The sequence below is a fragment of the Ovis aries genome, chromosome 21 (genome assembly GCF_016772045.2).
Source record: "Ovis aries strain OAR_USU_Benz2616 breed Rambouillet chromosome 21, ARS-UI_Ramb_v3.0, whole genome shotgun sequence".
Lineage (NCBI taxonomy): Eukaryota > Metazoa > Chordata > Mammalia > Artiodactyla > Bovidae > Ovis > Ovis aries.
The window spans coordinates 28721069-28865247 of record NC_056074.1 but is presented as its reverse complement, the minus strand read 5'-3'; positions in this window follow the sequence as shown (position 1 = coordinate 28865247).

The window sequence follows — 144179 nt, the reverse complement described above, 5'->3', positions numbered from 1 at the left end:
CTGACCACAAGGCAAACACCAGCGTGGGCAAGTAACACGTTCTCTGAACTTGTCTGCATTCACCACCGCTGATTGACACAATCGAATTCGGGTCTTTCGTCTTCCCCTTTGCTAAGACAAGAACATGATTGTACCTCTGATGGATCGTCTTCAAAGACAGAAGACAGACGCTTCTGTTACCAAATACACCAGTATGACTATTTGAAAAGGGGCAGGATGGTATTCAAAACTACCCTTTAAAAAAATCTCCAATCTTATATAAAGCAGTTCTAGGGTTTTGCTTTAATAGCCTTGTCCTCCAAATAAATAAAGGTTAATGAGGTTTTGCAAAGTGCCTTGTGGAACAGCTACTAATATCAATCTGTTTGTAAATAAGGAAACTGAGGCTTAGAGAGTAGTCTTAACCAGTGGAAGGGTGAGCCTGGCTCAGTGCAGGACAAAACTCTTATCCATCACACGCCACTTTCTTTTACTAAGATATTAAGATATTAGAGAAAAACAGAGAAGATTGATTTCATTTCTGCTCCTCCAGGGTTCTTTTTGGTTCACTTCTCAGTCTTCACACCTACAGATTTTTCTAATTAAAATTTGAGCTAAAAAATTGAAGTTGGCTTCCTAGGGTTGAGTTGTCTATTCCTAGCTGACATGAAAGCAGTTCAAACACCCCACTTCATACCTTTACTTCATACTGCATATTCACGCCCATGATGTCAAACATCTTAGCATCTTTGATAAAGCTCAAACCCTTAGTAATCAAGGGCTCCACACTGTGGTCCCAGGTAACCTGCTCCAACCTTTTGCATCTCTGGGCTCTTGGGTACCACAGACCAGGGGGACTGAAGGCCGCTCAGTCGTGCACTGCAAGGGGCTCTGCTCAGGTCACGTTTGGTTATTCCCTTTGCTTGGAAAATTTGTTTCCTTTTCCTTATGTGGAAAAGTTCAGTTTGTCCATCCTTGAAAAAGTAACGCAAGTGTTACCCCAGTCTCCCAGGCAGAATAAGCCAGTTCTCTCTGATGTTTCAGGGTGGTCGATTATAACTCTGTGTGAGGGTTCTCCGCAGAAACAGAATCAATAGGAGAAACCTGTATGTCTCTATCTACCTACTGTCTGTCTGTCTGTCATCTATCTACTGCAGCTAAGTCACTTCAGTTGTGTCCGTCTCTGTGCGACCCCACAGATGGCAGCCCACCTGGCTCCGCCGTCCCTGGGATTCTCCAGGCAAGAACACTGGAGTGGGTTGTCATTTCCTTCTCCTAGAGATACTTATTTTAAGGAATTCGCCCATGCACTTGAGAGGGATGTCGGGTTTGAATCTATATGGCAGGTCAGCAGACTGGAGATCTAGGGAAAAGTGGATACTGCAGCTGAGGTCTGAAGGCAGGATTCCTTCTTCCTTGGAGTGGGGGCAGGGACCTTAGTCTTGTTTGGACTCAGTCTTCTCTCACAAGGGCTTGCTAAGTGTGTGTGTGTGTTCAGTCGTGTCTGACTCTTTGTGACCCCGTGGACTGGGGTCCTCTGTCCATGGAATTTTCCAGGCAAGAATACTGGAGAGGGTTGCCATTCCCTACTCCAGGGGATCTTCCTGACCCAGGGGCTGAACCCAGGTCTCTTGCGTCTCCTGCATTGGCAGGCAGATTCTTTACCACAGCGCCACCTGGGAAGCTGCTAGCTAGGTGGCTCAGTGGTAAAGAATCTGCCTGCCAATGCAGGGGACTCAAGAAATGTGGTCTTGCTTCCTGGGTTGGGAAGGTCCCCTAGGGAAGGAAATGGCGACCCACTCCAGTATTCTTGCCTGGGAAATCCCATGGACAGAGGTGACTGGTGGATTACTGTCCGTGGGGTCGTTAAGAGTTGGACATGACTGAACAAGGGAGCATGCACACTTTCTCATAAGGCCTTCAACCTGTAGGCTGAAACCTACCCGAAGTACAAGAAGAGAATCTGCTCTTTTCAAAATCGACTGGTTGTAAATTTAATCTCATCCAAAAAAATACCTTCACAGAAATATCTGGACTAGCATTGAACCCAAAACTGGGTACCATGACCTAGACAAGTTAACCTAAAATTAACCATCACAGGCTCTTATCATATTTGTCTGCAATTATTTGTGTCTGCCAGCTCCTCTAGAATATGAGCTGCTTAGAGGAAGCGAACCTAAATTTTAGTCTCATTGGGAGAATCTAAAATTACGTGCACACCAAATCACTTCAGTGGTGTCCAACTGTAGGTAACCCTATGGGCTAGAAACCCTCTCAACCCAGGGATCGAACCCCAGGTCTCCTGAATTGTAGCCAGATTCTTCACCGACTGAATCACCTGGGAAGCCCGACCTTCTGGTCTGTTTGCTTGTCAATCACTCTGATGATCTCTGGAGCGAGGGGTACAGGCGGCAGCCCCGTCAGCGCCCACTAGGTGGCAGTGGAACCCCATCTCTGACGGGCTCTGCGCTTCCTGCTCGCTCAGCCTCCACAATCTGGAGAGAAAACTTCCAACCCAGCAGCAGAGCCCTGCTGGGAATTTCAGGTTAACTGACTAAGTCGCTTTAATTTTCTTGGGAAAATAGTTGCAGTCACACATTAGATAAGAGGCTCCTGAGGCACCGAGGCCTGCGGTGTGAGCACCAGTTTTTTTCCAGCTCCCAGATATAGAGATGCGTCCCTCCCCGCAGTCATGCTAATACGCCCCACCCCCAGCAAACAGCAGGATCAAAGCTCGCTCCCGGCACGACCCCGCCCCAGGGCCTGCTAACTTCCTCCCCTGCAGTCCAGGACGGGACCTGCTAGCGACGCCTGTCAGTGTCCTCTCTGCTTTCTGCCTGCGATGGCACCGTGGACAGTCCATAGCTGGCCCGCAGAGTTTGCAGAATTAAGATCAGACTTCTCGGGGTGTAAGCACAGTAAATATAACTGGTAGAAATAAAATTCTCAAGTTAGCCAAACATGGAAATTCGGGCGTTAAATAAAAAGTCTTCCTCTTCCTCCTTCAAAACTTCTATCTTCTCTGAATACATTCATATCACATCTACAACGAACCGTTTTTAAAGGGTTAACTTCTTCCCATAGACAGGGACAATGTCGTTTCTGTTAATTCAGGCTACGTGATATAGGACATGGAGCCTGGTTTGGAGGAAAGACTCATAAATGCCAGTTGAAGCTGACACGACTCTGGAAATTTTATGAAAGGGCTCCTTTGTCTTTGTGACTTTCAAGTCCTTCACCTTCAGGCTCTCATTTTCCACTTAGAGTGATAACAAAGGGCCACGGATTATTATCCTCAATTTAAAGTAGGGACAGTAAGTCCAGGAAAGATTATTCGCCTGAGAATACAGTGCAGGTCAGCGAAGCAGCGGACCGTGTCTCTGTTCTTGCCAGCGGCCCCCACTGACCCTCGCTTTGAGGTGCTAACCAGAGGTGCGGACCCAGGCCCTGCACCCAAGGAAAGGAGAATCAGAGTCTCTTGAAGTGGACTGGAAGCTGGGTCGTGTTTCACCTACTCTCTCTGGGGCTTCCGCTCTCTCTCCTCTTGTCTCTTTTCACTGCGCCCTAGTCCCCAACAGGACAGATCATCAGTGCCGACTTCTCATAGATCAATAGTCAACAGTATCTCATTGTTGCAGGAATCAGATCACTCCAGCAGCCTAATTCTAATCTCCTCCAAGTCAAAACACCTAGAGGATGGAGCCTGCTTCATAACCACGCACTCCCTACCCCTGACCTGAAATTCCAAGCTAACGCCAGACTATGGGGCTGGAAGGGGTGAAGTCAGGTTATATAGAAGCTGCAGAGTAACAGGGGCAAAAGCCCCAATTTTGTGTAATTCTCATCACTTCCCCCAGCTGATTCACCATCCTCTGTCAAGACCTTCGCCGTGTCACTTCCATTGACCTTGTCTCAACCCACCATTTCCGTTGGTATGAGCTGATTGCTCTTTGAAACATACAGGAAATTTAGTGATCATTTTTGGTTTGAAACATCTCCTGTAATGTCTTATATTAGAGGTATTTATCCCAAGTTCTCCCCCGTTGCTCCCATGATTGAAACTGTGATGTCTAAAGGAACATATGTCATATTGTATTTACTTTGTCTTATACCTGGAGCCAGCATGCAGCTTGTCCACAGTGCCATGTCAGGGGGCAATGAGCAGCACATGTCCATAGGAAAGCTCAACAAATGCTTATTGAATGGAAATGAATCCTCCTAACTAGATCCATAGATTCTAACCATTTATTTTGATGTTGAACAGATTAATCTTCCTGAAATAGCACAGTCTCTATGCCATTTCTCTGCTAAAAAGTTCTTAACACTCTTCCTAGTGCCTATAGAATTAAGCCTTAATAGGAAGACCTAATGGAGAAGGAAATGGCAACCCACTCCAGTATTCTTGCCTGGAGAATCCCAGGAACGGGGGAGCCTGGTGGGCTGCCATCTATGGGGTCACACAGAGTCGGACACGACTGAAGCGACTTAGCAGCAGCAGCAGGAAGACCTAGTGTGCAAAAGTTGACTGACTTCACCTCTGTCTTATTTTCCAACTTTTATTTTAATGAATGGTGCCCTGAACCATCTGTTACTGCTTCTGTTTACTTCCCTTTATTTTCTACTCTATTACTTGTTATTCTATATTGGAGTAGAGTAGAGCTGTGTTAGTTTCAGGTGTAGAGCAGAGTGATTCTGTTATACATATATATGTATCCATTCTTTTTCAAACTCCTTTCCCATTTATATCATTACAGAATATTGAGCAGAGTTCCCTGTGCTATATCTGTTCAGTCAGTCAGTTGTGTCCAACTCTTTGAGACCCCATGGACTGCAGCACGCCAGGCTTCCCTGTCCATCACCAGTTCCCAGAGCTTCTCAAACTCATGTCCATCAAGTCGGTGATGCCATCCAACCATTTCATCCTCTGTTGTCCCCTTCTCCCCCTGCCTTCAATTTTTCCCAGCATCAGGGTCTTTTCCAATGAGTCAGTTCTTCACATCAGGTGGATGTGAAGTATTACTGTCTATATAGTAGGTCCTTATTGGTTATCTGTTTTAAATATAGTAGTGTGTATATGTCAATCCCAAACTCCCAATTCATCTCTCCATTTTTTTCCCTTTGGTAATAATAAATTCATTCTTGAAGTCTGTGAGTCTGTTTCTGTTTTGTAAATAAGTTTGTTTGTATCATTTTTTTTAGATTCCACAGATAAGGGATGTCATGTGATATCTGTCTTTCTCTGTCTGACTTACTTTACTTACTATGATAATCTCCAGGTCTACCCATGTTGCTGAAAATGGCATTGTTTTAATTTTTTATGGATTAAAGACTTAAATATAAAACCTGATACTCTAAAATTCTTAGAGGAAAACCCAGGCAGGACGCTTGCCTTTATTTTAAAGCTAGGTTTCCACCTGAAATATCCTCTTTACTTTTTGTTTCTCAAAGCTGCTACTCTTCTTCAAGGAAGATGACTATTGGGAAAGTCTCATTGGATTTGGTAGAGACAATTAGTAACATTGAAGAATGGGGAATGGAGTTTCTGTAGGGCTGGGGATAGAAATAAGATTCCTGAGGCAAAGAAAGAAAAGAGAGATGAGAATGGCTTGTATGACTCATCCGTTTAGTGTTTGACAGCAAGAAAGAAAGGTGGCCAGTCATATGACATCTGGATGAGCTCAGTGGTTATAAAGAACATTTTGTTTGGTTTGCTCATTGGTATAGAGATGCCCTCAGCATCAGTGAGAATGGTGGGGCAGGGTCCTCGGAGAGAAGATTCAGATTGTTGGAAAGAGACAGTCTGAGTGCGGTGGTTTCTGTCCAAAAGCTTGAATCCAGGCGTCCTCTGCCACTCCAGCCTGCCCCTGCCCCCCGACTCCGTGCAGCTCTCTGTTCAGGGGTGTACTCTCATTGAGTCACTGCTGGGCTTCATCTGGGCCCTTCTCTTTGATCTCACCCATTTATTTATTTTAGATTATTATCCATTTAAAAAATTCATTTATTTTAATTGGAGGATAATTACCTTACAGTATTGTGATTGTTTTTGCCATACACCAACATGAATTGGCCATGTGTCCCCCTGCCATACCCCAGTCCCCCCTTCCACTCCCTGCCCACCCCATCTCTCTGGGTTGTCCCAGAGCACTGGCTTTGGGCGCTTCATGCCCTGGTCATCTGTCTTGCATGTGGTAATATACACGTTTCAACACTATTCGCTCAAATCGTCCCACCCTCGCCTTCTCCCACTGAGTCCAAAGCTCTGTAATTTATGCCTGCATCTCCATTGCTGTCCTGCTTGTAGGTCGTCAGCACCATCTTTCTAAATTCCTCAGATATGCGTCAATACACAGTATTTGTCTTTCTCTTTCTGGCATCCTTCCCTCTGTATCATAGGCTCCAGGTTCGTCTGCCTAACTAGAACTGACTCGAATGCATTCCTTTCTGTAGCTGAGTAATATTCCACTGTGAATATGTACCATGTCTTCTTTATCCATTCATCTGCCAGCAGACATCTAGGCTGCTTTCCTGTCCTAGCCACTGCAAAGAGTGTTGCAGTGAACACTGGGGAACCTGTGTCTCTTTCATTTCTGGTTTCCTCAGGGTGTGTGCCCAACAGTGGGGCTGCTGGGTCAGATGGCAGTTCTGTTCTCAGTTTTTTAAGGAACTGTTCTCCACACTGTTCTCCATAGTGGCTGTACCCGTTTGTGTCCTTTTCTCCACACCCCCTCCAGCATTTATTGTCTGTAGACTCTTTGATGATGCCCATTCTGACCGTCACCCATTTATTCTTTCTCATTCCTCCTCTGGCACTCATCCACCATTTCAATAGTACTAGAAATCCCCTCTTTCCCTCCTATTAAGTGATTATTCCTATTTGTTAAAACACCAGCTCCAGTGAATGCAAACATCCACTATGTTTGCGCTTGAAACCAAGATGTGATAGAAGAAGCTGCAAGAGAAAATGTGTTGCTTCAGCTTTAAATTCATTCTTTCCCACCTCAAGTGGCCCTGCAGAACTGCCAAGGCTCCAAGTCCGCACATCCTCCCTGCATCCCGACTCTGCAGACTGTCTCCATGTTCCTAAAAGGCTTGGCTGGCTTGGCCACTCCCCACACCCACATCCTCCCCTCCCTCCCTGTTCCCCCTGCCTACACACACACACACACACTCACACACACTCACACACACACACACACACGCACATAAACACGGATGATCTTCTTTTTCAGGAGATGATGTCACTCTCACGTTTGAAAAGAACATAAGAGCCTAGAAGCTATCAGATGAGAGCTCCCTCTGTGTCCTTCCGGCCCCCTAGGGTTTCGTGGCTCAGACTGTAAAGAATCTGCCTGCAATGCAGGAGACCCAGGTTCAGCCCCTGGGTCGGGAAGATCCCCTGAAGAAGGGAATGGCTACCCACTCTAATAGTCTTGCCTGGAGGACTCCATGGACAGAAGAGCCTGGCGGGCTGTAGTCCATGGGATCGCAAAGAGTTGGACATGACTTAGCACTTTCACTTCACTTCGCTCCCCTCCTGGTACAGGAGCTGTCTTGCCTCCTACCTGAGGCCAATGCCTTGACCTAAGCTCTGGAGCCCAGTTATCCTTTCTTCTTAGAAGACTTCATTCTTCCTCTCTCTTCTCTTTTCAACTGTTTCTCAATTTGATCACTTCCATCTGTGTGTTACACACGTCTCCTTTGCAGTCTTACTTTCATTTGCCTAATACTGATAATATTGATGATGATAATAATAATGCTAATCAATAAAACACAGTAAAAGAAGCAACTACCATTTGGTCAGTGCTTATTAGGGGACGGGCACTATTCTTAGAAGCATACCTGTGTTACTTCATTTAATCCTCACAAAGCCGTAGGGGATAAGTGTTATTAGCTCCATTTTTGCTAATGAGGAACAGAGAGGTACTAAGAGGTTGAGACCACCCAGCTACTATATGAAGGAATCAGAATTTAGACAAAGACCTTCTGGCTTCAGAACTTCAACTCTTTGCCACAGAATTGTCTTGTTTCCTGTGCTTAGAACTTCCCTGTATCAAATTTCTCAGCATATTCTTCGTTGTGTCCATAACTTCACTTACACCTTTATGCGGATGACTCAAATTTCTGTCTTTAGCTCTGACTCTTCTTGTGTTCTCAAATTGACCGTCTTATTATCTGGCTGATGTATACACTTGGGAGACATAAGAGCTTTCCAGTGTTGATGGGAATATCAAGGTGGGGGCATCCGATGCATGGTTTCTTCCTCCAGGGTTTCCTGCGTCAGTCAGGAGCATCACCATCCATTCAGGCATTAATGCCAAAAGCTTTAAGAGTAATCGTCTTCAACACACCTGTCATCCTCACCCCTCTGATCCCCATACGTGCATGCTTCAGTCATGTTCAACTCTGTGCAACCCTACGGACTGTAGCCCACCAGGCTCCTCTGTCCATGGGATTTCCAGGCGAGAATACTGGAGTGGGTTGCCATTTCCTTGTCCATCTGATGTCCATATCCCACACCAAACATGAATCTGATTCTGTTATCCCCTTGCTGAAAATTGTTCAATGGTTTCTTATTGGTTAATTAACAAAGAGTAATGAAGAACAAGAAACAGATGAAGAAGCAACTAAAATTCGGTGAGCCTCATCTCACATTGGGCCTCCCAGGTGGTGCTAGTGGTAAAGAACCACCTGCTAATGCAGGAGCCTTAAGAGAGGCAGGCTCAGTCCCTGGGTGGGGAAGATCCTCTGAAGGAGGGCACGGCAACCCACTCCAGTGTTCTTGCCTGGAGAATCCCATGGACAGAGCAGCCCTGGGGGCTATGGTTCATAAAGTCACAAAGAGTCAGACACGACTGAAGCGACGCAGCAGGCGTATGTCACATTACTCTCTTATGCCCTGTGTTTCAGAAATGTGACTTTATGTCAGTAGCAAAATGTGCCATGAGTGCACTCCCACGTGGGGACAACTAAAAGGATGGAATATGAGCAAAACCAGGAAGCTTCGCAGAGTGGAATGTCGAGGGACCTGCCTCTGTATGGTTCGAGGGGCCCTGAATTGCCAGAAGACATCATTCCTCAGCAGCAGCAGCGCATTCTGTTGTGTAGGACTCCCAAGAGGGGACTCTATCTGTATCTTTTACCTACTCCACACATGAAGCAACTCAGCCGATCAAATGCCAGGCTACCAGTTACTCTGTTGATTCCTTCTCCTGCCTGGGTGATGGCCCCCAAGCTGAAAATAAGAGTCATACTTCTGAACCGAGTTCAGGAACTTGGATCCTGGAAACTGAATAGCTTTCCCTGTTCTCAGGCCTCCGTTTGCTGTGCATCACATTTATGGATTTAATACCTTCTCCATACACAGTTTTGTTGATCTCGCTGGATGTATTATTATTGGAAACTAGAAGCAGCTCCTTTCAAGTGCTTATACCAATCCTGAATCACCAGATGGTTCTCATCCCATCTGCTCCCTTTTGGTCTCCTCTTATTAGGATTGATCAATCCATCTTCAGTTATATGCTTGAAATCTCACACAAGGTCAACTTCAAGGCCGCAAGATCTCTCAGAGAAGTTCCCTCACCTGTGGAAATTTCTAATTCCAGAGCCTGAAACAAGACTAGGTGTGGTGGAACCATGTAACTCTGATGCTGAAAGGAGGTATGAATACATTCAGGGATAAAACTGGTGAATTTCCACTGAAAGCTCCTTTCAATTTTGATTTTACTTCTATTTTGTTGTTGTTCAGTACCCAAGTCTTATCCAGCTCTTGAGACTCCATGCACCATGGCCTGCCAGTCTCCTCTGTCTGTGGGATTCTCCAGGAAAGAATACTGGAGTGGGTTGCCATTCCCTTCTCCAAGGGATCTTCCCAACTCACGGATCAAACCCAGGTCTCCTGAATTTGCAGGCAGATTCTTTACTGTCTGAGCCACCAGGGAAGTCCAAAAATATTTTACATTTTTCAGTATCAAGAGCTTCTTTACTCAGACATGGAGCAAAATGTGTCAAGGTCTTTTGGAGCTTAAGTTTAGAATGTGAACTCTCCCACCTCTGTTTGGATAACTTCAATCAAGGGAGAACAAACACTCACAAAGCCAGGAGGCTGGTAGGTGTCTTGAGGGCTGTGAGAGCACTACTGCCTAATAAACTCCCACCCCCCTGAAGTGTAAATTGTGGGTAATGAAGTGCCCTTTCTGGGGCCTTTGGGATGGTTGTTTTAGTAACTCCAAGGAAAGAACTTAGACTCACCACTTCTCTCTCATCTTTCTCTTTTCTCCACATATTACTCTTTCTTAAATTACATTGGTGTGGTTTGAACCAACAAAGGTTTATCTGAAGAATGTACAGACTGACTGGAATCCCGCTATTGGCCTTTTCTGTAAAACGGTGATTTTAATAGCAGCTGGTGCTGGAGGTCAGCTCCCAGGCTTCAGGGTCTGAGTCCCTTTTGAGGAGCTCCTGCCTGCGCCAGCATGTGAATCCAGCATCTGTAATTAAATCCTTACCTCTAACAGCATGCTTTAGATCTGTGTGCTTCTGTCCAGTTAAAAGTACTTTAAAAGGCAAATATATAATTTCTAAGTGAAAGACACACAATAATTGGCCCTTACCCAGAGCAACACTGCCTTTCAAAATCTCTGAATCACAGTTTCCTGTAGGAGAATGTTTCCTAGAAATACATCATCCTTTTTCAGGACCAATACCCTGCAAGGAGGCTTATTTTAATGCAAAGACTATGTATTCTGGAGGCATTCATAATGCTCAGGTGGGAGAGCTCAGGTCTGACCCAGGCAGTGCAGTGTGGGATTTGAGAGAGCGGTTCTGGCGTAAAACTAAATGGACACAAATCTCAGTTCAGCACTTAATACCTATGCTACCGTGATGTGCTCGGCTTACCCAGTGGCTCAGATGGTAAAGAATCCGCTTGCAATGCAGGAGACGTGGGTTTGATCCCTGACTCTGGAAGATCCCCTGGAGAAGGAAATGGCAACCCATTCCAATATTCCTGCCTGGGAAATCCCATGAATGTGGGAGCCTGGTGGGCTGCAGTCCACGGAGTCACAGAGAAACAACTGAGCAAATAAACAACAGCCGTGACCTGCCAGTTAGTTTCTTTGCATATCACTGTTCTCCCCTGTATAGAAAGAATCACAACACTTTCTTACAGGAACCTTATGAAAATGGATTGACGTAACTCACTTAAAATATTTATCTCCGTGAATACCCTGGAATGGTTAGTTGTTGTTGCCTCCATTGTTTTAAAAACTCTAGCCTAATTAAAGATCTTATTTATGTTTCTTCAGGTCAAACTGATCGTTGAGCACCCTGACTGATGGAGAGGCTTCTTCAAGGTCATTAGTTAATGGGACACTATTGGTCTACACATGGATGTGAATTACCGTATCAAATAATAAAAGTGCTTTTGGGTTTCTGTGCATATATGTGCGTGTGTGTGTGTGTCTGTGTCCATGTTTAACAAGGACAATTATATGTATATGTATATATAAATTTTTTAAAAAATCTCCAGTCTGATCATCAGAAGAGCTAGAGGCAGTCTTGATTCTTAGTTTCGTTTCAGTTTCTCTATGTGCATAGTGGAGAGAAACACTTTCATTTCTATTGATCTCACAGAGTTAAAGTGTGAGCACAGCTGTGATGGATGGATTTAGAGTTTTTAACATATCTTTCTAATAGCCCAAACTACTATGCTGTTTAAACTCACTCAGTTTTAAGGGGATTACTCTATTTATTTTTCTTGGTGTTTCTTAAGATTTTCTTTTCTTGGGGTATATTTGCTTTAAAATATTCTAGTCTCTGCTCTACAACAAAGTGAACCATCTATATGTCTACACATATCGCCTCCCTCTTGTGCCTTCCTCCCACCTCCCGGCCCCATCCCATCCCTCCAGGTCATGACAGAGCACTGAACTGAGCTTCCTGTGCTATTCAGCAGGTTCCCACTAGCCATCTATTTCACACGTCAGTTCAGTTCAGTTCAGTCGCTCAGTCATGTCCGACTCTTTGCGACCCCATGAATCGCAGCACGCCAGGCCTCCCTGTCCATCACCAACTCCAGGAGTTCACTCAGACTCGCGTCCATAGTAGTGTATATATGGACAATCCCAATCTCCTAATTCATTCCCCCTGAGCCCCATCCACACATCTGTTCTCTACATCTGAGTCTCTATTCCTGCCCTGCAAAAATACCATTCGTAGAGATGGAGATAGACCTAGAGTCCTACAGAGTGAAATCAGTCAGGTAGAGAAAAACCAAATATTGTTTATTATTAACACACATATGTGGAATCCAAGGGGATTATTTTACATTCATCATCTTCAAGGTATTAATTTTATTTCTAAAGACGTTATACTTTCTTCCCTCTGGTGCATCATCTTTTAGGGAAAAAAAGTCAACTATGACTTCATGTTGTTACTGTTTTCATCAATAAGCCTTTTTACTAATTAATTCTAATTTATACCAATTCTGCCATAGATTATCTTCTATCTCTGACATAACCAGATACCATTTGTTCTTTCCCTAAATTAGTACTTGTTGTATTACAAAATAAAGAGAATTCAACTCAACAGCAAGGGGCCCCAATTCCGACAATGACAAAATCAAGGTTGGAACCAGGGGTGTTCAATCTGTTTTTCTATAGTTTCATTACATGATGTGAAGGATAAATAAAAATCAAGGGGATGGTATTTCTGACCTTTACGCTTTGTAAAAATAATCTTTATCTCTGTCACCCATTTCTTATTTGTTTTCCCCAAGATTTCACTATTTTACACAACAAATTCTATAGTTTTTGTCCAATGACTTTATTTTAAAATTCTTATTTTTTAATTCTCTAGGATAACAATTAAGTGGCAAATTACTTTTTCTGTTTCTAAGAAGGGTTGAGTTTTTTTCCTATAATTTTTTTCTTTCTTCAATTTTCTTCCTTTTCGCCCCGTGGGTCTGGTGCTCTTAATTTCTGAACGACATTTAAAGACATGCCATAGAGGGGCTCCAGTGCAAAGGAGAAAGTTGTAATGAAAAGTTAGCAGAATTTGTTAATAGCCTCCAGGAAGTCAGGCAAACACTTTTTCTTAAAGTTTAGATACCATCTGCAGTATATCATCCAACTTCTTCTGAGGGAACTAGCTGTGCAGAATATCTGAGGTTCTGGGAGAAAGAGAGAGTTGGTATATTATGATAAACCAATGCACATTGCAGCTAGTCATTTGCTGTGCTTAGAACTTAATTTATATCTCAGTCATTCAATGAGCATAATACAGAGAGAGTCTCTGGGTTTTATCTACTCTGGACAGCATAGCATATTGCTCCAGTAAGCATAATGGGTGGAAATTAGGGACAGAATGCTGGGTGGAGTGTTCTTTCCATGTCAGGAAAGGAGATATAAACAAATCAGTCTCTCTGTGTAATGCCTTTACAATAAACCAAGGAATAATGCCATGGGGAGGAGATGGTGGCTGCAGCTCGGTACCCTCCTCGAATAGCTCAGAGAAGTAGGAGCAGTGTGGTCTAAGACCTGAGGTTACTGTTATTAATCGTAGACCTCAAGGGTCTGTGCTTTTCACAGGAAGGTGGCTGTATGGATTTGTCACATTCTGTAAGTCCTTCCCTTGACTTAGTCACTTCTTCGGCTCACCTTTTCCATCTGCACTAAAATCTGATGGTAAAATCTGCATATCTAAAACGATAGACACTAATAAGATTTTATCTAGGTACAGATTTACTTTTGTGAAATTAAGGCAGAAGTTCTAAGAGGATGGATCAGAAAACTGAACTTAGGAAGACTGAACTTTTATTTTTTTTTCCCCATGAGGAAAGATAATATAAGGAAACCTGGAAATAAGAATAAATGGAGGGGAGGGAGGTGGGAGGGAGGTGGGAGGGGGGTTCATGTTTGGGAATGCATGTAAGAATTAAAGATTTTAAAATTTAAAAATAAAAAACTAAAAAATAAATAAATAAATAAAAATAAAAAAAAGAATAAATGGAATACACGTAAACCAATGTGTCTACACACATATGTTTATAATGTGTATAGACTGTATTTAGCTTAAATAAAGTAAATAAATAAAGCTACAATCTGTTATATGTTTTTCAAATGACATCCACAATTACTAGCTCTTTTGAACCTCAAAATAAGGGCTGTGGGCAAATATAATTCTCCTTGTTCTGTGTTATAGAATTGAAACTCAAAAAAGTAAAACTATTTGCCTAATTTCACAGGATGAGTTAGTAGCACCACTTCACAACGCCTGGCAAATAGAAATCACTTGGTAAATATTTGTTGAGTGAATGGACATGAATGGCATCTGGTCCCTAGTTCACTATCTCTGTCTAATACAATGTATCATAAATTGCTACTGCCTCTGGTATACTGTTGGTGAGAGAATTAATTTGAACACCCTACCTAAAGACGTTTAGAAGACTTTCAGAAAATTTTCTTTCTGTTTCTCATTGTCTGGAAGACTTTGAAACCATTCTGCTATTGTATATCTCTGTATTCTCCTTTCTTTACCCCCAATCATATTACAAGATTTTTTTTTTTTACTTTTTCTTTTGTTTTTAAAAGTAGCAGTTCTTATAGAGGAACTAAAATGAAAATATGAATAGCCAAAGTTAAACGTTCTTACACTTTAACAGTGAAAAAAAAGACAAAGGTTTTAATTTTCAGAACCAAGTAATCTGTTTGCTGGGCTGCTTCCAGTTTGGGTACCAGGGCCACTAGATCAGTTTTTTTTTTTTTTTTAAATCCAGGTCCCCAAAATGTCATTGGAATAGACTGAACATTAAAGCACTATTTCAGGTTAAGATGAATCTTGCAGCAAATCCCTTATACAGACTGTCTCCGAGGAAGATTTCCTGGGGAAGCATATGTCCAGAGTGGAGACAAAAACGAGGACACCAGAAGAATTTGAAGCATCTGGCATGTGCAAACATTGCACACAGCCAGACAGATGGGTGATGTGAGCAGAGAGATGAAAGCATGAAGAAATAATCGAAAGGAATCGCTAGAAATGAAAAACACCATAACAGAAAGAATAATGTCTTTTATGGATTCATCAGTAGACTGGGCAGAGCTGAAGAGAGAATTCACGCTCTTGAACGTAGGTCAGTAGAACATCTTGAACTAAAATGCAAAGAGAAAGAATATTAAAGAACCATGGGACAATTTCAGAAAGTGGAACACACACTTAATTAGCATGCTAGAAGGAAAAGAAAGAATGAAGCGGAAAAGAATATTTAAAGCAACAGTATCTGAAAAGTGAAAGTGAAAGTGAAGTCGCTCAGTCATGTCCGACTCTTTGCGACCCCATGGACAGTAGCCTGCATCAGGCTCTTCCGTCCATGGGATTTTCTAGGCAAGAGTACTGGAGTGGGTTGCCATTTCCTTCTCCAGGGAAACAATATCTGAGAAAGTTCCAAACCTGATTACAAATGCTAAGCCACAGATCCAAGATCTCAAAGAACACAAAGTGGAATAAATACCCAAAACATGTCTAACAATACCATATTCCGAGAAATGGAAAATCAAGGAGAAAAATCAAAGGCAGAGAGAAATCTTAAAGAAAATCAGAAGGGAGAATAAAGCTACCTTTCTTATAGAGGGAAAAGATGAGAAATATACTGACTTTCCTGGCTATATTTGAAATATACTGAGTTTCATTTGTCTTTCAGTAATTGATCTGTTAAGTATGCAGAAACTCAGTAAAAATATAATTGACCTAAGGAGCACTACCAACCAACTTGAGTTATTTGATATTTATAGAATCCTCCACATAACAGTTGCTAGCTACACATTCTTCTCAGGCTTTCATGGAACATTTACTGATGGTTCGGACCATGTTCTGGACCAGACCATAAAACATACCTTAACCTATTTAAAAGAATAGAAATTAGAAAAAGTTATCCTTAGACAACAGTGGAATTAAATGGGATATAAATAACAGAAAGTGAAAGTGAAAGTCGCTCAGTCCTGTCTGACTCTTTGCAACCCCATGGAATTCACCAAGCCAGAATACTGGAGTGGGTAGCCCTTCCCTTCTCCAGGGGATCTTCCCAACCCAGGGACCGAACCTGTCTCCCTCATTGCAGGTGGATTCTTTATCAGCTGAGCCACAAGGGAAGCCCAAGAATACTGGAATGGGCAGCTTATCCCTTCTCCAGTGAATCTTCCCAGCCCAGGCATCAAACTGGGGCCTCCTGCATTGCAGGCATATTCTTTACTAACTGAGCTATCAGGGAAGCCCCAGATAACAGAAAAGTAACTAGAAAATCTGCGAATATTTAGAAAACAACAGCGCACTTCTAAACTTCAAATGGGTAAATATGTCTCAACAGAAATTTTAAAACAGTTTAATGAAAATGAAAACACAACTTATCAAAAGCTTTAGGATGTATCAAAGGCAGTGCTTAGAGAAAAACATAGAGCATTGAATGTGCACTAGAAAAAAATAAACAGAAATAAAAAAATTAAAAAAAAATCCAAAATAGACAACCCAAATTTCCATCTTATGAAACTAGAGAAGGAGCAAATTAAGACCAAGCAAAGCAAAGAAAAGATATGATATCAATTAGAGTAAAAAATCAATGACATTGAAAACAAGAATCAATAGAGGAAAACAAGGAAACCAAAAGATGAATTCTTTCAAAATATCAATAATATTGATGGACCACTAGTTGTATACAAGTTATTAATACTAAAAATGAAAAATGAGATATTACTATTGAGCTCATGGACATTATAGGGATAATAAGGTAATATTATGACATCTTTATGCATATGTGACAACTTTATGAATTTGATAACTTTAATCAAATGGAGAAATTTCTTGAAAGATACAATCAAAACTCACAGAAGGAAAAGTAAATGATCATAATATGTCTAGAGCCACTAAAGAAATTGAATAAGAACTTTTAAAAAATAGAAACACACTTCTTCAAAAAAGAAGAAAGTACTAATGAATTATACCAAACATTCAAACAAAAAACTACCTCAACTCTCAATAATATCTGCCAGAAAATACAGAAGATATACTTCCCAACTCATTTTACAAGACCAGTATTACCTAATGACAAAACGGATGAAGACATTATAAGAAAGGAAGATCACACAGCAATATTACTCATGAATAGAAATGTACAAGTCCTCAACACAATAACAGCAAATTAAGTTTAACAATATACAAAATAAATAATAGACAATGCTAAGTTGAATTAAATCCAGGGATGCAAGGCTCATTCTCCATTTGAAAATTAATCAATGTCATCCAATATATCAACGAGCTTAAGAAGAAAAATTCATTTTATCACATCAATTGGACACTTTTCCCCTAAGATCAAGATCAAGACAAAGATGTCCACTCCATTTATATTTATCAATATACTGGAATTTCTAGCTAGTGCAATTAGACAAGAAAAGGAAACAGAAAGATTGGAAAGGAAGAAATAAAACTGACATGATTTGCTATGTAGAAAAATCCAAAGTAGAAACAAAAAGCAACTCCTGGAACTTATAAACATAGATGCAAAATAAGGTTACAGAATACAAGTTTAACATATGAAAGTCAATTTATTTCCTATATACTCACAATTAGCTATTGAAATTTGAATAAAAACAAAACATTAACATTACAATAAAAATAAAGCCATGAAATACTTAAGCCTATATTTAACACTCGGTCTCTACGCAGGAAATTATAAAATTATAATGAAAAAATCACAGAAGATCTAAAAAAGTAGAGAGATATCCCATGTTCATGGATTGGAAAGTTTTAATATTGTTAAGATGTCAATTCTTTCCAACTCTATATTCAACAAAATTTTAATGAAAAGCCCAATAATATATTTTTCAGATATTGGCAACCTGTTTCTAAAATTTATGTGGAAAGGCACAAGATTTAGAATAGCCAACAGATACTGGGAGAGAAGAACAAAGATGAAGGGTTCATATTATCTATTTTCAAGGCTTACTACAAAAATACCATACTCAAGGTAGTATGGAATTAGAAAAAAATAGGCATGTAGATTAATGGGGTAGAAGAGAGGGCTCCCAAAAGTTGACTATATTAAGAAATATAGTCAGTTCATCTTTAACAAAAACACAAAGGCAACTGAATGAAGAAAAGATAGTCTTTCATCCAGCGGTGCTGGGATAATCGAACATCCATTTGCAAAAAAAAAGAACCTAGAACAGACTTTACACATTTCCCACTATTGAACTAAAAATAGACCTTAGACCTAAATGCAAAATGAAAACTACAAAACTTCTAGAGAAAAAAACTAACAGGAGAAAATTTAAGTTGCCTTAGATCTGGTAGTGAGTTGTTGTAACATCAAAACTATGACCCTTCTAAGAACAGAAAGTTGGACTTTATAAAAATTAAAACCCTCTACTCTGAGAAAGACACTATTAAGAAAATGGAAAGAAAGCCACAAACTGGGAGAAAATATTTACAAAACACACATTTGATAAAAGACATTCAAAATATATAAAGTAATTTTAAAACACAAAAATAAAAAGAAACTAATGAAACAATGAAAAAAATGGGGAATAGTTTGACAGATACTTCACCAAAGAAAATATACAGATAGAGATTAAGCATATGAAAAGCTTCTTAACATCATTTGTCATTAGGGGATTACAAATTGAAACAACGAGATACTAGTACATACCTAAATAGCTAGAGTTTTTTGGGGGGGAGGGGAAACAACTAACAATCCTAGTCAGCAAAGATGTGGAGCAACAAGAACTGTCAATCATTGCTGATGATAGTGCAAACTGTACAGCTGCTGCGGAGTCCAGGGGGCAATTTCTTTCCGAGATAAACAGTCTTGCCACCAGATGCAGACAATGCACTTCTAGCTTTTCAAACAACTGATTTTAAATCCTGTATGGGTGAACTTCGAAAGAAGTGTTAAGGCTAAGTGAAATAAGTCGCACAGGGAAAGACGAAGTAGGGTATCACATATATAAGGAACCTAAAAAGCCCAATTACAGAAACAGAGACCAGAATGGTAGTCAGCAGGGGCTAGGCTGGTGTGAGAGCTGGAAAAGGGGGAGATTAAATCCAGCCGCTGTACCCTGACACTGAATTAAATCTCAGAGACAGTTTTGGGTAAAGTAGAAGAGAATAGCTTTATTGTGTTGCCAGGCAAAGGGGCCCACAACAAGAATTAGCCCTCAAAACTGTGTGTCCTGGCCTGGAGGCAGGTTGGGAAGATTTTTTATAGCAATGGTTCAAAGAGGGTGTGGTCAGTCTGTGGACATTGTTCTGATTGGTTGGTGGTGAGGTAATCAGAAATCAGCATCATCAAGGTTCTGGTTCCAAATGGTCTGGGGTCTGCATACTTGTGGGCAGTGTTCTGTTGTTAACCGTTAACTTCTCCCAACTGGTGTGGGTTTCAGTATCTGAAAAACAGCTGGGAGATATTGTTGCTTGTATCAATTGATAGAGAACCAAGACCCTGTCCCAAGACTGCACTATCGGTTCTCTTGAATGCTTGTTTTTCCTTTGAGTGGAATCCCCTTCCTTCCCTGATTTAACAACTGCTTGAGGGGAGGTCATGGAGGCTGAATGAAGCTTATTTCCTATAATCAAAGAAATGGGGGGCACAGGAAGATTTCTGTGCTCAGGAGCCCCACAGGGTCCTGCTCAGTATCAAGATGGTGGTCAAAGAGTACTAACTTCTTGTTGCAGGATGAATAAGTTCTGGAGACTCTAACGCACTGCGTAGTGATTGTGTCTAATAATACTGTATTATACACTTGCAAGTCAGCAAGAGAGTAGATCCTAAATATTTTTACTACAGAAACAAATGGTGATAATGTAATATGATGCAGGTGTTAGGTAACATTAGGGTGGTGATCATTTTTCAATATATATGTGTATCAAATCAATACTTCTTTTACACCTTAAACTTATGCAATATGACAATTCAATTATATCTCAATAAAGCTGGGATACAGAACTTCTCTGCACACAAAAAAAGCTTGCATATGAATGTTTCTAGCAGCTTTATGTATATATGCGAGAAATAAAGCAACAATTATGTCTTTCGATAGGTAAATGAATAAACAAACTATGGTATATCCACAAAATGAGATATTATTTGCTTTGTTGCAAAACTCCTATAGATTCTAGTGCCCTCCAGACCCCTCAGCCCCCACCCCCTGTACACACCAGAGCAGTTTTCTCAGGGCTACTTGAGATGCCAACTCCCAGGCTTGAAGTCCTAAAAATTTCCACGGAATAAAACGTACCTCTTAACTTTTTTTTTTTTTTTTTTAAAGAGTGAGCCTTAATGTATGTAAATGTTTTAGAAATTCATGAAGGAGGTCATGGGATATCAGCATGGAATACAGAATCTGACAAAACAACCTAACTTTATTATGAATACATGGAACACCTTGCTGAAGGAGATGAGGGAAAAGGTGCTGACCTATGTAACTAGAAGTGGTGTCTGTAGGATTAACGTCAACAGAGACTACATAAGCATTCATGTCCAGTTGATACAGATGTTCCCGCAGGGATCCAGATAAACAGTTCTGATACTGCCATACATCTGCATTTGAACTGAACAATTAAAATGATAGCAGATGGTAAGAGCCAGGTTACTCACCGATGAAGTGGAGGTTACTTATAAATAAGCAAGGGTAATATTAAGTAATATTAATAACAGGGGAAAGTGAAAGTGTTAGTTGCTCAGTCATGTCTGACTCTTTGCAACCCCATGGACTGTAGCCTGCTGGGCTCCTCTGTTCATGGAATTCTCCAGGCATGGATACTGGGGAGGAGGAGGGGGGCGGCAGGGGGGGGTTGCCATTTCCTCCTCCAGGGAATCTTCCTGACCCAGGGATCAAACCCGTGTCTCCTGCGTTGTAGGCATATGCTTTACCATCTGAGCCACCAGAGAACAATAACAGGGGAACCACTAACAAAAACCACCATTCCTGGCCAGGCACCACAGTAGCCACTTACATGAGTTTTCTGTCTTACAGCAGGAGGTCCTGATAAGCAAGGTGGAACTGATCAGCTACCACCCACCAGGAAAATTCACGGAAGGTCAAAAGGAGAGAGGAGACTCCAGTCCCTATTTCCTACTAACCTCCCTGAATCCTCCTTCATCTTGATGGAATCTATGTTGGCTGAGTGCCACCAGGAAAGACCCTGAGTCAGAATGATTGGCCAAAGACAACCCAGAAACTAACCCCATTATCATAAGACCTGAGACTGCAAGCCACGTGCCAGAGCAGTCCTTCCGGGCTCCCTTACTCTGCTGCTCTCCAGCTGAGCGCACTTTCCTGACAGTCTCTTGCTTTGTCAGCACGCATGTCTTCTCTGATAATCCATTTCCAAGTGCTAGACAAGAGACCACTCTCAGACCCTGGAAGGGGTCCCCTTTTCCTGCAACAGTAAGAGGCTAGAATGATCCATGTGGGAATGGACTAGAATTCAAGGCATCACTATGACCACCTCTAGCACAATCTATGCAGACAGTTATAGATATGTGTATATGTAAGAGGGGTTAGTGTGCACTCATAGACTCCCTTACTCTGTAAGTTGGGAGGGTCTTGAAGCAACAGTCCCCAATAGCAACCTCTTGTTATCAAGGAGAAGAGATAAAACCAGGTTCAGACTCCCACAGCCTGTCTGCAGTTACCAGGTAACCATTTAATTAGTAAATGAAACCTCTGTTATGTCATGAAGTGAACCTACAGTCATCTGCTGGTGTCATAGAGATTCGGTTTCCTTCACAGTTGGTAATGATATTTTAAGTTTGTAAGGAAGGTATTCTAGAGTTTTCTTAAAAGCATCAATGGAGTCATTACCCTCTTTTGATGTAAACTATCAGCCTCAAACAGCCTTTATACCATAAACAGGGCACACATAAATAGACACTGGGTAAACATAAAGTTATAACTGCTAAGAAATTAGTGGCAAAACTATGTGTCAAATACAGCTAAAGGCTTCTCATTATTTCATTGAACACACCCACAATACATTGGAGTAATTGCTGTTACTATCTCCATTTCTCCGCTGGAGAAGCTAAGGATAAGTGAAATTTAATAACTTATCCAAGGTTAAACAATAAGTAAATGAAGGAGCTGGGCTGTAAGTTGCATAATTTGACTTCTGAGCACACACTCTTAACTAGCAGGGAAATTACTTTGTAAAGGTAAGGCCCTATTAAACCATCCTTGCTCGTTGTAGGAAGGACACTATATCACTGACAGTACCATCTGCCATGGAGGACCCGCATTTAGAAAGAATGGAGACTTTTTAACGATCAGCCTAGTCTTTGAGGCGTGAGATTTGATTGCCTATCATTTACAACATAAGTGCTTTAATGGCACGAAATAATTTGAATTGTGTGGGTTCCCCCCCCCCCGCCCCACAACAATTTAAAATATAAAATTCGTGTCTGGGAAGGCAGTGTTGCTAGAAGTACAGAAGAAATGTTATCGCTGGATAATGGAAATGAATCAATTGACTCCTATATGTCTCCATAAGCAGATGCAATGTGAATAATAATAAAAGCTACAGTTTAATAAGTGCCTCTCTGGAGAAGGAAATAGCAATCCACTCCAGTATTCTTGCCTGGAAAATCCCATGGATGGAGGAGCCTGGCGGGCTACAGTCCATGGGGTTGCAAAGTCAGACACGACTGAGCACTGAGCACAGACTTCTGTTTGCTAGACATTGTTCTAAGCTTTTGATGTATATAATCTCATTTAATCCTCACAACACACTCAAAAGCAGGTATCAGTATTATTTACAGAGGAAGAAAAAAAGAGTAATTTGATACTCCTCCTAAGATCACACAGCTAGAAAAGAGTAAAGTCAGGATGCGTGCATGCATACATGCTAAGTTGCTTCACTCGTGTCCAACTCTTTGTGACCCCATGGACTGTAGCCCACCAGGTTCCAACTCTTTGTGACCCCATGGACTGTAGCCCACCAGGTTCCAACTCTTTGTGACCCCATGGACTGTAGCCCACCAGGTTCCTCTTGTCCATGGGATTCTCCAGGCAAGAATAATGGAATGGGTTGCCATAGCTTTCTCCAGGGGATCTTCTTGACCCAGGAATCGAACCCACGTCTCATTGATCTCCTGCATTGACAGGAAGGTTCTTTACCACTAGTGCCACCTGGGAAGCCCAAAGTCAGAATATATGATTGGAAAATATGTGCTATTACTAATAGAGCTGTGCAGTCTCCATATATGCAGCTCACATCAAATGAAGATTAGAGTATAACAGCTTTCAAGAGGATAGATTTTGGTTTTTCAGAGACGTCAGAATTCTGTGTTTGCTTGTAGATAACTGTGGTTTTGTATTTTGGTTTCCATCACCCTAAAGAAAATCTTTGCACTAGGCAACGTCAACTTAAAAAATTATTCACAACCTAAATGTTGAAAGAAATGTTTTATTTGGCAGGAAATTTTAGGACTTCCAGTCCAGGAGGCAAACATCTCTAGTAATTCTGATAGAACTAGTCTGATGAGGTGAGGGGGCAACCAAGCTATATAGAAGCTTTGCAACAAAAGGCAAACAGTTGGGAATATCAAAAGGTTGCTGTTATTAAAGAAAACTAGATATCCCAAGATAAGGAATTTAGGGCATGTCTATGTGTGGGAAGACGCAAGAGTCTGGGCTCACGGATATGCATCTCAGCTATCTGGGGCCAGTATCCTGTGTTTTCACATCCCGAGTTCCTCAGTGCTCACCTTAAGGAGTGTCTTCAGTCTGACGGCTGCTAGATGGCAGATATTCTTTCCTTCCTGAGTTCCCTCAGGGCTGACCAGCTCACTCTCAGTGGTGGCTGCAATCACTGATGACGGTGGCATCCTTTGTTTACTGATATGGCAGGAAGTATTCCATTTCTCAGCATTCTGCTAATGCAGTTAAGAAAAGCTAATTAGATCCTTGGATGGAGTGAGATCATTCATATCCTGTAGAAATAGAACATGTATTCCAGAATGTCTATCTAACTCAGATTTATACGTGCAGTAGTGATTCTAGGGTTCAAAATCCAATGCCTTTATGAAAAATTGTGTGTGTGTGTGTGTGTCATTGCCACAGGAAGTATCCTTGTCCCAGTTACCAGCAGAATGGTGGTGGTTCACTATTTCCTGAAATGGTCAATTATCGTTGGGATCGGTGGGTCAGCATCACGATGAAAATGGACAGAGTTCCTCTAGACAGATAATGTGTTGGTGGGGATGTTTTTATTTACACAAATCTGCTTATGATTCTGGCAAAAAACTTCATCTGCTTGTGCAGTAACCCAATGGGTTTCTTCAAGCAAAATGATGACTCAAAGCATGTGTCCCTCTCTTGGCCCCAGGGCAACATGAAGAAAGTCAAGGCAATCTATTTTTGCGCAGTACTTTGCCATGACAATGGGCTCATAAGAGTCTATCAGCCACAAATACCCCTCCTTACTGGGAGGACAAAGCTGAGACTCTTAGGTGTTGGTGACTTGTTAAGCTTATTTATCTAGTACCTGGATGAACAAGTGCTTAAATAAATATGAATTTTTTCTACTTGAAAACTGAAATCTAGTACTTACTCAAGGATAACTTTTTGCTCTAAATTCGGTAAAGTACAAAATATGGTAGTTTAGTTGCTAAGTTGTGTCCGACTCTTTGCAACTCCATGGACTGTAGCCTGTCAGGCTCCTCTATCCGTGGGATTTTCCAGGCAAGAATACTGGAGTGGGTTGCCATTTCCTTCACTAGGGGATCTTTCCCACCCAGGGATCGAACCTGGGTCTCCTGCGTTGCAGGGGGATTCTTTACCAACTGAGGTGAGGTGAAGGTGAAGTCGCTCAATTGTGTCCGACTCTTTGCGGCCCCGTGAACTGTAGCCTACCAGACTCCTCCGTCCATGGGATTCTCCAGGCAAGAATACTGGAGTGAGTTGCCATTTCCTTCTCCAGGGGATCTTCCTGACCCAGGGATCGAACCCAGGTCTCCCGTATTGAAGGCAGACACTTTAACCTCTGAGCCACCAGGGAAGCCTACAGAAGTTATTCATTCATACTTCTCACATGGGGTATAGGCATAATTTACTGAAACTGCACCATCACTCATGCCTATGATTTTTTCTAAAGTAATAGAAAGGGAATTAGGGGAAATGTCTTCTTTTAAAACTTATTTATTTATTTATTTGCTTTTGGCTGGGCTGGGTCTTCGTTGCTGTGCATGGACTTTCTCTAGTTGCAGTGAGTGGGCTCGAGGGTGTGGGCTTCAGTAGCTGTGGCCTATGGGCTCAGTAGTTGCGGCACCTGGGCTTAATTGCTCCACAGCATGTGGAATCGTCTGAGACCAGGGATCAAACCCATGGCCCCTACACAGGCAGGTGGGTTCTCAACCACTGTACCACCAGGGAAATCCCTGGGGAAGCTTCTTTATTGATCAGAAGTGCTAAACATTTTATAACCACAGTACTTTCTTTGTATAGGTTCCACCTTTGATTAAAAAATGTTTTGAAAAATATTGCTTACACATATAGACATGTGAGTGAAAACTACAAAGTAAAAATTATTTATATTTGTGAAAAGATAAACAACTGAAAGTGAACAAAGCATTCACCTTTGTAAGCTGCTTGAGACATTGGCAGAGAAGGGCACTATCTAAAAATATTAAACATTTTTAAGTCTGTGAGTGATTAAATAGCCAGGGAGAAAATTATCTGAAATATTAGGGAAATATGTATTAAGACAGCAGAGCCCAGAGAACAGAGCAGATGATGGTTGGAATGGCCCCAAAGCAAAATGGAAAGAACAAGACACTTACCCCAATTAAGGATTTAACAACTGAGACTGACCTCATATATTCGGAGCTATTATTTCAACTGCTTATCTAATCCCAGTTGGGAAGGAGAAAACGAGCAAATAATCTCCAAAGTAAAGACTTCCATGGACTGATTCCATCCTGGGATTCCATGAAGAATACCTCTGCCTCCCCAGAGGTCTGCTCTGAACGTTGTACCATCCATGGGAGTGCCGGTCCTCTGAGACAAGTTTCAGGAAAGATATAGAATGCCTTTTTCCTGTACCTTCTCATGTAGTATGTCTGTGGTTTGTCTCCAGGTAAATAAAGGTGTGCAGGCACAAGCAATTTTTTTTTTTTTTTTAAGCCTGATTCTCAGCATTGTCTGGAGAGGAAAGCAGAGAATTCTGACCAGAGAATGAGAGAGTTCCAGGGCAAGGTGATGTTGCTTCTTGATCTTCGCGTCGAAAACACAGGTGTTCAGGTTGTAAAATAGACTCATGGAGCTATACATTTGTGGTAGGAAAACACTTTTCTGAATACATATTTCAATAAAATAAAAAAAAGGAAGAAAAAGAAAGTAAGTCTGGCTGTATTTTGTTAGCCATGTATGTGATGTAGTCTTAAGGCAAAAATGTCTCAGATGAAACCTTTGAATTAGGACTTTTGGTTTCAGACCCAGCATAGGCATTTGAAATGCCTGCAGCTTTATGTCTAGGTTCATTTCCCTCAGCAGTCTGAGGTTTGTGAATAATGTCATCTAAGCCTAGGTCTCTTTCCCCTAAGGTTGTTTTATTTCAGAGGAGGAGAAAGTTGCCTGAAGACTTAGCCATGTTGGGCAGCTAAAAATCACATCCAACCAGCCCTCCTCTTCCTTCTCTGTTCACTCAAGTGACTTATGATTAGAGGAGAGTTACCTTCATTAACGTTAATGCTAACTTCATAACTTATAGAGGTCAGAGAAAAACATATTTTTCTTAAAAATACCATATTTTTTCTATAAATAAGAAGCTTTGCATGTCCGGGTGCAGGAAGAAAGTGTGCTGATCAGGCAGGACCAGCTTGAAAGATAATCTGTCAAAATAGGCTTTGCAGGTGGTCTGCTCTAGAAAATAATAAAAATAACATTTATCTCTACTCACTAAACTGTACATTTTGAGTGCACAGATTCACACACACACACACACACACACACACACATTTCTATCCCTAAAGCTTTTTGAAAACAGTTGAAAGTTTTATCACCAGGCCAGTTAGGACATTTAGAAGTTAACACATCTTATTTCCCAAACTGCACTTAAATAATCAATGATTCTTCTACTATAAAGCAGAGTCAAATGAAGTCTGGCTGCTTTCTACATTGTAGGAGAAAATAAATGAAACTAACAGATTTAGAAGTTGAGGGAAAAGGGAAAATTAAGTCAAACAAAGGCCACCTTTTCACACATTGCAACTGTGTATATTCAGTTACACGTGCGGAATATACTGGAGCAGGAATAGGATCTAAATATTAGAGTGTGTCTGGGCTTTCCAGGTGGCTCAGTGGTAAAGAGTCCACCTCCCAAGCAGGAGACATGGGTTTGATTCCTGGGTTGGGAAGATCCCCTGGAGAAAGGAATAGCAGCCCTTTGGAGTATTCTTGCCCGGGAAATTCCACGGACAGAGGAGCTTGGGGAACTACAGTCCATGGAGTCGAAAAGAGTCGAACACGACTTAGCGACTAAACCTCACAGCAGAGTGTCAGAGTGGATTTGAGGTGACGCCTTAGTCCACTGGGGCTACCATAGACTAGGTGGCTTATACCATAGACTAGGCGGCTTAAACAGCAAACGTGCATTTCTCAGTTCTGGAAGTCTAAGAAGTCTAAGCACAAGACTCTGGCAGATTTGGTGTCAAGTGAGGGCCTCATTCCGTCTTACAGAAGGAAGGCTCTCTTCTCACTGTGTCCTCACGTGGTGGAAGGGGCAAGGAAGCTCAGTGGGGTCTCTTTTATGAGAGTACGAATCCCTTTCCTGAGTCCATGTATAGATGCTCAGTCATTTAGTTTGGGACCCCCTGGACTGTAGCCCACCAGCCTCCTCTCTTCATGGGATTTCCCAGGCAAGAATACTGGAGTAGATTGCTATTTCCTAGTCCAGTGGTTCTTCCTGACATAGGGATCAAACTCACATCTCCTAAATTAGTACGGAGAGTCTTTACCACTGTGCCACCTGGGAAGCCCCCCGTGCATGAGTGCTCCATCCTTATGAACTAATCACCTCCCAAAGGCCCCACTTCAAAGACCACCATGTGGGAGCTTAGGTTTCAAGATACAAGTCTGGAAGGGGGGCTCAAAGGAAGGAGTCTATGGCAGGTGATAAGATAGGAAGAGGACCAGAGATGGCTTTGCTGCCAGGTAAGGGTGCACATATACTCCACTGGTGTGTGTGTGTGTGTGTGTGTGTGTGTGTGTGTTCATGCGCTTGCGTGCCACCCAGCTCTGACTTTCACTAAAGAAGCAGAATAGGTTCAGCAGCAAACCTAAAGTCTCAGGCCCTGAACATGTCCCAAGTTCACCTGCTTGCCCATTGGGCAGTGTCTGTTGATGGCAGTCTAGTGGCACTTTCTACCACACACCTCACACAGCTTGACTAGCATGAACCAAGCATTGGATCCAAGGATAGCAAAGGAGTCAAAGACTGAGAAACTTTGAGCTCAGATAACCAGGGTGCAAACTCTGGTCCCATTATGACCTAATGCTAAAAAAGATAGCAAACCACGCTGAGCCTCATTCTGCCATCTGTACAAGCTTCCTCAGAAGTCTGTTAAGGTGCACAAGATGTAACAGTGTAAGGTAGCATCTAGCATTCCACCTCGGATGGAAGAACCCGGGACATGGCAGCTATTATAATCAAGAAACAAAGGGTCATACACTCCCTGAGGATATAGCCAACAGCCCCTCCAGATGGTGACCCCGTTAAGTGGGCACAAGAGACTCAAACTGTAGTGTTGACTGCCAGGTTCCATTTAGCTTTTCAGAAAGGAGCATAAAAGACTCTGCCCACTCTTTCACCTTCTTCAGCTCCTCTTCACCTGAATAAGCCATGCTCACCAGCTGTCCTCTCTCCAAATGCATAGAACTTCCTTTCATCAGCCAAATGTTGCCATTCCTTTTTGGATGATCTTTCCCTTCCTAAGCCTCTCTCTTCAAGCAATAACGTTCCATTTATCCAGGCTAAAAATGCAGACAAGGTTGTTTTATGGTGAAAAGAAATTAAACCTTAAATGCATATTATTAATATTATCCATGTACATGATACACACTAGGCTGAGATGGTCATGGGTTGAATGACGTCACCCCCACAAATACATGTATGTCAGGTCCTAACCTCTAATACCTTCAGTTCAGTTGCTCAGTCATGTCTGACTCTTTGCAACCCCATGGACAGTAGCCCACCAGGCTTCCCTGTCCATCACTAACTCCCAGACCTGGCTCAAACTCGTGTCCATTGAGTCCGTGATGCCATCCAACCATCTCATCCTCTGTTGTCCCTTTCTCCTCCTGCCTTCAATCTTTCCCAGCATCAGGGTCTTTTCAAATGAGTCAGTTCTTCACATCAGGTGGCCAAAGTATTGAAGGTTCAGCTTTAGCATCAGTCCTTCCATTGAATATTCAGGACTGATTTCCTATAGGATTGACTGATTTGATCTCCTTGCAGTTCAAGGAGTCTAATACCATGGAAGTGACCCTGCTTGGAAACAGGGCCTTTACAGAATGTATCAAGTTCATATGAGGTCATTAGGATGGGTCCTAATCAAATATGACTGGTATCCTTATAAAAAAGGGAAAATTTGGGCACAGATAGATATGCCTACAACGATATTGTGAAGTGAAGATAAAGGCAGAAATCAGACAGATGCATCACCCAGCAAAGGAATGCCAGTGATTGTTAGCAAACCACCAGAAACTAAGAGAGGGGCATGGAAAAGATTCTCGCGAGGAACAACACAGACTACACTGGATAGGCTTCTAGCCTATGGAACTGTGAGACGATACATTTCTAGAGTCGGTTAAGCCACGCTGTTTAGTGTCCTGTGACAGAAACACATATTTAAATATGAAAACTACTATTTCTCATTTAATTTGGGAATTTTTAGGTACTATGTTTTCAAGTAACTTTCTATCTCTTTCCCTTCTCTTCCTGGGACTTCCTCTGTGTCTGTGTCGTTACTTCAGGACGTTCAAGAGGGCTCCGAGTCTGGTTCTTTTTGCTATTTTTTTCTTTTTGCTACTCAGACTGAATAGTTCTTATTAATGTGTCTTTATATTTGCTCACTCTTGGTTTTTCTGGCTAAAATCTGCGATTGTGCCCCTCTAGTTATTGTTATTTTATTTTTTGTAATTTTCAACTCTAGTGGATTCTTTGCCACTAGGGCCACCTAGGAAGCTCATGAGACATCACTGACATGCTTTAATTCTTTAATCATTAGAACATGTAATAGCTGACCCAAAGTTTTCATCTGCTAAGTATGAAATCTGCCCCACCTCCTTGGGTATGTTATATGTTGACTGCATTTTTTCTTGTTTATATAGCATAGTTTTCTGTCTTTCTGAATATCTTCTAATTTTTTTAATTAAAATTTTGAGATCTTAGACAAGATATTGAAATAACTTTCAATTCAAAATTCTTCAACTTCAGAGCTTCTATTTGCTAACTTTTTAAGTTGTCATATTTTTTTTACTGCTACTAATTTGTTTAGCACTTTCTTGGGCTAATTCTGTAGATTTTGTGTTCCCCTTAGTGTTTGTCACTGACTTCTCTGCTAGCTTTTTTTCTTCTTTCATTTCTTGCTTTTATTTTTCAAGCTGGCCTCCTATGAGTCATATGTTGCTCAGTAAAATTTGGTGACTAAATAATCAGTGTTCATAAGATTTCCCTAAAGGGAAATATCTTCTGCCTTTTGTCCAAGAGAATCTACATAAAAGGGCACAGCTTCAAATTTCAGACAGAAGTTTGCTTTCGTTTAGTCTTAGCTTTCATCTTGTTCTTGCATAGTCCCTCAAGGTAAGCGGGACATGAGTGACTATCCTTTCCTCTTTCCCCAAGGCTTTCCTGAGTGTAATACAGTTTGGGGCAGACTTTTAGATCCCCAAGAATTTGTCATAGACTTTAAAATGCCCCTATGTTTGTCTGGGAGAAGGCAATGGCACCCTACTCCAGTACTCTTGCCTGGAAAATCCCATGGATGGAGGAGCCTGGTGGGCTGCAGTGCATGGGGATGCTAAAGAGTCAGACACAACTGAGCGACTTCACTTTCACTTTTCACTTTCATGCACTGGAGAAGGAAATGGCAACCCACTCCAGTGTTCTTGCCTGGACAATCCCAGGGACAGGGGAGCCTGGTGGGCTGCCGTCTATGGGGTCGCATAGAGTCGGACATGACTGAAGCGACGTAACAGCAGCATGTTTGTCTGATTCTACAGGACTTCCTTTAAATTCCCCGACTGAGTCTTGTTTGCCCCAACACAAGGGTGACTACCTCAGATAGTTTAAATGCTGCCAGTTATTTTTCACTGCCTCACTGATGCCCTGGGTTAAGCCCCCTTTATCCCACCCAAACTCTGAATCAAATGAAATAGCTGATATACTCTGATTTTTGAGGGAGCTCCACGTTGGGACATCAAATTTATGGTGCTCTAGGGGACTGTGCTTTTAATAGAGACCAAAAAGAATTCACATCTCTCTATCCTTTATGGTGCTGCTGGATTTTGGTTTCTACACCACTGAACTAGGGAAAGAAGGAAATGGGAATAGCTCCAAATTCAAACTTCACAGGCACATCCCTGGTGGTCCAGTGTCTAAGACTCCATACTCCCAAAAGCAGGGGTCCTGGGTTCGATGCCTGGTCAAGGAATTAAGATCCCACATGATGCAAATGAGAGTTCTCATGCCGCAACCAAAGAACTTATGAGACGATTGATGATCCTGCATCCTGCAACTAATGCTCGTCCCAGCCAAATAAATAAAACGACACTTCACAGTCCCACTGCTTTATCAGAGCTTGGCAGTTTATCTTGGGTAGTTTTCAGTTCTTTCGGTGGCTTTGGATATTGGCCAGAGTTCTGAAATGATCCATTTTAGTTGTTTAACCTTTACTGTCTTGTTTCAAAGAGAAAACAGCTTCACCAAATCCCTCATCACTCCAGAAACTGATCTTGGTATCTCTTTTACATCTCCATAGTAAAGAATTCAGTACCTTAATGAGTGGAAGTTCAGTCCACCCTGAAAAACATAAAAGTCAGAAAATAAAAAAGAAAGAAAACAAAAGTCTTCATGAATTGCACATGTACAAGGCAAGTTATCTGACTGAGTAGCTAACCATCATTAGTACTGTGGCTGTCAGTTTCTCAAGGGTGTGAGATGGGGGGTGGGGGTTGCTCAGAAGAGAGGGGATATATGTACACATAGAGCTGATTCACTTTGTTGTACAGAAGAAACTAACGCAACATTGGAAAGCAATTGTACTCTAATAAAAATATTAAATGGCAAATCAAAGATGTTTTTAAAGTCGAAGTTCACAAAAAGTGATGTGAAAGGTAAACCAAAACTGAACTATCATTTTTTACTTATTCTAGTAATGAAGACTTTTAAGTTAAAATGTCTTTAAAACAAGAATTGAAGATACCTCTCTGGAGCTTTTATAATATAATTGGCTTAATTAGGTTTTAAAAATGTGAAACATTCTATGAGGCCTGAAAGAACCATTATTTCAATCACGTGTACGCCCGTCAATTTGCATGCATGAATATAAAACATTCTCAGATAATCTGTTCTACAACAACACTTTAAGCTGCTATGTAAAATGTATATTTAGTACTTTTCCTGAAGAGTTATGCTTTATGTAAGAAGATATAATCTTTCTTAGAAAGTAGTGTCTGAAATCCTTTACATAAGAGAGAACTTATAAATGTAGAAAAAAAGTTTTTTTTTTCAGTATGTTGCTTAGAAAAGTATTGCATTGAATTTATAATTTTCCTCTCAGAGCATTAATTTTCTCTGTTTAACAGAACTGATATACCGTATATGACAAATTCTTTGATTAAATATTACAACGTACATCAAATACCTCCTAGATATTCATTATTTTTAGAAAACTTATTTGGGTTTTAGTTGCGGCATGTGGAGTTTAGTTTCCTGACCAGGGATTGAACCCAGGCTCCCTGCCTTGGGAGTGCAGAGTCGTAGTCACTGGATCACCAGGGAAGTCTTCCAGGTATTTATTTTAACACCAGTTGTAATGTATTTTTACCATTACCCACTGGGTAACTGCATATGTTAGCTCTAACTATCTTTTAAAGAGTTACTATGCCAAAGGACTGGGATTTTGCAGCCAAACACAATTAAGTTTGATCAAAGAAAAATCCCGTCATGTTTCAAGCCAAGTAGGGCAAAAGTAACCATTTTGAAACATGCCCAAAGCATATTGGAGGAAAAGGCAAATCACTTTACCAAAGACTGACTTGACCTGGTGAAAGGGCAGTTGGACAACAGCTTTTACCCTTCCAGTCTCACGAAAGGAGAGGAAAAGAAAAAAACACCCAAGAAAAGTTTATGCAGGTCTCAGCCCAGGGAACCAGGCTTAATTAAACAACTGAGATTCAATCATAAGAGCATAGATTACCTCCCCTTCCCAACACTTCACCAACACATAAACAGGGCCCCAGAATATAAAATAAAATTATAACTAAGAGAGATGCAAGACATAACTCTATTTAAAGAGGTATTGCTGTTGTTTCAGTTCAGTTCAGTTCAGTTCAGCTCACTAATTGCTCAGGGGAGGAAGTGACTGTTTTCAATCAGCTTTGCGTTATATTGTACTTGTCCCTACATCAAGACTTAATGAGGAAGATTTTTTGTTTATGAACAAATTCATCAGAACTAATTAATAGTTTTCAGTCAGATTTCAGTTCAGTCACTCAGTCACATCCAACTCTTGGTAATCCCATGGACTGCAGCATGTCAGACTTCCCTATGCATCACCAACTTGAGCTTACTCAGACTCATGCCCATTGTTGAGTCAGTGATGCCATCCAACCATCTCATCCTCTGTCATCCCCCTCTCCTCCTGCCTTCAGTCTTTCCCAGAATCAGGGTCTTTTCCAATGAGTCAATTCTTCACATCATGTGGCCAAAGTATTGGAGTTTCAGCTTCAGCATCAGTCCTTCCAATGAATATTCAGGACTGATTTCGTTTAGGATGGACTGGTTGGATCTCCTTGCAGTCCTTGGGACTCTCAAGAGTCTTCTCCAACACCACAGTTCAAAAGCATCAATTCTTCGGCACTCAGCTTTCTATACAGTCCAACTCTCACATCCATACATAACTACTGGAAAAAGCATAGTTTTGACTAGATGGACCTTTGTTAGTAATGTCTCTGCTTTTTAATCTGCTGTCTAGGTTGGTCATAGCTTTTCTTCCAAGGAGCAAGTATCTTTTAATTTCATGGCTGCAGTCACCATCTGCAGTGATTTTGGAGCCCAAAAAAGTAAAGTCTGTCACTGTTTCCATTGTTTCCCCATCTATTTGCTATGAAGTGATGGGACCAGTTGCTATGATCTTAGTTTTCTGAATGTTGGGTTTTAAGCCAACTTTTTCACTCTCCTCTTTCACTTTCATCAAAAAGCTCTTTATTTCTTCTTTGATTTCTTCCATAAGAGTGGTGTCATCTGTGTATCTGAGGTTATCGATATTTCTCCTGGCAATCTTGATTCCAGCTTGTGCTTCCTCCAGCCCGGCATTTCACTTGGTGTTCTCTGCATATAAGTTAAATAAGCGGGGTGACAATATACAGCCTTGATGTACTCCTTTCCCGATTTGGAACCAGTCTTTGTTCCATGTCCAGTTCTAACTCTTGCTTCTTGACCTGCATACAGATTTCTCAGGAGACAGGTAAGGTGGTCTGGTATTCCCATCTCTTTCAGATTTTCCACAGTCAAAGGTTTTGACATAGTCAATTAAGCAGAAGTAGATGTTTTTTCCAGAACACTCTTGCTTTTTCGAAGATCCAGTGGATGTTGGCAATTTGATCTCTGGTTCCTCTGCCTTTTCTAAAATCAGCTTGAACATCTGGACGTTCACAATTCACATACTGTTGAAAGCCTGCCTTGGAGAAATTTGAGCATTACTTTGCTAGCGTGTGAGATGAGTGCAATTGTATGGTAGTTTGAACATTCTTTGGCATTGCCTTTCTTGGGGATTGGAATGAAAACTGACCTTTTACGGTCCTGTGGCCACTGCTGAGTTTTCCAAATTTGCTGGCATATCGAGTACAGCACTTTCACAGCATCATCTTTTAGAATTTGAAACAGCTCATTGGAATTCCATCACCTCCACTTTTTTTGTTCATAGTGATCCTTCCGAAGGCCCATGTGACTTGGCGTTCTAGAATGTCTGGCTCGAGGTGAGTGATCACACCCTCATGATTATCTGGGTCATGAAGATCTTTTCTGTACAGTTCTTCTGTGTATTCTTGCCACCTTTTCTTAATATTTTCTGCTTCTGTTAGGTCCATATCATTTCTGTCCTTTATTTAGCTCATCTTTGTGAGAAATGTTCCCTTGGTATCTCTAATTTTTTTGAGGACATCTCTAGTCTTTCCCATTCTATTGTTTTCCTCTATTTCTTTGCACTGATCACTGAGGAAGGCTTTCTTAAATCTCCTTGCTATTCTTTGGGAACTCTGCATTCAAATGGGTATATTTTTCCATTTCTCCTTTGCTTTCAGCTTCTCTTCTTTTCTCAGCTATTTGTAAAGCCTTCTCAGACAACCATTTTGCCTTTTGGCATTTCTTTTCCTTGGGGATGTTCTTGATCACTGCCTCCTGTACAATATCCCGAACATCCATCCATAGCTCTTCAGGCACTTTTTCTATCAGATCTAATCCCTTGAATCTATTTGTCACTTCCACTGGATAATCATAAGGGATTTGATTTATGTCATACCTGAATGATCTAATGGTTTTGAAAGGTTGTTGTTGAATCACGAAGCTGGGATTCTTGGCCCCCGGAGGAGAAGAATTCAATCCGGTGCTAGAGACGAGGCTTGATCTCTCAGAGCTTTTGTGTAATAAAGTTTTATTGAAGTATAAAGGAGATAGAGAAAGCTTCTGACATAGGCATCAGAAGGGGGCAGAAAGAGTACCCCCTTGCTAGTGTTAACGATGGAGTTATATACTCTCCAGTAAATCAAAAGAATGTCTGGAGGTTGTAAAGACCTCATCAGACCTACTCCCATAATTTACATTTTAAGATAACGGAATTAGCCAGAAGGTTTAATCCAGAGACTATCCTCAGGCAGAATACATAATACATTGTTGTTATATAATCCTTGTAAAGAGCAGGTCTACTCCCATAATTTACAGAATTAGCCAGAAGGTTTAATCCAGAGACTGTCCTCAGGCAGAATACATTGTTGTTATATAATCCTAAGGACTGTAGAGAAGGAAAAAAAGTTTGTCCTTTCTTCCTCCTTGAGAATTCCAGACCCCTCTCTCCTTGGGGACCCGTAGACTTCTTATCAACCTGCCTAGGAAATGACTCTCTCAGTTTTCCCTACTTTCTTCAGTTTCACTCTGAATTTGGCAGTAAGGAGTTCATGATCAGAGCCACAGTCAGCTCCTGGTCTTGCTTTTGCTGACTGTATAGAGCTTCTCCATATTTGGCTGCAAAGAATATAATCAGTCTGAGTTTGGTGTTGGCCATCTGGTGATGTCTATGTATAGAATCTTCTCTTGTGTTCTTGGCAGAGGGTGTTTGCTATGTCCAGTGCATTCTCTTGGCAAAACTCTGTTAGTTTTTGCCCTGCTTCATTTTGTACTCCAAGGCCAAATTTGCCTGTTACTCTAGGTATCTCTTGACTACCAGCTTTTTCATTCCAGACCCCTATAATGAAAAGGACATCTTTTTTCACTCGTTAGTTCTAGAAAGTCTTGTAGGTCTTCGTAGACCCATTCAACTTGAGCTTCTTCAGCCTTACTGGTTGAGGCATAGACTTAGATTACTGTGATATCGAATGGTTTGCCTGGGAAATGAACAGAGATCATTCTGTCGCTTTTGATATTGCATCCAAGTACTGCATTTTAGACTCTTTTGTTGATTATGAGGGGTACTCCATTTCTTCTAAGAGATTCTTCTAAGGGATTCTTTCACTTTAGCTATTATTTAGTTTCTATTAATAAGTCGTGTCTGACTCTTTATGAGACTTTGAACTGTAGCTCACCAAGGTCCTCTCTCCAAGAGAATTCCCAGGCAAGAATACTGCAGAGTGTAGCAAATTCCTTTCCTAGAGGCTCTTCCCAACCCAGGGATTGAACCCATGTCTCTTGCATCTCCTGGACTGGCAGGCATATTCCTTACCACTGTGCCTCCTAGAAGATGTTAAGGAGTTATTGCGTGTTTGCTCAGTCATGTTTGACTGTTTGTGGCCCCATGGACTGTAGCAGCCTGCCAGGTTCCTCTGGGAATTCCTCAGGGAATTCTCCAGGCAAGAGTACTGGAGTGGGTTGCCATTTCCTTCTCCAGGGAATCTTCCTTAGCAACAGCCACCAAACCATGGATGCAGGAAGCTCAGAGAGTAACAAGCAGGATAAATAATAAGATGTGTACACATAAGCATATTATATTCAGATTGTAAGAGCCAAAGACAGAAAAAAATTTCAAAGATGTCAGGGTAAAGGTATACTTTACCTTTAGAGGAAGAACTGTCAGTTTTTCTTTGGCCTTCTTGTCGAAGACCATACTAACAAGAAGTATAGAGAGTGAAATATTTAAAATATTTTAAAAAATCCCCACCAACCTAGAAGTCTGCCTCGAGTGAAAATTTTGAAATATTTTTACTCTACACAGAGTTCTAGTATAGCAGAAACCAACACAAAACTGTAACTAACTAGAACCCATTAAAAAAAAAAAGCCTTTCCATTCAAATAAAAGCCAAAGAAATTCATTGCTAGTAGATCGACCTTGCAAGAATGATTAAAATAAGTTCTTCAGAGGGAAGGAAAAGGAAACAGGAAAAAAATTTGGATTTGCAGAATGAAAGAGAGTGAATGTATTAGAGAAAAATAAAGTTAAAAGAAAATCTTCTGTTTTACTTATTGATATCATAAATGTTGGCTCAAATTAATAATAGCAACATTGTATCAAGTGATCAGAGCATGTAACAGTTGAACTACAGCAATGGAATAAGAGATGAGAAGGAAGAGCAAGAACAGTGTCTTGTAAGACACTAGAACTGTGTATGAAGTGGTACAGTAATCTTAGAAAATGGACTTCAATTAGTAGTTAATATACACTGCAAACTCTAAGGAAATCTAGATTTAAATTTTAAAAATGGTGCAATTGGTATGCTAAGAGAGGAAAGGAAATGGAGTCATATGTAACGTCCAAATAAAGAAGCTTAAAAAGAGAAAGAACAAGTGCAACACATTGAAACTTGTACGAAATATGGTAGATATTTACCCAACTATACCGATAATCACTTTCAATGTGAATGGCTACATATACCAATGAAAAGACGAAGATGGTGAGAGTGAATAAAAGAAGCAAGACTAACTGTATGCTATTTACTAGACATTTACATTCAATATAGGGGAAAAAATAAAAGTAAACATAAGGAAAAAAACAATAGTTGTTGCCAAGGTGGAGGAAGGATAATTAGATTAAGTGCAGAGGATTCTTCAGATGGTGAACCATTCTGTACGATATTGTAATAGTGAGTGTACTTGTCAAAACCTATAGAATCTTACTTCCCAAAGAGCAAATGGTAATAGAAAATATGACTTTCAGTTAATAATAATGTATCAGTATTGATTCATTAATTGTAATAAAGGTACCAACATAATGAAAGATGTTAATAATTGGAAAATGTGTGTGTGTGTGTGTGTGTGTGTGTGTGTGAGAGAGAGAGAGAGAGAGAGAGATAGGAGCTCTGTAGTATATACACCATTTTTATGTAAATTTAAAATTTTCTAAATATAAAGTCTATTAATTTAAAATTCTGTTTCTCATTAAAACTAATCAGTCAACCAAAGAAAGCAAACACAGAAAAACTCAGCAAATTTCCATAACCTGATAAATTGTATGTGGAAAAAATAGGGCAAACACTGTATTTATTTATAAATCATTTAAAGCTCCCTCTGCCTGTCAGTTGAAAAATATACAAGGCTTTTGGCTATTTTTGGGGTGTATCAGAGCCCTAACCAATGCATTAAGGCAAAAAAGTGAAAAACAAATTAGAACAGTATGTGTGTTGGGAAGGAAGAAACATTTGCTATTATTCAGAGGCAATACGACTGTGTGTGTAAAAAATATCAAAACATCTAAAGTAAGTTATTAGAAATAATGAGTATAGCATGGCTACTGGAATTACAAACTCAGAATATAAAGGCAATATGTAAGGCTTTTAGAAATAATTTTTTAAAACACAGAGAACCACATGAAAAATAAACCTGGCAAAAGTTTGAACAGACACCTCACCAATGAGATATACATAAATGGCCTATTTGAAAAAGTGGTGAATTATCACAATGCTTTTACCTACCAGAATATCTAACATAGAAAAGAAAAAGTTGGTGATAATAAATTTGTGTGTGTGTGTGTTCAGTTGTGTCTGACTCTTTTTGACTATGTGGATGGTAGCCCACCAGGCTCCTTAGTCCATGGGATTTTCCAGGCAAGAACACTGGAGTGGGTTGCTATTTCCTACTCCAAAGGATCTTCCCAACCCAGGGATTGATAACAAATTTAGGCAAATATATTTAGCTGTAGGAACTGTCCCACACCACTCGTAGTAGACACATAAGTTGGAAATTTTAGAAGAATATTTAATGTACATTGAAGCTGCATTTAGATATACCCAGTAATTCTACTCTCAAATATACGCCAAAAGAGAAATGCATACACATATTCACTAAAAATATAAACAAAATTGTTTGTAATGATACAGTTCAAAAGAGTCCTAACTGGAAATACTATGCACATTTACTAGAGAATGAATGCTGCTAAGTCACTTCAGTCATGTCCGACTCTATGCGACCTCGTGGACTGCAGCCACCCAGGTTCCTCCGTCCACGGGATTTTCCAGGCAAGAGTACTGGAGTGGGTTGCCATTGCCTTCTCCTAGAGAATGAATAACTTATGATATATTCTTAATATACAATGTGTATGTGTGTGTGTGCACACTCAGTTGCTCAGTCTTGTCATACTCTTTGTGAACCCATGGACTGTTGCCCACCAGGCTCCTCTGTCCATGGCATTTCCCAGGCAAGAAAACTGGAGCAAGTTGCTGTTTCCTACTTCAGGGACTCTTCCTGAGCCAGAGATCGAACCCACACCTCTTGCATCTCCTGCATTGCCCGGCAGATTCTTTGTCGCTGTACCACCAGGGAAATTCTTAACATAGAATAACATACAGCAATCAAAATAGTGAAATTTTACTGTACAGAACCACGAAGATAATTCACACAGATGCAAAGCAGAACAAAAATGAATTCATTGTTTTAACAGTTCAAACCCAGGTGCAATTAACTGGTGGTTACAAAAGTCAGGATGGGTCTTACCTTGGGCCAGAACAGTAACAAAGAGAGATGGCAAGTTAAGTTTCTAGAGCATTGGTATGCTCTGTATTGTCATCTAGAAAGTTTTTATATAAATGTATTCACTTCTAGAGAATTCATAGACCTATACACTTAGAATCTGTGCAATTTTCTTTGTAACATGTAGTTTAATAAAAATTTACCTCCAAAGCTCAAATCTTTTTGAGTTGTGTGGATTAGAATTAACATCTGTAAAGCATCTCTCATAAAGTAAGCACTCCATCAGAGGTGAGTATGATTAATATCTCTGACTTTGGGCAAGATATGTGATATTTATAATCCTCAATTTCTTTATTTGTGAAATGAAACACTCTCCAAACTTATTTCCCTGGGCAGTTCTAATGACTAACGTGGTAAAGCACAAACATTGTCACATTTTATTACCTGTGCTAGAACTAAATAAATGCTTAAAAATAAACAAAACAAGTAAAACAAAGCCAAGCACAGAATCAAACTGACAAAGAAATTCACAAAGAAAAATTTGAAAAGAGCCATATGTTGGCTCTTTCTGAGAAAAGCAGAAAATGTTCTCCTTTTTCAATTGAGAAAAAAAAAATTATTTTTTGTTTTATTTGTTTACCTTCCTCCATTTGGGAATAAGAATAGAATTTTTGAGATCTGACTGTTGGAGAAGGCAAAAATTAGACATTCTTTCTTATTGAAGAAGTGAGCAGATCTCTAATAACTTGCTGGTCTTATCATACAGCATCCATTCAATGAGGAAATTATCAATATATGATACCAGATGACCTCTTAGGCCAAGAAAAATGAAATATTTTTCAAAATATCTTATTAATATTGAGTTGAAATGTACTTTTTCTTAATATATTCGTATCTAACCTAGTTCAACCTTTCTCAGCAGCAAGAATAAAAAGAAGAACAAAAGGAGAGTCTTACTAAAACTCAGACATCCTTTCATAGATTTGAAAAAAGCTGTCTTAGTATCTTAAAGTACCATTTTTTTTCCGACCTAACATTCGATATTATGCACATCTATAATTGAGTCATTAATGTTCCAATCTTCAATCATAAAGCAAACAGAGTTGTTCAGGATATGGAATGAAAGTCCCAGTTCTTATATTCAATGACATCTTATTTTCAATAACCCCAGGGGAGAGTCAGATGTCAAAACTGAACTCTACAATATTCTGTGATCCCTGTATATATTTTGAGAGTACTCATAGGAACACAAGGAAAGGACCTCCTAGCTTAGAGGAAATCAGGAAGAATTCATGTGGACATCATATGGTGAGTGTCAATGAATGGATTATGTATCCACTTATAAGTATCACTGTTAAGTAAAATGTATTTAATATCTATATTCTTATGAGCTACTTACTGCCATAAGAAAAATAAGGATTAGATACATTGGTCATATATGTCAAATATTCACCCCAAACATCAAAACTTTCTAGATCATTTCAATTAATATAAAATCCAAAGTTAAACATTTGTCTTCACATGCAAGCACAAAACTATCAAGACCTCAGCTTTACAAGTTAACCGAAAACATAATAAGCAACAAAAATTTATAATGACACTAATGTTAGAATACTAAGTAATCATAAGACAACATGTTGTATCTTAAGCATGAGAATCTAGAGATGCTGGATAAGCTTGGCATTTAAAGAGGTGTTGCTCTGTGCTTCCTTGTACAGTTTTACCTTAGCAGCCATTTGAAGCCCTAATTAAAAAGATCATTGCCAAGCTACATCATTCCTAATCAATTACACATTCATAAAAAGTTCAAAGTTTTATTCCCAGGTCTGCTCCCAACCAAGTTAATCTGGCAGGACAAGTTTTGAAATTAATATCTAATGGTGTGTAAAAAGTTGGAATAGAACACTTTTGAGTGTGTTTGTTTTATTATAGTTTTAAAAATAGTTTGGATATAAAAGCAAAACAAAAGTTTAATCAAATGCTTGACAAAACACAAAACATAAAACTCATTTGAAAATTACTGCACTAAATCATTAAACTCTTGGAAGATATGACTGTCATAATTATAAAAACCTCTGTCAATCAGCAACATTTTTCATACAAGCTAGTCACACAATAAATGGTAATGATTTATAAGTGATCATTTAAATCATGCAGGAGCCTGGAAGTTATATGCAATTCATGGGAGAAAATTAGGACATCTCTTCCCCAACATTTCTTTCTGCATTTGAGTCTTAGAAACAAGCAGAACCTAACCCTTCTAAAGATCTGCATACTTTGATTTAAATAATTCTGAGTCTTCTTTATGTAACAAAGAGATAGGAACACTAGCTTACCTCTCCCTTCATAAATATATGTCTGATAAATAAAAACAAGTCTGATAAATACAACTGAGATGAGCCAACCGGTAAGAAAGACAGTCAATAAATAGCAGTGTACCTTCAGAGAAGAGACTCTGGCCTGAGACTTGCCTCATTTACTGGCATAGAGAGATGCAGTGGAGGGTTAGCCCAGACAGAGTTAAGAATGGGCCCCAAACAGGAAGCCTTCTGGTTCTAAGACCCTGGCATGATGGCTGTGACTTGAGTAAAACGATTGTACCTGTGCATGCTAAGTTGCTTCAGTCATGTCTGACTCTTTGTGACCCAGTGAACTGTAGCCCGCCAGCCTCCTCTGTCCATGGAATTCTCCAGGCAAGAATACTGGAGTGCATTGCCACGCCCTCCTCCAGGAGATCTTGCCACCTCAGGGATTGTACCTGGGTCTTTTATGTCTCCTGCACTGGCAGGCGGGTTCTTTACTGCTAGTGCCACCTGGGAAGCCCAAAAGTGACTGTGTACATGTTATCAAAAAGCCATAAAACTGGCCTAGTTTCCTCAGAGAACTTCCATTGACTGGCTGTTTTCATCCTAAGAGATGAATGGAAGTAAAACAGGGTCAGAAGACTGGTATCTTAGTGATGAGAGATGAGATGGAGAGGAAAGCATTAAGAGTCAGTAGCCCCACCATGATCCTATATCTGTTGGACTGCAGAGTTTTTGGTACAGTTATTCCCACTGTCAGGCACTAGAAAACTCTTCCAGGACAGGAAAGCCTGGCGTGGTGCAGCCCATGGGGCTGCAAGCAGTCGGACACGACTGAGCGACTAAGCTAAAGGAAATGATTCCCACTGTCAACAGCTAGACACCTCTCACCTGCAGCTGCTCATGGGCTGACTTCTGGGTCCCTGGAGGATAGTAATATGTGAGTGATGACAAGCACACATTCAAGGATACGTTGAACATCTTTGAGGATTTTAAGGTATATTTCGAGAGGGGACCTATATTGTAAGATTGACATCACTGCTCATTAAGAGGGAGTGGAGATTTTAAAACATTTCAATTTGTTTGTTAAAGGGAAAGCAAACTTACTTTACGCTCACATCTCTTTAGGCCTAAATTTGCTCACATAGTGACTACAGCTATGGAAGTGACAAAGAATATTTAAATTCAGCTCTTTTAACAAAAGTGATTTTTTTTCCGGTATGATATTACAATATATTATGGTTAAAACTGTCACCTTAAGCAAGGCATAGTGACTTCCAAACATATGCAGAGATGTGTCCACAGAAAACCTCCAATGCTGCTTTCTCTTTTAAAAACTAATTTTAGTTATTTATTTTGGTTGCACTGGGTTTCATTGCTGCAGGAGGGCTTTCTCTAGTTGCAGGTAGTGGGGGCTACTCTCTAGTTGGGGTCCATGGGCTTATCATTGTGGTGACTTCTCTTGTTTCAGAACAGGGGCTCCGGGAGGCAGGGGATTCACCAGCTGCATTCCTGGGCTCCATAGTTGTGGTATACAGGCTTAGCTGCTCTGAGGCACATGGGATCTTCCTGGGTCAGGGATTGAACCAGTGTCTCCAGCATTGGTAGGCAGATTCTTTACCACTGAGCCATGGGATGGTCCCAACGCTACCTTCTGACATTAGCAATGAATAAAGAAGAAAAACGAAACAAAAAACCCTATGGGCTTGTTTTTCTCAGCTTACATTGTGTTGATTTTACATTTTTTAAAGTTTATCAACCATGAGAAAAACAATTAAAAGTTCCTTAAAATACCACAAAAAGTAGAAGCCTGTATTTAATCTGCTGGCTTCAAAAGTTTCTTGGAAAGCTTAATTAAATAGCAATTCATCTGTGCATTCTGTTCAGTCTTCTAAAGCTTGATAATGCTGTAGTCTTAATTAAAGAAAAAAAGGGAGTTTTTAGTTTTTATTCTGTTAGATCAAGAGGAAATAGCACTCTGCACCCCCGTCAACATTAGTCGAGTTGTTCCCTTACAGGTTGATTTTATTCAGCTAATATTCATCAGGCCAGAAAATCATTAGAGTACATGTGCTATTTACTCATGGTTTTTGCTTCAATGTTAAATATGAATGGTGAACATCTTTTGATGGTATATCAAGACCATAGGCAGTTTAATTCTCAATCTGTTGAAATCGAGCTGTCTAGTTAACCATCAGACTCAAGAGTAGATGAGCTATTCTGCTTCAGACCCCTGCCCTCTAAATTTGAGGTACTCTTTATGGCAGCCCATTTCCATTTCTCCATCATTGTTTTTTTTCAAAAGTCTTGGTCTAGGCTAACGTTTGCATCTCCACTCTAAAACTGAACTGTCATGAGTCTATGAGGGTGTGTGCTAAATTGCTTCAGTTGTGTTTGATTCTTTGTGACCCGATGGACTATAGCCTTCCAGGCTTCTCTGTCCCAGGGATTCTCCAGGCAAGAATACTGGAGCTAAGTGTTGCCATGCCCTCCTCCAGGGGATCGTCCCATCCCAGTGATTGGACCTGAGAGACTCTTAGGTCTCCTGCATGAGCAGGTGGCTTCTTTACCACTAACGCCACTTTGAGTAGGACTGCATTGTCGATTCATCAATAAGAAGTGTGTCCTTTTGACCCTGTTCTCATTAAGAGAATTCATGTACTTTTCTTGAAGCTAGAGAATACGTTGACTTATAGATCCACAGAGCTCCAGAGCTGTAAGGCATCTCAAGAGATTGTCCCATACAGTCTTCAAGGACATAAAATTCTAAAAAGACCCTCTAGGCTGCAATTCAGAACCAGTCTCACCTTTGAAGAGCTTAATTTGCAAAATAGTCAGTTCTCTCCAGGATATGCATTGTTTTGAAAAAGAACAGATTGGGATTTTCAGTAAAACTAAATGCACAATGCGTATTGTAATACAATCACGCTCAGCATTCTGTTTTTGCTTTGTGGTCGCTGCAAGAAAAGGAAGATAAAGAGATAACCACATCCCTTTCCGCTTTAATCAAGGAGAGTTTCTTAGGTAGATGCCGTCATCTAGTTTGTGAAGTTTGGTTTTGTGTTTTTGTTTTTGCTTGTATGGAGCAAGATTCTGAATTAATTTTTTCTGGGGAATCCACGACTTCATCTGTATCCAAAGTAAAGTTTGAATCTCAGTTTCAAGAGAGGGAGGGTGTTAAGTAGAATTTATTGAAAGCCTAATAATTTCCTGGTACTTCCCTAGCTAAATATTTCATAATAACTTTATGAGGTAGGATCTGTTACCTAATTTTACCAGAGAGGAAACTTGTTAAAAAATATCATGTCCCGAATTACAGTGGGATCCAAACCTGTGATAATTTAAAATGCATTCCACTGTCAGTTTCTTCATGCCCCCGTTGGCTTTAGAGACGAACAAATTCCCTGTGAAACGCGCTCTTGCAACCAATCTTGTGTCAGAGAAGCCTAATGTAACATTCTCCAGGAGGCAGCCTCTCTCTCTCTCTCTTTAATTTATTTTTGAATTGGAAGAAAATTGCTTTACAATGTTATGTTGGTTTCTGCTGTACAAAAACACAATCAGTCATAATTATAACCACCTCCCTTCACTCTTACGCCTCCCTCCCCTGTAAGTCATCCCACCCCTCGAAGTCATCACAGAGCACCAAACTGAGCTTCTTGTGTTCCATAGCAGCTTCCTACTAGCTAGCTATTTTACGCGTGATCGTGTGTATGTGACAATGCTACTTTCTCAATGTGTTCCTCCTTCTCCTTCCCCTGCTGTGTCCACAAGTTGTGGGGAAAAACTTGGTTTGATTTCGCATTTAAAAACACTTCTCCCCTTCTAGGAATAAGAAATGATTTAAAGGCCTGTTTAATTCTAATTAATGCCAAATGAATTAATGTCTATGGGAGGAAAGTTGTTAATTATACCCTAATAATAGGAATAACTCTCTTAACCCTGGATGCAATCTGCAGCTAGCCCTGTGTTTTTTTTTTTTTTTTTTTTTTTTCCTAATCCCTCTTAGCTCACATCAGTATTTAGCTAAGGATTTTTTATTTGGATTGGGGAAGATAGACCTTAGGCATTAGTACTCTGGAAATCCAATATCTATTTTTTCAATCTCAGGCCCTTTATGGTATGGAGTGTCTGAACTCTGCTGTCTAGATTAAGGTTTATTCAATCATTCTTAATTTAATGTGTGTTTTACGCACTTATTCCAGTCATTTGACTACGCCAGGCACCAACTGTGGTGGTTGTGCTTTGGTTGCTAAGTCGTGTCTGACTCTTGCAACCCCATGGACTGTAGTCCATCTCTGTCCACAGGATTTTCCCAGCAAGAATACTGGAATGGGTTGCCATTTCCTTCTCCTATACCCTCATTTATTCGGTTCTAAGTTTAGAAAAACAATTCAACACTCAAGCCAAATCTAAATACATACTGGAAAATGTAGAGTTCTTGCTGTTGTTCAGTTGCAAATTCATGTCTGATTCTTTGTGATTCCATGGACTGCAGCATGAAAGGCTCCTCTGTCCTTCACTATCTCCCAAAGTTTGTTGATTCATGTCCACTGAGTCAGTGACACTGTTTAACCACCTCATCCTCTGCCATCCCCTTCTCCTTTTTGCCTTCAATCTTTCCCAGCATCTGAATCTTTTCCAATGAGTCAGCTCTTTGCATCAGATGACCATAGCTTTGGAACTTCAGCTTCAGCATCAGTCCTTCCAATGAATATTCACGGTTGATTTCCTTTAGGATTGAGTGGCTTGATCTCCTTGCTGTCCAAGGGACTCGTAAAAGTCTTCTCCAGCACCAAAATTTGAAAGCATCAATTCTTTGGTGCTCAGCCTTCTTTATAGTCCAGCTCTCACATCTGTACATGACTACTGAAAACCATAGTTTTGACTATAAGGACCTTTGTTGGCAAAGTGATGTCTCTGCTTTTAATATGCTATCTAGGTTTGGTCATACTCTTTCTTCCAAGGAGGAAGCAAGGAAAATGCAGAGACGTAAGATGGAGTCTTGTGGGAGCACAGGGAACAGACATCTATCCTGAGGGAGGTAGAGGATAGAGGTTAAGGAAAGAGATTTGAGTACTTTTGTCTTAATGATGGAGACTCATTAGGGAGTAATGGATGAGTGGCAGTAATTCCAGACAAAGGGAAAGTAACAACAAAGACAAGCAACAGCATGATGTGTCTGGAACTACAGGCTTTTTTCATGAAAATGCAAATCAAAGATCAACTAGAGATGAGGTTAGAAAGAGATGCATGGGTAGTCAACCACTAATAGCTGCAACAGACAACTATTATTTGTTTTCCCAGCAACCACCCCAGTCTTTGAGCAGACACTCGTCCTCTCATTGTCTGAGGGAGGAGAACCCCGGTTCCACCCTATGCAGATGGCGGAACATCATTAGTCCAAGACAGTTACGTTCCATTTTCACTCACAAAACAGCCTCTGTTCGGAAGATAAATTGTTTAGTCACCCTAACTCCGATTCTTTTGGAAAATGCTTTCCTTTTTCTTACAAAAATGTTCAAGAAGGAAGAGTTCCTCTTTGTCTTTGAGCAACAATGTACACTGTGTATTGTCTGGAGTTGCTGTAACCTTCTTATCAACCTGTCAAGGATGACTTGTGGAAAGGCAGAAGGGATCAGGACTCACAAACAGATCATAGAGCCACTGAATAAGTCAGCTTTAGAGTCATCCTCTGTTCAGGCTTCTTGTCATGTGAGATAATACATTTCATATTGTTTACCTCAATTGGGTTGGGTTTGTTGTCTCTGATGATAAAAGTCTATTAACTAGTGTAGAGATTTGAATTCCTGATTTAAAGTCACAGAGTTGGACACGACTTATCGACCGAACGGCAACAACAGTACATAGAAGGTGGGGATTCCCAGGTAGCACAGTGGTAAAGAATCTGCCTGCCAATGCAAGGGGAAACGGTTTCAATCCCTGAGTTGGGAAGGCCCCTGGAGGAGGAAATGGCAACCCATTCCAGTATTCTAGCCCAGAAAAATCCCACGTACAGAGGAGCCTGGTGGGTTACAGTCCATGTGGTCACCAAGAGTTGGATCTGCACGCACGCACACACACACACAAGATACAATAAATACATCGAAATATTACATACATAGAAGTTCTAGAAGTAATCTTTGTTTAAGCACTTATTTGTTCTGTGTGAATAAACTTAAAATCCAAAGCGTGAAGAGAATGACCCAATGTCTTAAATCCGGTTAGCTGGAGAGTTAACAATAGTACCTGGTCTCCTGATAGAGTTTCAGGATGATTTTCTGCTGTGCTTGTGCTGTAAAGGAGATCTGGGCTCAGATATTCTACAGAGTGGCTCTTTGTCCCATGAATTCCAATTATAGCACCTGAGTTCAGTCTCTAAAAGAAAAAAGAACTGCACATGAGACTGTAAGTTAAAAGATTTACAAATATTGTTTAACTTAATGACTTAATTATTAGCCACCAGTGATCTTCATTCTGATGGAAAAACTTAGATTCATAGTTGTTCAGGCAATTTGCTCAAAGCCACAAAGCTAGTGATGGAATAGGTGGCAGTTATGGATCTCTGGAACAAACGCATGGCCAGAGCAAACAGCAAGAAAACAGAAAGAGCTGGGAGATTTTTAAGAATTCTGAATGATTTCCTCTTCTAAAATTAATTAATTTGGATTGGAGGATTATTTCTTTACAGTATTGTGGTGGCTATTGCCATACATAGACAGGAATCACCCACACTCGCACGTGTGTCTCCCCATCCTGAAGCCCCCTCCCTCCTCCCTCCCCACCCCATCCCTCTGGGTGGTCCCAGAGCGCCAGCTTTGACTGCCCTGCTTCATGCATCGAACTGGTCATCTACTTTACATATGGTAATGAACATGTTTCAGTGCCATTCTCTCAAGTCCCACCTTCACCTTCTCCCACATAGTCCAAAAGTCTGTTCTTTACATCTGTGTCTCTTTTGCGGCCTTGCATATAGGATCGTCGTTACCATCTTTCTAAATTCCGTATATATGCATTGATATAAACTTCCAAATGCAACTTGAGTTCTTATGAAACTTGTTGCTGACTCTTCTAAGTGCTGCTGTTGAAAAATTTTCTGGAGAAACGGATACAGTTTTGTTCCTTTTGAAATGTATGCAGCACTCTCATTTGTTGGGATTGTCATCAATGGGGAAACTTTTTGTTGAGGAAGCAACTTTATCCCTAGGGACACTAGAAGACTTCTCATAGTTTAATCAATCTGATTAAAGATAAGGGCAAAATGTTTCATGAAGACTTGGAAATATGCTTGTCATATTTGACACGTTTGACAAATGTTTGTCATCATTTGTGGGAAACTATATAAAAATGAAGTCAATAAATGAGAAGACAAAGCCAAGAGATGGAAAGGAGCTGATTCCCGATAACTTTCCGTTTTTCATTTTTTTTTAACATCTATATCCAAATATTCTTTAGTTTTATTTACCCTTATACCTTTAGTTGCCTGAATGGTTTCTTTTCCTACTTAAATCAATTTGCATTGGTTTAGTTCCCTTGTAATTAAAAGTGACCTAATATATTTACCATTATAACGACTTAGTGATCATTTATTTTGTTTTCAGTGCCTGAATCTTTCTGTCTCATTGTAGAACTCATATTCAAATTATTCAGGAGTTATTATAGGGTAGACTGGGAATTTATCTTCCAGAATTGAGCTGCACTTCTGTCAGGTCCCTCAAAGGAAACTGTTCTACATGTGAGTCAATTGTTGATCCTATCCAATAGCTGTGGGCATCGCAGCATGGTTATATGATACTATAATTGACCATTTGTACATTTAAAAAGTGTCCATTCTTGCTTTGCTATATAGGTGATGTGTCAGGACTTCCCTGGGGGTCCAATGGTTAAGACTCTGTGCTCCCAATGGAGAGGGCATGGGTTCAACCCCTGGTCAGGGAAATAAGATCCCACATGCTGCATGGGACAGCCTAAAAAATAAACACAAAACCAAAACAAACCAAAAAAGGTGACCTGTGGGCCTTGTATGTACTCAGATCCATAGATCCAACTTTGAACTTCTAAAGAGTGTTGTGCTCAATCTTTTCAAGGCATGGTAGTTAAGAGCGGACAAAACTGTCTTACAGCTTGACCTTGCTTGGTACAATAGGAGAGATTCCAAAAAGTTTCATGTAAATTGAATTCTATTTTAAATATGCTGGAGAGATTTTTTCTTTTTTTATTGACTTATGTCCTACTGTGAATCCTTTAAAAAGGGAATAATTAGTTTCTAAATTTAGCCTTTATAAACCCAGATTTTTAAACATTGAGATTGCCTAAAGTAAGGTCCTCTGCGGAAGGGGACAGTCTTTTCAATTGTTTTCTTCATAACTTTGAAAGTTGCTGAATGTCCTTTTTCATATCTATGCCAGCTTACTCCCTTTTCCTATGTTGTGAGCAATCAGAGATTTTTGCCCACACCATAAAAATGATCTCACTTTTTACAGCATGGAAAGATTAGAACTGCAGCCCCACGGTGTTTGTTGATTAAGAACATGTATGAAGACTCCTCCAACTACAACTTTTTTCCAAACCACAAATTAGCATGAATGTTGGAACCCCTCTAAAATATTTTTATACCGCAGTTGCACCTTCATTGGCTTTGAAAAATAGCAGTTCATTTATGTGGGAAACAGTTTTTTTTTTTTTTTTTTTTAAAGCATTGATATCTGTTCTCACATATCTTGGAAACATTCTTTAGCTCCCAGGCATTTGCTCACCCCAGGTTTGGAGGTCCTAAACACTGGAGAGAATCTGATCATGTTGTCCTCATTTTTAAGATAATACCCAACATGAGTTCAGCCTAGAAGTCCCTTTACAACTTGGTGCTACCCTCCTGTTTCGTCATTCATTTCACACTATATGTGGTGCACTTATATGTATTGGTTTCTTTGCCATCTTTAGGAATTGGTGGCTTTACTTCCCCCTTAAGCAGTTAATTGCTCATTTTCCTGTGCTGAATAGCACATTTTGGGCATTTCCATGGCTCTGGGCATGTGCACTACAATGAGCTGTATCTGTGTTTTAGGTACGCTAGAAGGCTGCAGTCCGTGGGGTCGCTTGAGGGTCGGACACGACTGAGTGACTTCACTTTCAATTTTCATCACTTTCATGCATTGGAGAAGGAAATGGCAACCCACTCCAATGTTCTTGCCTGGAGAATCCCAGGGATGGGGAGCCTGGTGGGCTGCCATCTATGGGGTCGCACAGAGTGGGACACAACTAAAGTGACTTAGCAGCAGCAGCAGCAGTGTTACCCGGGGTGGGTTCAAGTCACTCTCTAGCACAGTGGGTCCCAAACTAGAGCTCCCTTAGAGCTGGGATAAGCAGACTTATTTTTCTTTAATTAAATTTTGACTGGTCTGGGTCTTTGTTGCTGCACGCGGGTTTTCTCGAGTTGCAGACAGTGGGGGCCCCTCTTTGCTGCAGTGTCCAGGTTTCTCATTGCAGTGGCTTCTTCTGTGGGGGAGCACAGGCTCTAGGGAGCAGGGGCTCAGCAGCTGCCATGCACAGGTTCTGATGCCCCGCTGCATGTGAGATCTTCCCAGACCGGGCAGCAAATCCATATCGCCTGCATTAGGTGGATTCTTCACTACTAGACCACCAGCGAAGTCCAAGCAGAGAGTTTCTAAAGGGCACAGGAGAATGACTAGTGTTTAGGGAATCAAGTTTCACTTTCTCAGCCTTCTATGTTATCTTTCCTAGAACTGATTTTCCTCTGAACTCAATTATAGTTACGATGTTTCTTTATCACAATCTCTTTTGTTGTTACTCTTCTTACTCACACTTAACAAAGAATGACAAAACTTTCAGCCCATTTTACTACTAAAGATTACCCTGAGCTAAGCAAAGTACAATTTGGAATGGTATGTTCATTATGAGATAAATTGACCCCCCCTAAAAAGAACTTTGTGTATCTAATATTTACTTACCAAATTTTGAAATAGATTAATTCTACTTGAGTAATTTCAATGTAACTTGATTCAGAAGAAAGTTTTGACAGCTAGATGTGCATACAAATGTGTTTAAAGCTAAGAATTTTGATATAGTGATAAATGGGAGATTTTCACATATTAAACTTAATTAAGGGTAAAATTCTTTGGGGAAGATGATTGAAAACACTTTCAGAAAAAAAAAGATATAAAATTTGATTGTCAAAGAAGGGTTTGTTTTTGTATTTTCATAAATGGAAGATCATGGGTATCAAATCACTACTGTATTAAATTTCATCAGACATAAGAATGTTTTAATTTAAAGCAGCTATATTTAAAATACAGAAATCATATCCTTTGCAACTATTTACAAATCATGATGCAGAATATTATATCTCAATTAAAACATGTGTGAGTGTTCATATCTCTTCTCTAAATTTTCTAGTAGATAAAAAGACCTCTGTGCTTAGAATGAGTCTTGTTCAGTCACCAAGTCGTGTCTGACTTTTTGGGACCCCATGGCCTGAAGCAAGCCAGGCTAGAATAGGTCCTGGCATGTTGTAAAATGTGTACAAATTGTTTCAGGGTTTAATTAGGGATCTTGTTACAAGGCACATTCTTAACCACAGACCACCAGTGGAGCCCCAGCATTTGTTTTTATCAAATCATAGAGGGAGCAGTTTCTCTGTGACTCTTCCGTGATGGTGGTGGTATTTATAGAAAATGTTACAATGTCAGAGAAGAAAAGGTACATTTCTTCTTCCAAAAGAGTGTTCAATCTCACTAGGACATAAAGTAAATGCCCATGAACACTGATCAAAATAAATTGCACAGCCCTTGATCTTTTAGTGAACTGGTGGTCACCTAAGTTTTTGCCTCCCCTGTTCTATGAGATTATAGTCTAAACCCTGGATGGTTTGTGGGTAGCAAGATCATATATATGTATATATATATATATATATATATATATATACACACACACACACACACACACACACACATATATGTATTTATTTTTAGGGTGAGATTTCTCCTCTTAATGTTTTGTTTTTTGTTAAAACTGCTTGTCATATTTACTTGATTCTTTCCTGTTGGTTACAAGTACCAGACAGATAATAAACAACTTATCTAGGAGGAGCTTGGGGAGAATTCTGCCTGCAGGTGGGAGGCAAAAGCGTGTGACCTCTAGAGGTCCTTTCCTGAGATATGTTTCCATTTAATACATTTTTTTTGCTTTCTCTACAAAAGCGCCTGAAGGTGTGAACACAATAAATAGAGACACAATGAATTCAAATATTTTTAAAGGTTTTGTGGCAGCATTAAATACAGAGAAATAAAAGCAACTAAAAAAACAGGATTTCAGCATTATTTAAGCCCACCTGGAACATGTAGATCTCACAAAACAAAATGTTTCCATTTTTTTGCATTGGGACTTCCAGGAGGTAAGCTCTCTGGAAAACATAAATGGACAGGCTTCTTGGGAACTGAATTCCAAAATGATATTTGTGACAGAAAATTTAGGCCGATGTTGAGGTTGCAAAGATGTGGGATTGCATCATTAGATAAAGACCATCAAGTATTTCTCTCCTTTAACTTGCCAAATAACTGTGTGTATCATGTAACTTTCCTGAGACTCAATCTTTCCCACCCAAGTGACAGTGACACTGTTTATCCAATACCCATGTAACAGAAAGGTGTGATTAATATCTGGAAAACATTTTAGATGCATTATATATGAGTTCTGTACAAATAAACAGTTGGATGGGGTGAGAGGCACAACAATGTCCCCCGCAAGATATCCAAACACTAGTCCTTGGAACCTGTGAATATGTTAATTTTTGTGGCAAAAGTGACTGTGCACATGAAGAACTTGGGGTGGTAAGAATATCCTTAAATGTCTGGGTGTCTGGGATAATCGCAAAGGTGACAGTGAGAGAGGGAGGCAGGACTCTCAGAGGGGTTCCCTGTACACGACCCTCAGTTGCTGCCTTTGAAGATGTGGAGGGATCGCAAATCAGGACAAGGTGAGAAATGGATTCTCCCTTAGAACTTCTAGAAGATACGATGCCTGCTGACTCCTTGATTTTAGAGAAATGAGACTTCAGACTTCCAGAACTGTAAGATAATAAATAAATTTGTACCATTTAAGCCACTGTTTGTTTTAATTTCCTACAGAAACAATAGGACACTAATAAAGGTGTAAAACAAAATTAAGACAAATATATGTGGCAAAACAAATGTAAGTATGAAAACAAACAACTTATTTGGGATATAAATATAAATGTGGTGTGCTGCTGCTGCTGCTAAGTCACTTCAGTCGTGTCCAACTCTGTGTGACCCCATAGACGGCAGCCCACCAGGCTCCCCGTCCCTGGGATTCTCCAGGCAAGAACACTGGAGTGGGTTGCCATTTCCTTCTCCAATGCATGAAAGTGAAAAGTAAAATGTGCTGTAGCCATTATCTAATGGATTGGTTACTGTGTGCTTGGTTCTAATGAGAACGAGGTCTGGTTTTATTCTCTTTATCAACAAGTTTCACTAATGAAGGGAAAATAAAGTATAAATGCACACAAAAGTAAATTTGTGGTTATAGGTCTAATTCTGGCCAAATATGTCACAAATGTGTTCTGAGGCTTACATGTAATAGAGGAAAGAAGACTGAATACTTTAACTTAATTCTATTACTAAGGTTATGTTTATAAATAAAGGCAACTTTGTATCTTTAAGAATCCCTAGAGATTTCCCAGGGTCCAGTGGTTGGGACTTTGCCTTCCACTGCAGGGGGTGCTAGTTCAGACCCTTCTAAGGAAGCTAAGATCCCATATGCTTTTCCACCAAAAAACAAAAACAGAAGCAATATTGTAACAAATTCAATAAAGACTAAAAATGGTCCACATTAAAAAAAAATCATAAAAAGAATCCTGATTTGTAAATAAATATGCATAGAAATAGGACTAAAAGTTTTGAAATGTATTTTCACATAAATAATAGCTTTGGATTAATTCATATTTTTGACAGGTATAATTATGCGCATTTACAGAAAAGGAAATTGAGGCTTAGAGAAGTGAAAGAACTTGGTAAAAATCATAAATCTGTTTAAGAGAAAAGTCAGGATTCCATGACCCAGCCATTTCAACTCTCCATTCTAACTTTTAGCTCTAAAAATGCAGGTCAATATGCTAATTTATGAATGGGTCTCTCAGCTGTGAAAGGTGGGAAGATATACTTAAGCACTTTTGAAACCATTTTAATTACTGGTATGACTCTGAAATGAATAAAATTGTTACTAGTTTTGCTGGTTGCTTTTTCTCTGCCAACCATAAAGGCTCAATTCCAATTCCAAGGCATTGTCTGTGATGGCTACTATTGTTGTCTTAACTATACTTTTCACAAAAGCAGATCAAAACGATTCTAGGTTTATATTATCAAATGTTATCCTGCAGCATATATTGAATTTCAATTAGTTTTAAAGAAAAAAAAATTGTGTGTGGGCTTGCATGCTCTGTGTGTTATGAGCATGTATGTCTGCCAGTATGTGAGTGTATGTATGTATGTATATTTATGGAATTTGGGCCAGAGGGTCCAGTTAAAGCAGATATCTGAATTAGCTGATTTTATTTATGATGTTGGGTGCCAAAGAATTGATACTTTTGAATTGTGGTGTTAGAGAAGACTCTTGAGAGTACCTTGGACTGCAAGGAGATCCAACCAGTCCATTCTGAAGGAGATCAGCCCTGGGATTTCTTTGGAAGGAATGATGCTAAAGCTGAAACTCCAGTACTTTGGCCACCTCATGTGAAGAGTTGACTCATTGGAAAAACTCTGATGCTGGGAGGAATTGGGGGCAGGAGGAGAAGGGGATGACAGAGGATGAGATGGCTGGATGGCATCACTGACTCGATGGATGTGAGTCTGAGTGAACTCCGGGAGTTGTTGATGGACAGGGAGGCCTGGCGTGCTGCGATTCATGGGGTTGCAGAGTCGGACACGACTGAGTGACTGAACTGAACTGAACTGAGATAACTAAAATATTTCTTGGAAACCTGAGTCAGAGATGCTTTCTAGTGGTTCAGTAAGTATGTTACAGCACTATTCCTTATATTTCACTTCACTCTTGCTTTCTCTTTTGGTTTTATTTTGAAATTATTTCTCCCTTATACATATGTTGCAAAAATAATGCAAAGAATCCCCGTATACCTTTCATTCAGATTCTCTAGATATTAATATTCTGGTATTAATATTAATACTCTGGTGTTATGATCTGTTCTCTTTATTTTTTAAATTTTAATTATTATTATTTTTTTTGATCTGTTCTCTTTAAACACACATACTTGTGGATGTAGATCCATATGAATACATTTAAATTAATATTTCTATCAGTTCAGTTCAGTTCAGTCGCTCAGTCGTGTCCGACTCTTTGTGACCCCATGAATCGCAGCGTGCCAGGCCTTCCTGTCCATCACCATCTCCTGGAGTTCACTCAGACTCACGTGCATCAAGTCAGTGATGCCATCCAGCCATCTCATCCTCTGTAGTCCCCTTTTCCTCCTGCCCCCAATCCCTCCCAGAATCAGAGTCTTTTCCAATGAGTCAGGTCTTCGCATGAGGTAGCCAAGGTACTGGAGCTTCAGCTTTAGCATCATTCCTTCCAAAGAACATTCAGGGCTGATCTCCTTGAGAATGGACTGGTTGGATCTCCTTGCAGTCCAAGGGACTCTCAGGAGTCTTCTCCAACCTGTATTTAAAACATATGTGGCTTCCCACATGGCACTAGTGGTAAAGAATCTGCCTGCCAATGCAGGAGACATGGGTTTGATCCCTGGGTCGGAAAGATCCCCTGAAGAAGGAAATGGCAACCCATTCCAGTATTCTTGCCTGGAAAAGTCCATGGACAGGGGAGCCTGGCTTGCTACAGTTCATGGGTTCACAAAGAGTTCGGACACCTCTGAGTGACTGAGCACGTGCACATATGAAGCGTATATTTAGGTATGCAGTAAGTCCCCTACATAAGAGCAAGTTCCATTCTTAGAGTGCATTCATAAGTCCAGTTTCGTTGGAAGCCCCAAAAAGTTAGCCTAGGTACTCAACTAACACAGTCGGTTATATCGTATGGTATTATAATAGGCTTATAATACTTTTCATGTAAATAATACATAAAAAACAAACACAAAAATTAAGAAAATACTTTTAATCTTATGGTACAGTGCCTTGAAGAGTACAGTAGTACCAGCTACCTCACTGCTGCTTTCCCACTTGTTTCTGGATACCCTGGGCTTGAAATGAAGACATTGTCATACTGTACTCCTGTCTATACAGTACAGCATAGTATTAAAAATTCTGAATACAATTGCAGCTCCAGGGGTGAGTCCTTACTGATCAAGTTGATCATCGCATCCTGTTTCCATGGCCTTAGTCCTTCGTTTAGGCTTGGTCTGAAGTCTTGTTTAGAATGCTGGTTAGTGACTCTGTCCCTCTTCAGGATGATAAATTATGGGTCCATGAGCCCTGAAATTGCTTTCACCATCTTGCCACCATGAAGCAAGCCAAATTTGGAACAAAGTGCCACAGTGGGAAACAGTAAGAGAAGAAATGAAATTGGATTCTTGATGGCATCACTGAGACGCTGCATGAAACAAACCCAGACAATTATTCTGCCTCTGTTCTTCAAGACATTGCTGTTGTTTAGTCGCTCAGTCCTATCCGGCTCTTTTGTGACCCTGTGGACTGTAGCCCGCCGGGCTCCTCTGTCCATGGGATTTCCCAGGCAAGAATACTGGAGTGAGTTGGCCATTTTCTTTTCCAAGGGATCTTTCCAACCCAGGGATTGCACTTATCTGGTGATTCAGATGGTAAAGAATGTGCCCGCAGTGCAGACCTGGGTTTGATTCCTGGGTTGGGATGTTCCTTGGAGAAGGGAATGGCTACCCAATCCAGTATCCTTGTCTGAAGAATTCCACAGACAGAAGAGCCTGGTGGGCTACAGTTCTTGAGGTCACGAAGAGTCGAACATGACTGAATGACTTACGCTTTCACTTTCTTCTGCATTTGAGGCAGATTCTTTACCATCTGAGCCACCAACGGATACCTAATATTCTTCAAGATATACAAGTCAATAAAGCATTTTTATTGCTTAATTCAGACAAGTGGAATTTCCTATTGCTTGAAACTGAATAAATAATAAATAAATGGGGACTCCCGTCTCCCTTATTTTAATGATGAGAAAAAATCAAGGAACAGAAGGTTGAACTGAATCGTCTAACATCACACGGGTGATAATTAACTGTACGAGGAGTGGAACCCCACGTTGTCAACTCTGGATCCAGCTCTTTTAATTGCGGAGTGTTTGTGTTATGACATTGTTTTCCATTCTGTCGTTCTCACAATCTGCCGTTGACAGCGTTAGAAGGAAAACAAGACCAGAAAACAGGATTTCTGTCTTCCACGATACTATTCTTTCTGGAACTCTTACATCTATTTTCAGTGAGACAAATTAGAAAATTGATTCTTCTTTTCAAGCCCTGATCATCATGGAGGGGCCTCTATTATCCCTGAAGGAGCGCAGCCATAATAACAAGGCCCAGTGATTATTGGATTTGAGTTCACCGCCCTTGCTCAAGAGGAACTATAGAAAAGAGAACAGGCTGCAGAATCCGTAAATGCCATATCTAAAAACAGCCCTCAGCTGTGTCTAATGAACATCTGGGACATGTTTCTGCCTAGTTGGGGGAGGGTATATGGCTACATTAGTTACTGCCTTTCATAAAAATTAACAGCTCAGATCTTCAGGTCAGCATGTTTAACAAAAACAAATCGTTTATTTCTAGAGCATGAAACAGATGTGAATGAGTTTGAAAAATAAGTGTGTCTGCAAGTGTCTGGGGGTCTTTGGTATGAAAATGATAAAATAGATGAGTTTTCCTATAAGCATGTGGTCATGAGTAGAGGCTTTCACTGGGGGTAGGAAACACAGAAGTGGAAAGGGGTTCTGCAGGGAGGGGAGCTGTGGACAGGTAGCCTGGAGGTGATCAAGAGCCACCTGATGAACGTGAAAGAGGAGAGTGAAAAAGTTGGCTTAAAGCTCAACATTCAGAAAACTAAGATCATGGCATCTGGTCCCATCACTTCATGGCAAATAGATGGGGAAGCGGTGGAAACAGTGGCAGACTTTGGTTTTGGGGGCTCCAAAATCACTACAGATGGTGACTGCAGCCATGAAATTAAAAAACACTTACTCTTTGCAAGAAAAGCTATGACAAACCTAGGGAAGGAAAGGAAAGGAAAGTCGCTCAGTCATGTCTGACTCTTTGCGACCCCATGACCTGTAACCTACCAAGCTCCTCTGTCCATGGGATTTTCCAGGCAAGAGTAATGGAGTGGGTTGCCATTTCCTTCTCCAGGGGATCTTTCTGACCCAGTGATCGAACCCAGGTCTCCTGCATTGCAGGAGATGCTTTACTGTTTGAGCCACCAGGGAAGCCTAGACAACATATTAAATAGCAGAGACATTACTTTGCCAACAAAGGTCCATGTAGTCAAGGCTATGGTTTTTCCAGTAGTCATGTATGGATGTGAGAGTTGGACTATAAAGAAAGCTGAATGCCGAAGAATTGATGCTTTTGAACTGTGGTGTTGGAGAAGACTCTTGAGAGTCCCTTGGACTGCAAGGAGATCAAACCATTCCATCCTAAAGGAGATCAGTCCTGAGTGTTCATTGGAAGGACTAATCCTGAAGCTGAAACTCCAATAATTTGGCTACTTGATGTGAAGAGCTGACTCATTTGAAAAGACCCTGATGTTGGGAAAGATTGAAGGTGGGAGGAGAAGGCAACAGCAGAGGATGAAATGATTGGATGGCATCACCAACTCAATGAGTTTGGGTAAACTCCAGGAGTTAGTGATGGACAGGGAGGCCTGGCGTGCTGCAGTCCATGGGGTCAAAAATAGTTGGACACAACTGAGCAACTGAACTGAACTGAGCCTGGAGGTGAAGAAGTTAACTGGACAAAGCACACACCTAGTCCAAACGTGTGGGTTTGGAGGCCCAGGATATACAAGATCCATAGGCCAAAGGAATTCAAAGTTTTAACTAATATTTTTGCTGTTGAGAGATACAGATTCTCCATCTTTAAATGTATCATAAATGAAAGTTCATCCTTCAGAATTGAAAACATACTCCTGATCCTTGCCCGTACATCAGTGCATGCCTGCTCAGTAATATCCCCCTTTTAACTCCTCATAGCCCATATCCTTTAAAAATGCTTAATAATGCCATAGAAAGAAAAGAGAGAGTAAAACCATTTTCAGATGCTACTTACTTCTAAAATGACATATCTTCAAAATCCTCAAATCAGAACATGACAGAGCTGGAGGGACCTTTAAGTTCCTATAGTGCAGGGAGTTTGCTTGGAGTCTTTTACTGTTTCTATTTCGGATGAGACATAATCGAGCCACTCTGAAAACCCACCGTGCCCACAGCAAAAACCATTACAGATTTTACTCCATTTTAACAATCATGCCCATACACCCTCCCACCATCACCACACACACACTTCACTAACCAACATTCTTCAGCTCAGTTCATTTCAGTTTGGTTGCTCAGTCATGTCCAACTCTTTGTGACCCCATGAACTGCAGCATGCCAGGCCTCCCTGTCCATCACCAACTCCTGGAGTTTACCCAAACTCATGTCCATTGAATCGCCATCCAACCATCTCATCCTCTATCGTCCCCTTCTCCTCTTTCCCAACATCAGGGTCTAAGTCAGCTCTTTGCATCAGGTGGCCAAAATATTGGAGTTTCAGCTTCAACATCAGTCCTTCAAATGAACACCCAGGACTGATTTCCTTTAGGATAGACAGGTTGGATCTTCTTGCAGTCCAAGGGACTCTCAAGAGTCTTCTCCAATACCACAGTTCAAAAGCATCAATTCTTCGGCATTCAGCTTTCTTTATAGTCCAACTCTCACATCCATACATGACCACTGGAAAAACCATAGCCTTGACTAGATGGACCTTTGTTGGCAAAGTAATGTCTCTGCTTTTCAATATGCTGTCTAGGTTGGTTATAACTTTCCTTCCAAGGAGTAAGCGTCTTTTAATTTCATGGCTGCAGTCACCATCTGCAGTGATTTTGGAACCCAAGAAAATAAAGTCAGCCACTGTTTCACCATTTCACCATCTATTTGCCATGAAGTGATGGGACCAGATGTCATGATCTTAGTTTTCTGAATGTTGAGCTTTAAGCCAACTTTTTTATTCTCCTCTTTCACTTTCATCAAGAGGCTCTTTAGTTCGTCTTCACTTTCTGCCATAAGGGTGGTGTCATCTGCATATCTGAGGTTATTGACATTTCTCCTGCAATCTTGATTTCAGCTTGTGCTTCCTACAGCCCAGTGTTTCTCATAATGTACTCTGCATATAAGTTATCAACATTCTTACCCTTGTTTTATTCAGTCAGGAGTAATTTTTTTTTTTTTGCATTAGTTAGATTGCCTGCCAAGTCTCTTTACTGTTTTCTAGTTGTTCTATTATCAATTTCTCAAAGGAGTCCTTAAGATTAAGACTCAGGATTATGTTCTCAACTCTGAGAATGAAGGGGACAGGGGCTGGGTTCTGTTAACCTATGAGAACAGAGTTGCATTATAATATGTCTTCTCTCTGCCCTTGAAAGTTCTTGGGAGAATTAAAGAGTATCAACGGTTTGAATAAGAGTTAATTAACTCATTGTTGACAGGAAGGAAAAGCAGAGAGGAGAGAGGAGGAGGAGAAGGACAGAACCTCAGGGCACAAGAGCACAAACTCTTTACTTGGCTGAGTTACCACCATTACAAGGGGGAGGAGGTTAATCTGTTTGGGTAAGGTGGGTCAGACCCTGTCCACAGAGAACAGCATCTTTTAGACATTTTTCTAAAGATGTTCTAGGATGGGAGCTTTCAGTGACTCCTAGGAGTATCAGAGAGCCTAGGCATCCATCTGAATGGAGAGTTCTTCCTATCACACTGTTGTCCAGATCATCCAGTGGTCCACAAACTCCAGCCGTGGGTCAAATCCAACTGGTGGTCCTTGTTTGTGCTAAGATTGCCTATTCCATTTTTAAATATTTGAAAAGAATCAGAAAACGAATATTTCATGACATATAAGAATTAGGTGAAATTCAGGTTTCAGTATCCGTTTGTTGATATCCACTTATGCCCATTCATTTTCATGTAGCTGTTCCCACACTGCTGATGGAGAGCTTGTGGTTCCAAAATCTTTGCTGTTGTTGTTCAGTTACTCAGCTGTGTCTGACTCTTTGCAACTCAATGGACTGCATGCAGCCAGGCTTCCATGTCCTTCACTATCTCCCAGAGTTTGCTCAAACTCATGTCCATTGAGTTGATGATGCCATCCAACCTTCTCATCCTCCATTAACCTCTTCTCTTCTTGCCCTTAATCTTTCCCAGCATCAGGGTCTTTTCTGATGAGTCGACTCTTCACATAAGGTGGCCAAAGTATTGGAGCTTCAGCTTCAGCATCAATCCTTCCAATGAATATTCAGGGTTGATTTTCTTTAGGATTGACTGGTTTGATCCCTTTGCAGTCCAAGGGACTCTCAAGAGTCTTCTCCTGCATCACAGTTCAAAAGCATCAATTTTTTGTTGCTCAATCTTCTTTATGGTCCAACTCTCACATCTATACATGACTACTGGAAAAAACATAGTTTTGACTGTACGGACCTTTGTTGGCAAAGTAATGTCTCTCTGCTCTTCAATACGCTGTGTAGGTTTGTGATAGCTTTCCTTCCAAGGAGTAAGCGTCTTCTAATTTCATGGCTGCAGTCACTCACAAAGCCTCAAATATTTACTTTCTGTCCCTTTACAGACAACACCTGCTGACCCATTGGTAGAGGACATGCAGGACCACATAGGAGGAAGCCACATAGTAAACCAGATGACCGTACAAATTCAAAGGTCTGAAGACAGTCTCTCCAGAGTTTATTTACGGAGCATGAATGGATGATTTAACATTTCTCTTTGAAAAGGATGAAAATCTATTAGTATCAAACAACACTAAGTCGAGAGGCTACCCTCAATAATTTATTCAGTCATGTATTCATTCAGCACCTTTATTAAGCCCCTCCTACATACTAAAGATAGAATCTACCAACAAGGTCCTCCTGGAGAGCATAAGAAACTCTGCTCAATGCCATGTGGCAGCCTGAATGGGATCGGGGTTTGGGGGAGAATGGATACATGTATACACATGGTTGAGTCCCTTTGCTGTCTACCTGGAAGTATCACAGCTTTATTAAATGGCTCTACTCCAATATAAAATAAAAAGTTTAAAAAGTATATAGTATCTTAGGTGACAGGAAGGGTAGAGGAGCTTAAGGTGGGAAGGACTCTGCTCTTGTTAAAGGTTAGGTTTCTTAGATCTCGAACAGACTTCTTCCCTAAAAGTTATTTTCCCCTCAAGTCATATATAAATATTTCTGATTCAAGCACACACATTTTTCTTCTCTCAGTTTTAAAATGAAGGATGATATCCGTCACATAAAAACTTCTCTTGTATATGCAGGAAATAAAAACAAAGCAAGGCAAAGACTGACAACAACAACAAAAAAACCACCAAAGAACAAACCAAAAAATTTTCCCTTCCTAGTTTCTCATGGGTCTTTAGCTTTCTCTGCCCAATGTAAAGGTGTTGACTTAGCTCTGTAAAAACCTCTTTTGTACAGAAGGACTTATATATATATATATATGTATATATATACATATATATATATTTTTTTTTCTTTTTTGGCTGTGCCAGGTCTTACTTAGTTGCAGCATGTGGGATCTTTAGTTGTGGGATCTAGTTCCCTGACCAGGGATCAAACTTGGACCCCCTGCATTGGAAGCACAGAGTCTTAGCCACTAGATCATCAAGGAAGTCCCCTTAGAAGGACTTTTACATGGACAAATGCATTTGTCTTTTGCATTGTACTAATACTTTGCATTGCCGAGTATGCATTACTATGTATCAATATTATACTATTTACTTTCATTCATTGCATTGACTTATTATTAACACTTACAATTTGCAGATGAATAACTCAAGGCTTTGGTAGCTCTGCTAGTAAGTAGCCAAAGTGAGGCCCCAAACCAGGTAATCCAATTCTGAGCTTAAATATTCTTTTTCCTGGCAACCGAAAAGTTATCTATTTCCTCTCTGAGCTCACATAGTATCTTGGTTAAGAATGGAGGAAATAAGAAGGGTAGAGGGCTAAGAAATGGATTCTTGAAGTTAATTGGCTATTGACTGGAAAAATTATAATTTCTCTGAGCTATTGGCTCCACCCTGATTAAAGCAATAATCTGCTTTTACTAAAGGGAGATGGATGATGTGCTATAATAAAAAGTGAACTAAATTTAGCCACAGAACATCTGGGTTCTAACTCTGCTTTGCCATGATGAGCTGTGTGTCCTTCAGGTATTGGGGGAGTCACTTCAGATCTCTGAGCCTCAGTTTTTGTTTTCGTTTTGTTTGATTTTGGTCTATAAAAGCAAAGTGTAGAATTACTTATACTCCTAAATTCTTTCCAGGTATAATACTCTGAGCTTCCATAAATTTTTTTTTCATGTTTTTGAATCAGTGTTAATTGTTGTCAAGGTGTCAATTTTACCCACAAATTGTATTTACGTAATAATAATTCATTTAAAGTAACATTACGTATAAAGCGCATTTTAGAAAAAGTAATAATAGTTTGTAATAAAACAAAAATGTTTTACCTTGACCCAATCTGGTTGTCTCTCTAATTTCAGGACAGTGAGTGAAAATTGCAGTAGAACCCTGTGGCTTCAGTCCCTACCTCCTCCTGGAAAGCGAAGTCCCTCGTCGTGCCCGACTCTTTGCGACTCCATGGACAGTAGCCTGCACCAAGCTCCTCCATCCATGGGATTTTCTAAGCAAGAGTACTGGAGTGGGTTGCCATTTCCTTCTCCAGGGAATCTTCCTGACCCAGGGATTGAACCCAGGTCTCCCTCATTGTAGAGAGAAATTTTACCGTCTGAGCCACCAGGGAAAACCACCCTGAACACACCCGATCTTGTCTTCCTCCTGGAAGTGGTCCCCAAAGAGACCTGGGCCTGCAATGATCTTGAGACAGGCTGGGAACTGGGACCTGGAACCTGGAACCCTTTGCTGCAGAGCTGTCACCTGGGCAAACATTTCCATGAGCAACAAACTATAGAGAAATTATCAATATATAAAAAAAACTTGCATGCATAGTTGGGGCAAATTCTGTATAACAAGGTACAAAAAGACCAAAAAGCCCAGTTGCCACTTCTGAAGAGCCAAGAGCAAAAACGGGGTGTAGGGAGCTGTAGTGTACTGCGTGTGCCCCCCTGCACTCAATACCACGAAGGGCTGGGGAGAATACCTAAGTCACCCCTCTCATCTGAGCCCTGGACCTGCCCCTGTTCTAACCCCACATAAAGAACCAGCTCCCCCGCCCACCTTAAGGAGTGAACAAGGGAACCTGTTATTGTTCTTGCTCCCCTCTGTGGCAGCAGGGGCCCCGATAAAGCCTTGCCTGAATTTCTTGTCTGGCCTTGGATCAATTTCTATTGATTAAGGAGGTCAAGAACCCTGATCGATATCAATTTCACCCTCCTCTGACCCCCTAGTGCCAACCAAGGGTCTGACTTGGCTTGAGCACAGTCTACCCCATGGCATTTTATTTTTATTATAAACTGTTATTCTGTTACTTAACTTTTAATCAACTGCATGAAGTCTTCTTCTTGCCTCCCCAATTAGATCCTGAGCCCTTTGTGTGGGAATGTGACCTGTGTCTGGTACTGGGAATCTCTGGAGAACTGATGATAATGTTTAGCACATGCAGAGCTGGTGGTCTGTAGGCAACGTCTCCATAAACCTCCTGCATTAATATGCATCCAACAGGTTGAGTGAATAAAATCCTAGGAATACACATATTTCATATGCTCATCCTTGACACTAAAATATTGTTGATATTAGTATAATGCACACGTTAATTTGGAGAAGGCAATGGCACCCTGCTCGAGTACTCTTGCCTGGAAAATCCCATGGACAGAGGAGCCTGGTAGGCTGCAGTCCATGGGGTCGCTAAGACTCGGACACGACTGAGCGACTTCACTTTCACTTTTCACTTTCATGCATTGGAGAATGAAATGGCGACCCCCTCCAGTGTTCTTGCCTGGAGAATCCCAGGGACAGGGGAGCCTGGTGGGCTGCCGTCTATGGGGTCACACAGAGTTGGACACGACTGAAGCAACTTAGCAGCAGCAGCAGCAGCACACGTTACTTTAGGGTTTCCCTGGTGGCTTAATCGTAAAGAACCCACTTGCAATGCAGGAGATGCAGAAAATGATGTGGTTTGATCCCTGGGTCAGGAAGACCCCCTGGAGGAAGGCATGGCAACCCACTCCAGTATTCTTGCCTGGAGAATTCCATGGACAGAGGAGTCAGGCAGGCTATAGTTAATGGGGTCGCTAAGAGTTGGCTATAACTGAAGCGACTTAGCAGACATACATGCATGTGTTATTTTATCTCTGGAAATGTGTATTTGTTTGTTGGGACCCTCAATAGGAGGTAAATCAGTATTGACTAAATTATTCTTTTTCTTCTAACACCTTACTTTTGACCAAAGCTTATTTTTCTTAGAATTACAGTTTTTTTTTTTCCTCCCCTGAACAATACAAACAAAAATCCAATATTAGAGGGAAAGGTTCCATTGCATTCTTCTCTAAACTTCTTACTTTATTTTTGACTCCCACTAACATGTGTACGTCAATTCATTCATGTCATGTCTTGGTCTCCGGATTTGGGGCACCATCCTGACACAGAGATTCCTGGCAGCGGTTCTTGTAAGCAAAGAATAATTTGGTTTAGGAATTGCTGGGTTTTAAATTATTAACCCAAGAGCACACCAGGAAAAAGGAGGGTTTCCTTAGCAAAATGATAGAATCACAGCCTTTTCTCTTGAAGTTGTCAACATTCAATGTGAAAGATTGTTTGATGTTGCTAAGGTTGAAAAATACCCTTCATTTTTTTGTCTTAAATAAAAGCCTTTGTTTCTCAGTTTGATATTTTTCATGAATAATTGGAGACTGGGGAAATTGAAAAGGATTTTTGTCTCTGGCTGAACTGAAGTGGTAAACATTCTTGGAAATCAAAACCTGCAAAACAGCAAGTACTTTCTTTCTTTTTTTATTTTTTCCAATGGTTTAAACATAACCTGGATATTGGGAGGCAGCAAACAAAACAGAAATGAAAACCCACAGTAGCAATGGGATATCAGCATCAGACTTTATAAAGCCACTAGGAGAGTGTTTATCCAGGTCTCTATGGTCAGTTTACAATGCAATAGCTATCATCCCAGAGTGTGTTTCCTGCTCAGTCCAAGGACGATCTTTGCAGATCATCAAAGCTTGTATCTTGTCATTACCAACTGTTCAGTGTTTGTCATGTGAACCGACTCATGCTATCTGCCCACTCTCTGTGGGTCAACTTAATAAGTAATAACAACAACAGTAATAATAATCACAGCAGGTACCATTTAAAGAATACCAGTTTGCCAGGCACACACTCTAAGTACTATAAGAATTGTGGCTGAATTTATTTTTACAACACACTTTCCAAATAGGCACCGTGAGCCCCATCATAAAAATGAAGTATTTGAAATGAGTAATTTCCCCCAAGACAGACATTTATGGTGAACAGAGCTTGAAATAAAACTCAGGTCAGTTTGGCCCCAAAAGGCTTGCTAAATTATATTCTTAGGATGTTTTGAAATCTACATGAGATAGTTGGACATGCTTGGAAGATGAAAAATTAAAAAAGGCAAATATGGTTTCTAAATACTGAATGAATGACCATGAATACTGAATGAACGTTTAGGGATGGGATTAAGAGTAAGTTCAATCGAGGGGACTCAGTGGAGGAGGTTGTGGGAATGGGAGGTGGGACTAAGAAATGCCCTTATTTATTAGTTCAACAGAATGTTTAACATTTTAAAAAAACAATTATTGGAGTATAGTTGATTTATAAATTTGTCTTAGTTTTAGATGTACAGCAAAGTGAATCAGTTATACATGTACATATATCCGCTTTTTATAGAGTCTTCCCATGTAGGTCATTACAAAGTACTGAGTAGAGGTCCCTGCGCTATATAGTAGGTCCTTATTAGTTACTTGTTTTATGTATAGTACTCTGTATATGTCAGTCCCAATCTCCTAGTTTACCCCTTTCCCCCCGAAGATGTAACATTTTGATGTGAGAGAGATGGTACAGATGAGTGCAGCTGAAGAAATTCTCATTGATTTGTTCTGTTCCTCTGATTGATGGAGACAAATCTTTCCCAGTCACACCTGCCCTTGCAGCTAACTTTCAACCAGAAAAGAACATCAAGAAGAAGATATTCCTTTAACCAAATGCTCATTCTATAGCTCCTCCCAAATGCTTTAACCTGAAGATCATGCGTGAAGAAAGAAGAGAATGAGACGTAATGATGTAATGTAATGATGTAACTACGACCATCCTTCCACTGGAGGCATGAGGGCCAACAAAGGGAAACAGGATGAAAAATCTAAAAGGGAGATGGAGGGGCTCAGTGTGGTTGGTGTTAGAAATACCACGCATGGTACCGACCTGGGGACTTGTCTGGAAAGGCTGTGAGTGACTGAAACAGAGGAAATCTATGCAAGTTGAAGTCAATGGGAGATATAGAAACCCTCAGGCAGGGAGCAAATGGCCAGGATGGCACATGGTCTAAGATCTTGGTCTAAGACCAAGAGAATGTACTGGATTTATAATTTCAGAAGTTCGTAGCAGATGTAACAAGTATGTCTGACAGTGAATGGGTTCATTTCAGTAATTCTGCACCAGAAAGCAAGATGAGAGAAGGTAGAAAAACCTTCAGTTTCAAATGAATTAGCAACCAGAAGAAAGTCAGACAGCAGATCTCTGCTACTTACTTGGGGTGCAGTTCTTTGTCTTAACCTAATCACAGACGATAAAGACATGGAAGAAGGGGGAAGCGGATAAACATGTGCTGAATACTCCAGAGACCCAGCTAACAAAAGAGTGAGGTCAGCAGCTAACATTCTCACAGCAGGAAATGGATTTTGGAAGCCTGGACAAAATGGCAGATTTCAAACACTGTAGTTTGGAGCTTGTTTGAGGCTGGCTCTAGTGTGTGGTGGTTCAACATCTCAAAAAAAATTATAAACTAAAAATAAATATAAGCTAATTATGAAATAAGGCAGGGTTCATCCCTTATTTTGTTATTTATCTGTTATTTAGTATCTCTGCAAACCTACCATGGAGACTTGCACAGACTAAGGCATAATCAATGATTTTTAATTGGTTAGCCTAATGAAAATATGAATCAAAGAGATCTGTAGGCAGACACAAAGATGGTAAATGGAAATAATGTGTCCTTTAAGAGAGAGAAGAAGAAAAGGCTTCTTCTAGCTTTCACTCTGTGCTGCCTGACCCCAGCTAGTTGAAATGCAAATGGCATGAGCTTGGGGGAGGGATGCGTGTGTTAGTGAGAAACTTCTCATCTGTCTGCCTGACACCCTGAAGGGAAGATAGCCTGCTGCACTGACAGCTCTGATCCATCAGGCAAATGGGTACAGCTGTCATGACACCGCGACGGCTCAGCTATCACTGGCAGAGATACTGGCAGTCCTGGAAATCTGTGCATCTTTGCTGAGGGCAGAGGACCCAGTCCTGAGAGAACATAAACCTACATTTGCACAAGAATCCACCGGCCATTGCAGGAGATGCAAGACACTCAGTTCGATCCCTGGGTCAGGAAGATCTCCTTAGAGAAGGGAATGGCAACCCACTCCAGTATTCTTGCCTGGAGAATTCTATGGACAGAGGAGCCTTGCGATAGTCCACAGCGTGGCAAAGAGTCAGACACAACTGAGCGACTGTGCACAACATATATAAGGGAAGGAAGAAGGGAAACAGGAGAGGAATAACCCTAGGATACAAAACAAAGGAATATCCCCAGCATCTAACCCAGACAGAGGACAAATTCTGGAAGAAAAAACAACTAGTTTTAAAGATAGTGGGACTTCCTTGGAGGTCCAGTGGGAAAGACCCTGTGTGTTCACTACAGGGAGCTTGGTTTCGATCTCTGGTTGGGGAACTAAGATCTCACAGACACTAACTTACAAGTTTAATGACTTTCTTACTAATGGATTAGGGCGGAGTCCTTCTGGAAAGAAAGACTCAAGTCCTAGCTACTTATCTTCTCGCCTCTGTCAATGCAATCTTCCAGTGTAACAGCATCAGTAACCCCTGAGAACTTGTAAGAAATGCAAATTCTAGGGCTGCATTTGGGACCTATTATTCAGAAACTCTGTGATTGGGGCACAAAGATCTTCATTTTAACAAGCCCTGGAGGCGATGATTTGAGAACCACTGGTCTATCTGTGACTGAGCAACTGTTCCCTTAAACACTTCTCAGTCTGAACCATTTGAGGGACCCATAGAGTGGATCTAGGCTCATGACCACTGCTCCGTTTCTTGGGATAAAGACGTTTGTGACTCTAGTAGACACTGGGGTTAATCCTGACTGTTGTTTCCGAAAGAATTAATTCAAACTGCTCTCAACATATAATGTACAAAAGTTAGAAACATGGTTCATGTAAATAGAAAATTAATCTATGTCAAAGATTTTATTCAATCTATTAATTGACGTGGAAACTAGTAAGGTGGTAAAGCTGAGCCACTGGGTATTTGTAGCCAATTAACCATAAAAGAGGAATGTTAGAATAAGATTAGAAACAAAATGTTAAATCACCTTCAGGGCAATAAAACCACAGCTTTGGAAGTCATTTTTTTTTTTTTCTGTGTAACATAGACCATTTGCATTGCTACAAGATACAAATCTGTCAGTTAACACAACTTTGCAGAGTCTGGGCACTTAAACAGTACACAGTAAAATCAGCATGATGCTAACATAGCCTAGAAAATTAAATACTTCTTGGGTGGGCCTGTTGAGCAATGCTCCAGAATGACATGGATAGGGCAAGGCAGGCCTCCTCAGGGCTTTCTTTACAAGTCTCAGAATATTTTTGTTAACATGACAGACAGCCCTAGTCTTCAGGCCCTAACTCTGGTGTAGTTGGGTGGACTCCTGGCTCACTGACCTGTGAAACATGCAGTTTTGCTCACTTCTGGCTGCACATTCAGTGTGAGTGTGTGTGGCAGCAGGCGTTCCACTTTATCACTACGAGGGTCCAGGCCTGGTTCCATCTCCCTGTTTCTCCGTAACCCTCCTGCACCACCCTGATGAAGCCACCTGCTGAGAACCTCAGCAAGTGCTGGTTCAAGTTCAGAAGGAAACAGTTCAGGGGAAACTTCCATGTGCTTGAAGGTCCTCACAAGGGAACATGATCACTGCTAGGGAATTTTTTTCAAGATGCTTATCTTCTTTTTGGTAAGCCAGGGGACAATATTTTTATATAAGGAGTGAATTTCAAACATTAGAACTAAAAAGACAGAGAGAAGGAGCATGTGGCTCGAATCCTGATGGGTAAGCTGCTGAACAGCAGGAGCCAAGGAAAGGCAAGACCTCAAAGAGAGAGGTAAGACACCTGCTGAAGACTTCCCTGCATTTCATTCTTCCTAGCAGAAGAGCTGAGAAACACCCAGATCTGGCTGTCACCTTCAATCTACAGTCTGCCCATTGTTGCTATATTGCAAGGCTTCTTACCTGAGAGCCATGAACTTTCAAATCTGAAGACAGAATTCAGGGGATCCAAGAATTCAGATGAAGACAAATTTTTGTTTTCACTAAATTTGAATGGGAATTGAACATTTCTTTCCATCGTTAATGAGAGCCACAGACTCTAGTCGTATTAGTGGTACTTGTGACTTTGTTATGGATATTTCCACATCACTACTTTGCCTCCCTGCTTGATTTTTCTTAAAGTCTTAATAAAGAAGCATATGTATAATTCTATGCCTCCTTTAAAAAGAGTTTGATAACTGTATTTTGATATGAATAGTTTGCTTTATAAGCATATGTGTTTGTGTGCATTGAAAAACATTATTCTAAGACGAGATTCATACGCTATGTCAGATTTCTAAAGGGGTTCACGGCACAAAAAAGCTTAATAATCCTTGCCTATTGTAACTTCAAACAAATGAAAACAAAACAAAAATCAGTTTCGTTTAGTTTGCTGCCTCCTTGAGCTTTGCTGGTTTTCTGGTAATATTTTCTTTTGTATCAACTAAAATTGGAAAACAGCACGCCCCCGGTTATTATGTACTATATTCTTTTCCTCCTGAGATGATATATACATAGTTTCTTTATTTTGAAACCATTTTTGGTGTTTAAAGGTATAAAGCAATGTTTATGGTTAGGATTCAAGGCAAGAGCCATTCTGAATATCTCAGGAAGTCCCAGCATAAACTCAAGCAATGAATATCCATGCATTAATGAGAACCCAGGCAACTCGTCTTTTTGACCTCACTAAATCCTTTTCAGAGCAAGAAGCTTTCATTCTTCTTCAAGCCTCAGGTGGCAGATCAGGGGCAAAATAGTCTTTCTTCCCAATTATGTGCATCTAGAGTCATTGTCTATTAGGGGAATAAGGGATAATAAAAAGGATGTGATTTTAGTTTATGATCAAACTGGATTTTTTCCTTCATTTTTGATTTATATTCAGTTAGCCTGCAGAAACTCATTTTTAGAAAAAAAGGGACAAAGACAAGTATTTGTCCTCCTCTGCTTTTCCAATTTTGCTAAGAGATGAAAAGCCAGGCAACAAAGGCTTTTACTCACAACCACTTTAAGACTTAGGGTCAGAAGCTGAGAAATAAAGTGTTCAGAAGTAAAAGAGCTGAACTCAAATGCTGGCTTGCTACTTGCTGATTGTGTGATCAAAAATGTGTTATTTAATCACTCAGGCTCTCATGCGGTTTGAATGTGCTTTCTAGGTAAGTAACTGTAAGGGTCATTGCAAATGGAGTACATGTTCAGATAGACCCCAGGGTTTCATTTGCCGTCTTTGGTTGGCAAGATAGAGTAGGATATCTAAGCACCTAAGGGGAAGGGAAGCTGGAGGAAGTGGGCCATGGAGAAGGAAGACTAGATCTGGTTTCTGCATCTGGTTTTCCACTGTGGAAACTGTCATCCCTTCTGGAGAGGGATACTGGAGGCCCAGAAGAGAAGGCTCTGTGAGACCCAAGACACAGACATGCTAGAGCCCACGTGAAGAACAGGAAAGAGACAGGAACGGGTGTGCCGAGGCTTTGTTTCTTCAAGGAAAACATCCTGAACTCCAGGGCAGTCAGGATGGCAGGGTAGAAGGAGATGCTAGGTACCACTTAGGTTTCTTTGGGATGGCGAATCAGTACAATCAGTACAATCTGGAGAACTTGCATGTCAGGAGGCAGGATACCACAGTTAAGGGGAGGGGGGCTCTCCACTCCCCAGTGACTTTATGATCGTTGGATACCAGTGAATATGAGGGTGTTAAGTAACCTGCATTTCTTTCACCATTACCTATGTTCACCCTTGGGTCCTCCCAGAAATGATGGGTCTAATGAGCAATGGGGGATCTTGAGGTACTTGACCATATAGGTGGGGGCAATGAGCTGGCAGAGTCTGAGTTACTTCTATTAATGTTCCTTATTCGCAGGATGGAGGGGAAATGAGGACTGTATGAAGATAAATTACAAGTAGTGTACTGTGAGATATCTTTTTAAGCTGTTAAGCCTTACAAAATGCGAGTTTGGGGGTATTAATTTTTTCCAGAAAATTTGGCAGCACCTTGTGGTTAGTAAATAAAGGCCTGTTGGTTAAATGAAGGGATAAACACAAAAGAACTAATTTTAGGACCAAAGGAGATTGATAGAACTAATTTATACCAACATTTCAGCTTATCACTGTAAAAAAGAGAATGTTTATTACATTTGAAGATCAACAAAACAATTATTCCCATGCCTCTTATAAACCCAGCGAAAGGGATAAATGATGAGGAACAAGAGAGAGGGAGAAAGTGGAGGACAAGTTCAGTCAGCTAACACATTTTCTCCTTCTCTGTGAAAACAATACCCACAGGTCCTGTCTTTCACTGCTTTTCATGTTCTACTTTCAACCATTTAAGATTCCTATTGAAGGCTCTTCACCGAATTCATACCCATATATTTTCCAGCTCTTTCTATATTGAGAACCCAGAAAGATAAAAGTAAATGTAGTCTGATGACATTTTAAATCTTTTTAAATGAGAAAGCTCCACTGAAGTCTCTTTTTTGAAAGGATGTGCAAATATTCAATAATTACTTTATGGTTTACTAGTTAAGAGAAAGACATTTGCCAACAAAATATCAGGTGGGTTTAGGAACTTCCTCTGGGCTGTCTGATGCACAGTGCTTGGTCCTTTTTGGAAATGTTCATAGTTTAAGGTAGATCAGGATTAGCTACACATCTAAAATCACCTCTACAATCTCACCAGCAAAGTGTAATAGAGGAAAACTTCAGATCAAATTCTATCACTCACATAGCCATTTATTAAGCAAACACCCACTATAAGGAGGCAAAAGAGCTGTTCATGCAACAAGTTATGAAAACTCAGTGAATTTCTGACTCACTGATAGTTTAGGGTGATCCAGCTACACTGCTCTAAAAGATTTATCCAAGACAGTCACCATTACTTTACAAAGTCAATATTCTGTTATGCTTATAGTCATTATTAGCCAAACAGAAATCCCTCAACTCCATGGCTGGCTGTGGGAGCACTTAAGCAGGGATCCCCAACCTTTTTGGCACCAGGGACCAGTTTTGTGGAAGACAAATTTTCCACGGACTGGGGAAGGAGGGAATGGTTTGGAGATGATTCAAGCACGTAACATTTATTGTGAGCTTTATTATTATTACATCAATTCCACCTCAGATGATCAGGCATTAGATGGGAGGTTGGGGACCCCCACACTTAAGGAACATGCCTCAGGTGTCTCCTCCTGGTATAGGTGATAAGCCACTCTGTATCCCAAAGATGGAGGTATATATATATCCATACAAAGAGGGAACATGCCTAAAATAATTAAGCTAAACCACATACCTTATATCAACACTAAATATGGAAATACACACACAAATGTTTATGTTTACATATGTGTATATACAGACACATTATAATAACATTAGCTAGATTCGGGGTTAGGAAATAGATAATAAATATTTTAAGCTTTTCAGTCTCTTGCAATGTATATGAACCCTTGTCTATGCCACAGTGACTCAACCTCGCCATTACAGCATGAAAGCAATCATAGACTATATATAAGAAAAAAACCTGAGCGTGTTACGGCAATGTTTCTGAATGACAAAATTTGAATTTCATACAATTTTCACATATCATGAATTACTATTTTTATTTTGACTTTTTAAAACACTTAAAAGATGTAAAACTATTCTCAGTTCACAATCGTGGGCAATGCCCAAATATGAAGTAGGCAGTCTTTGATCTACAGGTTGTAGTTTGCAGATTTCTCATTAAAACTATAAAACTTTAAAGGCAAGTTCTGCCTTTTTCGTTATGTCTTGTGACTGGAGAAGATGAGGAGAGAAAAGACAAAAATGGAAGAACATGTATTTGTAGGTGTTACCTAATTTACTTATTACAAAATCTCTTGGAGTTATATACTATATTATTTTCACCATTTTATACAAGTGGGAAGGGAGGCTCAAGTGGCTTTTTAAATATAGAAAGAGGGTCAAGTACAAGCCTATCAAATTTCATGTGCTTTCCTCTTCAAAGTCATGCTTGAGGGTTTTCCCGTGGACACTTGGACCTTTTATAAGGTAGAAGGTCTGAGCTTTCTCTTGTCAGGGTTGTTGTGCTGCCCGCTTCCAGCGGTGTCATTCCTATTTCGCTATGTGTGAACGTCCCTTTGAGCATGCGGATTGCAGTGTGGATAAAGTTGCTTGACTTTGTACAAAGAGTCTGCCTGGGATTTTTTTTTTTCTCTTCTTGACCTAGCAGATTTTTGAAGGCCGTGAGAAACTCTAAAGGGCTCAAGCACTGAATTGACATGACCAAATCTATGTTTTAGAAAGTTGTGTTGCGATTTGGAGCTGAATTTCAGAACAAGAATTCAGCACCAAATGAACACTGATGTAACCAGCTTATGTAACAAAAGGAAAATATAACTGCAAAAGCAGATACTCATTTGAAACGGTAAAAGTACTTCATAAATTTTAGAAATGGATGTATATATTTTATGTGCAAAGGGTACTGGCATAATCTGTATAGAACACATATCAAAAAAGAAGTACTGCGTGCTTTATTTCACATTTAACTAAATGTTACATAAGATAAATATTAATTACATTCATTTTCTTTTAATTTCTGGGATTTTTGAAATAGAGTAAAATCCATATGTTCTCCAGGAGTACAATTTTACTTATAAAAATTCACATAATTTTGACTCAGAAATACCACCTATAAGCCCTGTTTCTTTTCTGTGAAACAATGTATGCACAGTATATAAATTTCAAAATTGCATGTAAAAGTAGAATCATTGGAGAAAAGTCTAAACTTCATCAATACAAGACTAGTTAAAAATTATTCCATGTCCATATGATGAAACTGTGTGTACTTTTAAGAGTGAGATGGTTCTGTTTACATTGCTATTGAAAGAGTTACAATGTACTCTTATTTAATTGTACATTTAACAATGTACATTAAACAATGTACAATGTATTCAACAATGTGCATTATTTAATTTTTAAAATTTTTCTATGAATTATGTTTTATCCCAAGAAACAAGGATTCTTCCAAATTAAATAGCAAATTAAAGGTTAAAGATATAATATTAATATATGCTTGTTTTCAACATACTTTAGGTGCTGATGACTAGAAAAATCTTTCTGAATTTTATACTTTTATTTATTATTTATTCTTTTAAAACCCTTTAAAAACTGTTTATTTTTGGCTATGCCGGGTATTTGTTGCTTTGCACGGGCTTTCTCTAGCTGTGGCGAGCAGGGGCTGCTCTAGAGTTGCCGCGCCTGCGCTTCTCAACGTGGCGGCTGCCGTCATTGCAGAGCGCAGGCTCTAGAAGCGTGGCTTGAGTAGTCGTGGCACGTGGGCTTAGTTGCCCCGTGGCATGTGGAATCTTGCCACCAGGGATCAAAATCATGTCTCTGCACTGGCAGGCAGATTCTTATCCACTGTGTCACCAGGGTAGTCCTGTATTTATTTATTCTTAATCGAAGCATAGCTGATTACAATATTACATTAACTTCAGGTGTATAGCATAATAACTATTTTGCAGATTGAAAGTTATGCAAAAGTGTTAGTTGCTCAGTCGTATCCTACTGTTTGCAACCCCATGGACTGTAGCCCACCAGGATGCTTGGTCCATGGAATTCTTCAGGCAAGAATAATGGAGTGGGTTGCCATTGCCTTCTCCAGGGGATATTCCTGACCCAGGGTTGGAATCTGGGTCTCACACATTGCAGGTGGATTCTTTAATATCTGAGCCACCAGATTATACTTCATTTAAAGTTATTACAAAATAGTGACTGTAATCTCCTGGTTATACAATGTATCCTTGTTGCTTAAGTGAAGTGAAGTCGCTCAGTCGTGTCTGACTCTCTGCGACCCCATGGACTGTAGCCTACCGGGCTCTTACGTCTATGGGATTTTCCAGGCAAGAATACTGGAGTGGGTTGCCATTTCCTTCTCCAGGAGATCTTCCCAACCCAGGGATTAAACCTGGGTCTCCCGCATTGTAGGCAGATGCTTTACTGTCTGAGCCACCAGGGAGGTCCACCCTTGTTGCTTGGGCATCTCCTATTCTCATGCCCCTCACGTGGACCTCCCCTCTGTCCTCTTTCTACTGGTGACCACTAGTTTGTATTCTATATCTGTGAGTCTGCTTCTGTTTTGCTGTATACATTTGTATTATCTTTTAGATTCTACATGTAAGTGCTTTTGTCTTTCTAATTTATTTCACTAACCATAATATTCTCTAGGTTCATCCATATTGCTGCAAATGGCAGAATTTCATTCTTTTTTTTATGGCTGACTACTATTCCATGTACATATATTACATGTATAAAAAAACTTCGTCTGTTGATGGACCTGGCTATTTCAGAGATTGATGCTCAGTTCTTAGTATTCATATATATCTGCCTTTCTACATGGGATTGTCTCTTTCCTATAGATTCTTACTTCTTTTCCATTCAGAGAAGATCTTTCAGCATTTCTTTTAGAGTAGGTTATGGGTGAACTCTTTTAGCTTTTGCTTGTCTGATAATTTCTTTATCTCTCCTTCTATTCTAAATTATGGGGCTTCCCTGGTAGCTCAGCTGGTATAGAATATGCCTGCAACGCAGGAGACCTTGGTTTGATTCCTAGGTCAGAAACGTACTCTGGAGAAGTGATAGGCTACTCACTCCTGTATGCTTGGGCTTCCCTGGTGGCTCAGATGGTATCTGCCTGCAATGTGGGAGACCTGGGTTTGATCCCTGGGTTGGAAAGATCCCCTGGAGAAGGGGAAGGCTGCCTGCTCCAATATTCTGGCCTGCAGAATTCCATGGACTATACAGTCCACGTGGTCACAAAGAGTCGGACACGACTGAGCGACTTTCACACCTCACACATGTTTTAAATTATAATCTCACTGGGTAGTTTTTTTCTAGGCTGCATTTTTTTTTTTTTCTCTTCCAGTATTTTATAATATATCTTTCCTTTCCATTCTGGCCTGGAAAGTTTCTTCAGAGAATCAGCTAATAGCCTTAGGGGGATTCCTTAATATCTGACCCTTTGTTTTTCTCCTGCTGCTTTTAGAATTCTCTTGTTATCTTCAATATTTGCCATTTTAATTATACTATGTCTTAGTTTGGGTCAGTTTGGGTTCATTTTGTTTGGGACCCTCGGTGCTTCTTGTACATGGATATCTGTTTCCTTTTTCAGGTTTGGGAAGTTTTCAGTCATAATTTCCTGAAATACATTTTTTAATCCCCTTCTCTCTCTCTTCTCCTCCTGGGGCCCCTCTCTTGAAATGCTTTCTTTCTTTGTTTTTTTTTTTTTTTTTTGAATGGTTTCCTTTTTGCTGTTCTGATCGAGTAAATTCTACTATTTTATCTTCCAGATCACTTATGCTTTCTTCACGTATCACTCAGTGACCTGCTATTCATTCCTTCTAGGGGTGTGTGTGTGTGTTTATTTCAGCTATTGCATTCTTCATTCCTATTCTGTTCTTTCCTATATTATTTAGTTTCTTGCTGAAGTGTTTCATTGTTTACATCAATTATTTTCCTTAATTCCTTTGGCAATTTTTATTGGCAACGTTTTGAATTTTTTTACCCGGTAAATTGTTTATTTTGCTTTTATTATTTAGTTTCTCAGGAGTTTCCTCTTGCTCTTTCAATCGAGAGTGATTCTTCTCCACTTCCGTTTTGCTTAACCGAGGTGTAACAGTTGCAGTCGAGGTCTTACACGGGTGTTGTTACTCGCGGTGTCTCTGCGCAGCTAGCGTGTGCCCGTACTTCGGCAGGGCTGGTAGGATTTGATGTGGATGGCAGACTCCTCAGGCTGTGCTGTTAGCTATCACCCTGGTATGGGGTGGGGCTGGAGATGGGGGTGTGATGCTGGAGCTCTGTGTGAGGCAGGGCTTCCCCTCTGCTCGGTGGCTGTCACCTCCCTATCGAGGACAGAGTCCTTTTCCAAGTGTCTGGAAGAGAATCCTAGAAGAGAATTTGAGCTGGTTCTGTTCTCTTTAAGCATCTGTTTTCCCATCTCCTAGTTCAGGACTCTTGCTCCAGAAAGGGGAGTGCTGAAAAAAGGGGGCCCCTGTTCAAAGCTCATTTTTTTTAACAGTTACATTTCAGTGTATATTATTTATGTAAAACACATTTATATCTCATATCAATCTGTGTTTGTGCTCATATGTGTTAGGTTTCCCTGTGTGAAATGATACATCATTTCTAGACAGAGGAGGACCCAGATGGAAAAACAAAGCAATACAAAAGAAAACAAACAAAAAAGTCTAGTTATCTCAAAGGAGGAAAGGATGCCTCCAGGAGGCCCGGCAGGGAAAAGAGGGAGGTTTTTAAAAAAATTAAATTGGCATATCATTGCTTTACAACTTATGTTAGTTTCTGCTGTACAACAATGTAAATCAGCTCTATGTATACATACATCCCTCTTGAGCCTCTATATTATCTCTCAAAATTTAAAATGTTTGTATCAGAAATCTATATTACACACTTTTTAAAAGCCTTAAATATAGATATCTAAGGAAACTTAAAATAGTTGATTTTATTTCAGTCAATAGCCATGTAGCAAGCAGACACAGTCAAAATTCCTCCATCAAACTAACTCATTTGCTTGAAATCACAAGTGTTCAAAGGTTGTTTATTTGTTCTAGATGATGATCCTTCTGCTAGGGATGTTCCTGCCTCATTTTGCAGGACAGAGTTGATTTTCGCTCCCCACAGCTTTTGCTTAAGTTCCCAGTTTACACAAAAGGAGCTCTGCAGCTATAACCAGAGCAATGCTGTATTAATAATAACTGCACATTTATCAACTATTTACTATCTGCTTTGCTCTGTTCTGAGACCTGTGCATGTGTAGACTCACTGAATCTTCTAAACCAGGGGTCCCCAGCCTCCAGAATCTAAGGCCTGATGATCTGAGGTAGAGCTGATATAAAAATAATAGAAATAAAGTGCACAAGAATTATAATGCACTTGAATCATCCTGAAGCCATCCCCCTGCTGCCCCTCAGTCTGTGGGAATATTGTCTTCCACAGATCAGGTCCCTGGTGCCAAAAAGGCTGGGGACCAATGTTCTAAGCAACCCTGTAAATAGCAAAAGTGCTGTTTATAGATGAAGAAACTGAGTTACAAAATGCTTAGGCAATGTGGCTGAGGTCATAGAGATACTAAATACAGGCAGTTTATTGTACCAGCTGTATTATACCAGCTTTAACCCAGGAAGTCTGCCTCCACCATACTCAGCTGCATGCTCCACAGCACTGGGGTCAATAAGCTGGTCTCAATAAAGCACCCAAAACTTCTGCTTTGACCACAACCATTTCCAGAATTTCCTACTTTCTTGCATGAAGTTCCAAAGAGCGAGGTGCAACCACTTGGACTGGCATACGAGGTTCCTTGTGATCTTATGTCTTCCCTGTACCTGCCTCCTCTGCAGTCTCACCTCTCACCACCTCCTTCTTACTCAGGGTTCAGTCACACTGAGCTGCATGGAGTTTCTCAAAGGATCCACACTCAGTTTTGTGTCCCTGAATCCACAGAGCTTCCCTTGTGTGGTTAGTCTTCTTCCACTCCCCTATGCCTGACTGACACCCACTCAGCCACAAGAACCGGGAACACACCTCATGTCCCCTTTGCTCCTTCTTACCTTGAAACAGTCTCCCTCCCCTGGGCCCCCACTCACACATACACCAGGCATGGCTGCTATGTCCTGTGCTTGTCCATTAGAGCATTTGTCCAGCTGTGCTCTGGTGTCCTGGTGGCATCCCTTTTCTTCCTCAACGCTGGGTGCTCACTGTTGGTAGTGACCTTATGTCCCCAGCTCCTTGTTCAATGTGTCCACAAATAGTAGAGGTTCAATAAAAGTCTTGTAAATGAATAAATAAATGAAAGCTTCTAAGGGAGAACTGAATCTGCTTGACATCACCCTGCCACATGACTAATTTTGCAAGGCGCTCTGTGATAAGAAGCAGTGGTTGCTACTCCTAAGTGGATTTAAATATTGGGAATGATAGATAGGAAGTGTTGCAGCTAATTAAAAAAAATAAGCACTTTCTAAAATTCTGCTTGGGGACTCAACAGCTCAATAATTTGAACTTCCTACCTCTTTCATAAAATATTTTTGTAAATATATTTGGCAATGATAGCACTCTTGCTGATTTCTTAAAGGTCTATTCCATTCTTCCGGCACATTATTACTGAAAGCCATCGATGGATCATGTACAGTTTTGGTTTATTTTGGACTTTTTCTGGTGTTATTCTTAACTCTTAGCTGGCTGCTGCTGCTGCTCACTTTTAAATGTACATGTATGGTAGGTGTTTGTAGCTATTTTCTTCCAAGTCACTCAAACTCTCTGCCCCCATTTTTTTTTTATCCATTTAGTTAGAAATGTTAGAGCTCTATAACTGCTTCTAGAATGATTTTGAGACAAAAAATTCAATCCTTTGTATAAAAATATTACTAATATAATTTTATCACTGCATATGGTGACTGCAGCCAAGAAATTAAAAGATGCGTGCTCCTTGGAAGAAAAGCTATGACCAACCTAGACAGCCGATTAAAGAGTGGAAACATTACTTTGCTGACAAAGGTTTGTATAGTCAAAGCTATGGTTTTTCCAGTAGTCATGTATGGATGTGAGAGTTGGACTATGAAGAAAGCTGAGTGCCAAAGAATTGATGCTTTTGAACTGTGGTATTGGAGAAGACTCTTGACAGTCCCTTGGACTACAAGGAGATCCAACCAGTCAACTCTAAAGGAAATCAGTCCTGAATTTTCCATGGAAGGACTAATACTGAAGCTGAAACTCCAATAATTTGGCCACCTGATGTGAAGAACTGACTCACTGGAAAAGACCCTGATGATGGGAAAGATTGAAGGCAAGAGGAGAAGGGGATGACAGAGGATAAGATGGTTGGATGGCATCACCGACTCGATGGACCTAAGTTTGAGTAAACCGCAGGATTTGGTGATGGACAGGAAAGCCTGTTGTGTTGCAGTCCATGAGGTCACAAAGGTAAGACATGACTGACCTACTGAACTGAACTGTATATAAGTTTTTGCCTAAGAGAGATTTACTCATAAGAATTTGTTTTATTCTAAAACTCTATGATGTAGTTTTATTACTAGACCCAGGGAAACCAAGGTGCAGAGAGGGTAAACGATCAGTGCAAAGTCGCACAGCTAGTAACAAGTGAAACAAGAATTCAAACCCAGACGTTCAGCCTTCAGAAATCATGCATATAAATACTGAACTACCTTGCCACTCACCAGTGGTTATACTTAAAAGGGTTGAAAAAAATCTGGCACAAATCCAACAAGGAAATTAATTCACTAAGAGACACAATTACTGGGTTTTTACTGACAGCATTATCTCCAGAGGGTATGTGACCTTCAGTAGTCCACTGCATTTCTCTTGAATTTTCGCAGGCAATTTTTAGCCCTCACGCTTCAGTATGCCATGGCGAATACTCTTTCTTTAGGACATACCTATTTGGGAATAAAATAAGAGGGAGTAGACTGTGTTTGTAGGATTTGAACCCCACCTGACATTGAAGCAACACCACTAGCCGTGTCTGGGAGTTTCCTGTCGATTTCACAAGCTCTGCGTGGTACCTGCCGCATGTCCTCTGATGGGGACTCTGCTGTTGCTATGACTTCCTGGAGTGTCTCAGTATCCTCACTGCTGTGTTCCTAGGAAGGTTCACAGCAGGGAAGCGCTTGCCTCATGGCCCCAGAGCTGCTCATCCCCCTACTTCCAAAACTCTCTCTCTTACTCACACATACACACACACAGACGTACACATGCCCTTTCAGCCTGCAGACCTGTGATCACTAATAATCAGTAATGTGGGTGAAAGACGCTCAGGAGAGGCAGTTTTAGATACCTGCAAGCTGAGGTCCTTTGACATGAAATGGGTCCCTCTCATCTGGGCTTCACTTTATTAAATAAGTGACAAAGCTATACTAGCCTGCCTACTCAATTCTCACACAGAGTTGAGTTAATTAGTTTTTGCAGTTTCTTACTTGTAGCTGGTTCTTTTTTCTAAGTTTATAGAAGTTAAATCAGTGAACAAATTATAATTTGCTAGGAATCGCTTGCTCTTCTCAATGTCTGTAGCATTGTCATTGGACCAAGGTTACGTACCTGACATGCGTTTCTGTTGAATTTTTCCTCAGTCAGGCTCTTGGTCATAAACACAACTTGGATTTAAACTGGGTCCTCCCTCACTCAAAACTATACTATGAAAACACCTCCAACTGTGCATAACTGTGCTAGCCTCCCTGAGGACAAGTAGATTTGTGTGTATGTGTGTGCGTGTGTGCAAAGACAGAAAGAGGGAAGGGTATTGTCACTAATATATGGTGTGATCATAAAGGTGAGCACACACTGCAAAGGGTCAAACATCAGTCACATTACAAGAATTTCTGTATTTTGGCATTCCTAAAATCCCTGGAATTTACTGGAAGTGTCCACCCTTGAAGAAGGCAACTAAGAATGACAGCTTCAAACTTGAACCAGTTGGCTAGTGTGTAGGATTCCCTACCATTTAGCAGAAATCCCTGGCAAACCTCAGGAAGACAAGTTCCGGTAACTGACCACCGAAGAAGAGCTCCAAGCGTACAGAACCGTCCGACACTGAGCACTTGGCCCTCTCTCGGCCATCACCAGGTGGTGGGCACTGAGGCAGCCTCGGAGCTTGCTGCACACCTGGATGGAGCAGATGAGCGCTGCTCTGCTCGAACGTTGGGCCAGCAGCACCTGCCACGGTCCCAGGAGGAGTCTGGCTCCAGCGGGAGCTCACAGCATCTTCTTCCACTTCCAAGTAAAAGCTCCGATCTAATTTGTTCAGGATGGGCCCGGATTCTTAATTGGACAGGTGTGTGAGGGAACTCTGGCTGTGAGCACAGCGTGCTCTACCATCGAACTTTTGTGTCGACATCCTTTCGGCACTTCCTGTCAGGCTGACCTCAACTTTGGCAGGGCAGGCTCTGGCAGGTGGTGGGGCTGGCCAAGGAGAGAAGCATGAAGTTGTGAAAATCAAGCACCAACCCGCAACAGCGCTTTTCCTCTTTTCTCAAGTTTCCAAAGGCCAGGGGAAAAAAGGGACGGTCCTGTCTCTTCTTTGTCTAGGATCTGCTGTTCTGAGTCACCATCTGTTGACTTTGATTAGTTGGCTTTTTCCAGATAAATCTCTGTCACTTTGAATACAACATGTGGGGGATGGAATTAGGAGAGAGAGGAAATGGGAGGGAGGGAAAAAGGAAGGAAGGGGAAGATTTTGTTTAATTCTGGGAGAGATAGACTCATTGGAAGGGTTAGCTGAGACTGAAATAGTTTTTTCAGAGATTTAAACATGAAGGAGAAAGGGAAGGAAGAGGAGGGGTAGGTGGAAGAAGGAAATGAACACTGATTCAGTCAGCCTCTACAAGGGATGGTGGTAGGTGTTTGTAAATATCCAACATCTTTCCTCACTCTCATTTCGGGGAGAAAAACAAAGCTCTTCAAATACAATATCCTAAGCCATTTATTCTGCAGTCTAGTTTACTAAGGCACCGGTCACCTGGGTTTCATTTTTGCTTCTCGCATTGATAGTCATCGAATGACTTTGACCATTTGCCACTGCTTTCATAGATCTAATTTTCCCTAATGGGAAAAATAGATTAGGAATACTATACTAGCCCTCCCCTGAGAACAGACAAGAAATACTGCCTTGAGGAAATATCAACGGAATGGGATCTAGCTGTCTACAGAGTGTTATTATTGATGCTGTTTTGGAAGGCACTCGTGGTTATCCAGACTGGGAACCAGGCCAAACTGAAACTGCACCACCTTTTCTCCAAACAATTAAGTAGTTGCCATTTATCACTCCCTGGAAATAATGTCTTCAACACTGTAGGTGAGGTGTGCAGATTAGTCAGTCGGTTCCCAGGTAATTACTAGAATCAAATGCTCTTGAGCTTAACATGCTCCTGAGAACCCCATGATCTCCCACTGACGCAGCCAGGACATCAGAGGGCGAAGCGCGCAGATGCTGCTCCTTGCATCTGCCATGCTGGCTCACCCCAGTTACCTTGCGTGTGACAGCTGTTCCAGGGATGATGAGATATTCCTTACTCACCAAAAATGCTTCAGCCTTGCAGCTTTCCACGGGATCTTCTGGTGACAGAAGGGTACTGCTCATCATCCCCCTAGGACCACAGGCAATAAAAGAAGTTAGATTCAACCAGGTAGTCTCCTTATGGGTTCTATGCAAAACTCAGTCTTCCCCGGGGACTTGTGACCTTGGAGTTGACCTGTGTGACAAGGCTCTCCAGGCCTCATCTGGATCTGCTGCACGAAACAGACTGCAACATGTATATTACCATATGTGAAATAGATCGCCAGGCCAGGTTCAATGCCTGAGACAGGGCGCTCAGGGCCAGGGCACTGGGAGAACCCTGAAGGATGAGATGGGGAGGGAGTTAGGAGGAGGGTTCAGGATGGGGGACACATGTACACCCATGGCTGATTCATGTGAATGTATGGCAAAAACAACTACAGTATTGTAAAGTAATTAGCCTCCAATTAAAATAAATTAATTAATTTACAAAAATAAGAGCTCATCTTGCCTCTAATGAAAAAGTTCCCTCTAAAGTTAATCTGTTTTGCAGACATTCATTTCAGCTTATGGGCAGATGCAGAAATGTTGTGGGGCTTCCCAGGTGGCTCAGTGATAAAGAATCCTCCTGCTAATGCAGGAGCCACAGGAGACACGGGTTCAGTCCCTGAGTTGGGAAGGTCCCCTGGAGGAGGAAATGGGAACCCACTCCAGTATTCTTGCCTGGGAAATCCCATGGACAGAGGAGCCTGGCAGGCTACAGTCCATGGGGTTGCAGAGTCTGATATGATTGAACACACACGCAGGCATAGAAGGATTTCATTTTTCTCTCACCGTGCGTTTTCCGAAAATGAGGCAATTCAAGTTAAAAAGAAAAAAATCTGTACAAAATGATTCCCAAAAGAGACACTTGAAAGTGAGTCAAGATTTAAATTTACTGGAAGTAAGACAGGAGCGTGGACACCACAGAGAAGAGAAATCGAAAAAACATGATTAGGGGAAATAAGGAATTCACATTTAATACTATGTTCTAAGATCATGATGGAAAATAATAGTTACAATCATAGTTAACGTTTGGTTCCTTATTCTGCTAACCACTTTGCATGCACTACTTCATGTAATCCTCAATTTTAGGACTAGTGCTAATGGCTAAGAAAGAGTTAGAATTACAGATAAAAATTCCCTCCATACTCAGTATTTTTTCTACTTCCTGTTTTATCAGTTTCTAATAATATAGTCTCTAGAAATGTATCTTTTAAACCAGGACTCTGGATTGGAATATGAGCTAAAAAGAGTGAAAATCATTTAGTGTGGAAGAGATAAGGCATTGTTTGTAAGACAGGGTTCAGGGGAAGTAGGTACCTATGTTTTCAGATGCTGGAAGGGATCCTAGAGTTCTTGAGGTCATTGCACCTGCCTCCTGGAGACTCTTGTCTCATTCATCCCAGAAACAATAAGAATTGCTTTTCTAAAAAAAAAAAAAAAAAAACTGAAACAAACAAAACACCAACTGTCAGCATGGCCCCCCAACCAAATGTTTACCTGCCCTAATGCTTGTTCTATTATTCTATGCTTTTTTTTTTTTTTTCGGTGTACAATAGGCACTAACATGTCATGATCTACATGGACCATGGGTGATACTGGCAACCTGTGATAAAGATTTTAGTTGCAGGGTGAGGGAAAAAGAAAACACTTCTATATCTGTCCACAAGCTGAAATGAATGTTTATAAAACACAGTTAGTAAAAGGCAGAGAAGTCTGGCATACCACTGTCCATGGGATTGCAAAGTGTTGGACATGACTTAGCAACTGAACAACAATACCGGATTGAAGAATGCTGAAGAAAAGGTGGGCATCTTTTGTTTATCTAGAGGATATTTACACCGAAGGATGTACTTTAAATCCTCCAAAGGAGAATCATTAACTTTTAGTCCTCAGATTCTTTTCCTACCTCTTACATTGCTCAGCACAGCTCCCCTAACCCTCACAGTGGATATCATTAATTTATTAATCCTCAAAAAGCACTTTTTCATAGCATTTTCATATTAAGTCAGGTTTACATAATTATATGTTAATATATGTTTTCGCTCAGATTGACTGTGAGCTCCACAAGAGCAGGAACTGCATTTGACTTTTTTTTGGTGCTTTATCTCGAGGATCTTCTTTACACGTGGTATATAAGAGGTGCATAATAACTGTCTCTGCAATCAATCAATGAATCCACATATCCTGGTGTTCACTTCACAGGTTTATTGTTAACATTCATTCATACATATCCCTTCTTTCTCAGTATACCTGAACATAAACCAATCACCAAGACCAATTGACTCCAGCTCTTCAATATGTCTAAAATTCATACTCTTCTCTTAATCTTCTTATTACCTCATCTTTTGTTATATGTAATATGTTTATACTTGAAGTACTAAGAAAACCACTTTCTAATTCCCCACCCTTTGTTGTTTTTTTTGTCACTAAGCCGGGTCTGACTCTTTTGCAACCCCCTGGACTATAGCCTGACAGGTTCTTCTGTCCATGGGATTTCCCAGGGAAGAATAGACTAAAGTGGGTTGCCATTTCCTTCTCCAGGGGATCTTCCTGACCCAGAGCTCAAGCCTGCATTTCCTGGATTGCAGGCTGATTCTCTACCACTAAGCCACCAGGGAAGTCCTCCTCACCCTCTAGCTTTCCCAAATTCAACTCAATCTTGAGTAAGTCACAACACATAGCACTCATCTGCTTAAATTCCTTAACACTGCTCATACATTTTAATCAAGATGATGGTAAGCATAGCAACCAAATCAAGGAAGACCTGAGGATGTCTGAAAAATTTCTTGAGTCAAACTAATTGACTAAGACCATGTCTTTCTAAATGACCTGTCTTGGCTCTTTTTCACATTTACCTGGACAAGTTTTAAAAATCCCCCCCCCTTTTTTTGGGGGGGGCCTGGATACTATTTCATATTATGTCACTTTGAGGATTTTAAGCAATTTATTTCAAAGTCTCATTCATTTTGCTTTATTATCTCTAATTTTGAGGGGCATGAAATATATTGTTTACTGGATTTATAGATTGTCTTTCATGGGTTTGAAAGTAAAATTTGATTTTAGAGTAGTTTAGCTTTAGAGAAAAATTGATTAGAAAATACAGAGAGCTTTTATGGAGGCTGCACCCAATTTCCCCTCTTATTAACATCTTGCATTAATATAGTACAGTTGTCACAACTAATGAACAGATATTGATGCAGTATTGTTAAGCAGAGCCTATACCTTATCTAGATTTTCCTGGTTTTGACACAATGTCTTTTTTCTCTTCTAGGATCCCAGTTATTATTCTTAACCATATTACACTACTCATTATCACAGGGATCATTCTAGTTTCTTCCTTTGCTTCTTTGTAGCATCTCCAATATTATGAAATTTGGACCTCAACTGTCATCATCTTTTAACTTAATGTTTAGTTTCAGGATACATGTACAGTGGTTTCAGAATTGTTAACCATACGGCAGAAAGAAGTAACTTTATCTAATTAGAATACAGTGCTTATGTACAGTTCCTTTGGCCTTAAGTGTTAAAGACTCCACTCATTTCCGAAATTGCTTAGTTCAGCGTCTTTCCCCCGCCACCCACAACTTAGATCATTTGTTGCATGCAGTAGTCTATCCTGAGGCCCCCCAAACACTTACATGATATTTAAAATTCTGTATACATTAAATGTCACTCCTTGTGCTACCGAGGTCTATGGGTGATGGCAAATGCACATTGTTATGCATCCCTCACTACAATATCATACAGCGTGGCTTCATCACCCTAAAAAACGCCCTGAGGTTCAGTTACTTACCCTCTCTCTCCTTTGAGCCCTTGGAAATCACCAATCTGTTTACCATTTCTACAGCACAATAATCATTACTAGCTAATATCAAGATTGCCGGGAGAAATATCAATAATCTCAGATATGCAGATGACACCACCCTTATGGCAGAAACTGAAGAAGAACTAAAGAGCCTCTTGATGAAAGTGAAAGAGGAGAGTGAAAACATTGGCTTAAAGCTCAACATTCAGAAAACGAAGATCATGGCATCCAGTCCCATCACTTCATGGAAAATAGATGGGGAAACAGTGTCAGACTTTATTTTTGGGGCTCCAAAATCACTGTAGCCATGAAATTAAAAGATGCTTACTCCTTGGAGGAAAAGTTATGACCAACCTAGACAGTATATTAAAAAGCAGAGACATTACTTTGCCAACAAAGGTCTGTCTAGTCTAGGCTATGGTTTTTCCAGTAGTCATGTATGGATGTGAGAGTTGGACTATAAAGAAAGCTGAGCACTGAAGAATTGATGTTTTTGAACTGTGGTGTTGTAGAAGACTCTTAAGAGTCCCTTGGACTGCAAGGAGATCCAACTAGTCCATCCTAAAGGAAATCAATCCTGAGTATTCATTGGAAGGACTGATGTTGAAGCGGAAACTCCAATACTTTGGCCACCTGATGTGAAGAATGGACTCATTGGAAAAGACCCTGATGCTGAGAAAGATTGAAGGCAGGAGGAGAAGGGGACGACAGAGGATGAGATGGTTGGATGGCATCACTGACGTGATGGACATGAGTTTGAGTAAACTCTGGGAGTTGGTGATGAACAGGGAGGCCTGGCATGCTGCAGTCCACGGGGTCGCAAAGAGTCGGACATGACTGAACGACCGACCTGATACTGATACTGAACTGAACTTGTATTTTGAATTTAAATTTTATTGACATGTCACTACTCTAGTATTCATAGCATTAATAATTTAAGAATTTTATTTAACTTTTATTTCATTCTTTAAAAGTAATGCATCAATGATGGAGATTTTTATGTTGAAGTTCTTCATTTCTTGTAAGAATGTTATAGAATCAGAATTTCAAATTTCCTATCTCAAAATTTTAGAATGAAAAGTCCCAAATCATATATCATATTAGTGTCCATGAGAAATCATATTCCATTTAGACAAATAAAGGATATAAAGAGTATGAGGAAAGTTTGGGTAGTTTTTTGAATCAAAGTGAGAACTAGCATAAATTACACATATTAATAAGATTTTTATAAGTGTGAATTTACAAGGTCTAACATTTTAAACACAACCTTGTCAAAATAATTTCTATCCACTCCTAATCATTTTTGGTAGTTGAAAGATTGTTGAAATTTACTCATTTACAATCAAATCTACTAAGTTCTTAAAAAAAAGAAACGCCACTGTTTAAAGCTTCTTATCACCATTAATCAAAATCCGTTGTGTACAAAAAGTTAGTGATATCATTAAATGTGCCAGCTAAGTGTGTCTATTTAGTATTGCCAACGTACTATATAATGACTGCAGAATTAATCTAGCAGCTATAATGTCATTGCTCATGTACCATATTGTCGGTACTTTAAAATGATTCTATTAAAAATTTTAATAACAAACATTACGTTAATAACATATAAAAACAATTTCATATTCATAGCCTTTAAGTTTTTCTATAAAGGTGATTTAACCCTTCTATTTCTTGTGTGCAAGATATTTTTCTCATTCGAAAAACATACAGTTTTGATTCCTATGCCTAGGGACAGATAAAAAGAGAAAATATGCACAAATTATTAACAGGAAGTGGTGAGTATTTGAGTGGAGATGAATTAAGGCAAAAGAGGGTTAAGAAAAAACATACAAAATACAACTAGAATTTTCTTTGTTTAACACAAAGACAATGCAAGCTTCCATGACTGGGCTAATGGTAGTACCACTGATAGAATTAGGAGGTAGATCTGATTTGGCAGTGAAAACAGGAAGAGAGAAGAAAAGATGTTGGAGGTGACCAGTTTGTTCATCAAACTAAACTACTACATCAAACTAAGAACTGCTGTTACCTCAAACCAAAAAGCTTATGAACAGCGAAAGAAACACTCAGCAAACAAACAGGCAACTTATGGAATGGGAGAAGACATTTGTGAACCACTTATCAGATAAGGAGCTCATATCCAAAATGTATAAACTCACACAACATCAACAACAAATACTCAAGCTATCTGATTTAAAAACAGGCAGAGCTAAACAGACATTCTTTTTTTTTTTTTCCAAAGAAGACATAGAAATGGCCAACAGATACACGAAAGAGGCTCAGCATCACCAATCAGGGAAATGCAAATCAAAACCGCAATGATAGATCACTTAACACGTTAGGATGGCTATCCATAAGAAGACAAAAGGTAAGTATTGGCAAGGATGTGTACATGCTGGGAAAAATGTACAATGTACATTGTTGGTGCGAGTATAAACTGGTTTAACCAATATGGAAAACAATATGAGTTTCCTCAAAAGAGCTAAAAGTAAAACTATCATATAGTCCAACAACTTCACTTCTGGGTACATATTCAGAGAAATTAAAATAGGATATCAGAAAATACCTGCAACCCACATGTTTGCTGTAGCATTGTTCGTGATAGCCAAGTTAGGGAAGCAATCTGAATATCCATCAGCAGATGAAAGGATAATGTGTTGCATCTTTACAATGGAAAATTATCCTTGAGAAAGAAAGAAATCTCAGTGTTTGTAATAATGTACCTAGAGGGTATTATGCTTGGTGAGATAAGCCAGACAAAGAAAGACAAATACTACATTAATGTCACTTACAGTGGAATCTAAAAAATGAAAACCATAAAAGTGGACAGGACAGTGGGAGTTACCAGGGGATAGGCACTGGGAGTGGAGAAGGCAATGGCAACCCACTCCAGTGTTCTTGCTTGGAGAATCCCAGGGACAGAGAAGCCTGGTGGGCTGCCATCTATGGGGTTGCACAGAGTCGGACACAACTGAAGCGACTTAGCAGCAAAAGCAGCAGCAGGCATTAAGAGAATTGGGAAGATGTTAAGGGTCCAAACTTTCAGCTAGATAAATAAATTCTGGAGCTCAAATCCATAGCACAGTGATTATAGACAACAATACTATATTGTAAAATGTGGAAACCATGTCAGATGCCATTTTCTTGGGCTTCAAAATCAATGTGGATGGTGGTTGCAACCATGAAATTAAATGGTTGGAAGAATAGCTATGACAAACCTAGACAGTGTATCAAAAAACAGAGACATCACGTTGCCAACAGAGATCCATATAGTCAAACCTATGGTTTTTCTAGTAGTCAGGTACTGGTGTGAGAGTTGGACCATAAAGAAGGCTGAGCATTGAAGAATTGACTCTTTTGAATTGTGGTGCTGGAGACTATTGAGAGTTCCTTGGACAGCAAGGAGATCAAACCAGTCAATCCTAAAGGAAATCTACTCTGAATATTCACTGGAAGGACTGATGTTGAAGCTGAAGCTGCAATATTTTGGCCACCTGGCCACCTGATGCGAAGAGTTGACCCACTTGAAAAGACCCTGATGCTGGGATAAACTGAGGGCAAGAGGAGAAGGGGATGACTGGATAAGAAGGATGGCATCATTGACTCAATGGACATGAATTTGAGCAAACTCAGAGAGATGGTGATGGACAGAGAAAGCTGGGGTGTTACAGTTAATGGGGTAACAAAGAGTTGGACATGACTTAGTGTCTGAATAACAACAGCAACTGTATTGTAAATATCAGACTTGCTAAGAGACCAGATCTTAAATATCCTAATCACAAAAGAAGAAATGATAATTATGTGACACAATAGAGGTTTTAGCCTCAGCTATGATGGTAATCAGATTGCCATATACAAATATATCAAATCATCACAGCACACACCTTAATTTTACACAATGTTATATGTAAATTATGTCTTAGAAAAATGTATAATTTTGGCATAGATATATTTGATCTGATTTTTTATTCTTCTGATAGGGTTTCCATTTTCTTCTTCTGAAGCTCAAATTCAAGGGAGTCAGAGAATTAATTTGTTCTGGTTTTGTGATCAGAAGTGGATTTCTTTCGAGAGCCCTTTTTAAGAGGCTGTATTATATTCAGTATATAATAAAAACCTCTCCTTCCACTCCACTTCCTTTAAAGTAAATTGTATTTTCATCTAAAATATTTGTTGCATCTCTCTGAAAATGGGTTTATACATTTGTGCATTGCTGATATCAAGCTTGGTCATGTGATTTACTTTAACCAATGAAATATGTGTGGAAATGATATGCTCTGCTTTCAAGGGGTTTTAGTGTCATTTCCTGATTTCACTACATCCTCTTCTGAATCCCAGCTTTATCCTTTAGCCTGGATCCAAGACCTAAGAGTATATGGATGAGAGCCCTAAGAGACCCCAAAATGGACATGGGACATGAGGAAAAAAACCTTCTTGTTACAAGCCATTGAGATTCCTGGGTTGTTACTGCAGCCTATGTTAGCCTAAGGTGGCTGATACAGCCTCCAGTACAGAAGTTCTCCTTTGTTGTTTCAAATAATGGGCCTTGGGGATAGGTTAAGGCAAAGATCTTGGAGCTGATGTAAAAAGTCAACACTGTGTTCTCTCAATTATGAGTGGGAAGGTTGCTTCTGACATTTTGAATTAGGCAATTGTTTGAGCGTTACAAGGTATTTAGCATCTCTGATCTCTAAAGTGATTTCTGTTATCACCAAAATCTCCCACTGAGGCAGCTTTTTACCAGCTGAGCCACAAGGGAATCTCCCATACTAGATTAAAACACCCCAGTCATTAAAAAACAAAAACAAACAAAACTCTCTAAATATCTGGTGGCTATCTGGGCAGTATACTGCCCCCACTAGACCAACTGATGTCTACAAACTACAAACTGAGACTGTGTAAATGGTAAGTATCTCACCTCAACAGGTAGCCCTGAAGAACCAGAAAGGGATTCTTTGCATCTCCTCCAGGTCTGAACAAATACTGTTGCCTGAGCAATTCTTTTAAAAAACTGAACGAACTAAGATCATTTTGAATTCTGATCTACTCCAAAGAGGCCCACAGTTTCCTCATCTTCAACCTACAGGAGGTTTATAAACAGTAAGAAGAATTTCCTAAGTTTCAGGATAAAAAATGTGAGAAGTTACACACACTGGTGCCTCTTAGTTCAGTGTATAAATACACTCTCTCTGGGGAATTTCAGCTTCATGTAAAATTCTTTTTCTATTGTCCAGTCAAAAAAAAAAAAAAAAAAAGTAAATGGCTGTTAGAAAGGTCCAGATTGTGGGAGGTATTTAGTGAACCTGCACCAATAGAAACATACATGATTTCTCATCCATCTGTTCCGGATTTGAATGGTAACCTTGGACAGCTAACACAGTTCCCTGAGTCTTTGCTCTAAGATCACAGAGAGAATAGACAGGCAGCTATGCACAAAGAGTGTCTAAAGTGTTGCTTTTTCTCTGTGGGGCTCATACCAGAGTCTGTGTGTTGTTGCAAGCTGGGCTGCTCCCTTCTCTGCTAATTGGATCATCCGTGGTAAAAAGTGCCAGGCTTATCCTTAGGCGATGTAAAGCACAGAGGCTCAAAGAAGAAAAAGGAATAATCTGTAGTGAGAGAAAGCTGGCAGGAAGACAGGCACAGACATCCCTTATCTCAAATGTTGAGCAGTGGAAGATGTCAGACCTAAGGGATTTAGGTCTTGAACATCAGCGACTTCTTATTACAATTGTTTAGGATTCTCTGTCAATGGTTTAGAAAGGACAAGAGAGCCCACAGACCATCAGATAAAGCAAGATCAAAAGAGGAGGGAGGAGTAACAGAACGGTAATCCACTTCCCACTTCGCTCTTTTAAGCTTTCACCTACTCCAGCAAGGTTCTGCTAAACACTTCAGGATGTCTGAACATGACTCAAAGCACTCATTATGTTAGTCATACCAGCCTGCTAGTCCTGTAAGTCCACTTGGGTTTATTTCTGGTTGCTTCACATAGCAGATTATTTGTCCAATTTAGGTTGTGATTTCCTGGGAAAGAGAACGTTCACTCTCCATCAGCAGCAGTGTAAGTGATAACTTCATTGATATAAGCCTTGTCTCTCCACGAAGTTTGTTCAGTTTACTTAGGGCAAGGTCTTGGTTCATTTTCCTTCTTCTCCCTCCCACAGCTTACCATGGTGACAGACTCCTTGCAGACTAAAATAATAATGTATAATGAATCCCACTCTAAGTATCTATTTCCCTCACCTCTATAATCAGTAATGCCCCAAAGTCTTTCATTTGCCTGAGGTAGCAAGTATATTAAGATTGATTTGAAGTTGCCATGTCCCTTTCTTTCCTAAACCATATTATTAGTCTTTATCCAGAATGGGTTCATAGTAAGAAAATTTGATACATGTTAACTTTCTGAAAACATTTGTCATATTATAAAAGATAGAGAACTTCCCTGGTGGTCTAGTGGCTAAGACTCCACCTTGCAATGCAGGGCACATGGGTTGGATCCCTGGTCCAGGAAGATTCCACATGCTGTGGGATGGCAAAGCCCCTGCACCATAACACGCTTAGAGCCTGTGCTCCACAAGAGGCCACTGTAATGAGAAGCTTGTGCCCTGCAACTAGAGAGAAGCCCCTCCCCTCCGCTGCAACTAGAGGAAGTTCATGCAAAGCAACAAAGATCCAGTGCAGCCAAAAATAAATAAATACATACATCTTAAAAAAAATAAAAGACAGATATTTCAGAGTCTCCTAAGACATAATGTGAGAAAGAATTCTCTGATTCTTTCTTAACTGCAGAATGTCTGTATTTCTGCCTTGTCTAACATATAGAAACTCTTTACATAACATGCATGTCCCTGAAGGGAGAATAAAGCAGCTGGAATTTGTCCTTTATTTTCACGTTGATCTGCTCTTCATTGCATTTTATATTGTGTGTGTGTGTGTTGATCAGAATCTGATTAACTTCCCTTCAGCACACTCTTTTACAGGTTTTGGCTGGGGTTGATGGGGGTTTTAAGAGCAGTAGTTTGTGTGTCCGTGAAAGTTGCACAGTCGTGTCTGACTCTTTGAGACCCCATGGTCCATGGTCTATACAGTCCATGGAATTCTCCAAGCCAGAATACTGGAGTGGGTAGCCTTTCCCTTCTCCAAGGGATCTTCCCAACCCAGGGATTGAACCCTGATGTCCTGCATTGCAGGCAGATTCTTTCCCCACTCAGCTATCAGGGAAGTTTGAAAATTCTTTGCAAATATTCCTTGACTTACTAGAAACTATTTCTGGTTAGATTCTTGGGAACAACTAAAAGTCAAGGTCTACTAACTCTTGGAGACTCTAAATGTGTTGAATATTCCTCTTGGAAAAACTGAAATAGTTTCCAAATTTTAAAGCTTTTATGAGGCTTTTCCACATATCATACTTCCTTTTGAATCCACATTTCCTTGAAGGCAAGCCAAGGATATTTATAGATAAATTCAATACTCTTTGCTGCTCAGGTTCTGTTCCATTTTTAATAGCTGCTCTAAAGACTCATTTTGGAAGATAATGTGCAAACACAGAAATAACAAGTTTTGAGAATATAAAAGCCTGGATTCATATTTTTATGTTTTCTTAATATCCAAAGCTAGGTTAATAAATGCCTTTATTGCAGAATTTTTGTGAAGGTTAAATAAGCTAGTCTATAGATATTTTAGAACATTCAAGAAGTGGAAACATTATTTGTCTTGATACCATCATTTAAAAATTTTCACATTATAATAAAATATGGGTCACCACCTGGGCTTTGGACAAGCTGCATGGAGCCGCCAGTATATATACATATGAGGCTTCCCCGGTGGCACAATGGTAAAGAATCTACCTGCCAGTGTAGAAGAGATGCAGGTTTGATCCCTGAGTGTGGAAAATCTCTGGGAGTAAGAAATGGCAATCCACACCAATATTCTTGCTAGGATAGTCCCATGGACAGAGGAGCCTGGCAGGCTACAGTCCATGGGGTCGTAAAGAGTCCAACACAACTGAGCACACACACATGGGTCACCAAGAAAGCACTATTCAATATGTGTGACAATAGCGTATCTCAGGGAAAGAGGCGAGACTGCAGAGCTTCGGCTGTGGCATCCCTTTGGAAGGATATTTTGTTTCAGTACCCTTTCTTTTCATCTAGATTTCTTTATTTTTCATATGACGATTTCAGTACTCCACCAAATACCCCATGAGGTTACTATGAGGTCAAAATGAGATCGATAGATACTAAAATGTTTCAAACAGTTCAAAGCAATGTGCATATAGAAGCTTTTCTTTCAATAATGTGACCCCAAACACTGTGCATTCAATGAGTATCTATACCATGGGTCTTAGTTTCCCTCACCCCCTGATGGCGGTAGCCTCATTTAGGAGGTGACTGGAAAAGTCTTGGGTTAGGCCAGATGCAGTGCTGACACAACTAGGCAGTGTTTAGAGCCCTCACTTGAGGAAGGGGGCTGTCTAGTCATCCTGCCAATCCCTCATCAGCTGGGAACTCCCGGATGGCCTCTGATTCCTTTCATAATTTCCTAGGGTGTGGTTCCACCAGAAAGCTGAACCTGGACAGGCAGAGACTCTTCATGCCTTCTCTGTCCTTGAAATGTACCCTCTGCTTACAGTTCCCACAGTGGGAGCTGTTCCAAGGACACAGACTTGAGAGAGTAAGGTGTTACTGAGACCATCTGGATAGCATATGTGTGACCGAACCCAGTTAAAGCCTCTATATGGGCGTATGATTTTGGCAGGCAGGTGTGGAGATCTACTCATCTTGGGTCTGTCCAAGGCAAGCCCTGAATATAAATTCCTTTGCTTATTAGACCTGCCACCTACCAGTCTGGAGTGCCTGTCTCTTTCCTTGGTCTCCTTCTCCACTAGCTATCAGTTCAGTTCAGTCCAGTTCAGTCGCTCAGTCATGTCCGACTCTCTGCGACCCCATGAATTGCAGCACACCAGGCCTCCCTGTCCGTCACCAACTCCCGGAGTTCACTCAAACTCAGGTCCATCGAGTCGGTGGTGCCATCCAGCCATCTCATCCTCTGTTGTCCCCTTCTCCTCCTGCCCACAATTCCTCCCAGCACCAGAGTCTTTTCCAATGAGTCAACTCTTTGCATGAGGTGGCCAAAGTACTGGAGTTTCAGCTTTAGCATCATTCCTTCCAAATAACACCCAGGGCTGGTCTCTTTTAGAATGGACTGGTTGGATCTCCTTGCAGTCCAAGAGAGTCTTCTCTAATACCACAGTTCAAAAGCATCAAGTTATATGGGAGCACGATTTTGAACCAACAGCTTACTGACCTCAGACTGCTGAATTTTTATAATCTTTTTGGCCTGATTTTGCATTTTTCTCTGTCATTTTCCCCCAAATTTTTTTCATTACAAGGCACACAAAGAAAATGATAATATTTTTATTTTAATGCTGTTTATGATTTCTAATCATCTGATCATCTATGGTAGAAGATAAAGCTTCTCTTATTATGAATAAGGTAGTAGATATCAGAGGACTTTCCTAGGATTTCTGAGTTCCTCACTTCTTGCATGTCTCTGTTCTTAGTAATAATAATAGTTGGTACTTGTCAAATGCATGCTATATGTCAAACACTATATTAAGTGTTATATGCATATATTTAATCTTGTTTAATCTTCACAATACAGAGAGGCAGGCACAATTAATATCCCAACCATGACAGTTAAAGAAACTGACATTTTTGAAGATTTATGTATTTTGTCCAAGGTCAAATAAAGTGCTTGATTGAGAATTTAAACCAAGTTTATCTGACTCCACAGCCCATGCTTTTTATCATGTACTTTTGTTGAGGAATACCAATCATTATTATTTTTAAAATTTTGGGCATGTGATAAAGCCAGTAATCATATAAGGAAAATGCCAGTTGCTGAAAAGGTGAGAAGAAGGTTAGGTGGAAAGCATTGAACACCAAGAGAGCACCCAAAAGGAGCATCCACACAATGAAACTAGATTCACAAGGACAAAAATGCATGATCAGTCTTAGGCAGGAGGAAAAACCACACCAAGATTATTCCATAAGTACAATGCTACAGCTCTGAGGCACCTTGATAAAGAGGCGCCTTCTTCCTGCTCTGGCCTGAACAAGTTAAGACAAAAGTCAGGCACAAGAAAAATAAAAATATCAGCTCTATTGCTGACAAAAAGTTTGTCTTTCAAGGTTTTTTCGCTTCAGGGCACATATAGAAAATGATAATATTTTTATGGAAACTGGGATAAACAGACGAGGCTTCTTACAGCTAGTAATGAATGGTATGGAGAACTGGCGTCCATAAAATCTCACCCAGCCACTCTGAGTCCCAGAAAGAAGGATATTACGGCATTTCTGAGGCTGTTCATAGAACATTAGTCTCGAAGCTCTATCATAAAGTCTAAATGGGAGGATATGCCTTAGAGTCAGAGCTAAAAGAGCCTAGTAACTAAATTCTGGAAACAAACAGTCACCGTTCCCATTCAGAGCACTAGATGAAGCAAAGCATTCCCCTTCTGCAAAGCAAAGAATGACTCACTAGGGGGAGAGTTTAATTTCTGTTTCTTTTAGGCAGCTGGTCCTCAAAGGGAGGAAGACAGGAGCTGAACCAAGCATGCCTAAAGTGTTTTTCCCAAATTCATCCCTCAGTTTCAGCCATTTCTTCTCCCTAGTCAGAGTAAATAAGGGGCATAGAGAAGCCAGGGAATAGATCAAATGAGCTCCCTCTACAAGGAGAGTACATCGTGAGTGACGGAAACGTCTTCTCCAACTCATGGTTAACAGTCACAGGAATAACAGTACAGGTACAATCAGAGAGAAACTCTCCACATAGGTAGGAATTTTATCATTAGCGGCGGTATTGGTGGTAGGAGGCTAGGGGCTTCTATTTGCGCAGATTTGGGTTCTAAATAGGAAAATAGATGCTACAAGAAAGGCATGCATGTTTGTATGGAGAGAGAGGGACAGAGAGAGAACAGGAGAGGGAGAATGGGAAGCAATTTGAACCATTTAACCCATTTTTTGCCTTGGCAGCATTTAATTTTTTTTTTAGTTGAATGCAGTCAATTCTTCTATTGCCACAGTTAGATGAGTAGATGTAGATAATTACTTAATAAGAATAATTTAATTATAATAATTATGATCTGAACAGTGATTGCTTTTAAGTGAAAGTCTTAATCAAAAACTTGTTTCTATGTAATGATGTAGTCAAAATGCCAGTGCATTCTAATTGAAAACAAGGAGAAGCAAAATTGCTTCCGGAAAGGGTTTAAACTCTAAAGTTCACACCCCAAAGTCAGAAAGTTACAGGAATAGCTGGCTGTTGATATAAAGAATTTGGCCATGAAAAGGCGAATCACCACTGAAGACAGGGATCGTTCATCCTCGGTCTAAGATTATGCTCACATCCCAAATCTCCATGTTTGTATTCAGGATCTTATTCTGCCGATTGGAATACACAGAAAATTAACCTAATTTTTCCCAGCAGACCTGCCGGGGACCAAGCTTTCAGTTAAAGGTGTACTGACATTTCTAAGGCAAGTAAGCATTTTATTTTCTTTTGATTTCATAAAGTCCTTCCTGGGTATGTAGTGATAAACACAACTTGTCATTTCCCACAATGAATAGCAAATCAGTGACTCTCTATTATCACCTCCCCCAATCGCAAGCCCAACAATGCAGAAGACCCACAGTTTCTAGGAATCCATAAATCCTCTCGTTCTGGGTATAGGTTGTCTCTCACCACTTTCTAAACACGGCACCCACTTTCCAAGCTCTAGGCTGAAGAATGTGGCCAGACTTTCTCTAGAAGGTGATTTTCATAAATAAGCACACATAGTGAACTTGGGAAAACCGAGAATCATAATGAAACATGATCGGACATCAGAAAATCAGTCGGAATAGAGCAGTTAATGAAGGGAGTCAAATAGTTTTTCAGGTCCCTGGGTGCATTTGTGTGGAAATTTCACATTTGTATGCTGATTCTCAGTGAAAGGAAAGTAAGAATCAGAGAACAGAGCAACTAGGAACTGTAACAACACAATCTTCAAGACGTCCCCTCCAAAATCTTCATTTGGAAAATTCCCACGAACAGTTTTAATGTTTTATTGGCACATGGGAAGTATACACATACATATATAATAGCATGAAACTGAGTATAAATCCAGTCCAGCATCATCTTGTTTCCAGCAAAAATTTTTGTGAGGTTCAGAAACTCAGGTCATTATCTGACCATTACAGAGCCAATTCCACCAGGGATCGCTGAAGACTTTGAAGGCGGGTTTTTTTTTTTTTTTTCCCCAAGCCATGTGGATAAAGAAGCATTTCTAGAAGGATGGAAGGATGTCGACATTTACCTTTCAAGCTTGAATATTTCCTTGTTTTTACCCCCAAGTAAGCCTCAAAGCTTAGTTGTCTTTTTAACTGCAATGCCAAGAGACTTCTGAGAAGAGAGGGAACAGTGGCAACAGCTGAAATAGAAACCTATGGAGTGAAAGATTGTTCAGAACTAAAACCTTTACTTTGAACAAATGAGCATCTCAGTGATTCAAGCCAGACTTTCACCAGCAGTTTCTACTTCCTCTCTTTATACCCAAAATCTTTTGGAGAAAATAGTCTTGAATTTTTACTCCCCTAGCGACTTCCCTGGCATTCTACTGGTTGACTCTGCACATCCACTGCAGGGGACTCGGGTCTGATTCCTGGTCAGGGAACTAAGATCGCCCCCCACCCCCAGATTCGATTCCTTAGCTGCTGGAATGCTCATCAGGGTCTCATCGTTATTGTCAGGTAAAGAAATCTACTTAAAGTTCAAGGGTTGAATTTCCTTCAGATGTGTCCAGTGAAATGAGTTGAGAGATACATGGTCTGTTACTATAAAGTGCTCTAGAGTTTACAGAAATTTGACTTTAAATAAAAATGGGCTCAATGTTAAATCACTATTGCTATTACATCCCCTCATTTGCATTTCTTTGCTGGGAAAAAAGTGTTGAAGTCTTCACTCTGCATAGTACCCTGGAATTATATCTGTTCCTATACTCCAGCCCATTTTACATATGCAACGTTCCTTATCCATCCACCACATTGTCTTTTATTTAGTTATTGTGATTATACCCAATTGCAGAGGCATTTGAATTGCTATTGAAATTTTAGGGTGGAGGATCACCAAAATTTGGGTAAACCAATTAAGTTCATGTGAATACAACATCCAGGGGAAAATTTAAAAAAAAAAAAAAAGAAGAAGAAGAATTATATGTATTTTCTTGGCTGCGTCATGTCTTATTTGCAGCACACCAGAATTTCATTGCAGGATTTGGGGTCTTTCCTGGCAATATGCGAGCTGGCTTAGTTGCCCCGAGGCATGTGGGTTCTCAGTCCCCTCACCAGGGATCAAACCTGCATCCCTAGCTTTGGAATGTGGATTCTTAACCACTGGACCACCAGGGAAGTCCTAGGATAAATTTTTAAAATGGATTTTGTGGCGGGGTGTGGGTGTTGGTGGGGAGAGTGGTTTTGAACCACGGGATGCATAGTTAATCCCTTGAGCTTTGAGGAATTAATGTATATCACAGTGCTTCTAAGGAGGGCAGTCTGGAGTGGCAAGGTACCAGAGATCCAGGGGAAATAGAGAAATCCTTACCTTTACCAGGCTTGTTCCAAAATACACCAGCTCTACCAAATGATCATATAAATTGCAGGCTTCTGGGTACATCAGTCTGAGAATTACTTGATTAAACTAAATTCAATGAGTTCCTTTTAATACCACAATTATCAGAATCTTTAGCATACTAGGATGTACTATGAATCTCCAGACAATATAATATTCAGTATTTCTCAAACATACTTGGATTTAAGTCTCCCTTTTAAAACGTCTATCAAAACTAGCATTCTGCAGAATATAATTTAGTAAGGGCTGTAAAAGGAAGGCGGGGACATGGAGAATAGAAGGAATACAATAACAGATACTATTTATACAGTGCCTCACAGTTTATAAAGTGCTCCCCCATTATTATCCCTTCTGATCCTCGGGCCAAACAATTTTATAGGACAAAATAGCTCAAGGATTTTAAGTGCTTTTTCAAAATATATACAGTGATAAAAAAGGACAAGTTTTGACTTGGCTTTGGATCTTCTGACTTTAGTTCAAATATCCTTTTCACTATATTATGCTTTAGTGGAGACATATTTTTTGTTTCTATTTTTGCCAAGGGATAGTCCTAAATCATGTTTCTCAATGGCAGGATAAGTAGGACTTTCTGTACCTGAGCAAGTTCCATGAGTTACGCGTCCCCAGCCTCCATCTACTCCTTCCTATGAACTGGCCCTTTTATTTTTCCACCTTTGCCAGATACTCAAGCAGAAATACATGACTCGTAATAAAAAGGTTTTAATAAAGAGACTTTTTACAAAGATGGAGAAAGGAATATGGGAAAGCAAAGATGATGGCTAATCTCCTAGGGCTTGCTATATAGCTAGGAGCTGGTATCACAATGCCTGAAAAGGCAAGGGGGTGAACAGTTGTGGACCTCTGGGCAAAGGGGTGGCTGTAATAGAGAGGACTTCCTTGCAAAAAGAAGTAGCCAAGTTGCAGTATACTAACACATATCTATGGAATCTAGAAAAATGATACAGATGAACCTATTTGCAAGGCAGGGATAGAGACACAGAGAACAGATGTGTATACAAGGGAAAAGGGGAAAGTGGGACAAATTGAGAGAGAGGCTGCTGCTACTGCTAAGTCGCTTCAGTCATGTCTGACTCTGTGTGACCCCATAGACGGCCGCCCACCAGGCTCCCCTGTCCCCGGGATTCTCCAGGCAAGAACACTGGAGTGGGTTGCCATTTCCTTCTCCAATGCATGAAAGTGAAAAGTGAAAGTTGTTAAGTCGCTCAGTCGTGTCTGAGACACTGACTTAAATATACTTTATTATTGTTCAGTTGCTGAGTCATGTCTGATTCTTTGCCACCCTATAGACTGTACCCACCAGGTTCCTCTGTCCATGGGATTAGCCAGGCAAGAACACTGGAGTGGGTTGCCACTTCCTTCTCCAGGGGGTCTTCTTGATCCAGGGATCGAATTGGCGTCTCCTGCATTGCAAGGGTCTTCTTTGCTGCAGAGCCACCAGGGAAGCACTTATGCTACCATGGGTGAAATAGGCAGCTAGTGGGAAGCTGACTTATAGCACAGGGGGCTCAGCTCTATGCTTTGTGGTGACTTAGAGGGGTAGGATGGGGGGAGAGGTGGGAGGAAGCCTCAAGAGGGAGCGGATATATGTATACATATAGCTGACTCACGTTGTTGTACAGTAGAAACTAGCAGAAACTAACACAGCATCCTAAAGCAATTATATTCCAATGATAATAATAAAGACAGAATGAAGAGAACAGAGGGAAAAAAATACTGATTTCATTCTCCTCCCACTTTCAGTCTCTTGATAGTCCCTGCTGCTGCTGCTGCTAAGTCATTTCAGTCGTGTCCGACTCTGTGTGATCCCATAGATCGCAGCCCACGAGGCTCCCCTGTCCATGGGATTTTCCAGACAAGAACACTAAAGTTAGCCAAAATTAACAGGCCACAGGGAAACAGTCCAGTTGATGAAGCCCACAAAAGCCCTCTTTCCAGGATGCAGAGCAGAGGGTAAAGGAGAATGCAACCTGAGCCTGAGGGCACAGAAATTATCCAGCACCCCAGGGGTCAAGGCTGTCAGTCTCTGCCCACAAGGCCAAAAGGGTGGGCTCTGAAGATTTAGGCTTCCCTGATAGCTCAGTTGGAAAAGAATCTACCTGCAATGCAGGAGACCCCGCTTAGATTCCTGGGTCAGAAAGACCTTCTGAAGAAGGGAAAGGCTACCCACTCCAGTATTCTTGGGCTTCCCTTGTGGTTCAGCTGGTAAAGAATCTGCCTGCAATGCGGAAGACCTGGGTTTGATCTGTTAGTTGGGAAGATCCCCTGGAGAAGAAACTGGCAACCCACTCCAATATCACTGCCTAGGAAATCACATGGACTTGGGCAGAGAACAATGACAGGAACCCGATTTCAAGACCTATATGCTGGAGCAGAAAAAAGGCAGAACACTAGTTAATTAGGCACTTCCTGACCTCAAAGCACAAAATGTGGAGAAACTGACAGCAACTTGATTCAGATTGCTTTGGGGCTAGAATACTGTAAACCTCCCCAAGCTAAGGTGTAACTGAGCCTTGAGAAGGGGGAGGAGCCTGCAGTTCTGGTGAGTATCACATGGCGCTTATCTAGTGGGAGCACCTGTACCCAGTAGTTGATGAAAACAAGTGGCTGTAACAGAATCCCCACACTGGCTGCTGCCTTTTCCACCAGTGGAAATGGAAAGCTGGGACTTCCCTGTCAGTCCAGTGGTTAAAACTCTGCGCTTCTCCTACAGGGGGCACAGGTGCGATCCCTGGTCAGGGGACTGAGATCCTGCATGCTTCGTGGCATGGCCAAACAATAAAAAAGAATATGTCGTCTTAAAAAATAAAATAAATTGGAAAGCTGATTCTGAGAAGCCCTTCATTACAAGACTGAGGCTGTGTCACAGAGATGAGAGATTCAGCACAGAGAATTATCATTCCTAGACATACTGAGCAATGTGAGTGCCAGATTTCTCCTAAGGATTTTCTCCCCCACTTAGCGTGGCCTGCGTGCTTAGTCACTCAGTCGAGTCCAGCTCTTTGCAACCCCTTGGACTGCAGCCTGCCAGGCTCCTCTTTCCATGGGATTCTCCAGGCAAGAACACTGGAATGAGTTGCCATGCCCTCCTCCAGGGAATCTTCCAGACTCAGCAGTCGAAACTTTTCTTACCTCTTAGGTCTCGGCAGGCAGCTTGTTTATCACAGGTGTCACCTGGAAAGTTCTAGAGATAAGTATATAAAAGTTTAATAAATCAAAGAAAGAATGAGATTTTTCCCCCACCCCCAAGTTCTTTTGATATAATCTCTACAACTTTTCAAAAATTCAGTAGTTAGCTTTCACTTAAGATTTCTAGGGAATTCCCTGGTGGTCCAGTGGTTAAGACTTTGCCTTCTAATGCAGGGGCAGCAAGTTCGATCCCTGGTTAGGTAGCTAAGATCCTGCATGCCCCACAGCCAAAAAAACAAAACATTAAAAAAAGTAATATTGTAACAAATTCAATAAAGACTTTAAAAATGGTCCACATTAAAAAAAAAAAACTCAAAAAAATTTTGAGATGTCTAACAATAGGAACAAACAACCATAGAAATGATCAGTTGTTTTCTTCTAATTAAAGTGAAAGTGTTGGTCTGACTTTTGTGATCTCATTGATCATAGCCCTCCAGGCTCCTCTGTCCATGGAATGCTCTAGGCAAGAATACTAGAGTGAGCAGCCATGTCCTCTCTAGGGCATATTCCCAACCCAGGAATTGAACATGAGTATCCTGCATTGTAGGTGAATTCTTTACCATCTGAGCCACCAATGCCTTTTTAAGAGAGTTGTTTACCCTGAGAAATTTCTGGCCACAGCCTGATGCTAACTCGATCCTTTTATAAGAGTGTGGTCCTAGTTTACTAATGATAGATTGTGGTCCTATTTTACTACTGATACCTAATTTGTACTCAAATCTAGAATAATCTCCATGTAAGTGATACATTGATGCTTCACCAATAATTCATACAGGAAAGGATCCTTATTTGTTTTCCCCAACACACGACCAAAGATTGCCAAGCCTTTAGGATAGAGTTCTCTTCCTTTTGCTATAGTTTTAAAAGCACAATGTCTTAAGTTCCCTAACCAGGCCTCTGAAGTCCAAGAATAATAGTTGTCCAGTGCCTGTGGTCTTCCCTATTCTGGACACAAAGAATGAAACTCTCTTCAGGCCAGAGTCAGGAGTATTCAGGTTACTGATTTTATAACCTCAGTTGCCTGGTTTCCCATAGCAACCACCAGTTCTTCCAAGGTTACAGTGGATAACAAATTAGAAGCAGCAAAGTAGGGGACTGTTAGAACAGACGCATGGAAAAGTGACAGGCATCAGAAAGAAAGGGGACAGCAGGTACAGTAACTGGAAATGTCTGGCAGCCTACGGCCAGTAAGTGTTGGCCGTAGAGTCCTTAGTACCACGATCAGCCCTTAGGGCAGCACTATATTTGAGCCATAGCAATGGCCCTGAGTCATCAAGAAAATATTAACTCTCATCCAGAATATTCTGTTTAGTAAGGGAAAATAAGTTTGCAATACATTTGAGAAATATTCTCATCCCAATGACTACATATCCATATGCATAATATTTAAATTATTATGTTTTAGTTACCGGAAAACGCTCATGTATAGAGAGCATTTTGCAATTGAAAATGCTGACTGTAAAGATCTTTGATTTCTATAAGGTTATTTCTTCTGAGGGTGGGTGCTGGGACGTCCCTTGATTATACACTCGCTTGTAAGATGTTAATTCCTTGATCTAAGATGAAATGTCCCTGAGTCTCCCCAGGTTATGTGAGTGGAGATGAACTGGAATAATGGGTAAATAGAAGGGGAATGAACAAAACAGGGAAAAAAAATATAAAGTGGAAATTTCAGAATGTAAGTTATGGAAAGAGAACAAAACAGCTTATCTAGTTAGTAATTGCTTACTCAGTTTCTCCATTCTTCCCTGCCTCTTTTCTGCTTCCTTTCCTCATTTGAGTGATCATGTTCCTTTCCAAAATCACCAGGATTCTGTAGACAATTGCTCTGCTTGAAAAGAATCTCATCTTCACCTTCTCACTGGTGAATGGGTAAGGGCACTCCTCTCCCTCCCTCCACCCCTCCTCTCTCTCTCTCTGATACCAACCTTACTTTTCCTAATGTATTTGACTGAACATTAGAGGGGGAAAGGCTGAAGCTGATGTAATTGTTCCTACAACTTGAACTCCATGGCCTTCAAACTCTGCAGGAGCTTCAGTAAATGAAGAGTGAAGTGAGCAGGGCTGTTGGGATGCTATATCCCAGTGGCAAATGCATGCATGCGCAGTTGCTAAACCGTGTCCAACTCTTGTGACCCCATGGATTCTAGCCTGCCAGGCTCCTCTGTCCATGGGGCTCTCCAGGCAAGAATACTGGAGTGGGTAGCCATTCCCTTCTCCAGGGGATCTTCCCAACCCAAAGATAGAAACTATGTCTCCCGCATCTCCGGTGTTGACAGGCAGATTTTTACTACTGAGCAACCTGAGGCAAATCTATACCTCTATTACAGGGCAGGAGCAGTGTCTTTTTGAGCCTGCTTTTAATTCTTAACTAAGTACCTCAATTCCTTTAGGAAATTTAAGAAGTGAATCTAAACCTTGAAAATTGTTTAGAAAAATTGTTACATTTTAAAACAAGATTTAAGCATACTGTCTCTACTCAGTGAAAAGTAAAAAGAAGCATAAGGTGCTTGGAATAGAAGAAATAGAATGATCATTTTCTCAAAAGATATGACAATCTAAATGGAAAACCAGAGATAATCTACAGGTAAATTTATTGAAGTTAATAAAAAGTCTATCAGTGCTGGCTAATATAAGATCAGTAATCAAAAGGGAAAGTAGAATATACGTTTTCTGGAGGGGTAGGGTCGGGGGGAAAGGGAGCTTATTCCTACAGTAAACATAAAGTAGAAGTTTCCCAGGGAAAATAATTGTCAAAAGATGTATTGAATATAAGACTTGTGGAAATTATTAAAACAATAGAAAGATATTAAAGAAGGCTGAACTAAACGGAGAGACATATATTGTTCACAGTAGAACGAAGTAATACCAGTTTTCCTCAAAATATAATTCCAATTAAAAAGGCCCAACCAACATTATTTTTATGGAATTGGACAATTTAATTATAAAATTATGCCAGTAATTGATAGAGTGTCTCTGAAATGCAAGAATCAGGCAAGAGACTTCTCTCCCAAAGACATCAAGTTTCATTTTAAAAACTATTGCAATTAAGATAGAGTAGGATTAATAGAAGCTTAGACAGAAGGACCAACAAGACAGAATTGAGAACCTAGAAGAACCATACATAATGGAAATCTGATATGTGTCGATATTGCTGACAAATGAGAAAATGTTGGTCCATTTGTACTTCTGACAATTGTATGTTCTTAAAAAAATGCTTCCATTCCTCTTCTCATATAGGAAAATTCTTCCAGATGAATTAAAGATTTAATATGAAAACAAAAGGCAGATAATGAGGAAGAAGCACATAAAGGCTTCATTAGTAATGTCTTATGTATTAAACTGTGGAGAGAATACAGCAATGTATATTGTTACATTTTCCCTAAACATTATGTGTATGTATATGTATATCATGTGTGCATATTATACATATATGTTTAATTTTATATATGATCTATGTCATGATAAAATGTATATGTATGGATAGAAGTATTGCAATGTACATACTTAAAATCTGATTATTTTCCACAGTGGAGATTCTCTTGGAGAAGTGGTATTTTCACATTGGTTTTTATACATTATTTCAGAGCATCTGTGTTTTCCTGGAAAATACTAAATATGAATATTACAGAGTTTCAATATCTCTCCAGATTCTATAAGTGGAGCTGAAACCTGGAAGCTTATTTTTTGAGTTCATTCATTCAAATTGAAACAATTTGGCCAACTTGTATTAAGTGCCATGAAGTGAAAGAGCCTTACCCACCTGCAGCTTGAAGGCTGACCTCCCTTGTTGGATAATTCCTATTAGTACTGCACTCCTGTTGCACTGGGTGCCCTTGAGCCCAGCCATTAGGAACTGCCTGACCTAGGTTCCTTTACCCTCCAGCTTCTAGATGGATTTAACCACATTTCAGAAACCTCCAGAAGAACAGTGTGAATGAAGCGCAGTGAGAAATACGGAGAGGAGGGTGTGGTGATGTTGGAGAATTTGACAGAGACACTGAGGTCATAGTAAAGACTGGAAATTCAGGCAAACTGCAATGAAATTTTGTTGGAGAAGGAAATGGCAACCCACTCCAGCATTCTTGCCTAGAGAATCCTGTGGACAGAGGAGCCTGGTGGGCTGCCATCTATGGAGTCGCACAGAGTCGGACACGACTGAAGCGACTTAGCAGCAGCAGCAGCAATGAAATTTAGTCAAAGATGAAATAGAAAGTCATTGGACAAGTTGAAGCAGGAAAGAGTCAGAAACTGACTTTCATTTGAAAACTTCACTCAGGTCACTGTGTAGAAATGGCCTATGAAGGCAAGAGCTAAATAGAGGATATTGGTTGGGAATATAAAGTTTGAGTCTGTGGTAAATTTGAACTAGAGTGGTGGTAGAGACCAAGGAGAGAAGTGGAGAGATACAAAACACATTCTGGAGAGAAGGAACAAGATATCTAGGTTATATATTGAATACATGTGTGTGCTAAGGCACTTAGTCATGTCTGACTCTTGGCAGCCACATGGACTGTAGCCCGCCAGGCTCCTCTGTCCATGGGATTCTCCAGGCAAGAATACTATAGTGGGTTGCCATTTCTTCCTCCAGGGGATCTTCCCCACCCAGGGATGGAACTTGAGCCTCCTGTCTTTCCTGCATTGCAGGCATATTCTTTACTACTGTGCCACCTGGGAAATCTTAAATACTGGATGTAAGAGCTAAAAGAAATAGAAGGGCAAAGCCTGACACTTAGGCTTTTGAATTAGTAAACCTACATATAATTATGGTCTATTTAGTGAAAGAGGAGCATTTGGGGAAATTCCAAGTAGTAGAAATAAGGAGCTCCATGTTGTGTGTGAGGTGCTTATGGTATATTAAAATAGAGCAAACAAGTCAGAAGCACAAAGGTGCAGAGCAGTGTCATCGGTAGGGATCACCATAAAGTTGGCGTTTTAGGTCATGAGAAAGGACATGTCACCTAGGAAGAAATAATAGAAAGAAATGATGGCTTAAGCCAGGTCCTGAGGAGCAGGAGAGGACAGGAAGAAAAGCGGCTGTCAGGGAGGTTGTGAGAATGTGAGCTGTCCACATGATTGAGAGGAGAGTGTTTCAAACAGGGAGCCATCAGCCAAGTTGCGTGGTTTCACTATATCTATTCGATTTGACAACACAGAGATCACTGATGACAGAAAGCAGTGGAGTTAGTGGAATGACGAGACTAAAGGCCAGAGTAGAGGAGGAAAAGAGAAAAAGACAGGGCTGAAATATCATTTCAAGGGTGACAGATTGGGAAAAGTCAAACAAGCCAAGAACTGCAAGCAGGGTTGAAGATGCAAGGAAACAGACATGCTCATACACTTTAGATGACTTTGTAAATTAGAAAAATGTCTTTAGAAATCAATTTGGTGATGGATAACAAAGACTTACTGTAGAACACAGGGAACTCTACTCAATAGTCTGAATTGGCCTATATGGGAAATGACTCTAAACACACACACACACACACACACACACACACACACACACACACATCAGAGTGAATATATGTATATGTATAACTGAGTCTGTTGTTCCATGTCCAGTTCTAACTGTTGCTTCCTGACCTGCATACAGATTTCTCAAGAGGTAAGTCAGGTGGTTTGTGTTCCCATCTCTTTCAGAATTTTCCACAGTTTATTGTGATCCACATAGTCAAGGCTTTGGCATGGTCAATAAAGCAGAAATAGATGTTTTTCTGGAACTCTCTTGCTTTTTCCATGATCCAGCGGATGTTGGCAAGTTGATCTCTGGTTCCTCTGCCTTTTCTAAAAAAGCTTGAACATCTGGAAGTTCACAGTTCACGTATTGTTGAAGCCTGGCTTGGAGAATTTTGAGCACTTCTTTGCTAGTGTATGAGATGATGAGTGCAATTTTGTGGTAGTTTGAGCATTCTTTGGCATTGCCTTTCTTTGGGATTGGAATGAAAACTGACCTTTTCTAGTCCTGTGGCTACTGCTGAGTTTTCCAAATTTGCTGGCATATTGAATGCAGCATTTTCACAGAATCATCTTCCAGGATTTGAAATAGATCAACTGGAATTCCATCACCTCCAATAGCTCTGTTGGTAGTGATGCTTCCTAAGGTCCACTTGACTTCACATTCCAGGATGTCTGGCTCTAGGTGAGTGATCACACCATTGTGATTATCTGGGTCATGAAGATCTTTTTTTGTATAGTTCTTCTGTGTATTCTTGCCATCTCTTCTTAATATCCTCTGCTTCTTTGAGGTCCATACCATTTCTGTCCTTTACTGAGCCCATCTTTGCATGAAATGTGTCCTTGGTATCTCTAATTTTCTTGAAGAGATCTCTAGTCTTTCCCATTCTATTATTTTCCTCTATTTCTTTGCACTCACCACTGAGGAAGGCTTTCTTATCTCTCCTTGCTATTCTTTGGAACTCTGTACTCAAATACAGAGTATATCGTTCTTTTTCTCCTTTGCTTTTAGTTTCTCTTCTTTTCACAGCTATTTGTAAGGCCTCCTCAGATGGCCATTTTGCCTTTTTGGATTTCTTTTTCTTGGGGATGGTCTTGATCCCTGTCTCCTGTACAATGTCATGAACCTCCATCCATAGTTCATCAGGCACTCTATCAGATCTAATCCCTTAAATCTATTTGTCACTTCCACTGTGTAATCATAAGGGATTTGATATAGGTCATACCTGAATGGTCTAGTGATTTTCCCTACTTTTTTCAATTTCAGTCTGAATTTGGCAATAAGGAGCTCGTGATCTGAGCCACAGTCAGCTCCCAGTCTTGTTTTTGCTGACTGTATAGAGCTTCTCCATATTTGGCTTCAAAGAATATAATCAATCTGTTTTTGGTGTTGGCCATCTGGTGACATCCATGTGTAGAGTCTTCTCTTGTGTTGTTGGAAGAGGGTGTTTGCTATGACCAGTGCATTCTCTTGGCAAAACTCTGTTAGCCTTTGCCCTGCTTCATTCTGTACCCCAAGGCCAAATTTTGCTGTTACTCCAGGTGTTTCTTGAGTTCTAACTTTTGCATTACAGTCCCCTATAATGAAAAGGACGTCTTGCTTGGATGTTAGTTTTAAAAGGTCTTGTTGGCCTTCATAGGGCTGTTCAACTTCAGCTTCTTCAGCATTACTGGTTGGGGCATAGACTTGGATTACTGTGATATTGATTGGTTTGCCTTGGAAATGAACAGAGATCATTCTGTCATTTTTGAGATTGCATCCAAGTACTGCATTTCAGACTCTTTTCTTGATTATGATGGCTACTCTATTTCTTCTAAGGGATTCTTGCCCACAGTAGTAGATATAATGGTCATCTGAGTTAAATTCACCCATTTTAGTCCATTTTAGTTTGCTAATTCCTAAAATGTTGATGTTCACTCTTGCCATCTCCTGTTTGATGACTTCCAGTTTAACTTATAACTTATTTAACGTATATGCAGAGTATATTATGAGAAACGCTGGGCTGGATGAAGCACAAACTGGATTGCCGGGAGAAATATATGCAGATGACACCACCCTTATGGCAGAAAGTGAATAAGAGCTAAAGAGCCTCTTGATGAAAGTGAAAGAGGAGAGTGAAAAAGTTGGCTTAAAGCTCAACATTCAGAAAACAAAGATCATGGCATCTGGTCCCATCACTTCATGGAAAATAGTTGGGGAAACAGTGTCAGGCTTTCTTTTTTGGGGCTCCAAAATCACTGCAGATGGTGACTGCAGCCATGAAATTAAAAGACGCTTACTCCTTGGAAGGAAAGTTATGACCAACCTAGACAGCATATTAAAAAGCAGAGACATTACTTTGCCAACAAAGGTCCATTTAGTCAAGGCTATGGTTTTCCAGTAGTCATGGGTGTGAGAGTTGGACTATAAAAAATGCTGAGCGCCAGTGAATTGATGCTTTTGAACTGTGGTGTTGGAGAAGACTCTTGAGAGTCCCTTGGACTGCGAGGAGATCCAACCAGTCCATCCTAAAGGAGATCAGTCCTTAGTGTTCATTGGAAGGACTGATGTTGAAGCTTGAAATTCCAATACTTTGGCCACCTGATATGAAGAGCTGACTCATTTTAAAAGACCCAGGTTTTGCCTGTAGTCATGTATGGATGTGAGAGTTGGACTGTGAAGAAAGCTGAGCCCTGAAGAATTGATGCTTTTGAACTGTGGTGTTGGAGAAGACTCTTGAGAGTCCCTTGGACTGCAAGGAGATCCAACCAGTCCATTCTAAAGGAGATCAGTCCTGGGTGTTCTTTGGAAGGAATGATACTAAAGCTGAAACTCCAGTACTTTGGCCACCTCATGCGAAGAGTTGACTCATTAGAAAAGACTCTGATGCTGGGAGGGATTGGGGGCAGGAAGAGAAGGGGACGACAGAGGATGAGATGGCTGGATGGCATCACCGACTCGATGGATGTGAGTTTGAGTGAACCCCGGGAGTTGGTGATGGACAGGGAGGCCTGGCGTGCTGCGATTCATGGGGTGGCAAAGAGTCGGACACGACTGAGTGACTGAACTGAACTGATGCTGGGAAAGATTGAAGGCAGGAGGAGAAGGGGATGACAGAGGATGAGATGGTTGGATGGCATCACCGACTCAATGGACATGAGTTTGAGTTGGTGATGGACAGGGAGGCCTGGTGTGCTCTGGTCCCTGGGGTCGCAAGTAGTTGGACACGACTGAGCGACTGAACTGATAACTGAGTCACTTTGTTGTTCACCTGAAAGTATCACAACATTAGAAATTAACTATATGCCTATAAATTTTTTAAAAAATAGACACAATGCTAGAAAACAGGAATCAATTTGGCAATATGTTAAAAAAACAAAACAAAACAAAACAAAACAGAAGATGCCTATCTTTATGACCAAGCTACTTTATTTCTTAGAGTCATCCTTGAGGAAAGTATTGATAGGTTTGGTATGAATAGTCTGCCTGCAGGGGGTGACATCTGCAAAGATGTTCCCTGAAGCCCTGTTTTAAGAAATTCAGGGCAGACAGTCTAACTGCCCATTAATGAGGATAAGTAAAATAAATGTATTCAAACAGTGCTATAACATGTAAACAGTAAAGTATAAAAACTAATCTACATTGGCATGGATATATTTCAAAAATCAACTTCGAATGAAAGGAAAGTTGGTAAATAGTTGCAAAATATAATGCAAGCCTGTGTACTCAGTTGCCCAGTCTTGTCTCACTCTTTGCTACTGCATGCACTGCAGCCCGCCAGACTTCTCCGTTCATGGGATTTTCCAGGGAAGAATACTGGAGTGGGTTGCCATTTCCTACTCCAGGGGATCTTCCCGACCTGGAGATTGAACCCAACTCTCTTGTATCTCCTGCATTGGCAGGCGAATTATTTACCACCTGGGAAGAACACAAAATATGCCATTTATCTAAATTTTCAAACATGGCACAGTATTTAAAATTTGGTGGGTAGATATGCATAGAGAAAAATGAAATTGAAAAAATGTTCATGGCAAAAATACACATCCACTTCAGGAAAATAGCTGCCTCTAAAGAGGGTAGGGAAGAAGAAATAGCATAAACTTTCAGCTGTTTCTGTAATACTTCATTCTTAAAAGAGAGACATCTGATGAAACATGGCAAAATATTAACATCCTTATTTAAATCTTGGTAAGCTCAAGCTTAAATCGTGGTGGCTCAGACAGTAAAGAATCTGCCTGCAATGTGGGAACATGGGTTTGATCCCGGGGTTGGGAAGATTCCCTAGAATAGGGCATGGCAACCCACTCCAATACTCTTGCCTGGAAAATCCCCAAGGACAGAGGAGCCTGGTAGGCTACAGTCCATGGGGTCACAGACAGTAAGACATGATTGAGCAAGCACAGTGGTTCCTTGAAAATTTATGATGTTATTTTTGCAGTTTTCTATATGTTTGAAATATATTATCATTCATTTAAAAAATGAATAATAGTTGAGGAAATGGAGTAAGTGAGCCAATTCTTCTGGCACCACATCTAAGTTTCATTCATAATTCCTCTTTCCCTCATCGCCCTTTATTCACACTATCAACCAGTCATTTTGATTTTAGACTGAAATAGATGTCTCTAATCTTGCCATTTGCCATCACTCCTCTAAACCCCTTGTGGTCAAGCCACCATTTCTCTCATCTGTTTTAACAGATACTAAACGTTATCCCTCCTCTTACTTCCTCTCTCTTTATAGTTTTGCAGTGGCCTTTTTATTTTTTAATATGTGAATCATATCTCACCAGTATCCTGTTCAGGCTCACACGTGAAATAAAACACGGGTTCCTTCCTACAGCTTCCATCAAATCAAAAACATTTTTATATTCTATATAATCTATGATTAGGTGTGTTGGATGAATATGTGAAGGGGGAAAAGGAGTGCTGATGGTGTAAGAAACTTGAATTGGGGAAAAAATGATGGGCACAAGTGGAGAACTAGCCTTTAATAGGAAGTAAGAAATCTCTCGGTTGTAACAAGAGAGAGAAAGGAAGAGATGATTGAGAGTGTGGTGGATGGAAAGCAGAATTTCCAGGACATGTTTAGTGCCTATCATAGCTTTTTAAATTATGAATTTAAAGCTAATCTAGTCATCCTAGTCATTTGGTTTTCTCTTTTTATGTTTGGCTGCTTAAATGTAGGCACCAAAGCGACAAAGAATCGCTGGTTACAACCCGGAGTTTTGCCACTGCAGTATGAAAGATGAGGAGGGAGAGGGGAGGGGGTGGTGTTTGTATATAATGATTATATTGAACGATGGATCATGAAATCTAAGATGGGCAGAGAGGAAAAGTGAAGACAGGAGGGTGCTTGGAGACAGCGAGAAATTGGCCATGTTCCTAAGCTGAAGATTTAGATGGGAAGTGAACTGTAGGAGAGTGAATGTCAGATAAATTGAGCTGAGAAGAGGGGAAGAGCAGAGAAAGGACTACTTGATGTGAAGAGTTTAAAGGTGGAGCACCAGAAGCCAAGGGATGGGGGCGCTGAAGAACATTGTGGAGAGATTATTCCCAAAGAAAGAATCAGAGTGTTGAGCCATATTAAAGAACAATTAACAGGTGTTGGGTGCTGAGGAGGAAGGAAAATGAAAGTCTTCAGGAAAACAGAAGACAACGGGGGGCAGTTGATGCCTTTAACATATAGGGTTTATTTTGTTTTGTTTCAGGCAGAAATGTGAATAAGGAGCATCTAGAAATGTCATTCCTGTCATGAAGGAATGGAACCTACTCCACGAACAACCCCTTTTTGATAAATGTCAAAAGAAATACTATCTTCAGGTTTCTGTTAAGAAATTTAGGATGACTGACTGTTTGCTATTCTGTTGTGGGACTTTGGGAAAGTCACTTAACATGTCTGACTGTGAATCTCCAACCGATGTTGTAAACTGGAGGAACTAAGCTATCTTTAAGCATTTACCTAGGCTTAGGTTCCCATTTCTTTATATTCATTATATTTACCACATTGACTTTGGTATTTTACCTGTTTTCAATTATTTTGGAATTATATCTGCTATTTGCTAACAATGAACTTTAAATGAACATGAATTACAGGTGGTTTTCTTTCACTTCTTAAAAGACAAAATCAGTGGAAATAGAGTGATCTATACAGATCATTCTTAGTTAGCAACACAAATGTAGGTTGGTATCATTGGTGGTATTTTTGAACATCAGACCTTTTTTTGAGAAAGTCATTTATATTTGGATTTGTCATACTGCGATTTTATTTGCAAGAATATTTTTTCCACTAGATTATTTATTTATATCACAGTATAGTACATTTTTATTATTATTTCTTTAAATTGGAGAGTAATTGCTTTACAATGTGTTGATTTCTGCTATAAGACAAGGTGAATCAATCATATGTATACATATATCCCCTCCCTTTTGACCCTTTCTTCCCCTCAACCCACCCTTCCAGGTCATCCCAGAGCACTGATCTGAGCTCCCCATGCTATACAGTAGCTTCCCATTATCCATCTATAAAATATTTTCTTAATTATTCTGTATACAAAATGTGAGTTCTCCAGGGAATTATGAGTTATCCAGAAAATTATCAGCTAGGCATGGAGATGAAGGGTTCTGAACCTGCACAAATAAAAGCAAAGAGTTAAGACCAAGATTTTCAAAGATAATCAAACATATTCACTGAACAACGGAGAGGTAACTAAATAAGCTCAGCTCTGTTTACCATCCCCAAATTTAAAGACTTAGACTATAAATGCCCTAGCACATTGCCTGGCACAAAACAACTCAGTAAATATTGACTCTCTTTCTTTCCTTGATCATTAATAGTTCTTCTTTTTTTATTTTTTGTCTTCTTTACACAAATTTATAAGAAGATCATTTCTTATCTTCTTCTCTATTGATTCCGATCCTTGGGAAAGAAAGAGATCCCAAATACAAAAGAAAAAATGTTGAAGTCTTGTTCCACGACACAGCTTAATGTGACAATAAGAATGGTTTCCCCTTTCTGGAATGGGATTGTTAGGAAATGTGTGTACTCAAGACTAGCATCAAACCTATTAATGTTGCAGATACGGAGTAAATTGGCCCTTCGGTTACTAAGATAGGACTATAAGGCACTGTGACAATGATTATTATAAGCAACTGGTCTTAAAATGGACAGTTTGAACATAATATGATATACTTTAACAAATGGGATTTTAACACCCTTCAGGTATTTTCTCTGCTGTGTGAGATCTACTGTGTTAAATCTCTTTGTTCAGCTCAGACAGGTCGTTTGTCAAATTCCTTCTCATTATTAAAAATGTATTCAGTGGCATTTAATGAGTACATATGGATTCAGAGATGATCACAAATCAAAATTTCAAAAGTCATATTTTTATCTATGCTCTCCCACACTATGAATATGTAGCAGGCCCTTAACATGGACTATTCTTAATGCTCAAACAGGATCTGATCCTTATAATATTCACTGAGTTTTTAGTCTTCCATTTTCCGGTAAGGGAATTATGAAACCCAAAGAGAGAGTGTCCTTGTTAGGGAAAGAAATCCCAATTCTAAACTCAACTTGAAGTCCTATATACTGACTTTATAATTGTGCATGCTAGGTCGCTCGCTCAGTCATGTCCAACTTTTTGAGACCCCATGGACTGTAGCCCGCCCTGCTCCTCTATCCATGGAACTTCCCAGGCAAGAAAACAAGAGCTGGTTGCCATTTGCTTCTCCAAGGGATCTTCCTGATCCAGAGATTGAACCCATAGCTCCTGCTGCGTCTCCTGCACTGGCAGGCAGATTCTGAGTCACCAGAAAGCCAACTTTGTAATGAATGTTTGCAAATTTATTATTTTATTTAGGAACTAGTGCTTAAGGAGCACTTTGTAAATCAAATGTATTATGCAAGTAGTGTTAATATTATAATAATGATTGCTTTAATAAGTGTAATTAAAACCTTCGACTATACAGGATCTTGTCTTATTTTCAAGTATTACTTCTTGTCCTTGTATAGTCAGAACAGTACCTCACAAAATTAGTGGGTGGGGAAACTTCCTTTTCAATTCCATGCTGAGAGAGAGGCTTCACAGCTGTTACCTGAGCTGAAAACATTCATGTTTATAATGCTTGTTATTTACCATGGCAGAATATTTCACAGGATTAAGAGCCGAGGTGATCCGTCAAAGCCCCTCTCCCTTGGGCCAGCTTCTAATCCAAGAAGACCTTTCTTTTTTTTTAATTTTTTAATTTTTTTAGTTTTTTATTTTTAAATTTTAAAATCTTTAATTCTTACATGCATTCCCAAACATGAACCCCCTCCCACCTCCCTCCCCATAACATCTTTCTGGGTCATCCCCATGCACCAGCCCCAAGCATGCTGCATCCTGCGTCAGACATAGACTGGCGATTCAATTCACATGATAGTATACATGTTAGAATGTCATTCTCCCAAATCATCCCACCCTCTCCCTCTCCCTCTGTGTCCAAAAGTCCGTTATACACATCTGTGTCTCTTTCCTGTCTTGCATACAGGGTCGTCATTGCCATCTTCCTAAATTCCATATATATGTGTTAGTATACTGTATTGGTGTTTTTCTTTCTGGCTTACTTCACTCTGTATAATCGGCTCCAGTTTCATCCATCTCATCAGAACTGATTCAAATGAATTCTTTTTAACAGCTGAGTAATACTCCATTGTGTATATGTACCACAGCTTTACCAAGAAGACCTTTCAAACGTAGTTTACAAAAGGATGGAAATTGTAGAGGGGAGTGGAAGGAGCAGGCACTGAAAACAAGACAGAAGCCTTAAAGGAAATGAGGCCCTGCTTTCAGGTTAAGAATGTTCACCTGGAACTTCCCTGGCTGTCCAGGGAAAGTTGGTTAAGACTTCACCTTCCAATGCAGCGGGTGCAGAGGCTGTGGGTTCAATCCCTCGTCAGGACGCTAGGATCCCAAATACCTTGTGACCAGAAAACCAAAGCATAAAACAGAAGCGATATCGTAACAAAATTCAATAAAGACTTTAAAAATGATCCATGTCAAAACAAATCTTAAAAAAAAAAAAAGAATGCTCACTTGGATTGGGCTCAGCAAAACCTCCCCTCCAGACTCTCCATAGTCTTACCTTCTGCTGACCTGATACAGATGAAAAAGAGACTTTGGAAACCACGGTGGAAGGTGATGGAGCCACAAAATGAGACTGGTCCCTTGAACCGCTGTTTGAAGGGAAGTCACTAGCTTTGGAAATTATGAGTGTGTGTATGTGTGTAATGCATCTAGTTCTCAGATTAGCTGTATTTATGATTACATATAATACAAAACACAAACATGATGACTATATACATATACAGCATATATGTCATACATTGTATGTTTATGATAATAAACACATCTAATCTGAGAGCTACACTGTATTACATAATATCATGCATATATAGTATATAAATATTAAATGTTTTGTGGACTTTCATAAATGCAGACATTCTGAGAACTAGACTGGGATAACATTTCTAGAATTCCAATACAAGGTCAGAGCAAATCAGCGTCAGACAGCCCTGATGCTGACCATCCCACCATGGCTCTTCCATCCTTCACTGACTAAAGACAGGTTGGTCCCAGGTGTCAGGACGACATGGTAGCCAGCATATGGAGATAAGTGGCTTTAACTGTGTAACAAGGAGGAGCATCGTGGGGACAAAGAGTATGGCAGGTCTTGAGAGCCATCTCTCAAGTAACTTCTTTGTAATTATCTGCAGGTGAAAACTAAAGAGAGATCTAGCCCAGGGCTCTCTGCTGAGTTACTTCCAGCCCCTGCTAAACTCAGGCAGCACAGCGGGCTATATCCAGCCCTATCTGCTTTGTTACTAAGGACCCTGTTAATACCCAATGCACGCTGGGCTTGTCCAGGCGATGCTCACCTCCGTGACTCCTCTGTGTTTAACAGCAGGTCAGCTAACTTCATAATCCTTTGCTGGGTTTTTCTTCCCTGTTTCCATCTCCAAGAAGATTAGAGTCCTGTAATATTTTCCTTCTCCTCTCTATTGACTACAGGGCTGTGTCTAAATGTGATTAGATTTACTCCACGCCGATGCTTCTTGTTTCTGCAGTCACAAACAGCTAAAAGGAAGATCCCAGAGATGCTCAACAATTTTGCCTTTTCTATTTTGCCTTTTTATTTCTCTCCGAAGCCCAAGCTGCGTAAGTTAAAACCAATTTCTTTCTTCCTTGGACAGATGCCACACCATTACATTGGGGGTTAAATGGTTTTCACTCTCCTAAAATGGTTGCGATGCCTGTGTTATTGGCTTATTTCACCTCCCTGTGATCTACATCCTGTGGCCCACTCAGGTCTCGGGGATTTTGGAAGTGGGGTAGTGGAGTCTTGGGGGCGCTGGTTTTATTGAAGGGGCCTCAGCACATCATCTGTGATGAACAACCTGCGAGTCTGATATCTCTCTGGATCCTGGGAGCCCAACCTATGTATGGAGGAGTGCAGGACGGGCTTTTCCTTCCCACTCGCAGCAGAGCTTCTATTCTTAGGTTTACATCCAAAGGCACAAGAGACCAGGGCTGCCAAGCGTCCTTCAGAGTGTCCTAGTCACATCCAGCCTGATGACTTGGAGCTGCTTTGGTATCAGCTTCTTTCTCCTATCTTTCGACGTATTTGGGAAGAAGATTCTGGGGAGTGTTTCTCTATAGCTTGTCTTGTTATATGTCCATCCTGAAATTCAGGGCATTCCCCATATAGTCTAACTCTAATCCCTCTCTTTAAATCTCTGCTTGTTTTGTCTTCTCTTTTCCCTGTTCACAATGGAACAGTGTTGTGGTGGCCCCTCAACAACTACGCCCTATTCAAGTCTATTTTCTTCCTCTCTGAAAAAGAATGCGATGGGACTTCCCTGTGGCCCAGTGGTTAAGACACTGCCTTCCAATGCAGGGTGTATGGGTTTGATCCCGTATGTCCTGTGGCCAAAAAATCAAAACATAACACAGGAGCTACGCTGTAATAAATTTGATATAGACTTAAAAAAAAAAAGGATGCTCTAATTTGACTAATAAAGGACAATGCCATGTATTTTATACCCAGAAAAGCCTGTTCTCATGACATTCTTCCATATGCTACAGATATTGAGGTGAAATGAAGGAGCATTAGAAATTCAAGGAATGAGCCATTTGTAACTGGCTTTTGCTGCTCCTGAGAAAGAAGGAATGGAGCAGGGCTTTAGCCCAAGTGATGCAGTGATGCTGAGCCTCCGTGTGCTCAGGCAGAGGAAACAGAAGAAACAGCTGCACAGCAACAAAGGGCAGTCAGTGGTCGAGGAGAATAAGAGAGGAACAGGCAAGGATCCGGGGAACTGCGTCTGTCTCTGCTGCTGGGCATTTTCACTGAGCTCCTCCTGCCCAGCTCACCAGGGTCACCTCTGGTCCTGATATAACCAAGTGTATTATTTTTGTTTTGCTTATTTCTTATCTAAATCACCTGTCAGCTCTTCATTTCCTTGCACATTCCCTAGTTTGTATTCCAAAATCACCTTTCTAATGCCACTTCCCTTCTTAATAAGCTTTAATGGCTCCTCAATGCCTATAAGATAAAACTGCAGGCATAATTGACCATAATACAGTAGGCTAATAATAGCTGCCATTTAGTGAGCCCCTTTAAGGGTATCGTGCTGAGTGCATTATATAGATGGTACCTAAACCTCACAACTATCCTTCAGGGTCAGTATAATTATTCCCATTATACAGATGAGGGATCTGAGTCTCCAAGAGACAAGGGACCTACCAAGTGGTGAAGTCTGGATTTAAACCCAGGATTCTTCATATTATTATTATTATTCCAAACTCATTACCCTCACAGTAGAATGTGTAAGTTGTGCTCATTCATCAAAACGTTCGCACTTAATTGACATTAATGCATTTTTATCCACAAATGATTATGGGAAGACAAAAATGGGAGCAATTAAATCTGTTAGAGACATGAAGGAAGGCTTGTCTTAGAAGGATAAATAGAATTGTTTCAAGTAGTTGGAGTGTGGGTGTGTGCAGGAGTGGAGTGAGAAAACAAATATTCAGCCCCAAATGAAGCATTCTGCCATAGCATATATGGAAAAGAAATCAAATTTCTCTATTGAGAAATGTTCTTTCCATAGATTCATTCCAAACCTATGAACTTAGAAGAAAAATCACATGATTCACTCTAATTTCCTCTACGGAAGGAAATGCTGGTTTGGGGAGGGTAGTCATATATATTTTGTCTTAGAAATCTACAGCCTCGTAAAGAGGTATTTCTTCATAAGACAGTGAGTCTAGTCTCTAGGGAAGAGCATACATCCAGGGAATTATCAAAGCTGTCGCCTGAATCTTCCTTTCACTGGACTCTCCTAGTAGGTGAAGCATACTAAACATTTGGTGGGGGGCACTCCTAGGTGGCGCTAGTAGTAAAGAACTCGTCTGCCAATGCAGGAGACATAAGAGACTCGGGTTCGATCCCTGGGTTGAGAAGATCCCCTAGAAGAGGGCACAGCAATCCACTCCAGTATTCTGGCCTGGAGAGACCCACAGACAGGGGAGCCTGGCAGGCTAAGGTCCATAGGGTTGCAAAGAGTAGGACTCGGCTGAAGCCTCTTAGCATGCACGCTCACTGTCTGAAGGGAGAAAGGATCCAGGTGATGGTAGATGGGCAAGAGTTTCCATCATTACCTGGGAGCCTCTGACATCCCATAATAGTGGCCATCTCACATGGACCACTCGGCTTGAGAGGAGGAAGACCCTTCTGTAGTCCTTTGATGTCTATTGCCCCTGAGACAGGACCTGCCTTTGAACGTGTCCATTTCACGTGATGTCTGGGAAATGGAGAAATGGTTTTTCCACTTAGTGTTTTGACATAGGCAAAGACTGATGCCTCCTTCTGACGCAAACATGAGTGAGTGAAAAATAACCAACCGACTCTAAGAAAACCCTCCTGAATATGCCAGCATTCTTCCAGAAACAAACACAAACAATTGACTCAAACACAAAACACACGCACCTTTTCCTGTCAAATCCTGTTCTTCCTAACTCAATTCCTCAAGGTGGCTGCAATCTTTGCTTTCTTCTTCCCTGTTACCTGTAGCCATTCTCACTGGGACGCATAAGAAATAATGTTGTTTTGTTTTCCTTCAGAGTTCAGACATGTCCTGTTGTGAAATTACCATGATTTTCCCCTCTTGTTTTTCTTTATGCACTCCCTTCAAACATATAGCAAAATCATCTCAGATAAACTGGAAACAATTTAGCTTAGTGTGTTGAGCCACTGGATACTTTCCAGGCCCCATTTCAGGTATCATTTCAAATTCCTTCTTTCATATAGTGTTGCTGTTCTCTGATCATTTTCCTTGGCCTTTTCAATATATTATTTTTAGAAACTCAGAAGGTATAAGATGATTCCTTGAGTTTCCTAACATGATTTATTCTATTTCAGAGAAATGGCTACAGAAATACACCCGCAGTTTCTATTTTCTCTCTCAACTTGCAATGGGACAGACAATTATTGACCTTTTTGGATCAGATAATTATGGAAGCGTAAGGGGAGCATCAAGAGCTATATATGCCTGCTTCTCCCTTTTCATTGTGACTTCACCAATCCAGATTGCAGACCCTTGTTTTGGCAGCTAAAGCTCCTCAGGACAGTTCAACTAAGAGCTACTGAAACCTGTACGTGTGCACAGGTACACGTACAGTAGCTACAGTGCTGTAGACCCCTGCTCTGCAACAAGAGAGGCTACCGCAATGAGGAGCCCTCCCGCTTCAACTAGAGTAGCTCCCGCTCACCACAACTCGTAGCCCCTGCTTGCTGCAGCTAGAGAAAGCCCATGCAGCTACGAAGACCCAGCACAGCCAAAAAGAATATAAATGTTTCAAAAATGTCCCATGCCAATCTGAAAAAAAAAAAAAAAAAGCTATACAGGTTAATTACAGTTAGGGAGTTTTGGCCACATCCCTGGCTCTCATCTCCTTAAGGTCCACCATCATTGACCTCGTATTCTTGAAGCGCTTAATAGCTTTTCCAAAGATTTTCATTGTAGGCACTCTTAATGCAACTGATGCAAATGTTGTAAGTGTGACCTTAAGAATTTTCTCTAAGAAGATTGATTACAGAAGGCAATATACCTGGTCTCCATTTCTCATCAAGTTGAGCTTGAGCAAGTCAGGTTTCTTTCCTGACTTTTGTATTCTCCTCTGGAAAAGATAACGTCAGATGAAACTCTTCTGAAGACCCTCCAAACCCTAATCACGTGACTATAGCATCATCTGGTGGGTGACACTCACTATCAACAGCCAGTGGAATGAGTCTTTTATCCTCCTAATGAAAAGCAAACTAAAGAGAGTTTGTAAAACGACAGGCATAGCATAAACTCTGTAGGCTGTAATCACAGATGCAAAGGGTGTCAGGTAAGTAATAGGAGACATTTATGATGTCTAAGGAAAAAACGCCACCCATCCACAGTGGTCACTCAACCACCCAGGCAAAGACCTCAGAACAATCATGTCCCTAAACAGCTCTGCTTCCATCTCTTCCTCCATCTCTGTTTTTATTCCAATTAAGACTTTGAAGTCTTAATTGCATTTTATTTTAGTTGTTTTATTTTGGACTGTGAAATTATTGCATCAGAGATGTATAATTTTGTATGCTCAGAGCAAAACTGGATGGTCTAACTGACTTCTTTTTTTTTTTTAATGACACCCTCTGCCCAGATTCATTTTTCCTCTGTTCTCACTGGTTATCTTTTGTCTACTCTTGTGTCTCAGGTAAGACATTTTGGTCAGGTTGTATTTTCCACCTGCCCCCTCTGTAGCTCTTAAAATCAGCCCCACGCACTCTGCCCCATATATCTCACTAAGGGGACTTCGCTTCAGAAGGGCATGTGGCTTAAGGTATTCCTTAGTGCTAAATTTAACTTTACACCTGCTACCTCGAACAAACCATTTTCCTTCTCTATTTGTGCCTGCATTTTGCCTCATATGAAATGGAGATAATAACACTTACCTTCTGCAGCCCACCAGGGTGTTATGAAGATTAATTAAAGTTCTTTGAAGATGACAAGTCTTGAATATAGTTATTATTAGCTAAGCAAACTGCCTGTTTTAATACCAAGGGTCTCTGGGCAGGTCAGACAAGCTCCCTTAAGCACAGCCCTCACTCTCATTTTTCCCATATTACTTTCAGCCAGCTCGAACATGTAGAGGACCTGGGGGTGTTCTTTGGAGAATGTGCTTTTTCAATGGGATTAAGCTGCATAAATAATTGAAAAGTGCCAGTGTGTGTGCCCGAAGAGTGCAAAGCCCTTTCTCATTACTTGCCACCTGCTCAGCCACCTCCACGCAGCAATGACTCAGAGCCTTCCTCAGTTTTCCAAGGGAAGCAGTGCAGTGCAGAGGCCAGTGCTAATTAATTCTTGGCATATGCATACTATCTCTCTCACTGCAAAATATTTCGCAAAGAGGAATATGCCAAAACAAAAGAAGACTAGCTCATGTATTCTCATTTCAATGATGGAAAAACAGAGGTAGTAAGATATGTCTACTTCCCAAGGACAAACAGGGGGAAAAAAATGAAACCCTGATTCTAAAATTTACATTGGGACTTTCCTGGCAGTCCAGTGGTTTAAAGTCCACCTTTGAATTCAGGGGGTGCAAGTTCACCCCATCATTGGGGAGCTAAGATCCTACATGACTTGTGGCAAAAAAATTGAAACGTTGAACAGAAGCAATATTGTAACAAACTCAATAAGGACTTTTAAAAAATGGTCCCTATCAAAAAAAACAAAACAAAACAAAAAACAACTTTAAAATAAAACACAGGTTTTTAAGTTGGAGGTTTAAAAGATAGCATTTTAAAATTTGGAATTGTCCATCTTTGGCCTTGATTCTACTCTTTTTAACAGTAGTTTGGTAACTGTACAGCCTAGGAAATAATAGGAAACCTAAGAGGACTCTCAAACTTCTGGCTGTTTCTCAACTGCCCCAATTTATATCTTCTCATTATCAGGTAAAAATCCTATTTGAGAGTGTCCAGGTTTCTTAAAGCATGATGATCATAGTGTGTCCCAAACAGTCTAGACACAGTCTAACCAGCATGAAATGAAATGCGATTCCTACCCTATGTTCCAAACAAGATGATCTTCCATAAGACACGAAATACTGATGACTCGTATTACATTTAACATCAACTAACATTGCCCCATGAGTTTCACCTCCTGCTAATGAAGGACTTCTTTCCTCTGTCTTGTCTTTTTGACCTACATACAAGACTCCATATTTATGGATATTTATTTAGCATTCTGGTCTTAGCCTGGTTTCCTCTGCTTGATTAAATCTTTATCAGCCCTAACCTGTCCATGCAGGTTGTTAGTTAACTTTTTCTACCAGCAGTGAGAATGTCGATCCTTTCATGTGCTTTGCAGATGGCTAGTCTGCAGGGGAAGACCACTCAAGAAAAATAAAAGCAAGGCAGAAGCATGAAGGAGAGTTAGTAAATAAAGTATGTAGAGGATAATGACGGAAATAGGACAGTTTAAAATTTCCTGGGTCTTCCCTGGTTGCTGCTGCTAAGTCACTTCAGTCGTGTCCGACTCTGTGCGACCCCATAGATGGCAGCCCACCAGGCTCCCCTGTCCCTGGGATTCTCCAGGCAAGAACACTGGAGTGGGTTGCCATTTCCTTCTCCAATGCATGAAAGTGAAAAGTGAAAGTGAATTCGCTCAGTCATGTCCGACTTAGCGACCCCATGGACTGCAATCTACCAGGCTCCTCCGTCCGTGGGATTTTCCAGGCAAGAGTACTGGAGTGGGGTGCCATTGCCTTCCCTGGTAGTCCAGTAGTTAAGAACCTGCCTTCCAACGCAGGGGATGCAGGTTCAATTCCTGGTCGGGGAACTAAGATCCCACTTGCAGCGGGACAACTAAGCCTGTACAGCCCCGTGAAAGATCCTGAGTAATGCAACTAAGACTAGATGCAGCCAAAATAATAAAAAATAAATATTTAAAAATAAAAATATCCTACTCTCTTACCATATCTTTCTAAAAGTGTCAGTGTTACAAAATAGGGAGAATTTAATCTTTTGCCCGATCACACAAGAGGAACATGGCTGCCATCAGATGAAAAGTGTACATTTCTAATTTTTCAGGTAATTTCTCTAACTTGTTATAGCTTTGTTTTCCCTAGGTCATTTCACCTTCACGTTTCCCATCCAAATACTGAAAAAGCCTCACTAATTAAGGGCAAAAAGGTTTTAATGACTCCTATTGAGGATTCCTACTTTCTTTTTCCATTCCTGGGAACCCTTAATGATGTGGAAGCTATTCCATTATTTTCTGGGGATCTAATTGTTGCATTGCCTTCTCTCAAGCCACTAGTTCCCTCACTACCAAGCATTTTTTGGCTATTAAAAGTTCATCCCCCTACCCTTTTTTAGAAATAAAGCTGAGGATTGCCTTTCATTTCTATTTTTATTAAAAAACTTTAATGCACTGCCATTTTCCCCTCTTGCCTGCAATGATTGCACAAAGAACCAAACGGCAGCCAAGAATGAGCCTTAAGGAATCCTTAGAGAAATAAGAGAAGTCGTAATTGAATAATCTGCCACCAACAGTGGTTATCGGGGTTACAGTCTTTCCAATGCACCTTCATGCTGGAATGCGGGGTTATAAATAGACGTGTGCTCTGGGAAAAGGAAGAATTAAGCTGAGAGAGAGAGTGAAGACAATGTAAGAAGATAAAGCGTGTCTTGTAAAAAGCCAAAGCTTAAAAAAAATTAAAGTTGTAATAGCACGAAGATTGCCTTTTAAATTGTCCAAGGGAAATCCTCTTCTCTGAAATCCAGTTTAGGTTAATGGCCTGAGGAAGCCTTGGCTCCAGCCTCCCTGTGAATGTATAAATTAGGTTTGAGCAGCGCTTGCTGGAGGCTCTCCGCACGTCTCAGAAAGAGGCCTGATGCCATCTTTCTTCTTAAATCAACAATAATAACACAGCAAGATAATTTAAAACCTATTAGCAATAATCATTGTTAACAGGAAAAACAGCGTGGACTATATTAGAATAGTCCAAACAAACAAGAGAGGAATGCCAATCACTTGCATGCTCCTTTTTGACTTGAGTGCGGGCTCAGAGAAAAATGGTGCCAGTGATGCAGGTTTGCATCCAAATAATATGACAATTATTATTTGTAAAATGACAGTTATTTCCTGGTGGCAGGGTGGTGAAGAATCAGTCTGCCGATGCAGGAGACCTGGGTTTGATCTCTGGGTCAAGAGAATCTTCAGAGGAAGATCCTCTGGAGGAGGAAATGGTTAACTATGGGATTTTCTTGACTGGAAAACCCCATGGGCAAGAGAGCGTGGTGGGCTACAGTCCATGGGATGGCAAAAGATTTGAACAAGACTCAGTAACTAAACTACAACAACAGTAATATGATAATCGGAAGAAAGGTAAATTAACCAAGCAGATTTCTCTGCCACTCTGTGTTCCTTCCTCCTCCCTCCCCAGCATCCCTAGGGTATGTAGATATTGACTTCATCACTAAATATCTCACAACTGTTAATTCCTGTGATGTTTTACTCTTAGGCCACACTTTTCATTTGGCAGTTAGAGCCTGATGAGAAATCTGTGGCAGGGCGTGGGGAGGTGTGGGTGGGAGAGGCCCGTCTGCACTGGGTACATCCTCTGGGCTTGCAAGCCTGGATTCCTGCCTGCGATGTGAGTCTTCATAAAAGTTTATGGACACACAGTCCTCACTTTTGCCCCTGAGGACTTTTGTTTGCCTTAGGGATTTTTCATTAGGCTACTTAACCCCTAGAAAGAGAGAAATAGGCTAGAGATATAGAGATTGGAGGAAGTAATAAAAAGGAAAATCGTGGGATAGGATACAGAGCGTTGCATATTACAAGGACAACCTATGAAGTAATGAGACAGAGTTTCTCCCTTGGATAATGGAAAACTGTCTCATGACCTACTCAGCACAGTGTTCTCCTGTGGGTCTCTACATCAGCGTCTAAGTGTGCAAGTGAGTCTGTGCGAGGGGGTGAGAAAGTAAGAGAGAGAGAACCAGCTGGGAAGAACAGGCTTCTGTTGAACCTCTTTAAGTGAAAAACAGAGAGATGATCATATTAAGTGAGTAAGTCAGCCAAACCCTGAGTATTCATTAGAGGGACTGATGCTGAAGCCCCGATACTTTGGCCACCTGATGTGACAAGCCAACTCATTGGAAAAGACCCTGATGCTGGGAAAGATTGAAGGCAGGAGGAGAAGCGGATGACAGAGGATGAGATGGTTGGATGGCGTTACCACCTCAGTGGGCATGAGTTTGAGCAAACTCCTGGGGACAGTGAAGGACAGGGAAGCCTGGTGTGCTGCAGTCTATGGGGTCGCAAAGAGTCAGACATGACTTGATAGCAAACAATGACAACAAAAGTCACACAGAGAAAGATAAATATCATATGACGTCACTTACAAGTAGAATCTAAAAAATGACACAAAAGACCTTATTTACAAAACAGAAGCAGATTCACGACATTGTAAGCAAATTTATGTTTTACTAAAGGGGAAATGGGAGGGAAGGATAAATTGGGAATTTGGGATTAATATGTGCACACTACTATAAATAAAATAGATAAATAACAAATACCTACTGTACAGCACAGGGTATTATATTCAATATCTTGTAGTAACTTAGAAAAGAATAGGAAAAACACATATATATGTATATATGTTTATATATATGTATACATACATACATATAGATATAACTGAATCACTTTGCCATGCCCCTGAAACTAACACAGCATGGCAGATTAACTATATTTCAATAAAAATGGCTAAATTAAAAAACATGAAAAATATAATAAAAACAATAAACAATAAAAAACATGAAAAATACATGAGTGTTTGGCACAATTTCCATCCAAGATCATCCTTCTGTGAATTGGTAGAAGACTTTCCTATCTCCATATGACACATTAGACTACTTCTTCAGGGCTGGACAGTCAGTAGAGTATTATAATATTATCTTAGATGAGCTAATAGAAAATCCTATGGGCCTTCATGTTAAAAAGAAAAAAAAAGGGAATTTGAAAGTTAAGTTAAAAAAAAAGTTCTCCTAGATGTTTACAGACACTTTTATAAGCTCTTTATTATCATTTTCTAATTTACTGGATTTTACCATATGCAAAATGGGCAGATCTTAAACTTCATAAGTAACATTATCCTGCTTATGGAGATGTTGTCTTGTGTGCTTTGTGCCCAGTTGCTCAGCTGTGTCTGACTCTTTGCAACTCCATGGACTGTAGCCCACCAGGCTCCTCTGTCTGTGGAATGCTCCAGGCAACAATACTGGAGTGGGCTGCCATTTCCTCCTCCAGTGCATCTTCCCAATCCAGGGATTGAGCCCACATCTCCAGTGTCCCCTGCATTGGCAGGCATGTTCTCCTCCATTGGAGCCACCTATCGATGTTGGGTATAACAGCATTTAAGGCCCTAGCAGTGGGTCTGTCCTATTTCCATGCTTTCTGTCTCCCAAAATGATGCAATTAGCCCTGGTTCATTTTTCAATCTAGTCAGTTGAACACTGAGGTATGCCAACTCTTTCTATTGTTAGTAATTTTATTTATTTCTATCAATCATTCAGAGAGCTCCCTTCCTGAACAACAACATTGAAAAAACCAAGTGCCTCTTTTCTTGCTTTAGTAGAATTGCTCGCAATTTTATCTTATGTCTCCTGCTTGCGTCTATGGTTAACCTAAATATTTTGATAGCTTCCTTCTTAAAAACTAGAATACTCTATTGACTCATCGGTAGGCTGAATTTTTACCACTGAGCCACTTGGGAAGCCCAGAAATGAAATTAGTTGAACTTGAGTTTCTTTTTTGTTGATAGTAACAGCTAGATTCTGGAGTGGGATGTAGTCCATATTGACCTGTAGTTTTCGGGGGAAAAAAATGTCTGTGTGCCATAAGAAAGGTGAAAAGGAATGCCCATGCTAATAATCGTGCACAAAACAAAATTGACCGCATCAATCATGGTATCTTATAAGGGACAATGATAAATGTCCCCAAATCTTTTAAGAGAGAAACCTTTGGGGAATGGCAGTTGGATATAATTTCACCTAGAATTTAGAGAAATAGACATGTAACTTGATGTGCAAGAGAATTTGACTGAAATCTGAACACTCAGGGCTGGAAGGCTTGATAGCTTGGCATTCCTTCCAAATCTCAAAATTCAATTTTCAGTGGGTCAGTAAAAGGCATTTCCTCTCTCTGAACTTGAGTTCCTCCAGGAAATAGGAATAATTAAAATCAGTGCTCTGATCCAATAAATCAATCCTATCAGTGGATTCAGTGGGCTGTCCTCATCCCAGTAAATTGTCACCAAATACATTTATCCAAGGACTTCTGTTGGCTACTGCTATTTCAGGGGTAATAAAATAACTGCCACAAGTTCATTTTACAAGTACATATTGAGCACTGATTGTATTCTAGATCCTGTTCTAGCTACTGACATATAGAGAATATAAGATAGATAAATTTATGGAATTCAGGGAGCTTTCATTCTATGAGAAGGAAGATAGATCATAAACATTTCACGTGAATTTCTCCAAGAATTTTCTTTACCTGAATTTATTCACACAGTGACTGTACAAGATAAGTGCGTAATAACGGTCAGGCTGAGGTTAATTACACGTGTAACCTTAGGTCACCTGAATCATCTGAATCCTTGCTTTTGAGGCTCTGTACTAGTCAGACCCCTGGTAGTTTCCACAGACAACTCATCTGCACTCTCGTGTCATTTCTGTCTAGGATGAGACCTGGTGTTCTGCGCTGCACTGGTTGTTAATCATGAATTTCACCTTAAAAAATATTTATTTTTGGCTGTGTCTGATCTTAGTTGCAGGATACAGAAGCTTCACTGTCGTAAGTGGACTTAGTTGCCCCACGGCACGTGGGCTCTTGGCTCCCAGATGAGGGATTTGAACCCATGTACCTTGCATTGGAAGGCAGATTCTCAACCACTGGACCACTAGGGGAGCCCCGTGAATTTCGTCTTGAGTGACGGTTACTTTGCCACTTTGCTCAGAGCCGTTCTCTGGACACTTGTTTGGTCATGACCATGGTGTCTCCATGCCTCCCACAGTCTACCCTCTTCTGTTTGGCATTGACGGATGCTGGCCATACTGCCGCTGATGACGGCGGATACTTCTATGTCTGCTGTTCGAATGGTATCAGTGCTTCCTGGGCTCTGTGCCTGTGTCAGCAGCTCCTATGATGCTATAAAATCTACCATAGATGACTGACATTGCGATTCTCCAGTCATCCTTCACTATGGATGTTCAGTGGTCACTTCCCAGAGTGTCCTTGCACTCGCTGTTGCTATTACCATTTCAGGCCACCATTGCTCACGATTTTTTTTTCAAGTTCAGAAGCAATTGCTCTTTCTCTCGGCTGTTCAGTAGGTTTGCTTGGGCCCTGAGACCTATCCTTTACACATACACACCTGTTCATTCCCTAAGACACACATATCTGAGTGTGTGAATTTTGCAAATCCACCATTTTGTTATTTGAAATATTTCAGTTTTTTATTCTCATCTCTGGATTCCAGGTTCATCTATTTCCTGGTGGATTTTCTAACAGCGGTCCCTGAAATCCAAATAGAGACCCACAATTTAATCAAGCATGAACTTGGATCCCAAGTATATGCATGATTCACGAAGATCCTAGCTTTCATATGAATCAGTGGATCATAGAGATAGAAGACGGAAATCACATAAAGTGAGTAAAGTGAAGTCGCTCTGTTGTGTCTGACTCTTTGCGACCCCTTGGTGTGTAGCACACTAGTCTCCTCCATCCATGGAGTTTTCCAGGCAAGAGTACTGGAGTGGGTTGCCATTTCCTTCTCCAGGGGATCTTCTCGAACCAGGGATCGAATCTGGGTCTCCCACGTTGCAGGCAGATACTTTACCATCTGAGCCACCAGGGAAGCTCACGATAACTTTTGCATGGTAACTCCTAGTGGCCTGTGAACCTCGCCATTAGTTTACAGGAAGAGAACAAATTCGTTTGATAAAAAGTTTTAATGTTTCTCTAGAAATTATTCACAACAGAGATTCTGTCCTTATTCTTAGTTTATCACCCCTTTAATTTACCTTATCATTTTCTCACCACAACAGATTTTTGAAATATCTGTTGCCTCATTTTTACCTTTGAGGTACTGCAGTTCAGATCATGTAAATGAAAGCAGTAGAAAGTTCATAAATTCTGACTCAAAATCCAGGCTTCTTACACTGTGACATAGTGCCAGTGAATATATTTACCCTATTGTTGCTTATTTGCTAAGTCGTATCCAACTCTTTGCAATCCCAGGACTATAACCCACAAGGTTCCTCTGTCCATGGGATTTCCCAGGCAAGAATACCACAGTGGGTTGCCATTTTCTTCTCTAATTTAGCCTGTAACATATGTGTTAAGGATCATAACTGCCTCTAAAGTAGATGGACTCAGAAAAGCTAAGGGAGGCACTGTTTGACTTTGTGAACCCCTTAGCTCCTTAAGATAACAAAGCCATTCTTATTCTGGTGGGGCTGGGGAAGGGGTGGAAGGTTGGAGGAAGCCTTAAGAAATGATCCTCTTTCCTTCTTTCACTACATCCTTCTCAGTAAGAGGCCACCCCAGGAAAGCTGATACATCTTGCTTACTTAGTGCAAAGTGTAGCATATAACAATTCCTAACCAAGTTGCATTAGCCTATCTTTCAACAGTGTTTTCTTATCAGAATGTGAGTACTTGAAAGAGAGGATGATGATGCCTAAGGCCTAGCCCTCCATCAGCTTTGATAAACAAAGATAAGTCCATTCTGGGATTAAACACAAAATCCCTGTCTCAATTTCTCTGACAAGGATAAATAGATGCTGTTCAGTTCAGTTCAGTTCAGTCGCTCAGTTGTGTCTGACTCTTTGCGACCCCATGAATCACAGCACACCAGGCCTCCCTGTTCATCACCAACTCCCGGAGTTCACTCAGACTCACGTCCATCGAGTCCATGATGCCATCCAGCCATCTCATCCTCGGTCGTCCCCTTCTCCTCCTGCCCCCAATCCCTCCCAGCATCAGTCTTTTCCAATGAGTCAACTCTTCGCATGAGGTGGCCAAAGTACTGGAGCTTCAGCTTTAGCATCATTCCCTCCAAAGAAATCCCAGGGCTGATCTCCTTCAGAATGGACTGGTTGGATCTCCTTGCAGTCCAAGGGACTCTCAAGAGTCTTCTCCAACACCACAGTTCAAACGTATCAATTCTTCGGCACTCAGCCTTCTTCACAGTCCGACTTTCACATCCATACATGACCACAGGAAAAACCATAGCCTTGATTAGACAGACCTTAGTCAGAAAAGTAATGTCTCTTCTTTTGAATATACTATCTAGGTTGGTCATAACTTTTCTTCCAAGGAGTAAACATCTTTTAATTTCATGGCTGCAGTCACCATCTGCAGTGATTTTGGAGCCCCCCAAAATAAAGTCTGACACTGTTTCTACTGTTTCCCCATCTATTTCCCATGAAGTGATGGGACCAGATGCCATGATCTTCATTTTCTGAATGTTGAGCTTTAAGCCAACTTTTTCACTCTCCTCTTTCACTTTCATCAAGAGGCTTTTAGTTCCTCTTCACTTTCTGCCATAAGGGTGGTGTCATCTGCATATCTGAGGTTATTGATATTTCTCCCGGCAATCTTGATTCAAGCTTGTGTTTCTTCCAGCCCAGCGTTTCTCATGATGTACTCTGCATATAAGTTAAATAAGCAGGGTGACAACATACAGCCTTGACATACTCCTTTTCCTATTTGAAACCAGTCTGTTGTTCCATGTCCAGTTCTAACTGTTGCTTCCTGACCTGCATACAAATTTCTCAAGAGGCAGGTTAGGTGTTCTGGTATTCCCATCTTCTTTCAGAATTTTCCACAGAATTTTATTGTGATCCACACAGTCAAAGGCTTTGGCATAGTCAATAAAGCAGAAATAGATGTTTTTCTGGAACTCTCTTGCTTTTTCCATGATCCAGCGGATGTTGGCAATTTGATCTCTGGTTCCTCTGCCTTTTCTAAAACCAGCTTGAACATCAGGGAGTTCATGGTTCACGTATTGCTGAAGTCTGGCTTGGAGAATTTTGAGCATGACTTTACTAGCGTGTGTGATGAGTGCAATTGTGTGGTAGTTTGAGCATTCTTTGGCATTGCCTTTCTTTGAGATTGGAATGAAAACTGACCTTTTCCAGTCCTGTGGCCACTGCTGAGTTTTCCAAATTTGCTGGCATATTGAGTGCAGCACTTTCACAGCATCATCTTTCAGGATTTGAAATAGCTCAACTGGAATTCCATCACCTCCACTAGCTTTGTTCGTAGTGATGCTTTCTAAGGCCCACTTGACTTCATGTTCCAAGATACCTGGCTCTAGATTAGTGATCACATCATCATGATTATCTGGGTCATGAAGATCTTTTTTGTACAGTTCTTCTGTGTATTCTTGCCACCTCTTCTTAATATCTTCTGCTTCTGTTAGGTCCAGACTGTTTCTGTCCTTTATCGAGCCCATCTTTGCATGAAATGTTCCCTTGGTATCTCTAATTTTCTTGAAGAGATCTCTAGTCTTTCCCATTCTGTTGTTTTCCTCTATTTCTTTGCATTGATCGCTGAAGAAGGCTTTCTTATCTCTTCTTGCTATTCTCTGGAACTCTGCATTCAGATGCTTCTATCTTTCCTTTTCTCCTTTGCTTTTGGCTTCTCTTCTTTTCACAGCTATTTGTAAGGCCTCCCTAGACAGCCATTTTGCTTTCTTGCATTTCTTTTCCATGGGGATGGTCTTGATCCCTGTCTCCTGTACAATGTCATGAACCTCATTCCATAGTTCATCAGGCACTCTATCTATCAGATCTAGACCCTTAAATCTATTTCTCACTTCCACTGTATACTCATAAGGGATTTGATTTAGGTCATATCTGAATGGTCTAGCGGTTTTCCCTACTGTCTTCAATTTAAGTCTGAATTTGGCAATAAGGAGTTCATGATCTGAGCCACAGTCAGCTCCTGGTCTTGTTTTTGTTGACTGTCTAGAGCTTCTCCATCTTTGGCTGCAAAGAATATAATCAATCTGATTTCGGTGTTGACCATCTGGTGACGTGCATGTGTAGAGTCTTCTAAATAGATGCTGAGGACCCGTGAAAGGAAAAAGGGAACCATGGAGACAATGGAAGAAAATCTAGAGCATCCTAGTTTTAGGAAATTCTTTCAAGGACATTCAGTTGGGCATGCTACCTTTTATGTTATGCTGCTGGGACGTAGATTATATTAACATGTTGCTTTTAAAGATTTTCTTTTCTTTAATTTTTTAAAAATTGTATTTTTATTTATTTGTCTGCGGCTGTACTGGGTTATTTGTTGCATCACCTGGGCTTTCTCTAGTTGCAGCGAATGGGGGCTACTCTCTAGTTGTGCAGCAGCTTCTCATCATGGTGGGCTCTCTTGCTGTGGCCACCTGATGGGAAGAGCCAACTCACTGGAAAAGCCCCTGATGCTGGGAAAGGCTGAGGGCAAGAAGAGAAGGGGACAACAGAGTACCTGATGGTTAGATTGCATCACCAATTCAACGGACATGAATCTGAACAAACTCTGAGAGATAGTGAAGGACAGGGGAGCCTGACACGCTGCTGTCTATGAGATCACAAAGAACTGGACATGACTTAGTGACGGAACAATAAAAACAACTCTTGTTGCAGAACACAAGCTCTAGAGCACAGGATCACTAGTTGTGGCATACGGGCTTAGTTGCTCCAAGGTGTGTGGGATCTTCCTGGACTAAGGATTGAACCTGTGTCCCCTGCATTGGTAGAAGGATTCTTATCCACTGAACCACCAGGGAAGTCCTGGATTATTTGTTGTGGATCTTGTTTGTTGTTGCCGAGTAAGGATGGGAAGCTACTCAAGAAAGTACACTGCCTCCTGTGGCCATGACCTCAGTTTGTAGACATTGCATTTTGCCTCCAGGAAGGTAAAGTTGCCCAGCAACACAATAAAGAATATCACATAGCCTGAGGCTGACTGACTACACATACACACGTAGAAAATGCTGTATAAATAACCAGAGCCCTAGAATATGACCCATTTAACCTAATTAAATAGTCACTTAGTGAAGTGAACTTGCTCAGTCATGTCCGACTCTTTGCGACCCCATGGACATGAGGCTCCTCCTTCCATGGGACTTTCTAGGCAAGAGTACTGGAGTGGGTTGCCGTTTCCTTCTCCAGGGAACTTCCTGACCCAGGGATCGAACCCAGGTCTCCCACATTATAGACAGACGCTTTACCATCTGAGCCAAGGTGGATAAAAAGAAATGAAAAGAGAGACCTTGGGTATCTGTAACATAGGTTATCAGATATCAGAAGCATCAACAAGAAAGTTTGGATTCCCATTGCTACTGGCTGGGCTACTGGAAATCCAGTCCTTCCTACATATTTCAGTGTGTAATAATCTGAAAAATACAACCTCTTTCTTCCTTCTTCCACTATCCACATCCCTGCCTCTCTGGAGGTTTCATATATCCTTGTAGGATGAGGTATGACTATGTCATGGAAAGAGGAATGAGTCTTTTCTAAGCTCTGAAGCCCCAGCTCAAATCCATGGGGCTAGATGACATCAGATGGTTTGATCCATATAATCCCATAGGGAATAAAATAGAATTTTGTTTCTTTAAAAGTGTCAGTGTATTTTTCTCTGATTAAAATGTGTCTTCTTTTCATTTTGTTGACGGTTCTGAATTTGTTTGGTCCCCAGGGGAGGAGCTCCAGGCTTGTATGTCCTTTATTATTTAGCTTTATGCTTTTTTGAACTTCATTTGAAAGTGCTACCTTGCTGCGGGAATCAAACTAACTACCCAGAGCATTAATGTGGCGTGAATCCATAAGTGCCTGAGGCCCAAAGGGACACACGGGTTACTCTAGAGGCCTCTGTTACCCCTTTGAGTTGTTTTAAAGTCCATGAAGACAATGTGGGCTAAATGCTCTCAAGTGAGTTCGCGAAAACAGAGAAAGAAGACACAGTATGTCTGCAAATTACTGGGACATTAGAGTTTGTTTTATCATTAGAAGGTTCACAACTGACTTCAGGAATCAACTTGTGCTCACCTTGGAAAGTGGTCAGTCCCTCTTGCTTTAGGAAGGGCCTTCAGCTTAAAGTCAGTGGGAAGAAGATGTCCGGCATTGATAGCAGGCCCTTACCCTGCTTTATTTCCTGAGCCTTTCCTGTAGGTGCCTGTTTGTCATCATGAATCTGAGTCCTTCTCAGAGGCCATGTCTTATCACTGCATGGTTCAGAGAAGTCAGACATAGCATGGAGAGCACACTGCAAAAGAAGCCTCGTCCCCGGGGAACAGTTGCCACCAGGGATGAACCTGGGCTTTGTGGGCCCTCAAATTTACACACATTGAGGCAACCTCTCAAAGGAAAACAATAAAAGTTTGCAAATACAAAAATTAAGTACATGGACTTGGAAGGGGCCTGATAACGTGAGTGATCTTGATAAACAAATCTCAGGAGCTTCATGTAAACCCACCTGTAGTGTTTGCCTTTGCTCTCTGTGCTCATGCATAAAACTGCCCACGCCAATGATCACTTCAGTGCTCCATTAAAAAAAAAAAATTGTTACTTTAAAATTCTGTGTTAGTTTCTGCTGTACAACAACATGAGTCGGTCATATCTATCTATTCTCTCTCTCTCTCTCTCTCTCTATCTCCACTCCCTCTTGAGCCTCCTCCCCTCCCACTTCCCACCTCCCTAGGTCAGCACAGAGCAGTGGGTTGAGCTCCTTGCTCTGTACAGCACCTTCTCACTAGTTCTCTATTTCACCCACAACAGTGCATATATGCTGACGCTACTTTCTCAGTCCGTCCTACCCTCTCCTTCCCCTGCTGTGTTGGCAAGTCCATTCTCTACATCTGCATCACCAATTCTTCCCTGCAAATAGGTTCATCAGGACTATTTTTCTAGGCTCCATATACATGCATATATATATGTGGGTATTATATATATTCAGTTCAGTTCAGTTCAGTCGCTCAGTTGTGTCCGACTCTTAAATATATATATATATATATATATATATGGTATAATATACACTATTTGTTTTTCTCTTTCGCATTTCAATCTGTATGACAGACTCTGAGTCCATCCACATCACTACAAATGATTCCGTTTCATTCCTTTTTATGGCTACGTAATAGTCCATTGTATATACACACCACTACTTCTTTATCCATTTATCTGCTGATGTACATCTAGGTGGCCTCCATGTCCTAGCTATTGTCAGTAGTGCTGCAGTGAATATTGGATACCTGTGTCTTTTTAAACTGTGCATTATTCACGGTGTATGCCCGATGGTGGGATTGCTGGTACTCCTGGTTTTTAAGGAACCACTGAACTGTTTCCATACTGGCTGTGTCAGTTTACCTTCCGCCAGGAGGGTTCCCTTTTCTCCACATCCTCTCCAGAATTTATTGTTAGTAGTTTTTTGTTAGTTAGTTTGTTTTTGATGATGGCCATTCTGATTAGTATGAGGTGATATCTCATTGTAGTTTGGATTTGCATTTTTCTAATAATGAGTGCAGTGCTTTTTGATTTGCAGTAAGAAGTCGAATACTATACAATGTCTTAGGTTGGCCCCAAAAGTTTGTTCATGTTTTTTTGTAACTGCTACTGCTAAGTCACTTCAGTCGTGTCTGACTCTGTGCGACCCCAGAGACAGCAGCCCACCAGGCTCCCCTGTCCCTGGGATTCTCCAGGCAAGAACACTGGAGTGGGTTGCCATTTCCTTCTCCAATGCATGAAAGTGAAAAGTGAAAGTGAAGTCACTCAGCTGTGTCCGACTCTTAGTGACCCCGTGGACTGCAGCCCACCAGGCTCCTCCATCCATGGGATTTTCCAGGCAAGAGTACTGGAGTGGGGTGCCATTGCCTCTTATGGAAAATCCAAAACAAACTTTTTGGTTCACCCAATATAATATCTGTGGCAACTCCTCAGATGTGGCACATTATTTGTGTGTAAGAACCTTTGACCTGGGATAATGGACAATAAAAGTGGCTCTGGAGCCATTTAATTATGCTTCACTCAGAGGTCAGAAATCAAACCAAATCAAGTAAAACCACTATGTAAATCTTACATGTGGTTACCAAACTTCCAAGTCTTACAATTTCCTGCTCTACTAAATCAATATCATTTAAATACTTAGTCTGCCCTCATCTTTTCCCCATTGGATCCTTTTAAATATGCAGTAGTCTCTCCAGCAACCACATGTTGCTTGTGCCTGTACATACTTTCACATCTTCCCTTGTACTGGGGAATCTCCTCTTTCTTTTGATCCTCCTAATGGTATATTATCGGACTTCCCTAGTGGCTTAGCAGTAAAGAACCTGCCTGCAATGCAGGAGATGCAGGTTCAATCCCTGAATCAGGAAGATCTCCTGGAGAAGGAAATGGCAACCCACTCTAGTATTCTTGCCTGGAAAATCCAATGGACAGAGGAGCCTGGAGGGCTATAGTCTATGAAGTTGCAAAAGTTGAACATGCCTTAGCTACTAAACCAAGACCACTAATAGTACATTGTAGTTGGGTTCTCCATGTATGGTCCATAGTCTCCCGGAGTCTCTAAGATCCTTTTAAAGGAGGCTTCTGGGTCAAAATTATTTTAATACAAAATAATTACATTTTTCACTATACTAACATTTGTGTTTATCATACACAAGCTGTGTTGGATAAAATGATGAATGGTGCAGTGGATATAAACTGTACTAGTTGTTGAAATCACTGCCATGCATTTGTAAGAAAAAGAATGCAAAGGAAAGAAGGGAATTTTACATTAGACTCTCCTCACTAAAGTAGTAAAGTTATTGCTGTTATTAAATATTGATACCTAATCACAATTGGGCTTCCCTGGTAAAGTATCTGCCTGCAATGCAGGAGACCCGGGTTCGATTCCTGGGTTGGGAAGATCCCCTGGAGAAGGAAATGGCAATCCACTCCAGCACTCTTGCCTGGAAAATCCCATGGACGGAGGAGCCTGATAGGCTACAGTCCATGGGGTTGCAAAGAGTTGGACACGACTGAGCAACTTCACTTTCACTTTCACTAATCACGATGGTATGATCACTCACCTAGAGCCAGACAACCTGGAATGTGAAGTCAAGTGGGCCTTAGAAAGCATTGCTACAAACAAAGCTAGTGGAGGTGATGGAATTCCAGTTGAGCTATTTCAAATCTCAAAAGATGATACTGTGAAAGTGCTGCACTCAATATGCCAGCAAATCTGGAAAACTCAGCAGTGGCCACAAGACTGGAAAAGGTCAGTTTTCATTCCAATCCCAAAGAATGGCAATGCCAAAGAATGCTCAAACTACCGGACAATTGCACTCATCTCACACGCTAGTAAAGTAATGCTCAAAATTCTCCAAGCCAGGCTTCAGCAATACGTGAACTGTGAACTTCCTGTTGTTC